The 111,415-nt window shown below is 37.5% G+C and overlaps 6 protein-coding genes and 1 pseudogene across 8 annotated transcripts in view; 3 read left to right on the top strand and 4 right to left on the bottom strand.

Moving 5' to 3' along the window:
* LOC139142438 (BMP-binding endothelial regulator protein-like) overlaps nucleotides 1–1,561 on the bottom strand; it is a 57,798-nt gene extending 56,237 nt beyond the window's left edge. The window contains exon 1 of one of the 2 annotated variants that reach the window (XM_070712373.1): nucleotides 1,420–1,523. In XM_070712373.1, coding sequence (XP_070568474.1) covers nucleotides 1,420–1,470 — 51 coding nt within the window. In that variant the 5' untranslated portion in view covers nucleotides 1,471–1,523. Of the gene's footprint in view, nucleotides 1–1,419 lie in introns of both variants that reach the window. The other variant, XM_070712374.1, reaches the window with a different exon arrangement.
* Nucleotides 1,562–10,161: 8,600 nt separating this feature from the next.
* On the bottom strand, nucleotides 10,162–17,319 carry LOC139142450 (biogenesis of lysosome-related organelles complex 1 subunit 3-like; annotated as a pseudogene).
* A 241-nt stretch (nucleotides 17,320–17,560) lies between these two features.
* Nucleotides 17,561–23,618, top strand: LOC139142449 (smad nuclear interacting protein 1-like). The gene is made up of 2 exons (XM_070712388.1): nucleotides 17,561–17,781; nucleotides 22,108–23,618. The coding sequence occupies exons 1-2, from the start codon at nucleotides 17,728–17,730 to the stop codon at nucleotides 23,008–23,010; spliced, it is 957 nt and encodes a 318-aa protein (XP_070568489.1). The 5' UTR covers nucleotides 17,561–17,727; the 3' UTR covers nucleotides 23,011–23,618.
* A 443-nt stretch (nucleotides 23,619–24,061) lies between these two features.
* On the bottom strand, nucleotides 24,062–30,094 carry LOC139142447 (citramalyl-CoA lyase, mitochondrial-like). 2 transcript variants are annotated; one of them, XM_070712386.1, is made up of 8 exons: nucleotides 29,959–30,075; nucleotides 29,395–29,649; nucleotides 28,665–28,856; nucleotides 27,604–27,799; nucleotides 26,944–27,057; nucleotides 26,642–26,695; nucleotides 26,048–26,172; nucleotides 24,062–25,404 (listed from the first exon to the last, which is right to left on the bottom strand). In XM_070712386.1, the coding sequence occupies exons 2-8, from the start codon at nucleotides 29,623–29,625 to the stop codon at nucleotides 25,297–25,299; spliced, it is 1,020 nt and encodes a 339-aa protein (XP_070568487.1). In that variant the 5' UTR covers nucleotides 29,626–29,649; nucleotides 29,959–30,075; the 3' UTR covers nucleotides 24,062–25,296. The 2 variants fall into 2 exon arrangements, with proteins under 2 accessions (XP_070568487.1, XP_070568488.1); XM_070712387.1 differs by having other exon boundaries at nucleotides 29,395–30,094.
* A 240-nt stretch (nucleotides 30,095–30,334) lies between these two features.
* LOC139142451 (activating signal cointegrator 1 complex subunit 3-like) lies at nucleotides 30,335–69,198 on the top strand. The gene is made up of 41 exons (XM_070712389.1): nucleotides 30,335–30,664; nucleotides 31,477–32,027; nucleotides 32,602–32,716; nucleotides 33,289–33,353; nucleotides 34,784–34,908; nucleotides 36,066–36,204; nucleotides 36,652–36,777; nucleotides 37,662–37,862; nucleotides 38,133–38,273; nucleotides 38,862–39,026; nucleotides 42,147–42,395; nucleotides 43,391–43,525; nucleotides 44,044–44,235; nucleotides 45,030–45,254; nucleotides 45,673–45,792; nucleotides 46,508–46,759; nucleotides 47,308–47,484; nucleotides 47,951–48,176; nucleotides 49,372–49,625; nucleotides 50,383–50,551; nucleotides 50,915–51,006; nucleotides 51,680–51,808; nucleotides 52,299–52,384; nucleotides 53,305–53,471; nucleotides 54,292–54,437; nucleotides 54,829–54,949; nucleotides 55,538–55,680; nucleotides 56,280–56,417; nucleotides 57,457–57,577; nucleotides 59,047–59,179; nucleotides 60,865–60,990; nucleotides 61,288–61,399; nucleotides 61,838–61,972; nucleotides 62,468–62,523; nucleotides 62,962–63,130; nucleotides 64,014–64,165; nucleotides 64,855–64,972; nucleotides 65,735–65,846; nucleotides 66,295–66,392; nucleotides 67,426–67,591; nucleotides 68,473–69,198. The coding sequence occupies exons 1-41, from the start codon at nucleotides 30,430–30,432 to the stop codon at nucleotides 68,625–68,627; spliced, it is 6,537 nt and encodes a 2,178-aa protein (XP_070568490.1). The 5' UTR covers nucleotides 30,335–30,429; the 3' UTR covers nucleotides 68,628–69,198.
* Nucleotides 69,199–78,555: 9,357 nt separating this feature from the next.
* On the bottom strand, nucleotides 78,556–95,578 carry LOC139142453 (uncharacterized protein KIAA0930 homolog). Its single transcript, XM_070712392.1, has 9 exons — nucleotides 95,442–95,578; nucleotides 86,947–87,089; nucleotides 83,833–83,937; nucleotides 83,155–83,331; nucleotides 82,363–82,503; nucleotides 81,484–81,669; nucleotides 80,114–80,309; nucleotides 79,355–79,510; nucleotides 78,556–79,106 (listed from the first exon to the last, which is right to left on the bottom strand). Exons 1-9 carry the CDS (start codon nucleotides 95,530–95,532, stop codon nucleotides 79,051–79,053), a joined length of 1,251 nt encoding a protein of 416 aa, XP_070568493.1. The 5' UTR covers nucleotides 95,533–95,578; the 3' UTR covers nucleotides 78,556–79,050.
* A 141-nt stretch (nucleotides 95,579–95,719) lies between these two features.
* Nucleotides 95,720–104,978, top strand: LOC139142454 (dnaJ homolog subfamily C member 8-like). Its single transcript, XM_070712393.1, has 9 exons — nucleotides 95,720–95,865; nucleotides 96,378–96,479; nucleotides 97,326–97,382; nucleotides 98,229–98,295; nucleotides 98,960–99,054; nucleotides 99,473–99,544; nucleotides 100,772–100,863; nucleotides 102,391–102,466; nucleotides 104,528–104,978. Exons 1-9 carry the CDS (start codon nucleotides 95,764–95,766, stop codon nucleotides 104,645–104,647), a joined length of 783 nt encoding a protein of 260 aa, XP_070568494.1. The 5' UTR covers nucleotides 95,720–95,763; the 3' UTR covers nucleotides 104,648–104,978.
* The last annotated feature ends 6,437 nt before the right edge of the window (nucleotides 104,979–111,415 follow it).

A 111,415-nucleotide genomic window follows, 5' to 3' on the forward strand; every position in this document is an offset into this window, starting at 1 on the left:
TCAATTAAAATATGCATAGGGCTACCAGCCATTGTCACTGGACTACCAACTTCAGAAAATGTTAGCCCAAGCGGACTACCAGGGCAAAAAGATAATTTCGAGCCCTAGATCGTATCCGCAAGAGCGGTGACGTGAAACCTATGTCTTCCAATGGCCGACTTGCCTTGCCATCGGTACAGCGCGAGACAATGATTGACACATTCACGTGATCGAATCCGTATATCTGATTGGTGGAGATATCATTCGATGTATCACAATTTCAACTTGATCGGATTTATGAATAAAAGTATATATAAACATTGGCACATCACAAATCGCGACACAAATCATGAAATTTGTTACGATAATATTGATCCATCCGCATCAAAAGAAAATAAGATGTGATAAATACATAATCCCATGGAATTTTTCTCTGTTTACGTCATCGTTTACTCGTGTTTTTCGCGGAGCCGAACAACTTCTCACCTTAGGCTCAAAGTTGTACGGCTCTGCGTAAAACACTCCTATACGATGATGTCAAACAGAGAAAAATACCATGGGATTATAATATTTGAAACAAAGTTTTTGGCCATTCCCATGAATCGAATAGGGGTGCCGTCAATCGTTTTGGCTAATTTTCACTGACGTCTCGGCTGCAGTCGAGTCGTAAGGCTCAATGTGGACGTCGTACCTGGCGATAACCCTGAAAGCTACATCTCAACGCACATGTAAGTTCAACTGAATAAATAAGTACCGTATGATTTTCGGGAAAGCGACATGGAAGCACAGGCGCTCATTAACTGGGTAGTCTGCTTAGTAGATAGATTTTCGGCTCGATCTATCGATCCTGTAGTCAATATACCCGCCACTGCAACCTAAATACTCATTCTGATTGGTGGAGATGCCATTCGATGTATTAAAATTTCAACTTGATTGGATGTATGAATGAAAGTACCTGTAATCATTTGCATATCTCCTAGGTGACCGACGGCTTTACTCATTAAATTAAAGTAAAACACAAAGCGCGACAGAAATCATACAATTTGTGACAATTATTTTGATCCATTCACATCAAAAGAAATATAAGAAGACTGTGCACAACTTCTCGCCTTCGTCTCAAAGTTGTGCGGATCGTATGCGATGACGAAAAAGGACTCGTATACGGTGACGGATAACAGAAAAATATCATAGGATTATTATATAAATATACATTTTCTCACAAGAAACATTGAGAGAGAGCGAGAGAGAGAGTGAGTGGGTGTGTGTGTGTTGCAGACCAGGTACACTTAATTCGTCTTGCGGTAGTGTTGTGTGGGTATTGTAACCCCGCAGTGAAGAAACACCGATAGGCTTCTTTGCGTTATACAGCTACACGACTGGAGAACGAATACGGGAGGGCAACATTATGAAGAAATAGATGAAATCAAGTGAGATACTTACCATAGCAAACGCTACGACGAATAGGGACAGGACGAAAACTCTCATCTTCATGTTTGTACGGCGATGACAGAATCAGATTCGAAGGTATTCACCAATGAGTGATTCCTTGGTTTGCTTCAGACTTATATTCACTATCCCAAGGAGTCACATGACTGTAACAGCTGGAGTCACGGTGGATTAAGCTTCGATGTTTCCGGTATACCTTTCAATCAAATTTAAGTTTGCATATGTAAATATAGCAAAGCAACAATTTTAAATTTACTTACATATTTGAATATCTTTTCACATAAGCTTATAGAACGACAGGGAATTTGACAGACAAGCAGATAAATGTGCATTTTAAGGTAGTATGTACCTCGAAACCTTTCCTTAATAAAAATTTTAACCATTCTTCTACCAAATCAGAAATAGGGTTCATCGCGCAAAATTTGGTACTAGAGAGGCAAGTTACCTAGGATTTCAAGATATTTGAAATTCAAAATGGCCGCCATCCCAGTGTTAATTCTTTGGGGAAAAATGAAATTTTCAATTTTGGAAAAAATAAAATGGTAAAAATTTTACTCACATCAAGAGTTTTAACCCTTTCACCACCATGGTTTGGCCCAATCCCATTGTTATCAATGGTGAGTGTGGACCTTACTGGAAATTGGGGGTGAACAGGTTCAAAAGAACCCCCATGAGTGGTAGACAAGAAAAATATTGGTAAAATTTGAAAGTCTAAAGATCTGACCCCGAGAGGCGCGTTCTACCTAAATGAAACAAAAAATGCCACAAATGTGCGAAAATCATACAATTCTGAAGTAGATAACTTTTCGGTGTTTAAAAATTCAAGCGACGCATAAAGAACGAATCACTCGATCAACTCTAAAATTTAAGTGTTCTTCGTGGAATAGAAAACAAAACCAGTTTCTTCATTTCTTTTCATCGAGTGAATTAATAGAACAGAAAGATTAAACAAACTCGGTTGCATTCTTGTACAGTGTACAAAAATCAATCTTTTGAACATATGATAAAGTGATTCCAATGTCGCTAAAGGAGAAATGATTTTGTTGTTCCTTTTTTTATCTTTTGCTATTGATGATTGAATGACTGTTTTCCAAAGGTAGTGTAACTTAAAGTGTTTGGAGTTTGATAGTAACGGTTAATGAAAAAAGCATGTACATGCTTTTAGCTTCGAAATTAGGAACTAATTTCTCCTGAATGTCTCCCAATACGATATATTATATTGAATCTAGTGCAGTTTAATCTAATTCAGTAAATAAAAATTTAAATAAATAATAATCTGATGACAAACCTACTTCAGCCCCTCTCTCTGATCCAGACACGCCCAGAACTGCCAACAGAAAGAAAATGCATCGTGACAGTTTTGTGATAAAAATTCACACGTCCTCACATATTATCCATACAGCCTGTTTTTCATGCCCTGGTTAGAGTTTATAACTTAAAATCCGAAATTTTTCGCCCTAGAATCAACCGTTATAAAATATTCTAAATAAATAAAACTCTGGAAAAATCATCAGTTGCGGTTATCAAATCACGTCATGACATGATTCCAGTTGTTATGCTCTCTATGCATCATTCGGATTCTGTCAACCTGCCGCGAATAGGTGACATAAACACGTCTTTTCGTAGTCAAATGAATATACACGCAGTTTAAGCCGGTCGATGAGAAGAGCCGAAAACGGTGTCTTTTCTGTTTGTGTTAAGCTTTGCCCGTTCGCGAGTCTGCCTGAGTCTACCAGTGTTAAAGAGGTCGTACACAAATTCAGTAGAAAATAATAATATAAAATACAGCCGAGATCTCATGAAGTTCTTGTCAACATTTAATACATGTTTCTAAAAATGAGGGTGCCGAGGAGCACAATTGACCTCTTGAGAGGCAGAGAGCGTGTGCTTCAAATTTGTTCCCCCTTTTCAGATTAATGGGTAAAATTTCATTTACACTTCTTACACTGAATGACAAACTATGTCTGTATAAGTTGTTAAGTGGTTCGTCGTACGAATATCATTCGCAGACTCAAGGCCAATTCTGACTCGGCAACTTGCAATGACGAATATATCAAAAGAAATTTTATATTTCAAACACCGCTAAGATCGTGATCATACTTTTGGTATTCACTTTGAAATAGACACAGGTGAAATATAACTAGGCAGTAAGCAACGTCAAGTTTAGAAAAATATGAGGTCTACTACAATGAAAGAAAATTGATGGTTGATCTCTCAAAATATCAGCTTATTTGCAGAGCAAAGGAAATTCATAATTATGTGATATGTCGGACTGCATTTCATGCTTACATACATTAATTTCTTGTCATAATAAAGTTTTCTTCATTCGGGATACTGCTTGTCCTTCCTATCTGGCCCCTAAATTGTTTGCCAAATGAGCAAATACGTATATCGCCGTCTTTGCTCGATATGTGTAATAACGTGACTGTACTAGTCACATTTCACAATGGCGGTAATTTGGACATTGTATCAGAGGCTTTGAGGATGCCCGCTCTGAGCTCGGGGGATGTCCGCTCTTAGCTCGGAGGATGCCCGCTCTGAGCTGAGAGGAAATCTGTCTCAGAGACCTTCAGAGATATCAGCTTGGAGATCTCTGATACCGGAACTCTGAGACAGAGGGCTCCCATAATAGTCAACTCCACCGAATTTGATGTATCTGTATCCAATACCGTCGTTGTAGTGCGTCGAGTTGCCATATAACTCTAATTATGTCACAGAAACAGTGCAGTTATCCAGATTTTCAGTTGTGTGATTTTTATTTGTTAAAAACTAGTGATAAACATCTTCAATACCTCCTGTCAAATTCTATAAGATGTCATCGCTATGCTATATATGATGTTAATATGGTTTTTGAGATATAGGCAGTGACTAAGGTGCAAAGGGTAGGGGTGGGTGTAGGGTATACTCGCATAGAAAAGCGCACGGTATGTGTCACTAGTTCAGGAGATCCCTAAAATGGGTCAATCTTGTATCCGAAAAAATCTAAAACATGCGTTGACAACGAAGCAACTGTCCTCTCCTTTAGGAAAACCTTCACATGCAATAGACTAAAGGTGAAAATTTCTAAAATTTGTCGAACATAGCGCTTTAACAATGTCGCGTACTGTTGGAATATACATGGGTAGATGCTTTCGGCTTGGGTGGCACACCACATATGAAGTATCCTTTCGAAAACTCTAACTTGATTGACTAAATGAATTTTAACAGCTATTTAACAAAATTAATTAGTATGTTCTCGTGATAATGGCAACTGTTTTTGTCATTATCTACGTTCTTAAATGAAAAATAAAATTGCTATCAGGGATTTGCACAATATAGATCATTAACTCTAAAATGACTTTATCTTTTTGTGGGCCCCCCCCCTCCCCACCCCAACCCCCATCCCTAATTACAACAGGAACAAAACGTATCATTTCAAGAATTAACCCTTTAAGCACTGTAATTTTTTCCCAAAAAATATCAGGGCAACATTTTACCAATTGTAATGAATTTTTCTTTAATTTTTTCCAAAACTTTGGACCAAATGGACATAAATTTTCATGTACTACACTTTTTGACCAAAATTTTGGTAAAAATCAGAAAAAAATTGTCTAGATCTGAAAGACATTGCTTGGTGTTTTACTGCATAAAGGCAACAAAAATCGACTGTGGCACTCAAAGGGTTAAACATGTCTTTGTTTTCTTAATATTCCATATAGGGCAGTTCAACACAAACTGTGTGACAGTAATCCCAAATGCACACAACGTAAATATATGACATCTGATGCCATGTGAAGTGAACATCATCAACGTGTTGAGCTGACACACTTCGATTTAATTAAAAGTTGTCTGTGATTGTATTGGTTTCATTATTCGAAGAATTTTGATATTTCCGGTGACTGTGAAAGAAGAAGAAACGGCATTTTATTGTCGTTAAAATGTGCACATGCAGTTGAAAACTTTGTACACTTTGTGATCTTCATTGGTAAATGGACTTCACACAAATATTTACAAAGAAAGAAAATTGGTGGTCGATCTCTCAAAATATGAGCTTATTTATTTGCAGAGTAGTAAAATTTAATTTTAAACTGTTCAAATCACAAAGGAAATTCATAATTATATGCTATGACGGACTTTACATGAATTTCTTGTCATTATAAAGTTTTCTTCATTCGGGATACCCCTTGTCCTTATTATCTGGCCCCTATATTGTTTGCCAGTGAGCAAATTTTGAAGGCTACCATGATACCAGTATACGTACATCTCCTGTTTTTTGCTCAATATGTATATGTGACTTTAATGGGTCACATTTCAAAATAGCGTCAACTTGGACGTTGTGTCAGAGGCTCTGAGGATGCCCGCTCTGAGCTAGGAGGATGCCCGCTCTGCGTGATCTCGGAGGAATCTGTCTCAGAGACCTTCAGAGATATCAGCCCAGAGATCTCTGATATCTGCACTCTGAGACAGAGGGCTCCCATAAAAGTAAACTCCATCGAATTCGATGTACCTGTATCCAATACCGTCGTTGTAGTGCGTGGAGCAGCAACTATTTAAAAAGTGTCACAGAAATAGTGCAGTTATCCAGATTTTCTGTTGCGTGATTTTTGTTGATTTAAGAAAAAAGTGATGAACTTCTTCAATACCTCCAAGCAAAATCTTATAAGATGTAATCGCTAGGCTATAATGTTAATATTGGTTTTTGAGATATTGGCAGTGACTAAGGTGCAAAGGGCGGGGATGGGGGTAGAGGGTACTCACATAGAAAGGTGTACGGGTATGTGGAACTTTTTCTTCAAACAAATCCCTAAACATGGGTCGATTTCGTATCCGGAAAAAATCAAAGCATGAGTCGATAACAGAGCAACTGTTCCATGCAGTAAAGGTGAAAATTTCCAAAATTTGTCTGACATAGCCCAAACAATAGCGCATACTTTTGGAATATACAATGGATAGATGTTTTCAACTAGGGCGGCACACCTTTATGAAGTATCCTTTCGAAAACTCTAAATTAACTTAATCGACTAAATAAATTTTAACAACTATTTAACAAAATTAATTGGTATGAACTCGTAATAATGGCAACTGTTTTTGTCGTTATTTACGTTCTAAAACTAATAGACAAATTTCTAGCAGGGCTTTGCACAATATAGATTATTTTACCGAAATTGACTATATGTTTTGTGTGAGGCCCCCTCCCCACCCCAACCCCCACCCTAATTACAACAGGAACAAAACGTATCATTTAAAGAATTAAACACCATGTCGTCGCTTTCTTAATATCCCATATACGGCAGTTCAGCACAACCTGTGTGGCAGTAATCCCAAATGCACAGCATGACACACAACTTAAATATATGACATCTGATGCCATGTGAAGTGAACATCATCAACGTGTTGAGCTGACACACTTCGATTTTATTGGAATATACATGGGTCGAATTGCTAATTAAAAGTTGTCTGTGATTGTATTGGTTTTATTATTCGAAGAATTTTGATATTTCCGATGACTGTGAATGAAGAAGAAATGGCATTTTATTATCGTTAAAATGTGCACATACAGTTGAAAACTTTGTACACTTTCTGATCTTCATTGGTAAATGGACTTAACACAAATATTTACAAACAAAGAAAATTGGTGGTCGATCTCTCAAAATATGAGCTTATTTATTTGCAGAGTAGTAAAATTTAATTTTAAACTGTTCAAATCACAAAGGACATTCATAATTATATGCTATGACGGACTTACATGAATTTCTTGTCATTATAAAGTTTTCTTCATTCGGGATACCCCTTGTCCTTATTATCTGGCCCCTAAATTTTTTGCCAGTGAGCAAATTTTGAAGGCTACCATAATACCAGTATACTTACATCTCCGGGGGTTTTTTTGCTCAATAAGTATATGTGACTTTAATGGGTCACATTTCAAAATAGCGTCAACTTGGACGTTGTGTCAGAGGCTCTGAGGATGACGGCTCTGAGCTCGGAGGATGCCCGCTCTGAGCTAGGAGGATGTCCGCTCTGCGTGATCTCGGAGGAATCTGTCTCAGAGACCTTCAGAGATATCAGCTCGGAGGTCTCTGATATCTGCACTCTGAGACAGAGGGCTCCCATAAAAGTCAACTCCATGGAATTCAATGTACCTGTATCCAATACCGTCGTTGTAGTGCGTGGAGCAGCAACTATTTAAAAAGTGTCACAGAAATAGTGCAGTTATCCAGATTTTCTGTTGCGTGATTTTTGTTGATTTAAGAAAAAAGTGATGAACTTCTTCAATACCTCCAAGCAAAATCTTATAAGATGTAATCGCTTGGCTATAATGTTAATATTAGTTTTTGAGATATTGGCAGTGACTAAGGTGCAAAGGGCGGGGATGGGGGTAGAGGGTACTCACATAGAAAGGTGTACGGGTATGTGGAACTTTTTCTTCAAACAAATCCCTAAACATGGGTTGATTTCGTATCCGGAAAAATCAAAGCATGAGTCCATAACAGAGCAACCGTTCCATGCTTAAGGAAAAGCTTCACATGCAGTAAAGGTGAAAATTTCCAAAATTTGTCTGACATAGCCCAAACAATAGCGCATACTTTTGGAATATACAATGGATAGATGTTTTCAACTGGGGCGGCACACCTTTATGAAGTATCCTTTTGAAAACTCTAAATTAACTTAATCGACTAAATAAATTTTAACAACTATTTAACAAAATTAATTGGTATGAACTCGTAATAATGGCAACTGTTTTTGTCGTTATTTACGTTCTAAAACTAATAGAAAAATTTCTAGCAGGGCTTTGCACAATATAGATCATTTTACCGAAATTGACTATATGTTTTGTGTGAGGGCCCCTCCCCACCCTAACCCCCACCCTAATTACAACAGGAACAAAACGTTATCATTTCAAGAATTAAACACCATGTCTTTGTTTTCTTAATATTCCATATAGGGCAGTTCAACACAACCTGTGTGACAGTAATCCCAAATACACAGCATGACACACAACGTAAATATATGACATCTGATGCCATATGAAGTGAACGTCATCGCCGTGTTGAGCTGACACATGTCCGTTTTCAATTGCAGTCAATGAAAAAAATTAACTGTTTCAGCAACGCTGCCATACATAAATGGTTGGAAAATCAGAAGGCTCGGGGAAAAATGCAATTTGACTGACTGTAGAGGGTTAAAACATTGTTTTCTTGGCCAAATATCACCACATCTATCATAAAATGCAGGTTTCATGTGTTATAGATTATTTTTTCACAGACTTGATCTACTATTAAGCATACTAGTATGCAATAGAATACCCTTCATATACATTGTATATTAATGGGGGTTCCACTTTTTTGCAATATGAACATCCTATTTTATTCCACTGTGCTACGGTTGGTACTTTCTATCTTATCCCTTTAAAGGGGCAAAGTCGGCCATTTTTCATGCATTCTGTTTGATACGAGATACTACTTACATTGTTTGATATGTTGAAAGATACTGAATACATGGGTGACCATGCATATATTTGACCCAGGTTTTGGACAAATTAAATGAAACCATCGCAAAAATGAATTAATGGTCATGACCATTAATTCATTTTTCGCTATCAGGTCTAAAAACGAGGTCGAACATATGCATGGTCACCTATTCATTCAGTATCTTTCAACATGTCAAATAATATAAGTAGTAATTCGTATCAAACAAAATTCGTGAAAAATGGCCGACTTTGTCCCTGTAACCATCATGGTTTGGCCCTGAAGCCAATGTAATCAATGGTGAGTGTGGACCTGTTTACGCAGAATTGGGGGTGAACAGGTTGTAATTTCCAAAGCTAACGACAAAGCCGAGTTTGAAAATGAAACAAATCCTGTGTTCAACATTCCTCTTGTAAAACAGAGTGATATATGAAAACATGCCTTTTTATAGGGATTTTATAAAAGTGATGAAAATTAGACAAATTATCCTGATATTTTCAAGGTTCAAGTGCACCGGTTGAATGGTCTTCATAAAAAATAATGAGATTCAACAAAATGCTGAAAGATGCTGAAAAGAAGACGAGAGATGGCTTCAAAAGAAATTTTGTTCCTCATGACCTGCTCTTCAAGTTTTGACAATTTTCTGCACAGCTCTGCGGTTGCTTGTGCTCTCATGCTGTTTATTCAAATAGTGCTGTTTGCAAATGACGTCATTTTTCTCTAATGAATATGTGTAAATAAATATATGTCCTAATTTTCCGCATAACCAGCAAAATAAAACCTGCTAGCGTTACAAAGGCTACTAAAATTCACAAATTTGTATGAATTTATAGCTCTGATTACAAGCTGCCACAACAAGATTTGTCCGAATTTTAGGCTGCACTGTCCAATGTCATGCGCATATATATATATATATATATATATATATATATATATATATATATATATATATATATATATATATATATATATATATATATATATATATATATATATATATATATATATATATATATATATATATATTAGTAACAAACCTGTAATCACGATCAACACTATTCCTTGAAGGGCTACTGAAAACTGGTAGCACTGTAGTATATTTGTCTGCTGAGCTCCATACCAGTTCTTGCTGAGTAACATGTGAGTTTTAAAGTATCCCAGCACTTTGTCTGCATGATAACAAAACTTCCTTTCAAACATGAATTTGCCATAGCCCATATTGTGGTTCACCATACACAAGGGTCTCTGTATACACAGCACATAAATATTTGTTCTTGCAGTCTTGCAAAGATTTGGTTTAAATTCTCTCTTTATTTTGCTCAAATTTTCATTAAAGGTAGAATGCACCTGAAGATTTAACATAAACCTTTTGCTCAAACTTTCCTAAGGAAACTTTAGACATCGTAACCTGTGGTTACTCAAAGCTAACAGCTTCCCCGCCTGCAGCGCAAGATAAAGCACAGATGCTGGTTCGAGGTCTTGCATGCGAGACTATCATTTCACTTGAATTGATGAATACATCTCTTAGGTTAAAGAAAGGCAGGATTTCACAATACTGATTTGAGCTTTCACAATACAGAGACTATACACAGACTATACACAGACTATACACTATTACACAAAAATGTCTCATAATTTTGCTAGGTTTGACCAATGTGAAAGCTATTCATTGACAGTATTGTGAAATCTCTGTGTCTCTTCATTCATGTTGCTATGCAGGGGCAGATCTCACCAAATTCAACTTTTTATGGTATATTTTTATTAAGTGACACAGCGGTAGAAACACTGTTTATAGTGTGTCACCTGATTCTACATGACACACTTTCTGCTGTATTATTCTTTCATGAGGAAGCGGTGAAAACACTGTTTATAGAATGCCTGTGTTCACCTGATGCTACAAGGTATATTATTATTAGGTTAGGATGCAACGGAATCACACTTTATAGTACGCCTGTGTTCACCTAATTCAACATGACCAACACAACAGCTTTCAGTATTGGGAACTAATCCTTCTGATTAAGAAAAATTTTTATGTTTTGTACAAAAATGCTGAAGTGAAAGGTAGCTACATGTATTCATCAGGTTCAAGAACTTCTGCCCTCACAACCTGAGCGTAGCTAAAAGAAGAGTTTATCAGTAGAGACAGCACGGGTTTGCCGGGAAGCCTGTCTTGAAAGACGATTAATCAATCATTAAAATGGATTTTGAATTATTCATCATTGTTCCCGGGTAGATCCGCTGTACCTACATGCTGGCACAAAAGTTAAAAAATAGCTCCGATGCAAAAGCTTTTTTTTTCCTTGGCGAGTCAGACGGCCAGTGTGTAGGCCTTGATGGTGGCCTCATCATCTTTTCCCCTGGCCCTGGCGTCTCGCAACTCAGCCAGCAACGAGTCTGGTACATGTAGTGTCGGTAGAATGTTACAGCTGGCAATGATGTCAACTTTGCCTTGCAAGGAGGTCAAGTCTCCAGAAAGCACACGCAGGTTATGTGAAACATCCTGTTGAGAGAGACACAGGGAGAACTTCATGAATTCATTAAAATGCTTAAACTTTCCTTCCTTAAAGTTCCTAAAATCTTGTTAGGTTCTGCCACATGACTGCTGCTCGATCAATCAATCCCTTAACCCTTTCATCCCCAGTTCCCTGTATCCAGGTCCAACTTTACCATAGAAAACAATGGATTTGGGACAAACCATGGTGGTGAAAGGGTTAAAAAGCATCTAAGGTGCTTCACAAGCTTCCTAGCGAGCAAGAAAGCAAGAAACCTCTTTCATGGAGACGACACTTTAGAGAAGATTTTTGATTGTCTACAGAATCTAAATATATCTTATTCTTTCAGCAATATACACTTCAAAGTTACAAATATGGAGCCGTTGGACAGCATTCACAGTGAATGTCAATACAAGTCTACTGGAAGTCTATTTTGTTCCAGTCTCTGAGAAATTGCATCATCTGAATGACCTTTAACCCTATCAAACGTGAGTGCTGTCCCTTACCTGTACATACATCTGTGACTTAACAAGCTGCTGGCTCGTAGATGTAATGTCTTTAGTGCTTGTTGTGTAGGCACTACTGACTGCTGACTCTAGGTGGCTTCTTAGGCTGCTGTTTCTGTCCCCTGAATAAAAGAGATCGAGCTTAGTCACAATGTAGTCATGCTTTCATTATTGGTGTTGTGTCAAAGATAAAATACTGTCTGAAATTTTCTTCCAAGACTGCTGGAAATTACAAGTACGTATATGCAAGACAAAATTGATACATTATTATCATAAATGCTCAGATTTAAGTGATGACATTAATATCAAAATATGAAAAGGATCCAATCACAGGATGCAGCGATATGTTCTGGTAAAAAAAGGAAACGTTTTCAAAATTTTCCGTCTGTAGCAGCCAATGATGCATGTGCTACATGTGTGTCACACTCGGTTAAGATAGAATACGCTTTCGCAACAGCTATTGAGACTCTCAGGTTTTACAATACTACTTTGATCTGCCACTCGTTGGGCCCAGGGCCCAGGTCTCAAAGCTCTTTGAGTGAATAAAATTTTCACTATCTCATTTTTGTGAAAACGGAAAATCTAAATTTCACCCAAAGAACTAACACAGGGAACATTTAACCCATTGCCTGTGTTAACTCTATGGGGAAAAACAAACTTTTCGATTTTAAAAAACTAAGGCGGTGAAAGTTTTTCTTTTTCCAAGGGCTTCAAAATAAGCCCCCACAAGTGGTAGATCAGAAAAGAATTGGAAAAGTTTGAGAGTCTGAATATCTGTCCCTGAGGCGCATTCTACCTTAACCAGCCTGACTTTATGAGATAAAAAAACTGATGCATTAAGGGGACTGATCTACACCTCTTGACTTTGACAGGGATTTTAACATCCATGCCTCATGACTACAATATAGTAATTAAACAGCGAGGTAAACTTACTTAGTTTCCGATGGAGTAAGCTACAAAATGAAGAGAAAAAAAAAGAACAGGAAGGACCTATTACTAGGCCGCTGCAGGAATAGTACATTGCATGGCGAGGTGATGATATATATTGACCTGATGTCTCACAATGGTTCTACTTAGAAATAGAAAGGATACACAATGTTTTTCAGACTCAGTTTGCCAAAAGATCCAATGATGGCAGTGCAAACAGACTAATGTGTTCAAACCCACAGGGACATGTCACAAAGTTTTGTTTATACCATCATGGTCCATTCATATTCCACATTTAACCCATTGCTCTGTTGTACATATCTGTCCTTCATTAGTTTTTTTGCTTGTTGCATATTTTTATATATTTGTTTGTCCTGTATCTTATTTGTTCGTTTTTTTCGTTAAGCAGTCTGCAGCACCAGTGGTTGCAGGATGCGACTTACGTATCATATTTTGGAACATCCTTTTTTCTGCTCCTTGCTTCCTCTCCAAGGGAGTCACTTTCACTGCTACTTGCAAACGATAATGAATCCCCAGCAGAGCCAGGTTCAACTGAAAAATAAGTGAAGTCAGTTTTAGGCACTCTCGCAAGCCAAAGCTTTATTTCTGTGCAACGAGCCTTCATAAAAATCATAAGGGAAATGTGTCAAGCTGATCCACCGAAAAGGCTAATGGTTTATGATGATAGCCATGGTCAACCTTGCAATAGCACAGTACAGAACCACAGACACTTGTGGTTCGATAGACACTAATAATATGCTGTACACATTAGAAAGATTGCCAGTCTTTCTAATGCGCCAGTCAATGTAAACCCCCCCCCCACCCCCCACCTCGGGCGATACGGGAAAAATGTGGGGGATTAGACCATGTGTGCCATGAAACTGTGCCCGAGGGGGTGGGGCAATTGCCTCGTTTTGATCCCCCTATTCCTTTGACGGACAGACCCAGATGTTCGTAAATAACTACGCATGCAGGGCCTGAAAATTACCCGAAGTCCCGGACCAGTGATTTTTTATCCCGAACCAGTACTAATTACCCCTAAAAAGTCCGCAGACCAATACAAAAAAGGAGCCAATTTATTTTGCAAGGGAATGTCCAGTGCTTTTCCCAGATTGTGTTCTAGTGTCTTTTGACGAAAAATTAGAAACTACGTCCCCCAAAATACCAAAGTTACTGAAAGTGAAACCAAGGAGGTAGCAGAGACGCACTAAAGCCAGTTACACTAAAACCAAGAGGCCCATTCCATTGAGAGACTACGTCTTTTAGGTACAAAATTACAATAATTATTGCGTCTTTAAGTCAATCAAACATTTAAAATTTAGTCTATTTCTTTCATCACAACATAAACTGTAAAGGAAAATCAGTTACTCTATTACAGTTTGCGATTCATGATATGAGCCAGGCGATGAGCGTCCACTAGCCACTGCACTGCAAAAATCAAATGACGGGCCACGTACTCATTTTACATGTAAAATTTAATGTGGTAAAAACCAGACCATAGCCTCAGCTAAAAATATCAGCAACCCCAAAATTGTGTGAAAATATTATATCTCTGTCTATCAAAGTAGTATTTTGCAGTAAAATTCTCTGGAAGGAGTCTCATTACAACTTTCCGATCGTCCGTGGCAAGCAAGCTTCTGAATTTAGAGGGTCACCATGCTGAATTCCTTATATAGTCAAGACCCCCTAACTCGATTGTAGTTGACCTTAACAAGACCGCCTAGCTTGTCAAAGCAGCGTTACGGCAATTTAATATCGTTATCAAAGGAAAAGAAGTCCCTCCCAGATATTTGGTGTTTTAAACCTATTTTTTACAATTTAAATGGGAAAGAATCAACCGCTGGGCAATTATAAAAATGAAGTGACCTTTATAGCAATAGTAAAAAACATGTTAAGTATGTGGTGCAAGAACTTGAGAAAATTACCAAGTAAATGTTTATGCAGTGTGTCTATATTAAAAAGATTGGCAGTTTATGCTGTATGTAAATCCCAAGCAAATCTGATAGAAATGCATATATAACATGAGTATGAGAAATGAATCATTCTTGTATTGTTATGCAAATTTTTGAGGACAGTGGATTTTACCTTTGGACCAGTGAAAAAAAACAGGTCACTGGTCCTGGGACCAGTGGGAAAAAACAGAAATTTTCAGGCCCTGGTAATGGTATGTTGTTGTTCAGAGTGGTAGCATGGCGAAAGGTGGATGTCAAGGCCATGTGGGCCGGTAAGCAGCTTTTCAACTGGCTATTGATGAACGCGATGCAGCAATATTCAGAGGTGTGCATGAAAGTATATTTGTGATTGATGGCTTAAATATCGATAACTAAATAAATGATTTTCATCCGCCGTGTATTCTTATTTTTTGGAAAACTGAACATACCATACGCAAAATTTCCACATTTTCCCACGTGAGCGTGACATTTCGGATGTTCACGATGCCTCATCGACATGGTCCAGCACTAAAAAGACCTCCGGGTCAACTCTATTTTTGATAAAGCTTAAAGGGACAAAGTCAGCCATTTTTCATGAATTTTGTTTGATGCGATATACTACTTATTTTGTTTGACATGTTGAAAGATACTGAATGAATGAGTGACCATACATATATTCTACCCCAGTTTTATACAAATTAAGTAAAACCATCGCGAAAACGAATTAATGGTCATGACCATTAATTCATCATTTTGTGATGGTTTGCATGTATCGTGTCTAAAACCGGGGTCAAATATAGCAGGGTCACCCATTCATTCAGTATCTTCCGACATGTCAAACAATATAAGTAGTATCTCACATCAAACAAAATTCATGAAAAATGGCCCTTAAATTGCTTGTGTATTTGGAAAACATGTTCGGTCACGACGGGATTCCTTTTTATGTCCGCTAAATGTATTATCAAATTTATTCATGATGACCCATATAGCTAGGGAAACAGTTCTGTTTCATCAGTGTGATCATTCTGATCATCTGTTCTGTTGAGTTTTACACAGTATCTTTGTGGTGTGTTTTGTGATGAATAAACACGGACCATTGTGAATTTTCATTCCTCTGCTTGTTTTAAATCAGCGCATGACTGATGTAGAATGTGTCATTGTGCTTGTAGCATGAGAGCGAGAAGAGACAAAAAAGCTGCACTTGTGAGATTGGACATCATGTATCTTGTTTAATTATCAGCTTTAATTAGTTTATTGAGGCGACAGGTCTTGTATGATACATCTGGTGTTTTGATCTAATTGTTCTAGCCTGAAATATATTTATGCCTGACAACATACAAGCAAACTAGACTGAAAAATATTGTAAATTGTTGCTCCAAAATAGGTGACGTGACAGTGACACCTCAACACTTAAAGTCACAGTATAAGTGGCTGAAAAACAAATGCGAAAAGTATGTCATTATCCTGGATCTATTTGTGTTGATTGTGATAGACATTTGTGAACAGCATAAATGTCACAAACCCTGTTTTAAATGATTAAAATTGTTCTGAAGTTGAACATGAACTTTTTATATTGATGCAGGTTGTTTACGACATGAAAATTCCAAAGAGTGGTTGTGTGTAGGAATTTACAAATTCCCCACCCCCGTATGTGGGGGATTTACTTGGTTTAGGTGGGGATTTTCCAGGTTGTCTTGCCCCAGGGGGTGGGGCATTGGCAGATTTCACAGGACTAATTTCCAAATCCCCCACTAAACCCGAGGTGGGGGGGGGGGGGTTTACATTGACTGGCGCATAATACATACAGGGGCCTTCAACGTGTATTGAACCACAAGCAGCTGTGTGCGGAGAACGGTGCAGACTGCAGTGTGGTAAATCACATTCACGCTGGGTTAACACAGAATGACAGATGCTTGTGGGTGGGGCAGTCTGCTTGAACAATCAATTGTCTTCAGACTTCAATAGCTCTTGTACTCGGAGTTCTGCTTTCTAACTTACTATCATTAGACCACAGTCACTTAACAGTGAATATACTGCAGCGTACAGAGTACAAGATCGGTTGTTCGAGCAAACTACATTGTACTTAGCCAAAACTCCAAAAGCACCTATGGTGGTAAACTACAGCGGTGACAAATTCATACTGGCCTGTGAGGGCGCTTCACACAACCAACTTACAATCTCAACCTGGAAGCTTAGTCTTCTCCATCGTCAAAAACCAAGAGAAGGGAATTTTTGTAAGCAACGCTTGAAATTTTTGGTCATATAGTACACAGAGAACTATGTCTCACAATGTATGATAAGCATATTCCCCGGGCATATTCCCTCTTCCTCTTTTCATTCTCGGCATCGACAACAGTTTGTCATGTTTGTGAAGGGACCGTGCATTGACATACCTTTTAATGGAGGTAAACCGGTTCCTGGCCTTATTTCTGGGGCCTCATCTTCACTGTCTGTTTCGAGGCTTCTCAGGAACAACCAAACCTTTAGTTGCTTGATGGGTGTTAACCTCTTCTTCGGAATCCGATTCCGACGCTTCGCCGTCGACAACACTTACAATTTCTCGAGCGGCCATATTTGTGACCTCCCACAGGTCAAACTTTAAACTCCTCAACACAGAAGAAAACGTATCAGTATGTTGGTTTGGAGCTTATGTGTCATGCGCAGCGAAGTGTAAATTCAGGTGACGTTTAAAAAATTGGATGTTTTGAAAATTAGGAAAGCAAATGAAGTTCTAGGTGCTTGTTCTTTTCCCGCTAGATACTCAATATAGTAGAGGACTTTCTTGTGAAAGGCGGCCACTTTGCGAATTTAGAGTGTTCTGTGGAAACTACAAGCGATTGGCTGTGCAGCACTGCACTGCTTTGGCGAAAACGACTGGGAAACGCACACATCCAAGCTTTCCTGGAACCAATTAATCGCCAATCTTAACAACGCTTATTTTCACTACCTTACGATATACTCTTTCACTTAAAGGGGCCATCAACGAATCGTCGATACGAAGATGAAAGATAAGCACAGGGATAGATCCCGAAGTCGCAGTCCGCGCCACAGAAAGGCATGTACATTACATTTTATCAAATTCTTTTTCACATTGATGAATTGCTTACAAGTTTTGTGAAGTTAAATATAGGGAGTAGGACATCCGGCTCCACAGGCATTTATTTGACAGGGTTAACTTGTCTGTCATTGTTTGAATAGTGTTGTACAGGAGTAAGGAAAAAACCAGTGTCCAAGTTATATGATTTTCGTTAATAGAGCTTTTTGATCGTAAAACTGACCACAGCATTTTGGTTGGTATCAAATTTGGATAGCGCTAGCTGCAAAATTGTAGCGCTACGGTGAGGCGGTCGGTGATTTTTGGTTTTTGCGACTTTGCTCACCAGTAGCACTACAATGCCGATGGCCCTGTAGAGGTTAAAATAAGCGCATCCCACTGGACTGGGCGTGTTGATGTGAAATGCTACATATTTACTGCATTTGGTTGTACCGATTTATCACTACTGAAGACTAAACACTATACTACACTAACCTTGTCGTTTATGGGGTTTGGAATTTGTTCAAACACGTCGATCGCGTTCCATAAACATTGAGCGTGGGGCATCCGTGTTTCTGGGAGCCGCCATTACCGGAAGTTGGTAATGGCAGCTCCCAGAAATGTTTTCGGAACGCGATCGACGTGTTTGTACAAATTCCAAACCCCATAAACGACAAGGTTAGTGTAGTATAGTGTTTAGTCTTCAGCAGTGATAAATCGGTACGACCAAATGCAGTAAATATGTAGCATTTCACATCAACACGCCTAGTCCGGTGGGATGCGCTTATTTTACCCTCTACAGGGCCATTGGCATAGTAGCGCTACTGGTGAGCGTAGTCGCAAAAGCAAAAAATCACCGACCGCCTCACTGTAGCGCTACAAGTTTGCAGCTAGGATAGCGCATGAGGTCCGAAAAGAACGATTTTAAGAAATGGGATGAAAAAGCCACGATTGAAATGTCTAAAACAGTGGTTCCGAAACATTTTTTGGCCCCGGGGACGAAACGACTTGGTCCCAGACACTTTGCACCATAACCACTTTGAACCAAAACAACCTCGTACCAAAAGTAACCTCTTCACTCAAGGAGTCACTTCACCCCAAATTGTGGCCGACTGGTAAAACTAGAAATAACCAAGCACTGCCATCAAAGTGCGGCTGACTCGCAGCGTGTTTGCAAGGTTATATCTGATTGGTCAGTTGTCACTATTCACAGCAACTTAGGGAGTTTATTTGTATTATTTCATTATAACGGTACGATTCTGCCAACCAATTGGATAACGCTTCGAAATCGCTGCGAGTCTGCCATCAAAGTGTTCATCACCTCCTACATCTACCTATCGTCCAGCAACTTAAGTCCTGAAAGTGTACGCATTTTGAGAAAATGACGAGGTGGTAATTTAGGCAAAGTGGCATGGGATGAAGGTGTCCAGACACTTTGCACCAAAGTCAAGCCGCCCCACAAAACTTAATCCCAAAATAATTTCGTACGGAAACAACCTCGTCTCAAGTACTACCTTGTTTAATAGCACTTCCCCCACAGTACCACCTCGTACTCAAATTACTTTGCCCCAAGTATAGAATCCATCTGATCATGATACTACCAACTTGTCCTAAAACAATGATGCAACGATGTATCAAAGCATTATTTTCATCTTCAACTTAGAAGTATTAATGTACTCTGTTAGGACATTTTGGCTACCATGAATCATTTATTCTTGCATAAAACCATAAACCATGAAGAAAAATGCAATTACTAACTGCTTCAACTCAGAAGCCTTGTGTGGAATTGGGCAATGTCATTTCCTTGAAATGTGTACACTTTCAAGACTTCAGGCCTTGGATGATAGACGGATGATGAGAACTTTGATGGAGTGGTTGGTTATTTTCAGGTTAAAACTTTACTGGTTGGCCATAGTTTTGGGCAAAGTGACGTTGTTTTGGGGGCGAAATGAATTTGAAGCGACATGACTCCTGGGGTCAAGAGGTTTTGGTGCAAAAGGGTATGGGACGAGATGGTATGGTGTGAACTGGTTTTGATGCAAAGTGTCTGGGAACCAGGATAAAGGGGTACTTGGGATGAGATTGCTTGGTACAAAATGGTTTTTGCTACAAAGTTGTGTGGGGTGACCTGGTTTTGTTGTGAAGTGTCAGGACCCCAAAAGTACACAGCAGAAATTTCTATGGCCCAAATTCTTTTGGACCAAAGCACCCTGTTCTTATTAGTGTATTGACTACTTTTCCACGCCGTATAACGCCGGGAACACACAGACCTGTATGCAGGGCTAATCGTGTACCAGGCGAGGTGGGTGTGCTTGAAAACGAAACTCAATGCAAGTTTGGGATTAAAAATGGGTTGTTTTTGGTGGAGAAACTGCACGCCGCAACCGAGGTGCTGCCAGCAATTTGGCACAGCCCTGCCACGCAGAGTTAGCTTTCACCCAACAATGTACATAATGTACGTGTCAGTCGCCAAAGTACACTGCTCAATTTCGCGATCACCTCGACAATAACGTGACTGTTTACTGAAGTTAAATATCCCTTCATTTTACTCTGTTTTCACATTTCTATGCCCAAAGGCTTTGGGCAAGTCTACATATGCATATGGAGGAACAAACGAGATGAAAAAGATCCGCAATTATAGGCCTTGTCGTCGTCAGCTGGTACTGGTAGGCATTTGAAATGCCCATTCTAAAATGTGCTCTGTAGCAGCAAAGAATGGTGTATCTAAGAGCAGGATTGGCCGTCAAGATCTCCATGAAAAACTGACCGTCAAAATGTAACTTAGCAAAGCAAAGGGGATCGGTAATAGGGAATCCCGAAACTGCAATACTGCGCTTTCGACTGTCACTTCGTGTGGTTTATTTTTTTACACGCGGATGCTTACAGCGGCCTAGATAGCAGTTAGCAGTGTGGTCTGATCGCAGGTCAACCTGCCAACTCTGAGGTTAACAGTACCCTCCATTAACCTCAGACCCAAGGTTTTTCTATACGGTGTACGCAAACGGGATGGAAGTTGTCTATGGTCGACCGTTTTTTAGACATCTTTCAGTAAGTCGAATAACATTATCAACTGCTTGTTTGCAACAATATGAGGTCAAAAGATACAAATAATGTCCCTTTAAGTCCTGAAAGTGTACGCATTTTGAGAAAATGACGAGGTGGTAATTTAGGCAAAGTGGCATGGGATGAAGGTGTCCAGACACTTTGCACCAAAGTCAAGCCGCCCCACAAAACTTAATCCCAAAATAATTTCGTACGGAAACAACCTCGTCTCAAGTACTACCTTGTTTAATAGCACTTCCCCCACAGTACCACCTCGTACTCAAATTACTTTGCCCCAAGTATAGAATCCATCTGATCATGATACTACCAAATTGTCCTAAAACAATGATGCATTATTTTCATCTGCAACTTAGAAGTATTAATGTACTCTGTTAGGACATTTTGGCTACCATAAATTATTTATTCTTGCATAAAACCATAAACCGTGAAGAAAAATGCAATTACTAACTGCTTCAACTCAGAAGCCTTGTGTGGAATTGGGCAATGTCATTTCCTTGAAATGTGTACACTTTCAAGACTTCAGGCCTTGGATGATAGACGGATGATGAGAACTTTGATGGAGTGGTTGGTTATTTTCAGGTTAAAACTTTACTGGTTGGCCATAGTTTTGGGCAAAGTGACGTTGTTTTGGGGGCGAAATGAATTTGAAGCGACATGACTCCTGGGGTCAAGAGGTTTTGGTGCAAAAGGGTATGGGACGAGATGGTATGGTGTGAACTGGTTTTGATGCAAAGTGTCTGGGAACCAGGATAAAGGGGTACTTGGGATGAGATTGCTTGGTACAAAATGGTTTTTGCTACAAAGTTGTGTGGGGTGACCTGGTTTTGTTGTGAAGTGTCAGGACCCCAAAAGTACACAGCAGAAATTTCTATGGCCCAAATTCTTTTGGACCAAAGCACCCTGTTCTTATTAGTGTATTGACTACTTTTGTGCTATGATTAGCTTGTTAGATTCCAAATGTGAAGAGTAGACTGAAAGATCCGACGCTAGAAGACGCTCCCTACACTCCCCTCCTCTTTAGAGAGCGCCCTCAAGCGACGGATCTTCCAGTCTTTATGAAGAGAAGATATTAAAAAAGTGTGACTCGTGAACACAGTATAATTTACCACAAATACTTTCTCACTTCATGAAGAAAGCTGTTAGAATATTATCAAAAATATTATCATTTGCAAAACCTTTCCCCACTGATTTCCTCACCAAGTACAACCCTACTTTTGACAATGATTATGTTGGCGTGGGCAGTACTGTGACAACAAAAAGGTAATAATACATGTCTTCTTACAGAGCCATCATAGGAGTCATGAGGGCCACAGGCATGAAAGCAGAGGTGGAGACAGACACCGACATAAAGACGATGAGAGATCAAGAGATAGAGGCCACAAAGGGGAGAGGAGGAGCCGGGAAGACAGACATCACACGGAACACTCTTCAGGTCACCGTGACAGAAGAGATCACAAAGACAGGGGGCATCACAGCAGCCGAGACCGGCACAAGCAAAGGAACGATGAAAGAGATTTGAGCCATGTACGAATTAAACAGGAGAGAGATGAAAATGACAGGCGGAGGAGAGATGACCGGAGACGCAGACCTGCCAATCCGTTTGAGGGCAGTGAAGAGTTTGAGTACGGGCAGCCAGGCACCTCTCAGGACGGAGCAGGAGGGAGTCAACCAGCAGAAAAGGACAAACCAAACTTTGAATTGTCAGGGAAACTAACAGAGGAGGCAAACACGTTCAGGGGCGTTGTGATCAAATATAACGAACCTCAAGAAGCGCGTAAACCCAAAAAGAAATGGCGGCTCTATCCGTTCAAAGGAGAGCAAGCGCTGCCGCTTCTTCACATTCATAGACAGAGTGCGTACTTGTTTGGCCGCGATCGCAAAATTGCCGACATTCCGATCGACCATCCTTCCTGCTCCAAGCAGCATGCCGTCCTGCAGTTCCGACTGGTCGAGTACGAGAGGGAGGACGGCTCCCGGCGGCGACAGGTGCGTCCGTACATCATCGACTTGGAGTCCTCCAATGGCACCTTTGTCAACAACAAACAGATAGAACACTCCAGATACGTCGAGCTGATGGAAAAGGACATGCTGAAGTTCGGCTTCAGTTCCAGAGAGTACGTGATCTTGCACGACAAATCAAAAGATGATGAACTTGATGACGACGATGAAGCAGCTTCCAACGATTAATTTTTACAGTGACAGAATCACCTGTGCTATCCTTCACTCAGGTTGTTGCCATGAAAGTTATCTGACAATTAAAAATGAATCCTCAGTCTTTACCTGCAGGATTTTTTTGTAATTGAAAACATTTGCACAGAGAGTTCAACCACATTACCAGAAAAGAAAAAATGCTGCTTCTTTCTCAGTTTCCTCTCTGAACGCTGCCGGATAATTATCTTTATATTCAGGTGTTAAGGGTGTAAATAGCAGATAGCATTTCGAGTTAGTGTCCATTTTTCTTGGTCATGACAAATGACTTCAGTTTTACGACACTTAGCTCCATAACTTGTTCTTCTGTTGTATTTTTGGGAATTGACAGTTTTTACATACTTCAACAGATTAGATGAGTCTTGTGATGGGAGACAAAGACACTGATTTCTTCCTCCTCCCCCCCCCCCCCCCCCCATCAGGCCATGCAGCAAACTTTTGTAGATTACCTTTTTTTCTGGATTACTTAATATTTGTATGAATTCTGAACAGTGAGTGTTCATATGTACACAGGACTGCACGATTTCAGTGTGTTTCGATATGTCATGGTTCTTTCATTGATTCAAATAAATGACAAAGATACCATGCAGTGGTTCTCCCTTTTTCTGGGCTCAATCTGGTCACCCCCCATTGCTGTGGAAGTTGGCTCACCACTACTGGGTTGAACAATAGGGTTTCACCAAAACTTTGCAATAAAAGGGGGTTAAGTCTGTGATGCAGTTGCTGCATAAAATTCCATTATCCTGGATAGTACAGTTACGGTTTGCATGTTTGCAATGTTAAGATTTCATTACATTTACTCAGCAATTGTCACTATCGCAAATTCTTCATCTTACTATACTCTTTGAGAAGAGGACCGATATTTTCAGCAGCAAAAATGAAAAAGAGACTTGACCTGCAATCACTCACACTGTCAAGTATCCTTACTATCATTGGCAACATGAATCCAAAGTGCAAAACATGAATATCAACAGAAAATATAATCTTCAAATGTTTTCATGAGCTTCACAAGGGAACATTGTATTCAAGATGAGCTTGCAAACTAAGTTGTTTTTATTTTCAATGAAAAGTATCAATGTACAAGTATTGATTTAACAGTTTTCAGCATTCTACTTTGATTGAGTTCAATTGTTTCCTTTGGAGTACAAGGAGATTTAAATCTGTAAATTGTCTTGTTTTTTTACATGTGCACAATTTCAAAGCATTTCCACAACATTGACTATTGCATCAGTTACACCACTGCAACACGTGCTATTGATTCTGTGGAAAATGGACTTGTAGCCAACAAGGAAGAATATTAAAGATACACTGTGCAAACTTTTTTCACCGGAAAGGCTAATATAAAAAAGTTCTAGAACTTGAATGTTTTCTTGATGTTTTATATGACAAATGCAAGACAATTACAAGAAGACCAAGAAACAAGCAACTTCCAGCAGTTGATTACACACAAGTAGCTTTTTCACAGCTACATTTTAGATAAAACATAACAATTGAGTTTGAAAAATTTCCAGAGACCTCCACTTGGAAGTAAAATGCTCATTGTCACTCAGCACCACAAAGTAACTACAGCTGATATTCAAGACAAAATAATGTCCAGGCATAAGACTTGCAGCTGCAGGATTTGATAGTTGGAAAAGTCGCCATTAAGGTAGTATGCGCCTCAAAAGTAAAAGAATTAAATTTTCGCTCAAATTTTCCTCAAGAAATCTTTGGACCATTCACTTTCAAAATCAAGAATAAAAATTGGGGTCACTATGCAAATTTGCTACTAGAGAAACAAATTACCCAAGATTTTGAAATTCAAAATGGCTGCCATCCCTGTGTTAACTCTATGGAGAAAAATACAATTTTCCATTTTCAAAAAAAACTAAGACTCTTAGTTTTTCTTGCTCAAAGAGCTTCAAAATGAAGCCTCACAAGTGGTAGATCAGAAAGGAATTGAAAAAGTTTGAGATTCCAAATACCTGTCCCTGAGGCACATTCTACCTTAACTTTAGAGCTACTGTACTTTGCTTTGATGACAGTGACAGTTTCTGTCCCTCGATGGAACAAAGTCAGCAAAATCACCAGGAAATGAATCTTATATCTTAAAGAATTATAGTAGAGCCGATCTTTACGTTCATTTCGAAACCCATCAATACACTGTACTACTTCTGACAAGCTGAGTGGAAATGTTGAAATCGAACTCTCACACAATATGATATTTCAGTGTATTTGCAAAATCCTTGATAGTCTAGTGATGTAGTCTTCATTAAAGAATGACCGTTAAGATGGCGCCGAGTGCCGGGACACAGTCTGTGACAGTTTGAGTACGTTCTTAGCCTGCAGCAGTAACGGCATATCAATCATACTGCCTCGGAATGTGAAAGCTCCCTGCAAAGCCAAACACGAGAGTTACAGTCAGTGGGCAAAAAAACCCCAGAATTTCAAAAGCATACTTATAGCAGACTCAAGGTCGTATTGTAAAAAATACAAGAGAACACACTTGATGCTGTAATATATATCCTACAAAAACTTGCTGTACATATTCTTTGTCTTCTGTTATTCATTATTATGCTGCAAATTTTGGTTGCATCCTGGGATTTTCAGGTCAATGTTTCAAGTATCCTGAAACATCTTTCACGTTAGGGCGCTTCACACTCTCTCATTTATACAAGTGTGCTAAAATCATAAATATTCCAGTCTGCGTTTTGACATTCAATATGTAAAAGTGATGAATAATGTGGATTTTTTAAAATATATTTTCTTCAAACGGTGGCATCCCTATAATAGTACTATTTTCGTGATACATGAATATATAATGTATCTTGCACAAAATGATCACACGAAAGGCACAGAAAATTCCATCCTAGCTAGTATCATTCTACTGCAGTGAATAAAGATTGGTTTTCATGAATGCATTAAATCATTGACATGTTCTATGCCAGACTATGCAAACTCATTCGCTCACATCGCCTGATACCGTTCATTCAATGAGTCAAAGTTGTCATGGCAACGTGAGACCACAGTTTTTTACCTTGCCACTTTCTTGGTGGGCTTCGAACGCTTTGACCAATTCAGTTGCCCAGTCAATTTTCTCCGGGCTGGGACTGAAGCACTCCTGAACGATGGCAACTTGGTTGGGGTGAATGACCTGCTTGCCTGGAAATCCAAACACTGCACGTCAAGACAACGCATAGCTAAGCATGTAATGCTTGTGTAGTCTGATGCAACATACTATGTGATGTTACCTGGCCCAGATTGTAAATGATGATACAGTGTTACTCAGAGTCTCAGGTTGGACTACAGCTTGATACTGGTATATAAACTTCCATCGGGCAACTGCCCCCTCACTTCTTAGCTTGTTTCTTGAAGTGCCTCTTGAAGTGCCCCTGGAAGGGACTGGTATTCATCGGACCCTAAATTTTTTACTTTTTTGGTCTATGGTTTCTTGGGAATCATTTTTAAGCTCTGGATGTAAGAAAAATTGCACCGTCTTAGATTTTACAATATCAAAATTTTTATTTTTCTCCATAGGGTGAACTCAGCAATGGCTGCCATTTTGAATTTCAAATATCGGCAAATGTTGGGTAATTGGTTGTAATGTTCTATTCTGAACAGAGATGCTCACCTGTGAAGCCCATCCTGGCGCCCTCTAGAGACTGTTTCCGAAGTCCTTCAGAATCTAAAGTAACAGGTCAAAGACAACAATTAAACTCAGAACAACAACAAAGTACCGAGAATTTAAAAAATGTGCATATCTTTCTCCTACATTTTGGTAGTGCCCCTTAAATACGGACTTGGCACAAATATGACCAACCATAAATCTAACTCTGAAGATATCCTCTGTGTAAATTTTGCAGCATATTGTATCGTGCAATACCTTGAAAATATTACCCAAAGATTTTTTGAATATCAATCAATGCTCCTTGCCTTTGAAATCAATATGTACAAGGTCGATGGCTTGCAACTGGAAGGCTTTTGCTGTTGTCACAACTTTCTGCCTGGCGTAGAGTAGCTCTGATGCATCTGCTGTTCTCGTTGCACCTAATTCAATGAGAAAAGTGAAAAAAAAAAATACAGGAGGGCTGAAAGAATTTTTTATATCATATACCATATGTACACCTCACTTGGAGTACACACCAGTAGGCATTTAATGTTATAAATTTACTGTAGGAAAATGTACTAGTTCATGGAAAATTTTCAAATTACATTTCTTGCAAGACTGAAAGATTTAGCTCTGTGCTGGCACTCTGGTACTTTATGAACTCTGACCCTACACATGTTGCATATGACATAGGGTCAGGGGTGGCAAAGTGCCAGAGTTCCAGCACGCAGAGGAATCTTTCAGTGTAATTTCTTGCCTAAAATGAACAAGGTTTTTTCCTCCTTTCTGGCCAGTGTACATTTTTATCTCAGGTACTCCACAAAACAGCGATGAAAAATCAAAAAAATTCTGTATCTTTTATTCTATTGGAGTTGTGCGATGACTCACCAATCCCTGTATTGCTGAATGAAAGTCAAAATACACCTACAAAAAGTTGATAGAAAGAGACCAAACCATTGTGTTAAAAGGTGGCAGAGCATACACACCTATATCAGCACAGAAATCGTCTGATCCAAACACAACACCATCTAACACAAATGGGCTGTCTCTGGATAGCTGTACACCCCTGGCAAGGATTTCTCGTAAACTCAACAGAGCTATTGCACTTTCGATGAAAATGACCAATTTCATTTGTTCAGCAACGTCTCTTCCTGACAAGGCTTCTCTCAGCTTTTCCGAGACCTGCCAATGGACAAAGTTATGATGGTTAGTGGAAATTTCGTGATTTGGCACGCTTTTGGGATTTAATCCCTGAATGATATCAGAGGTCATCAAATGGTCAAGGTTCAAAAGGTCATTTCCATGCCTACATGTACCACATCCTTTCACCTCTGCGCATTGGTGAAATATCACAAACTTAGACGATAACACAAATAATATTGAATTCTTTAAGCATTTCAACCCTACTATTCCATTTATTGGTCACTTTACACTACATGCCAAACTCTGGGGTTTAATACCAGAGGTTGGGAGTAAAAGGGCATAGGAAGTATATTTATCATATGCCTTCAAGCATCGAAGATGCCCGGTTTCTTTTATACTACTTTGTTTACAGGACTTTTCTTCTTTGAAATATCAAAACATACAGAAATATTGTTTAATTTAACAAAATCTTGCTTCTTGAATGCATGCTACCTTTGGGACACAATGAGTGATGCCAATCACTTATACGTACAGTATACCGGGTAGACTCAAAACATATGGAGGAACAGCTTTCTCGTCTGTGGCTCAACGACTTTGGAATTCCTTACCAAGTGACATTCGACAAACATCCACTGTGAACAGCTTCAAGCATAAATTAAAAACTAATTTGTTTGCCAAGGTATATAATCTTTTCTCACTCAATTGGGCTTCTGAGAATAACATGGCTAATTGATTTAGGTGCATTATAGAGTTTTTGGATTGATTGATTGAATATAGCTGGCATACATTTGAGATGTACAGTAGGCTGATCCATTGTACACTCCAGCTTTCATATCTTCAATGGCAAAAGTAACCATCCATGAATAGCATACACTAATGACAAAAAAGAGAAAATACACTCTACCCATGTCAACTGCTCTGCTTCATTTACTTTTGGCACCATCAGTGTCGCTGGGAGTTTCTTGGCCTGCATGATAACTTTAAGATCTTCTTCTGCAAGGGTTGGATTGTCGACCGAGTTGATGCGGACAGCCCTGTCTAGATGCGGTAGCTCTAAGTCATCTAGCATCTTCAAAATTGTATGTCTGGCTTCTTCCTGGGGTAAATGAATGAAAGTTAAACACAAGATACCATGACTTTCATTCACCACTGACCATTGCATCAGGGTGTTCGGAGGAATATTAGAATGGCGAAGTATAGGATACTGACAACTACATCAAGAGTGTAACGTACCACAACTGTTGTCATCATTACCGCATCCTGTTACACCATGATCATCGTTATCACAATCACCACCTTCATCATCATTGTTGTTGAGTCAACGACAACAACAACAAAAACAATATTATTAACAACATCTTCATTATCATCATTATCACAACAAAACATCACCATCATCATCATCATCATCATCATCATCATCATCATCATCATCATCATCATCATCATCATCATCGTCATCATCATCATCATCATCATCATCACTGACAGTAGTGCAACACTCATGTTCATCATTAACTCTACCATGAGGTCATCGTCACCAACGGAATAATCAACATCACTTCAGTGTTATAATTCATATCCGGGTCGTGTAACTTCAGACACTTATTATCCTCGTCAGTTCGTCGCCATACCTTTCTGTTCAAAGCAACTCCATCTTCACAATCCATGCAAGCGCAGTCTGCTTGCAATGTCGTTATTTTCTTGAGCTTTCTCTCGTCGTTGCCCGGGACATACAGCATCGCTCTTCTTGGCGTGTATGTTGGCGACGAAGCGGCAGCTTGCAAACAGTACGTTCTTGACTGATGTGTACGTGTGATTGAGGTCAAGTTCACATTAATTTCAGTCCACTTTGACAGCAACATCCGCCAGGAAGCTGGCCGCTGCAGCTGAAAACGAAAGTTCCTTAGGGTAATCATTGCTTTGCGGCTTGCTGTCCGAACCTGAGAAAGTAACACCACAAATTGTTGAGTTTGTTTCTTGTTTTTGTCCCTCTCTTGCTACTAGTAGCTGCCGTATACGTTTGTCACGGACCTGGCACTGACGGTATAGACAGTACTACAAATGCAGTGGTAGTTCTTTGGTATGGTTTATGGCCGAATCTTTCCTCGCTGAATTTTAGTACTCCGTCAATGCCTTATTCTAGTACCTGGAAATGCGTAAAACTTTAGTTGCTGTTATTGTTGAAGGTGACTGACCTCGTTAGAAGGAATCAAGTTAGTCAGACTATGCAAAGTTGAGCCTGAGGTTGCATGTCACAGCCACCTCGGGCCGCAAACACAAGGACTGGGCTTCGTTTCAAACAGCTGGTGACCGCAAACGACCTCAAAAAGACAAACGAAAGACTGTCTGCTGTGAAATGCGGGCGCACTCATTTCTAAAAATTTTGCAATCGTCAAATACAGCTGTTTGCTGAAAAGAAAGTGCATATCAAAGAGCTGCACACTTGGATATTTAAATGCACCAGTTTTACCCATAAATTCGGTCAATATTGTGTTACTTTGATTTTACTGTCGTTCTAATATTTTCATTACTCGAGAAAATAAACCAACAAATAAAACGTACCAACTTCCGGTATTTCTGCTGTGCATGCAATATGTGACCGGTGGTGCTTGGCAGTCACTTCTCAGTATGTGGATGTTAACTCTTCGCTGAAGTATTGCACAACAATGAACCTACCGAGGTTAACAGGTGCTCTGAGGGCCTTTTCGACCGTTACTTTGAGTACAGAAAGCAACGACGAACCTGGAAATAGGCAACTTCGATCAAAAAGGGCTCGCTCAAGGCGGTCGGACGGGAGAAAGTGGGACGACTTGTCCGTGACTTTGGAGATCCATAGTAAACAGCGGAAGAGCGAGGTGACGAGTGCTCTGCGGCAGCTGGTTCATGTCTCACGCGAAATTGGTATGTATATCGTTAGCTGTAGGGCGTATGTGGTGTAGAGTTTATTAACAGCGATTTTCTGTTCAGGTAGTGTAATATTGCATGCTGGGCACTACGTGAGATGAGAGTCAACGATGCATTATCATGGTTGTTGAAAATAAAACCGAAACTAAAATGCTTTTCGTTGGCTAAGTCACTAAGTGTCTAGTGATCGGCAAATCGACCACAGGTATCGTAAAGAGGTCGACAGAACACTCAGTCCATCTGGTCAGCTTAGCAGACTTCAGACTTAGTGATGTTTGTGTGTTTGGTTTGTACCGGGGTCTAGGGGATGTCCCAAAAAGGAACTGGCTGTCTCACAGTCATTATACCAAAGGCATGCAGAGTCAATGTCACTGACTTTGCTGCAGGGCCAGGGAATCCAAACCCGGATCCACAGTACAGTAGCAGTGAGTAGAGAAGAAACTAAATTTCTCTGCCGTCTATAACTCGACCAATATATAGTCCTATAGACCTTATAGATCCACCCCTAACAGTACCAAGATTGCAAACATGAAGACAACTATAATATACACAGAACAGCGAGAAATTGAAGCTACACGGACAAAACAATAAGCAACAAGCCAGTCGTACCATACATATTGATTGTCTAAAGAACACCTCAAAATAGGTCTGTGCATTATATGGAGGTATGACCCTGGTGGAATTTTTCAATAAATGTGATAATTTTTAGTGTTATTATATTGAGCAATAGAAGTCTGTTTTATTACAAACAACGGACACACGAGTATGGATTTTGTCTTATATTGTTTTATACATTTTTTCTTCTCAAGTTGGTAGCGACGCATCCCCCGAAGCAGTTGAAAGCACGGCAGTGTTTCTGTTTCTCACACTCAAGGACTGTGAAAGAGTTGGACATGATGAAACTTTGAAACTGAGAGACAAACTCGGACCTTTCCAGGCGAAGGCCGCGTCAGAGGCGCTCAAAATAATCCAGGGAATTGTGAGGTATGTCCCACAGGAAGTGCTAGAAAAACTTGAGAAAAATGATGAACTCCTGTCGAAAGAATTTGGAAAGAACCTGCACTTTTCACACAACTCGTATTGCCTCCAAAATGGTCCCGCGGAGCAGCTTTCAAGTGAGGAATCAGAAGATGAGGAGTATGAATTCTCAATGTCATATTCGGCGAACACTACAGTGCAGCCTGCGGTCAACAACAGCCACAGACACAAAGATGATGCATCAACCTTGACCGGCAACTGGCTTCTTGAAGAAGTCAGAAAGTATTACAGCTCAGATTTGGACATGTCTGTTGAAAACTGGTGTGAAAGCATATTTGATATCCTGAGTTCAGCCAAATCAAATGACGAACTACAGAATGATGTGAGTGTAAAACTGCACTGACAGTTTTGTTTTGCGGTAGAATGTGCCTTTGGGACAGACATTCGGACTCTCAGATTTTTGGAAAATTGTCACCGTCTCAGTTAATCCAAAATTGAAAATGTTTTATTTTCCACATAGAGTTAACACAGGGATGGCGGCCATAATGAATTTCAAATATCAGTAAAAGTTAGGTAATTTGTTTCTCCAGTACCAAACTTTACACAATTTTTCACAAAAGTATGCCGATCAAAAATTTATTTACTACATATGCTTCAAAATGAGCCCCCTCAAGTAGTAGACCAAAAATGTTGTAAAACTTGGAGAGTCTGAATATCTGCCACTAAAGCACATTCTACCTTTACCGTACGGTAATAATTTAGAAGAACGATTCCTTTCAAACACAGCAAGCACTGAATAATGTATATATTTGTCATTGATGTTAATCTATATCTTCTCATAGTTTTTTTCCATAGCTCTTTGAACTACTCAGTTTTGACAGATTTGAGTTGGTGGTGAATCTCTTGGACAATAGACAAAAGTTAAATTTATATCTTCTCTTTGTTTTTGTCTACAGCTCTTTGAATTACTCGGTTTTGACAGATTTGAGTTGATGCAGAAACTCTTGGACAACAGGCAAAAGATCATCTCTGCAGCAATAAATGGTGTGCCGAGATCTGCAGTGAGACAAGGTAGTAACCGCAGAAAGTACATGTAGTCATAAAAAATGACAGCATCAGTTTGACATTAATGATTGATAATGTAAAACAATGTAACCTTGTTTTCCAAAAAAAGGTCATTTATTCCCGCCCTAGAATCCATATTACAGAATGAGAGTAAACATTGTGTACCTACGAAGTTTTATAATATTTCATTGCTATCCGTCCGCGTTATTCATAAATATTCTTGTTTAAAATTAATTTAACATGGGAGTTTAGGATTGTAAACAAAATATGGAATTAATTTACAGCCCAATTATCTGTTTCTTTTTGCATTTTATTAGATAAGATATGGTTTAACCCTTTCACCACCATGGTTTGTCCCAAATCCATTGTTTTCTATGGTAAAGTTGGACCTGTATACAGGGAACTGGGGTGAAAGGGTTAAAATCAAATGTGTAAAAATGCTCACCGAAATGTGACTCCATAATGTTGTTCAAGCATTGTGATTCAAATATTAAATGCAAAAAGATACATCTTATAGAGCGTTGATGTTTATTTGATTTATATAATTATATCCTTGGTTTGTGATTCTTTGTTTACAGTGAAAAAGAGCACAGGTCACAGCGGACCGTCGAGACCAAATTACGGTGCACAGGTCACAATACAGGTATTGTAGAAATACACCTGACCATAATCATGTATCATTACATATGTAGCACAGTTCACTTGCCCTGGAGTGCGTGCACGTACTACTTGTACGTGCACTGCAGTGCAAATACTGAAAACATCATGCCATAACCTTTTGTTGATGAGCACAGGTAACCAGGACTATTTCTGTTTGTAAGCAACTAATATTTGTGAGCATCCCAAAAAAGGTCATCTGCAAAGTGTGAGAAATAATTTTTCAGCATGGAAGATTTCACAGACGATAGCTGCAACAAAGCTTACTATCTTATAACACTAGTACTTAAACGAAAACAGGTTGTTTTGCATTGTTCTCTTACAATGTGATTGCAGTGAATTATAAGTTGGAAATTTCCACTTGTACAATAGCCTTTTGACCTGTAAACAAGTAAACAACACACTAACCAATCAGAACCAGGGATGTGGCACCATTAGCCCATGAGAATTCATTGACATCATCATACATCAAACATGATTGCAAAACTGGAAGCTTGTCCGCCAAACTTCATACGACAAAATGCTACGTTCACGGCATCAGTTGTGACTTTTTTCAGGTGTAACTTATGTCATAATTACACAACCTCATGACAAGACTGCAAGCACACCTTACTCGGAATATTTGCACTTGGGCTTGCAGTGTATTCTGCAGCCATCCCCACATGAGCATCTCTCCCTCGTGCAAATACCCCAAGTATGTCACGCTTGTCTCACCATTGAGTTCTGTCATATCGCTAAATGAGCATAAAGAAGAAAATACAAATGTTTATGAGATAAATGTGAAGTCAAATTTATCCCAAATTTACTAACCAGCAGTAGCTCTTGAAGATGACCAGCCTGTAATTAGATTCACAAACAAACTGTTCTGTTTACTCTCGAAAACAGACTGTGCAGTGTTATCGACAAATGTTATTAGTAAATGACTAGGATTAGGTTGTGGATCTTGACGTACTTCTTTCAAGCATTTTCTTTATTTATTGTTTGTAAACAGTACATTCATATCACTTGTTTGAAGTATTTCCATACAAAACTTTTGTGAAGTGAAATTAACAAACATGTAACAATATGAAAGATTATTTCTGTCGTTGATGCAGAGTGCCTTGTGGGTATCTGTAATGAGTTTTTCATATTTTCATACAAAATTTCTGGTTTGTCATATATCCACATGTATGTAAACTTGATATGTTATTATCTGTTTTTTATATGACCATGTTTTTAAAGCAACCTTCAGAAAGATAGTGTAAATAAAACAAAGTTTGGATTTACCAAACATGCTAGTTAGGAAGTAGACCAAAAGATCTGTAGTTTGAGGGCGCTCTCTACGTAAGAGGGAGCATGCAGAGAGCGCCCTCGAACAATATCTTTAAGAAGGAAAGAGAATATGATTTTTATTTCATCCCATTTGCTGTCCTACAGTCCGAGGCTGAAAAACAGCTGCAGAAACAGATCCGCAAAGATGAGAGAAGACAACACAAAAGAGAAAGCAAGGCTGATGACTCGGAGGAGATGGACTTTGAGCCACAGTTACTCAGAATGGAAAGGTTAGCCTCTAGATGGCGCTTCTTCAAAGTCTAGGCATTTGTTTCCATTTTCACATGCGGGTGCATGAACACATGCTGCATTTCACGTTACGTTGGTTCATGCCTCGAAATTGAAAACGTTCAACTTTCACTCAAACTTTTAGTAAGGAAACTTTGAATCAATCTGCTTCCGAATTTGGAATAAAAATCAGGGGGTCACTGTGCAAAATTTTGTACAAGGGAAACAAATTACCCAATATATACTGGCACTTGAAATTAAAAATGGCTGCCATCCCTGTGTTTCAGCAGGCATACCAGTAATCAGCACACCAAATTAGGTAATTACCCAGCAACTTGGCTTAGCACTTTGCTATATGACCCGGCATTTACCTTAAACAAGCCTCTGTTTAACGGTCCGAAGACTGATAAGGAATCCACTAAACTCAGCAGACAGCTCCTCCACTGAGGAAAGTGATATGCCTACAGTAGAACAAATCATTTTCTACCAGCACCCAGTTCTTTGGAGAGTTTTGAAAGTGGGATAAAACATTGAAGTGTAAAACACAATTTGTTGTAGTTATAATTCAAGTACAAGAGGAAAAACAGGACACAAAATGGCCACAAGAGATCATATTCTATACAATACAATATTTTATCCCACTTTAAAACTTTCCATTACAGGCATATCAGTTTACTCAGTGAAGGATCTGTCTGCTGAGTTCAGTGGATTTCCTATCAGTCTTAAGACAGTAAAACCGACTTGTTTAGGTAAACTCCAGGTCATATACCAAAGTGCTCAGCTAAGTTGCTGGGTAATTACCTAATTTGTTGTGCCGATTACTTGTGTGCAAATTTTCAGTTTACACGAAAATAAGCTGTCGAAAACTTGATTTTCTCCACAAGCTTCAAAATTAGTCTCGCCCCTCAAGAGTGGTAGACCAAGTATTGTAAAAGATAGAAAGTCCAATAGCTGTCTTAGAGATGCATTCTACCTTAAACACTATCCCAGTAGGAAGTTGTAAGAGATATTTTGAAGCACATACATATAGAGAGATACCTCTAGATAAAACCGTGTTAGTGGCATCAAAGAATGTGTGCCCTGCCAGTGACAATCATCATTTTGAATTTTGAAAAATTAGTTTTTCTGAGTTTTTAAAATTTTATTTTGTTTTTGTCAGGGAGCGAGCCCTGCAAGAGGCATCAAGGACTCCGTTATTTTCCCATCATGCATACATACCACAGCAGGAGATGTATCCCCACGTCTATGATTCCATGCTGGAGGCACAGTTGTCATCATCGTTTATTGGTGGCACAAAGGTAAAGAAAGAGTTGCATTTTTACAGGATATTTTATCAATTTTTGACATAGCAAGATTTGTGTGGGCTTTTGTGCCATATTCAATGTCTGTATGTTTTTGACTCTGAACTTTAGAAATATCATGGAAGTTTTATGATTGTACTTGAAACTTGAGTAAACATACAACTTAAGATGAATTTATTTTCATGAACATATATGATAATTACTTTAGGTATAAGATTTATTTTGAAAACTTTTTTTGATTATACATTTTGATATTGTTACTCAAGTTTCTTATCCTATAGTTAAACTTTAACAGAAATTTGCAGAGGTGGCATAAAGAAATTTTTAAGATTGCGTTGGTATTCTTTAAACATTACATGGACCAAAGGGACATAGGCAGAGCACACTGACAGTGCAGTGCCAGTTTTGTTTGTGTTGGTGACATTGAGTCGTATATTTCTGCAGATGAGTCTTCCGATCGGTTTTGAAAAGAAAAGCAACAAAATGTATGAAGAAGTGACCATTCCACCGTCGGCGCCAGCACCAGTGCATATTGGGAAACAGCGGATACGCATCAGTGACCTTGATGAGGTGTGCTGACTGATAATTTATTCTTTCCTGTGTCAACATGACATTGCCAGTTCCTGGCTTTGCTGTGTGTAGGACATTGATATTTGACACACAGTGTATCATATACAGCATAGCAAACTGCTCGAAAGTCTATAACCCCAGCTGAACCAATAAAGATCCCACAGTTATATTACAATTGGCTTCTTTCACATGGTTAGCAACAAACTATCCTCTTGTGTGTAGTGTTCCTACATGTGCCTGCAAATTGAAAGACTTATACTTTTGCTCAAACTTTCCGTACAAAAAAACTTTGAATTAGTCCTCTTTAAAATAAAAAATAAAATCTGGAGTCACTTTACAAAATTTGGTACCAGAGAAACAAATTATCCAATGTGTACACCAACTCTTATAATACCGGTAGCGCTGATCGCAAATGACGTCACAATGTCTCTCATTAATATGCATAAAATTACATATTTGTCTGCATTTTCAGCATAAATGATGTAAAGATAACCTACTGGTGTTACAATGGCTACAAAAAGTCAAACTGATTCGTATGAATTAATGGTTTTGACTACAAGCTACAACAACAGCCGCACATACAACAACAAAATTTGTCCGAATTTCAGGCAGCGTTGTCCAAAGTCGTGCGCGTGCAGCTATATTTAGTAACAAACCTGAAATCGTGATCAACGCTATTCAAAATTGCTACGATGTGGGAAAAGTTAAAATTTAGATTTTCACAAAACCGAGCTGATGAAAACTTTTTTAGCCATATGCTTCAAAATGAGCCCCCACAATTGGTAGAGCAAATAAATATTGTAACAGTAAGAAAATATGAATATCTGTGTCTGAGGCGCATTGTACCATAAGGCTAATAAATTTTAATTTCTTTGTCCTCACAGTTGGGTCAGCTGGCTTTCAAGGGGATGAAAGCATTAAATCGCATCCAGTCTGTGGTCTTTGAAACCGCCTACCACACCAACGAGAATCTGCTGATCTGTGCTCCGACTGGCGCCGGAAAAACCAACATCGCCATGCTTGCCATTCTGCGTGAACTTCAGCGACACATTCAACAGGGTGTCATCAAGAAAGATGAGTTCAAGGTCAGTGAACTAAATGATTTTTGATTTTAATAAAAACTGTAAGTCAATGAAAAGTTATAACCCTTTGGTCCAAAACTATGACACCAATTACAGAAAAATTATTAAATATCGGTAAAATGTTGCACTAAGGGTGGAATAAATTATAGTACTTGAAGGTTTAAAATAATATACAAGTCCAGTGATTTGTGTATGTGTTTCCAATTATCTCACTATAATATATAAGAAATCCAGATTGCTAACCAAATTCACTCATATTTTGTCATGTCGTAGATTATCTATGTTGCACCCATGAAGGCCCTCGCTGGTGAGATGGTGCGGAATTTCGGAGGTCGCCTGGCTCCGCTCGGTGTCTCTGTCAGGGAGTTGACTGGAGACATGCAGCTGACCAAATCAGAAATACAAAAAACACAGGTATAGTATGCAAAGGCCGAGCCTGTATTGAACGTCATATCATCCTTCTAGTCGACTGTCTGTGCAATTAGCAAGTATAATTTCTGCTGTATTTCACTTGTGAGGAGAGTAAGTTTTTGTTAAATTTCAGGAATTCTGGGCATGCAGACAGAGATTTCAGTCAAAATCTATGATGAAATATTACACTTTGAATTTTGATACATATCGAGGATTGCAAGAAACTTAGTGAGACATCAAATGCCAATAGTTGAAGAAGTGGAGCATATGAAGAACATTGAACCAGCCTTCCATGTCAATCAGTGTTGTCTGAGGGTGCTTGTTCAATACCCCCTAGGATACTGTCGAAATTATACTGTAGCATATCTCAGGCCATTGGTCCTCCAGAAGATAATTTTCATGATATTATATGTTTATCTTTTTATACTCAATTCACCATGTCACTGTGTAGAGGTACATATTTGCTGAAGAAAAGAATTGGATTATGCTAAGATTTTGAGGTTGAAAGGGGAAAGTCACCATTTTCATAGGTGTGCCCTCCCCCCCAACACCCCCCCCCCCCAATACTGACCTAGTGTTATGTGATTTCAGATGCTGGTAACGACTCCAGAAAAATGGGATGTAGTAACTCGGAAGAGCACCGGTGATGTAGCACTGACCCAGATTGTGAAATTACTCATCATTGATGAAGTGCATCTGCTGCATGAGGACAGAGGTGCCGTCATTGAAAGCTTGGTTGCTAGGACACTGCGACAGGTACTGATGCAGAATGATCTGATTGCTGGGCTGGGATTCTAATTCATTTTCAGATTTTTTATGCTACATTTTTCCCTTAGGCAAAATTTGCCAGGAGCACAGACTTGCCAATCTGTTAAATCTTACAGTTCTTTTAAGATACACAACGTAAATAAAGTTATTTTGAAAACGTGATAAAAACTCTATTTTTAGTGGAGCAATAGAAAATTTAAATGGAAAATGTTATTGGTCACTCTGCTGAGGGTTAAAACAGAGAGTGGCAGCAATTTTCGATTTCGTTTGTCAGAAATTTTTAGGTGACATGCTTGCCCAATTTAAAACATCTCTCTCTATGACCTAAGATGTTTTTGGTTATCGTGGAAGCGAAGAGTTTGTGTTTTTATTTGCATAAATTATGAGAAAAATTTTGAAGTTACAAACTTGCCTTTGTTGAGATGCGTTTTCAATAAATGAAATTGTTTGCCATTCATTGCTGGCTCATACAAATGTATTATCATGGTAACTTTGAATTTTGTGTGATTAGAATTGTTGCCATGGCTTTAATGATTATTAGTCCCACGGACACCGTCCGGGGGGACTATAGGTTTGGTCATGTCCGTCCGTCTGTCCGTCCGTCCGTCCGTCCGTTCACGCAGATATCTCAGAGACGCTGGAGCGATTTCGTTCAAACTTGGTACAAGGATAGTACCATACCTCATACAGATGCACGTTGATTTGTTTCACAATGCGATCAAATTTGGCCGTTGTAGAGGACTTTTTAGTTTTCACCTCCATAGACTCCCATGTATAAGGCAGACCATAGACTCCATGTATAAGGCAGACCATAGACTCCCATGTATAAGGCAGACCATAGACTCCCATGTACCGGTATAAGGCAGTCCATAGACTCCCATGTACTGCCTTAGACTCCATGTATAAGGAAGTCCATAGACTCCCATGTATAAGGCAGTACATAGACTCCCATGTATAAGGCAGTACATAGACTCCCATGTATAAGGCCAAGAAAAATAAAAATTTAGTTTCTCATCGTATTCATATTGCAAAAAGGATGCAGTGACACAGTTTTTAGTCCCCACAGATAAAGTCCAGGGGGCTCATAGATTGGGTCATGTCAGTCCGTGAGTCCATCCACGTGAGTCCATCCGTTCACGCAGATATCTCAGACACTTTGAAAAAATGTCATGTGACCTCGGTGACCTTTGACCTCGAATATACATATTTGTCCATAACTCAGTAACCACAAGTGGTAAACCTTTCATATATGGTATGATGGGACACCCTATGACGCCACATATTGTACCTCATTAATTATGTGCATATCTAATTTTGAGCGAGCCAATAGAGCTGGAGGTCTGATTTTTGGTATGTAGGGATAACTTAGCAATACAATTTTTTTGACAAAATGTCAAGTGATCTCAATGACCTTTGACCTCAAATATACATATTTGTGCATAACTCAGTAACCACAAGTGCTACACTCTTCATATTTGGTATGATGGGACACCTTATGACGCCACATATTGTACCTCATTAATTATGCGCATATCTAAGTTTGAGCGAGCCAATAGAGCTGGAGGTCTGATTTTTGGTATATAGGGATAACTTAGCAATACAATTATTTTGAAAAAATTTAATGTGACCTCAATGACCTTTGACCTCAAATATACATATTTGTCCAAACTCAGTAACCACAAGTGCTACACCCTTCATATTTGATATGATGGGACACCTTATGACGCCACATATTGTACCTCATTAATTATGCACATATCTAATTTGAGTGAGCGAATAGAGCTAGAGGTCTGATTTTTGGTATATAGGGATAACTTAGCAATACAATTTTTTTGACAAAATGTCACGTGACCTTGGTGACCTTTGACCTCAAATATACATATTTGTCCATAACTAAGTAACCACAAGTGCTACACCCTTCATATATAGCATGATGGGACACCTTATGACGCCACATATTGTACCTCATTAATTATGTGCATATCTAATTTTGAGCAAGCCAATAGAGGTAAATGTATGGTTTTTAGTATATAGGGATAGACTATAGGATAGAAATTTTTTGACAAAATGTCATGTGACCTCGATAACCTTTTACCTAAAATACACGATTATGTCAATAAATAAGTAACCACAAGTGCTATGTCCTTTATATTTAGTAGGATTGGAGACCTTATGACAACACATGCTTTACCTCGTTAATTATGCCCATATATAATTGTGGGCAAGCCAATAGAGCTAGAGGTCTGAATTTTGGCATATATGGATTAATTAGCAATACAATGTTTTTTTTCAAAATGTCACGTGACCTTGATGACCTATGACCTTGAATATGCATATATATGCATAACTCAGTAACCACAAGTTCTTTACGCTTCAATTTTGATAGGATAATAGACCTTAAGATGTCACATCTTGTACCTCATTTATTATGCACATATGTATTTCTTGGCTGGCCAATACAGCTAGAGGTTTGATCTTTTTTCCCGATTTAGAACCATAACTTAGACATGCCTCTTGTTTCAAATTGGGAACAATGACATAGACCTATGTGTCCATAGATCTGAACATATACACTTTAGTGATACTTCTTAATGACCTCATTTCCCTGCCCCCTCAAGACTAATACTCCTATTACAAGTGGGGACTATGTCATTGTCAATGACTTGTTTTAACATATTTTTATCTCTGTTTTGCTATGATTGCCGGACAAGACCAGTTGAGCTAATCTTGTGGTCAAATCTCACTGTAAAAACCTGAACTGTCATGCTTTCGTTGTAGTGCTACGTTCATGCCCAGGCGTGATATTACAGTACATGTGTACAGTGAACCTCTGTGCTCTTTGCTGGTGCTAATGTGTTTTCTTTTTGAAAGACCACATGTGCCCCGTCACTGTCAGACTTTAGTTCAATCCTATTGTTTTCAGTGACAAAGTTGGATCACTATACTTGATAGTGGGTTGACAAGGGTTAGAGTCCAGAACAACTGGCTGGCCTTACCCTTCCACCCCTATTGTTCTCAGTAGAAGTTCAGTTTTACCAAAGAAAACAATAGGGAGGAACCACAGTGTGGTGTTGAAAGGGGTAGTTTCTCATTTCGTTTCTTTTATAGGTTGAATCATCACAGAGTATGATTCGCATCATCGGACTATCAGCAACCTTACCGAACTATCTGGACGTTGCCCAGTTCCTCCGTGTCAACCCGTACCAGGGATTGTTTTTCTTTGACGGGCGTTTCCGACCCGTGCCCCTGGGACAGACGTTCATCGGTATCAAGACGATTAACAGGATGCAACAGCTGAAGGACATGGATCAAGTCTGCTACGATAAAGTGGTTGATATGGTAGAGAGAGGACATCAGGTACGTTGTTAAATTTATTGATAGAATTCTGTTTTTTCATCTCATTCTTATGCTTTAAATGTAATACATAGTATTCATGTTTTAATAAATAATAAGTAAACATTCATATAAACCACCAGTTGAGAATATTCCATGATGTCATGAGTATTCTCTCTCATACAGTAATAGAACTTATTAGTTACAGCGCCCTCATGAGGTCTCTGAGCAAAGTTCATAATCAATACTGTGTTTCCTCACAGATTATTAACTGACTACTTGTTGTTCAATTTCAATAACCTACATGTACCAAATGTCATGCCATCGTGGGCTCCGTACATTCAAAGATAGTTGAGTCCAAAGACTCGATGACATGCACATATGTTCATACCTGCATTCTGTAGAGGCTCTTGGAACGCATAACAAAGAAGGCACGAATCATGGTCATGTCGTTTTGTGAAACACTTTTAGTTGATATCAGCTTGATTTCTGCTTGAATCTGGATACTTTCAAATGTTTTACATGACACGTGCTACGGTATGAATATTCATATCAACTGACGAGACACTGTGCAAAAAACAGTACAGTCCTCTCATTTCTGATGATGGAGTGCAATTACCCGTTAGATCCCAAATTGTTGGAGCTTTGTTCATATCACTGGGCCCAGTCACTGAGAATCCAGTGTCCCGGGGTTTTGCCAGAAAGCTAATATCACCAGATCCAGTGATTGTACCAAGTCTTATTCCAAGATAGCTCTGATGTCAGGGTGAAGTTACGCAAACAATTACGAAGGTCAAAGTATTAAAATCTTTTGAAATAATGGTGTGACGTGCCTCTATAACAATATTCTGGACGAGTGTGTTCTTAAAACTTTCAATATTGTTTTTTCATCCAGTATCGACAAACACTCACCTACACATACATGTACACACACACAAACACACATCATTCTAAAACAAACTTTCAAGAGCAGATATAGGGATATTGTTCAATTCATGTGTACCGGTTTTTATCCGTAGGTGATGGTGTTTGTACATGCAAGGAATGCTACTGTACGAACCGCCATGTCATTGAGAGAGTTAGCCAAAAACAACGGTGATTCTGGTTTGTTCACTGTGAAGCAGAGCGCCACCTATGGAGCAGCTGAGAAACAGGTATAATATCTGTTGATCTTGTATTTCAAAAAATTCAAGATTCGCATATACATGTAAGCTTTGTAGTAGATTTAGTGTGGCTCCTTATGTTAAATAAGTGAATGGAAGTGTACGTAGTGAAATACAGGTAGGATTATACCTTTCAGCACTAATGGAATGATCCAGCTCCATAGCTTTATGCGGTGAAGCTGGACCTGTACACAGGGAAATGGGGTAAAATGCATGTATTTGATATTTTCAGCATTAGGTGTCTATATAGCTTATAAGTATAGTGTACACAATGAAATTCCTTTGATTTAGAGTCTGCAAGTAATGACGTAAGCTGCTAAATTTTTAAAATTTGTATACATTTTTGTCATACAGTGATCTTGTGAAAATTGTGAAATTATGATACGAAATGGCTGAATGAGTCGTGCATTTCTGAACTTCATGAATTTCTACAGCTTGTAGCCTTGTCAGATTTCAGCATGAACCTGGCAGTTGACATTGTTCCCTGTTTCTTGTCTTTTTCCCACCAGGTAATGAGGTCGCCCAACAAGCAGCTCCGCGATTTATTCCCCGATGGTTTTGCAACTCATCACGCCGGAATGTTAAGGCAAGACAGAAACCTGGTGGAGAGGCTGTTTGCGGAAGGCCTCATCAAAGTTCTGGTGTCCACGGCCACGCTGGCCTGGGGTGTGAACTTGCCAGCTCATGCAGTCATTATCAAGGTAAAGATTCACTGTTAGATTGCTTAGTCTGGTTTAGTTTTGGTCAGGTCAGGTTAGGTTAGGTTAGCTGGGCTCATTAGGTTTGGTTAGTGCTGATTAGTTTAGTTATTATTTTAAGTGTAGGGTAGTCATGTTTAGGTATACTTATCTTAGTTTAACATTGAATAAACTTACAAGTTATAATAGTTTCATTAGTGTTGTTTAGTTCAGTATAATAGGTTTAGTTTAGGATTGGTTAGGTTAGGTCAGTTTATGGTAGTTAAGGATTGTTGGTTGGTGGGTGGGCGATTGGCAAGTTAAACAGTTTCTTTATTTGTATGTTGCAGGTATAAATGTGGAAATGTGTCTTTTAGTAGATTGTTGCACTCATAACATGAAGGAGTTTTTGCATCATGTAAATCATGTGAAAGTTGATTTTTGTTAGAAATAAAACTTCATTATGATTTAAAGTTAGCAGTAGCATTCCATTCAAAAAAAAATAATTCCAAGAGCATCGGGAAAAGAATTTATCATCAAGAATACTTACTATAAGGAAAAGGAGAATATGAAGTTCTGTGTCATTCAAAAACTATGAACAATAACATTGCAGAAAAATGTTATTTGTCGGTGACTGTTAATATTTCAAATAATTTGTCCGGCTTAATATTTATGATGCATAGTATGCATGATATGAACAACCTTTAAAATTTGCTCCAAAAACTTCGAATTTCTATACCATTTTCCTTGCCTTGAAATTCAACCTTTACAAAAATTCATGTCTTTTTATGCATAATTTGTGACTGTTTTTCTCTCAGGGCACCCAACTCTATGACGCCCACAAGGGAACCTTCGTCGACCTTGGAATGTTGGATGTTATGCAGATTTTTGGCCGTGCTGGCCGACCTCAGTATGATACTTACGGTCAGGGCACCATCATCACGACTCAAGAAAAACTCAGCCACTACCTGTCGCTGTTGACCAGACAGAATCCAATAGAAAGCCAGTTTACTCAGGGCTTGGCGGACAACCTGAATGCTGAGGTAAGGAGAATTTAGTATCTCATCGGTGATGTGGTCATCATCGGGTTGTGTGATTATGTTGGTGTACGTACAGATATATGTATCATTTCCTGCATATTCATTAAGTAGGTAAATGTGTAATTTTTTGTTAAGTGATGGTAATGATGTATGTCAGAAGCATTATTGGTGAAAATTTCAGTGCTGACAATAAATCTTTTTCAGCCTGTTGTAGAAAGCCACCATATTTTGTGACATTTTTCTGGTGGCAAGAATATTAAAGAGCCAGGAACTGTAATGTCCAACATTTTTTTCCATTTGTTGTTTGTACTATATATATGAAGCTCAAATTGAAGGTCAGTTCTCTGAAACATGCATAGTGTAAGCTGTATTGGGCTTAGAAGTGCATTAATTGTACAATCAACTCATCTTTGTTATACAGATATCGCTAGGAACCGTCACCAACGTTGAGGAAGCAGTGAAATGGCTGCAGTATACCTATCTGTTTGTGAGAATGCGGAAAAACCCAATGGTCTATGGCCTTAGTTACAAAGCTGCACAGGTATGCAAATTAGCTCTGGGTTCATTGACATTCTACTGTCTTACTGATTCAGGCAAGATTTACCTTATAGTGTGGTGTAGTTTTATACTAAGTCTCTCTCTCCGGTGCAGTCAACCTGTCTTACAAATTTTTTGTATTTTTCCCTGCCTGTAGCATTCAAATATGAATATTTTCATGAACTGATTTCCCTTATAAAATGTCAACAAATTACAACACTGTCAGTGTTTAGTTCGCAAAGGTTGTGTTAATTGTTTGTTACCATTTACAAAGGCTTTTGTATTGACCTTAAGAACATGCCAACGTACAATTTGCTATGGTTTCACTGTTCACGTGACAAATCTTGTTCATTTTACACACTGTCAGGTGCACTACGATTTATGAAGTCTACACTAAGCCAGGAACAACGTTCTACAAATCAGTTTAAATCTTTGAACGCCAAAGTCAATTTTTGTTGCCGTTACAAAATATATCCCAATCAAATTTTGTCAGATTTTCACCAAAATTTTGATCAAAAACTGTAGCTAATTAAATGTGAAGTCCATTTGCTCCAAAATTATCAAAACAAATACAGAAAAATTCATAAAGATTGGTAAAATGTTGCACTGAAATTTTGGGTGGGAAAAATTACAAAGCACTCAATTAAGGGTTAAAATGAATGTGAATGATATCAATCTTCATATTTTTGATAATGCCACTTTTTCAACTACCATTACAGGAAGATCCAGCTCTTGAGAAACACCGGACAGACTTGATCACTGTAGCCGCCAGGACCTTAGACAAGGCGTACATGATACGCTTTGATGAGCTGACGGGCTACCTGCACGCTACGGACCTAGGCAGGACTGCCAGTCACTTCTACATCAAGACCGACACTATCATGCTCTTCAATGAATTCTTTAAACCACTGATGACGGAAGCAGATGTCTTCTCCATGATATCAAAGTCACAGGAATTTGAACAGATCAAGGTTTGGTCATTGTCATGGTCATGTGTGATTCCTCCTAAAGATACACTGCTTTGTGTGATTTGATGTGGTCGAGTGAAAAGTGTTTTCTCCAGAAAGGGCTATGTGCAAATCCCTCATCTAATCAAAATGCCCCTCAAAATAATCATAAACACAGACCTTTTCTTTTACCAATACTGTTACAACTTACTCCCTCATTTCCTTGAAAATATTGTGTATCAACTGTCAAAAATATCTTTAGACAAATTACAAGATTGGTATCTCCTCCGTTGAAAAGGGGTTGATCCTCTCATTATTCAAAGTGGGGAAAAAAGATATGACCATCAAAGTATTGCTGTCAGTTTTGTTAAATACGGACCGAGCTGTTCTGTGTACAGAAGAAATTTTCTCAAGTTCAATGAGTGATCTCAGTGTCTCTCTCTGTCTCTTGTCTCCATCTATCTCTCTCTCTCTCTCTCTCTCTCTCTCTCTCTCTCTCATATACTCATATCGATCCATCAAACTGCTATGCTGTTCCTTCTATCCTCTCCACCTCTCATTTTACTCCCCAGGTGCGTGACGATGAACTCACCGAGTTGGAATATCACATGAATGAGAGCTGTGTAATGGCAGCAGCTGGAGGAGTAGAGAATGGCTATGGAAAAGTCAACATCCTACTTCAAGCGTTTATATCCAAAACTAGGGTAGAAAGTTTTTCCCTGGTCTCGGACAGCGCATATGTAGCCCAGGTATGTTGTGATTTTTCTTATGCCAGGATATGTACCTAGCGTTATTGATTTCTTTTTCTCTAAACAGGGTCACCATTACCATGCTACTTTTGTGTGCTTAATTTCAATGAAATTCCCACTTGAATTGTCTTCTGCCAGTGTAATTAGATTGATAAGTTTTCTCTACGTTGTCTATCACCAGTCATAATTTAAAACTTAAGTTAGAATTTTAATTTCTCATACTCTTTGGAGATTTTGTGGGTGAAAAAATAGATATTTAAACTTCAGCTCAGTGAAAATTAATATAGAATATAATTCCAACAAGTGATATTCATTTTGTTTGTTTCTTTGTTTGTGTTTATTTGTGGTTATTTGTATTTATGTTTATTTGTATTTATTTGTATTTGTGTTCATTTTTCTGTTTAATTATCTTTATATATTTGTTTGTTATGTTTTTGTTAATTACGGAATCTGTATCATGACACAGAACTCTGGTCGTATTGTGAGAGCGTTATTTGATGTCGCCATTCGTAAAGGATGGCCAACAATGGCGGCTAAGACTCTGGAACTCAGCAAGGTGGTGGACAAAAGGCTTTGGGCTTTCGAACACCCGCTCAAACAGTTTTCGGTGCTCTCGTATGAAATATGCAAGAAGTTGGAAAACAAGAATCTGAGCATCGACAGGATGAGAGAAATGACAAAAGATGAAATAGGTAGACAATGACGTTACTGTCGCATTTGGCTATTTTCTAGCTTGTCCCCCTCAATGTTTGAATTCTTTGGACCAAAGGTCCAACACAGCAATGTAACAGCTTAGCTTTGTATATACCGTATGCCATATACCATCATCTTGAGTGCTATGCATTGTAAGCCATAGACAGAGATAACTCAAAAACTGTTCAGTAGCTTTTCATAAAACTTAACGGGATCATCACCTTGCCTGATATCTCCTCATTATTTGTGTCCATTTTTTTGACTTATTCATTTTAAAGTCACTCTTTTATTTTACTGAATTGATATAGCATCCAATATAGAATGAGATATAAATTATATATGTATCAGCTAAAAATTGATGTTAAAGATAGCTCTTCGATGAAACAGTTTTATGTAAAAAGTTCGTCTGGTAGCAATGTTAACCCTTTGAGCACCAGAGTCACTTTTGGTCTCCTTTAATGAATATACCCAAGTCAAATTTTATTCAGATTTTTGCCAAAATTTTGATAAAAAAGTGCAGCACATGAAATGTGATGCCCACTTGGTCAGAAATTATCAAAAAAATTACAAATAAATTCCTAAAAATCGGTAAAATGTTTCACTAAAATTTTGGTGGGAAAATTGCAGCTCTTGAAGGGTTAAGCATTTATATTTCACTCAGAAATTTTGCCGGCTTGACGGACACAGTTCATTTAATATCAACATTCGGAAAAAAATTAGCGTAAGCAGTTTTGTTTTGGAGAAGTATTTCTTGGCAAGAGATGTCAAGAACCCCAAGGAATCAAAGAAAACACATGGAGGGTGTATTGGTATAACCTGTTCATCTCTATTTTTTGTGTGGTTAGGTCCAATGTCAGCAGTAAAAAAAAATTGGATCAGATATTGTTTGTTGTTTGAGGGTCCAAAAAGGAAAGATTTTGTAGCTTTGAGGATAATTTTTTGACAAAAATAGCATCAGAATAAAGACAATAAATTTATTCATCATGGCCGAGTTGTGATACAATAAATTTATTCATCATGGCCAGGACAACTAGAATATATACTAGAATGTACCAATTCAGACTGCTAATGTTTTGCTCAGAATCCCGTAAACAGTTTTGAAGATATGCACGATTTAATGACGGTTTTACTGCTTTTAGCTCAAAAAATTCAACTTTCCTGACTTTTGGCTCATTTAATTTCACCTCCCCGCAGGTCACATGATACATCACGTGAGAATGGGAGAAAAAGTCAAACAGTTGGTCCACCAGTTTCCCTTGATCTCATTGGACGCCAACATCCAGCCAATCACACGCACCGTCCTGAGAGTGCGACTCACCGTGAGTGCGGAGTTCAATTGGAATGACCGTATCCATGGCAACACCACGGAGCCCTGGTGGATATGGGTGGAAGATCCGGAAAATAATCATATTTATCATTCAGAGTATTTCCTAATGCACAAGAAACAGGTGAGAATTATTCATTTGGAGTTTTTCTATAACACCGCTTTTATTTTTTGACATCTATAATAACTTTTATACTTGTAGCTCGCGCTGCAGCAAGCAGCTCACTGATACGTTTGGGTTACTGCAGTACGATAAGAACAAAATTCTTGATCATGTAGTTGCCGCCATTGCAATCCCACAATGCTTTGAGTGTATCGTCGCAGTAATGGCCCCAGTTTTAATATTTTTTCACTTTGATCAATATTTGCTATCGATAAAGTTATAAAGTTATGAGGATAACTTCAGAATTTGAAAAATATATGAAAACACATGAATGCATTTTTGTGTGGGATGAAATATGTTGATCACTATGCCTATAATCATAATGATAGAGTTCTAACAACTTCAAAAAGCTATCGGAGGACCCTTAAGAAAAATCTGATTGTTTGCTTAAAGAAGATTTAGGCCAGTGTTCTGGAGATGTGCTGTGTTTGCCATTAGGGGACAACTGCATTAACTTGTATGTAACCTGAAACCCGAGTACTTGCCTGAGCAACTCGGGTGACAAACAGAAGACTTTTAATCCGCAAGGTGTGAAGGTTCCATTGTTATGTTTATCTAATCCAGCTGGTGCCATTGTATTGCCATTGTAGGAAAGGCAGGTCTGTGAAATTGATCTTCTAGGGAAGTAGGGTATTCCTAAGTTAATGGAGCCTTCCCGTAATGCGATGATGAGAAATTTGCTAGGAAAACATCCAAATTTCCTTTTCTTTTAAAACAGGTCATAAACAGGGAACCGCAAGAATTGGTGTTCACCATACCAATCTTTGAACCACTTCCCAGCCAGTATATCGTTAACGCCGTGTCTGATCGATGGCTTGGTGCTTCAACCATGTGTGCCATATCATTTCAACACCTTATCCTACCTGAGAAACACCCTCCCAACACAGGTAGGAGAAGGGGTGACATCATCTTCCAGTGCATCACAACTATACTATGTCAGGTCTTTGATTGGTCATGAACAGTCACATGATTCATTTGCATAAACATCAGGAACTTCAATTGGTCACAATTGTACTATGTCAGGTCTTTGATTGGTCATAAACAGTCACATGATTCATTTGCATAACCATTATCAGGTACTTCAATTGGTGCCAACATACAGTATTTATTTGGTAAAAATTAATCAATTTGCGCACAATGAAAACTGCAGCGAGGGACTGCATCCAGAGGTTTCTGTTTACGACTTTACTCATGTAATCCAGTGAGCTTTGTATTTTAATCACAACTGAAACCATTCTTTTTTTTTTCAGAGTTACTGAATTTGCAGCCATTACCAGTCAGTGCGCTGGGAATTCCTGAATATGAATCTCTCTACAAGTTCACACACTTTAACCCTGTACAGGTGAGTGCCTCATACTTTGGCAATTCAGAAACAAAAGATGTTACATACGTATGCGATGAATGTTCTCAATGGGCATTTTTGTTCTGATTTTGATTTGACGAGTATTAGTCTATTGCATTTTACCGTTGATTTCTTTCAGTCAGGGGAATTCCAAACGGAATCAGTGCTATTTTACATTTCTATCATTGTCACACCAGCATTGAAAGAGTTAGGCTGATGTGCAGCGTCTCGGAAGCTGATATCCAATTGGGTGGCTAAATGTTACTGTTATAATAAAATAACACAAAAAGACTCCCTAAGTTGCTGTGAATATGTGACAATCAACCAATCAGATATAACCTTCCGAGCATGCTGCATATCAGCAGAAAGAGATGGTAGCTGTGGCACTAACAGTATTTTCAAGATTTTGTTCTAGAGAACATTGATTTTACAAGTTTGTTTTCTGAAAGAGGCAGAGACTAAATATTTCATTCCAGAGAGTGAATTGAATCTGATGTCTTTGTCATTCAGTTTCAATAATATTACCATATTTGAAAAACAAAAATCAATAAAATCATAAACTGTGAATTCTATTATGTCCAGAGATTTTACCCTCCATCCATTAGACAAAAAATTCATCAATACCACTTTCAAATTTTTTTACTTAATTTTCAACTTTATTTGTATTTTACAGACACAGATTTTCCACACACTATACCACACTGACTACAATGTTCTGCTGGGAGCCCCAACAGGGTCTGGTAAGACAGTAGCAGCTGAGTTAGCAATGTTCAGAGTCTTCAATGTCTATCCCAAGACGAAGGTGAGTTCTTTCACTTGCACAGCGCCCTCAATGGTGACTCTCACTTGCACAGCGCCCTCAATGGTGACAAATATCACGCCCAACACTATTTAGTCTGTTGCATTGCAGAACCGAAAGGAATTCACCCAAGAGTTCTATATTACATAGAAACTGGTCAAATAAAAACACTAAAGTTTTATGGTCAGTGTCCCATCCACAAAGATTTCCATTACATTTGCAGGGACGAATTTCTTCATCCTATCATTTTGAAATTACAATATGAATCCACTCGTACACTCTTGACCTTCTGATCAGTTTTCTAAGATTTGTCATACATACTCAATATTTCTTCATCATGTTCAAAATCAACACTTGTCACCGTGTTTAAAAAAAATTGTTCAACATCGTTTAAGTTATTTTCTGTTCACAAAATAAGCTCAACTAATGACCTCAACCTCTTCTTCTCAAATTCTTATCCCTTTTCAATATATATTCTTTTGATTGTTTTCAGTGTGTATACATAGCACCACTGAAGGCGTTGGTCCGAGAACGTATTGACGATTGGAAGATGAGAATTCAAAGCAAACTTGGAAAAAAGTAGGTTTTTTGATGAAATTCACAAACTTAATCAGGAATGTAGATATCATATTAATTTTGTACGGTATTTTAGTGATTGATGACTGTTTCACTTCCATATTTGAATTGATGTAGTACTGTTCAGAGTAAAACTTGTGCCTAAATCATCCATCAAGAAAAATGGCCGATTTTGTCCCTTTAAAAACGAGTAGATAAAAGTAAGAATGTGCCATGGGCACAGATATTCGGACCTGCATACTTTTGCAATTCTTTCCTGATCTACCACTTGTTTGGGCTAATTTAAAAGCTTGTGGTCTTAGAAAAATGCTCGCTCTCTTAGTTGAAACGAAGAAGAGTTCACTTAACTGTGTTCAAAACCCAGGCTATGGTGGAGCTCAACTCTTTTGGCTCCCTGTGACCTCTGACCTCTAACCACCATTCATTTCCAGGGTGATATAAATGACAGGTGAAATAACCCCTGACATCAGGGCCATCTCCACTGTCAATGTGATATCATCGTAACTTCTTTGAATCCCTGTGACCCCTGACCTCTAACCTCCATTCGTTTCCAGGGTGATAGAGATGACAGGTGAAATAACCCCTGATATCAGGGCTATCTCCACTGTCAATGTGATATCATCGTAACTTCTTTTGAATCCCTGTGACCCCTGACCTCTAACCTCCATTCGTTTCCAGGGTGATAGAGATGACAGGTGACATAACCCCTGACATCAGGGCTATCTCCACTGTCGATGTGATATCATCGTAACTTCTTTGAATTCCTGTGACCCCTGACCTCTATCCTCCATTCTTTCCAGGGTGATAGACATGACAGGTGAAATAACCCCTGACATCAGAGCCATCTCCACTGTCAATGTGATATCATCGTAACTTCTTTTGAATCCCTGTGACCCCTGACCTCTAACCTCCATTCTTTCCAGGGTGATAGAGATGACAGGTGACATAACCCCTGACATCAGGGCCATCTCCACCGCTGATATCATTGTAACTACTCCTGAGAAGTGGGATGGTGTCAGTCGAAGTTGGCAAAACAGAAATTACGTCCAAGAAGTCTCCCTTCTTATCATTGATGAAATTCATTTACTTGGTAAGACATTAAATATATACGAACGTCACCCTCATATTTTGCTATAAGGGTTGGTTACAATCCCATGCTTATTTTCACCAGGGTCACTGTTTTGTATTTTAAGTATTGACAAATCTTGCAAAATATAAGATGTTTTATCTTTTAAATCATATTATGTAGCCGTTACGTTGTAGACGTATTATAGTAGATTCAAGATAACCAAAACAAGAAGTCAAGCTGTGCCGAATTTTAGACACTGTACTTCTATGTAAAGTCAGGCCATGACTCATGTCTTTCATGACTTAAGGTAGATATAGCTATATAAAAAAATTTGAAAACTGGATTCTTGTACCGACCACAAGTTGTGCGGTCCTCTGTTTGCATGCAGGGTTGGAACAGCCACAACAAGGCTATGTCCTTTTGAATAACAGAAGGTTTCACCATTGACTTATAACTCCTTATATACAACGAAAATAGCCACAACAATGCCAGAAGATTATGCATTCGAAACTTTCACTGACACAAGATGTAACCTGCAGTGTAATATGTAAAGTTGACTCCGTTTCATAACTAGGGGCTTCTTGTCAAAACTGATTTATCTTCAAGTCAGTAACTCATGATAGAGTGAAAATCCAGTGACAGCACAACTCTTCAGCACGGAAGCTGTCATGTAAAAGTTAAAGGTGCACGTTTCTAAATACATCTGTATTGAATGCTGTATAAAAAGCGCAACTCTTCCACCCCTTCTCCCCACATCTTCAGAGGTGAAGCTATACTAAAGTGTATTGGTAAAAGAATTGATAAGAGAATTAATAGTAGTTTGACGTGTTATACCTCACAGGTGGTGATCGAGGTCCTGTGCTGGAGGTCATCGTATCAAGAACCAACTTCATATCATCGCACACCGAGCGAAACCTGAGAGTCATCGGTCTCTCCACTGCATTGGCCAACGCCAGAGATCTGGCTGATTGGCTGGCTATTGAACAGGTGAGTTTGTTATCACGTAAAGTTTGATGTCTTTTGTTGGTTGGAGAGAGTTTTTTACGTAAATTTATGCAAGGGACAGAAACATGCCAATACTTTACTATCTGTCATTATTTCACATATATGCATAAAGCCAATGTGTATCAAAAGATTTGCGGCAAAAGTTGTGTGTATAAGACAGACAAAAATAGACTTTGCTAAATGAAAGAATAGAGGACGTCAGAAGCTCTCAGCTTCACTGCATAAATGTAGGAATACATTTACAGTTCATGAATATTCTTGTCTCTCAATATTTTTTAACTAATCCCGTTGATCTAAATGTTAAACCTGTACCCAAATACTTCTTCCTTGAGCAAACAAGGTTAATTATTTTGTTTTTTCCTCCAAACAATAGGTTGGTCTCTTTAATTTCCGACCATCAGTCCGACCAGTGCCTCTTGAAGTACACATCAATGGCTTCCCTGGCAAGCACTACTGCCCTCGCATGGCCACTATGAACAAGCCAACCTTCCAAGGTAAGATTTCATCGGGTCAATATTGCACATATTGTATACTGTCTATCGCAAATAGCAAATTCAGTGTTATTACCATTATCAGAAGGAAAAGCGTTTGGTTCTTCGTCTTAACATTCCTGCAGTTTTCAAACCCACTCTTTCATACGCCCTTATTTGGCCATCCAACCAACCAACCAACCAGCCAATGCTTTCAGTTTGGTTTATAATTTCATAAATTATTTGTCCCCACAGAATGTCAGCGGGGACTGATAGATTTGATTGTGTGCGTCTGTCCGTTAACCCTTTGCACCCTGACCCCCTGGTACTCTATGACGTCATCGGACATTTATGTCCGAGCCGGGTTCAAAGGGTTAATGCAAGTTTCCCAGAGATGCCTGGGGCGATTTCTTTCAAACTGAGTACAAGGATTACCACCAATGTCATACATATGCATGAAGATTTGTTTTGTGATACAATCCAATATGACCATCATTTCCGTCAATAGTTTCCAAATTCATTAACCAAGTGGGGACTATGTCATTGACAATGACCTGTCGATCAGTGAAAGAAACAACTTTTCATGTGTGCGTTTTCTTTTCCACTTCAAAGCTATCAGAACACATTCACCGAGCAAACCAGTGCTGATCTTCGTATCATCCCGTCGTCAGACGAGACTGACGGCGCTTGATCTGATCGCGTTCTTGGCCGCTGAGGATGACCCCAAACAATGGCTGCATATGGAAGAGAGAGAGGTCTGGTATTTAACTCAACTCTTTTACCAGCCGACAACATGACACCATCCGATAGTATTTTAAATAAATGGTGTTCATTTGATGTTTCGAAGATGTTATCGCTTTGTAAAAATTACTTGACAACTCAAAAGTTCTGTAGTCCTGTACTCATTTTCAAAGCCAAGCTATTGTGGACATTCAGATTTTGTCACAATTACATGTAATATGTCACCATGTTACAGTGTTACTCTCAGATTTATTTGTAATGTGAGTGACATCACTTATGTTAAGGATATAGATATACATGAAATCTTTATGTTGATCTAATTTTCTAGAAAATGTTTTCATTCTCATGACAACCATGTACTAATAATCAGTAATATATAAATGTTTTAAATATGCAACAGAGGTATTTTCTAAATCCATACACGAGATTCATCGTGCAAAACTTGGTTGAACAAAGAGTAATGTAATGAAAGTAACAAGAATGAGACATGAGAATAACTTCCCAAGATTTGAATTCAGCTCTGTAGTCTTTTATTTGAAACTGACTTCATCAGTCTCATTCTGTATTCATTTCTGTGAAATCACAAAGTCCACCTTTTCTTTCTGTTTTGCAGATGGAAAATGTGATTGGTGGAATTCGAGACAATAACCTCAAATTGACGTTAGCTTTTGGAATCGGCATACACCACGCTGGTCTTCATGAGAGAGACCGGAAAACAGTTGAAGAACTCTTTGTGAATCAGAAAATACAGGTTAGCATAGCAGGAGACATATCACTGTAGAATATTTTGCTTATTTTGACATCCAACCTACCAACCCATTCACTTCCATCTTTCTCTTCGTCGATCTACCGACACCATGAAATGAATAACACTGATCGCGATCGCAGATTTGTGACTGAATATAGCAACACTTATGGGACATTTGCTGCTGCTGACAGAAATTCTGACAAATTTTATCATTGCTCACCTTATCTTAATAGTGCTGATTGCAAATGACGTCATTAGTGTTTCATTGATATGCAAAAATAAATATTTGTGTGCATTTTTGAGCAAGAACGGCAAAAATAGAAGGTGCTAGTGTTACAATGGATACTAAAGGTCACACAATTTATAACTCAACTACAAGCTGCACAAAGAGCTACACATGCAACAATAAAATTTGTCTGAATTTCTAGCCATAGTGTATGATGCCGCTCGTACAATGTGCAGCTATATTTAGTAACAAACCTGAAATCTATGATGGAACTATGATGTCGTCCCGAATAATCCCTATAGGATCAGCCCAAAAGTTAGGCGACAAAGGGTGAATACAAGGATCGGATTCCCATAATAGTCTGAATGTACTGCAGAAAATAATGCTATACCACTGTTCTCCCATTTCACTGTGAATGGTGAACCATTTTGAACATAGGATTAACCCTTTGAGTGCTGTAATTTTTCCCATCTAAACTTTAGTTTAACATTTTACCAATTTTTGTTAATTTTTCTGTAATCATTTTGATAATTTTGGACCAAAGGGACTTCAATTTTTATTTGCTACAGTTTTTCATCAAAAGTTTTGAAAAAATCTGAAAAAAATCGTCAGAATCTGAAAAATGTTGTCTACATTATATTTTATAAAGGCAACAAAAATTGACTTTGGCACTTAAATGGTTCAACTAAATTTAGGCAGCGACAAAGTTACTGTGTGGTCCGATCATCACAGCTCATTCAGTATTCTATCAACCTGAAGCTCAGCCTGTGACAGAATTGGTGAAATCACCTTAGTAATTTTTCTGTCTTTTTTCAGGTTCTTATAGCCACCAGCACTCTAGCATGGGGTGTGAATTTCCCGGCGCACTTAGTAGTTGTAAAAGGGACCGAATACTTTGATGGCAAAACATGCCGATATGTTGACTTTCCCATCACAGGTAAGTGTTGTTGTGTGTTGAATATACTGGCAAAACATGTCTGCAAAGATCTTAGGGTATTTGTGCATGTCCCAGGTCATTTTTAGCATGTGTAAAGGTATTGCTAATGAAACTTTCACCTTGGAGAAGTACACATAGCACAGACACTAGATTTGCAAATATATTTAAAATATTTATATTCATAAATATCTCTAAGTCAGACTGAATGATACATTCTAGTGTCCTTAAAGAAATTATATTGGATGAAGACAGCTTTTCATGACTAATCAAAGGTAAATACCGCACATATTACGAAATCAGCCCCACCAAACTTTTATCCTTTATTGTATTACCGCGCCCTGCCCGTCGCATTTTGATTGGTCGAGCTGAACCATGTGACTGACCACAAATACACAGTAATGGTCTGTTTACATGCCCGTGAATATGAATAATAAGATTAACAACTCAAAGTATCGTAACTTTACAGCTCAAACATAAATCATAATCAATCACAAAATAAAATGGAGCACTTGTAGGTCAAGTTGAGATCTTTTTTCTGAAAACATCTCCGGATTTGCCAATTTTTTACAGCGCGCGTGACTGTTCGTCGCGTATTGCTCAATTTCTGGGGCCCAGTTGTCGTAGTTGTCGTTGGCTCCTGAAATTTTTGGAAATTTTGACGGTTTTCTTGGGTTCGCTGATAATATAATGGAAATAACAGACTCCGCTCTGACCATTAACGTTTATTTGTGGGCGCGGGCTTGAGGAAAGCCAAATTAACGGGTGAGGCTTAATTTTTGGCTTTCCTCTCGCCCTTGCCCACAAATAAACATTAATGGTCAGCGCGTCGTCCGTTATTTCTTTAGTGGTGCAGTCTCAAAGGTGAAGTTCATTGTAGATCAGTGAGAAGGCAGACAGACATGTGACAAGACATCTGACATACATTGCTACTTACTAGAGTAGCAAGTGTAGTGCACAGTTGCTACGAAATAATTTTTCACAGCTGTCCCATAAATGCAAATTGAATGCCACAGCCATCCCATAAATGCAAATGAATGCCACAGCCATCCCATAAATGCAAATGAATGCCACAGCCATCCCATATATGCAAATGAATGCCACAGCCATCCCATATATGCAAATGAATGCCACAGCCATCCCATATATGCAAATGAATGCCACAGCCATCCCATATATGCAAATGAATGCCACAGCCATCCCATATATGCAAATGAATGCCACAGCCATCCCATATATGCAAATGAATGCCACAGCCATCCCATATATGCAAATGAATGCCACAGCCATCCAATATATGCAAATGAATCCCACAGCCATCCCATAAATGCAAATGAATGCCACAACCATCCCATATATGCAAATGATGCCACAGCCATTCCATATATGCAAATGAAGGCCACAGCCATCCTGTGTATGCAAATGAATGCCACAGCCATCTCATGTATGCAAATGAATTCTGCGTCTTTCAGATGTGCTTCAAATGATGGGACGTGCAGGTCGGCCACAGTTTGATGATCAAGGCAAAGCTGTGATTCTGGTGCATGACATCAAGAAACACTTCTACAAGAAATTCCTCTACGAACCATTCCCAGTAGAGTCAAAGTGAGTAGAGAGAATTACATGTAGTTCTTTCTTGACTTTTTGCATTTGCTTACCAAAGAAACACCATCTAATCTTGAGAAAGATGGCTGCAATTTCTCATACTAAGCCAATACTGTCTCTGAGCTGGATTTGGTCAGATTATGGATTCATGCGTTTACCTGTAGATACAACAGCCATATTTGACTTGCAACTCGAATTATTTAGACGTTATGATAATCTAAGTTATATGTCGCCAATGTTCAGACTACATTCTACACTCACATGTCGGCGAGTTGAAAGAAGAAAACAATTGGTTGAAAAAAAGCTGACAATTCTTCGTGTAATTACTTGGTAAAACATCATAAATAATAAATTAACAAATTAGTAATATTATAGGGTGAGAATTTGCATTAAGAACTTTTAATTCCTTTCTTTTCACTATGACTTCAAGTTTTTAACCATTTGACCACTGTTATGTCATAGGTCACCATCTCATAGGTCACCAGTTGATCAAAGTTCAAAGGGTTAATGATTTGTTTATCTCTCTGCTGGTTTTGACTTGTCAGATTATAAATAATAAAATATCATAAACTTCAAGAATATTTATTCCAGAAGATATTAACAAATGAGCAGTACTGTATTGTACTTTTCTTAGCAGCAGTGTCCACTTTGTTAGTCTCCACGGACACCGTCCGGGGGACTTATAGGTTTGGTCATGTCCGTGCGTGCGTGCGTCCGTGCGTGCGTCCGTCCGTCCGTCCGTCCGTCCGTTCACGCAGATATCTCAGAGATGCCTGGAGCGATTCATTCAAACTTGGTACAAGGATTACTTCATATGTCATACAGATGCACGTCGATTTGTTTTGTGATACGATCCAATATGGCTGCCAGGCGGCCATTTTATTATGATTTTTTCATGTACAGAGCCATAACTCAGGCATGTTTCAACTGATTTTATTCAAAGTTGGTACAAGGACATTGACCAATGTCATAGATATGCATGTCAATTTTTTTTGTGATACGATCCAATATGGCCGCCATGCAGCCATTTTGTTACGATTTTTTCATGTACAGAGCCATTACTCAGGCATGTTTCAACAGATTTTATTCAAAGTTGGTACAAGGACATTGACCAATGTCATAGCTATACACATCAATTTGTTTTGTGATACGATCCAATATGGCCGCTCTGCGGCCATTTTGTTACGATTTTTTCATGTACAGAGCCATAACTCAGGCATGTTTCAACAGATTTTATTCAAACTTGGTACAAGGATATTGACCTATGTCATGCACATGCACATTGATTTGTTTTGTGATACGATCCAATATGGCCGCCGTGTGGCCATTTTATTACATTTTTCATGTCCAGAGCCATAACTCAGACATGTATCAAGTGAATTTATTCAAAGTTGGTACAAGGAGATTGACCAATGTCATACATATGCACATTAATTTGTTTTGTGATACGATCCGATATGGCCACCGTGTGGCCATTTTATTACAATTTTTCCATGTCCTGAACTACAACTCACACATGTATCGAGCGAATTTATTCAAAAGTATTTTTATCACAGACCTAATGAAGAGGACTCTATCCTCTCTGAGGACCTGTAATCAAAGTACCCATTAACAAGTGGGGACTGTGTCATCAACGATGACTTGTTTTCAAAATAGTAAGATCTCTTTTGGTCAATCTTTTTCAGCCTGCTAGAAGTGTTACCTGATCACTTGAACGCTGAAATCGTGGCCGGTACCATAACAACCAAGCAGGATGCCATGGACTACATCACATGGACATATTTCTTCAGAAGATTGGTCCAAAATCCAAGGTTGGTGAATTCAGAGTTCACTTTTGAATCTATTCGTAGATAAGTAGTAGAAGCCATTACTTAATTTATTCAACTTTTTTGTGCAGTTATCTGTCAGTGCCAAGAAATCTGACAAAAGCAATGAGGTCATCTCTGATACAATTCTTCCAGATATTGCTTTACAAAATTGTGGGAACCTCCAGTAAATGCAAATTGGTTTCTCACAACACTACAACACTACCTACCTTTGCAATTTTTTTGTTGTAAGTTTCCTTTTGGTGATTGTAGCTCATAAAGGCAGTTATCATGTTTTGACAGTTACTATGACTTGGAAGATGTTGAACATGGCAGCATCAATAAATTTCTGTCCAGTCTGGTGGAGAAAGCATTGTTGGATTTGGAAAGTTCATACTGCCTGGAAATAGCTGAGGTAAACACTTGTTTGTTCGTCTGTGTGTTTTTTTGTTTGTTTGTGTATTTATTATTTGCATATTATTGATATATATATTATCTATTTATTAGTACTTGTATATTTATTTATTTATTTACTTTGTTATTTATTTACTTCTTTTGTTTTTGTTTTTTTTTTGAAGAAGAAATCTATTTTTATTTAGTTTACAATATTAGTAACCATCATATCGTCCACACTTCAAAACACATGCTAGTCTCTGGATGATTATTCTAAGTCTAAACTTCCTATACGATCCATGCAAGTTAACTTTGTAAAGGTTGGTGTATCAAATCAATACTACAGTTTTTTAATTGATTTGCTTGCAGTGATAGTCGAGCCTTGTCTGTAAAACTATAACAGAAAAAATAGATGTCAACAAAATGCTATAAAATAACAAACATTTTTTTACTTTTGAAGGACAATAGAAGTATAGAACCTTTGACCTTGGGTCGAATAGCGTCCTACTATTACTTGTATCACCTCAGTGTCCGCATGTTCAAAGACAAACTGACGGCAGACTCCTCACAGGCTGATCTTCTCAATATTCTATCTGTAAGTTGACAACTCTATGCAAGATGGCAAGATGATCATATCATATTTCAAGGAGTTATACAGGGACGATCATGCAAGCTGGACAGTTGCTTATATGTTACGTTTACATTGTTGTGCAGTACACAAGATGTGTAAAGCTTTCAAGTTCTGATTAGAAATCCTCAACACTCATCACTTGGCAACTTTAGAGCAGATTGACAGCACAATGATTAGACTCTGTCAGAACACTTGATTAAAGTTTGTGAATAGTCGTTAGATTATTATGACGGTGTTTTTTATGTAACTTACTTCTGTTTAAAATAAGAAACTGCCAAACTTTGCATTAAGAAGAAATTCACTTCACAGCTGCAAGAAATCTTGCTTTGTTCATTCTTTGACTGAATAAGAAGCATTTAGGTCAGCATGCCTGTGAATTGTTAACATATCCATTATTGTACCATCATTCAACATGGAAGATGTCATCTGTAACGTCGTGTTTGTTGTCTGTGTTTATAGGATGCCAAAGAGTACGCAGAACTACCAGTCAGACACAATGAGGACGCCCTCAACGGGTAGGGAGCACTCAATTCTCTACTTGAACTGGTAGAATCATTTCCTTGGTTTGATGTATGCTCTCGGAGAATAATGGAATTTCAAACCAATGCTGGAAAAGAGTCCAGGCAAAATTATGTGACACTTTGAAAACTGTTGAAAATCAAACAATCAGTTGAAGACGGTCGTTTTTGACACCAAAACACTCCTATAAAATACTGATGACAACGACAAAAAGTCTTTTACTTTGTTCAGACCCATCGTTTTCCATATCAACTTATAAGCTGAACTCTATTATAATGTTATATGGTACTACATGCATTTATCAAGGACTACAACCCACTTTTGTACTTTGATACAATCAACAATTGATCACATAATAATAATACAGCTTGTGTTCAAATTTTAGACTCTTTCTTTCTAGATGACAACCTAACCATTTGAAATTTCATTTTCAGAAACTTGGCAGAGAAGTGCCCCCTTGAAGTCAACCCGTATACCTACGATAGCTCACATACAAAGACACATCTGCTGTTACAAGCGTATTTTTCCCGACTTCAGTTGCCATGTACAGATTACCACACAGACACCAAATCAGTTCTAGATCAGGCCATCAGAATTTTACAGGTATGTATTCACAGGGAAAAAGTGTGTGCAAGTATTCAGTTGGCACCTATTCGTCTTGGTTTGAGAACCACTCTCCTATCACATGAACTGCTTTCCAGTTTAACCCTTTGAGCGCTGCAATTTTTCCCACCAAAATTATAGTGTGCAAGATTTTACCAATTTTGTGAAATTTTTCTGTAATTTTTTGGACAATTTTGGACCAAATGAACATCACATTTTATTTGCTTCAGATTTTTATCAAAATTTTAGCAAAAATTATAAAAAAATTGACTGGTGTATATTTTGATGTAGGCAGCAAAAATTGACTTTGGCGCTCAAAGGGTTAACCAATAATATTATATAGAACTTTGGGTGCTTCGCTGTGACAGCCATCACAAGACACATTCAGTTTGATAGACATACCTATAGCCAGACAGTCTGGGCAGTTAATTTGGAAGAATGTAGATGAAAAGAAGAGAGAGACAATTTTGATACAGTTAATGAACATGTACAATACATGGCGAAAAATTTAAAACTTTGCTCACACCAGAGTGTTACCCTACAACCCCCAAAACTTGCTACATTCCCTTTACTTTCAAAAGGTTGGGTGGATCAATATACATTGAAATGAGAATGAAAGACTGTATAGCTTCGGTCAATGGTGAGTTTTCCCCCTGGGACATGAAAGATAAATTAATGAGAAGAAGTGGACATACTTTATATAATGTGCAACTGGGTTTTGAGACAATTGTACATGTATATTACATAAGCTGCATCTGTTAGGAGTGTCTCGTACATGCACATAATTTGCATCAGACAGTACACTCATAATAATTATGCACTGCCGTTGAAAACTGATTGAGTAACAAGTCCACATTTGACTCATATTGGCGTTTTCTCACAGGCCATGTTAGATGTCGTAGCGGACCAAGGCTGGTTGGTGACTGGATTGCGTATCATGCATCTCGTACAGATGGTGGTACAGTCAAGATGGAGTCATGAATCCACTCTGCTTACACTGCCTCACGTTGAGAAGGAACATTTACACTGTTTCAGGTGAGGACTTGTCTTTGTGTTCGTACTCACAAGTTTTTGCACACGCCAGAAGATCTCCTAGGCCACATCTGCGTTATTGTAGAAATCAGTGCTTGTCCCCTGGTACCTTTATTAGGAATTATATTACAGCTTTGTCAATACCAGTGAAGTTTGTAACATCCCCCCTGCCCAGATTATCACTGAAATGTATCTGATTACCCAACACTGTGGCTCCATATGTTTTCTATATCTACAAATTCACTTGCATTGCCAAAACTATAGAATAATAGCAATAATGTACTCCTCCCGGTCAATAATAGACTCAAGCAAACTTTGCACTCCATAATGTACTTGACTTCCCCATGTACATTATGTCTCACAAAGTTCGTTTTCATTCATTATGGGCTGGGAGGGGGTACATTATTTCTTTAATAAATGCAAACAGTGACTTTAGGGATAACAAAGCGAATACGGTGTTTTCAATCTGTTTCGAACTCAAAACATGCGATATCCAGTTACCTAGCAGAGAAGCAAGAGACAGAACCACTCTGCCAAATCCTCACTCTCAAAAAAGAATGGTTCAATAACCGGGCTAAGTTGTTACATTTTTCTGACCTTGTAGAGTTCAGAAGCACTCACGCTCGCACACTCACTATAATGCAATGTCACTTTGGATCCATAATTCACAGTATGTATAATTGCAATTTCAGATCCTTCAAAGGACGGCCTGTTGAGTGTCTGCCAGAGCTAATCGCAGCCTGCAACGGACAAAGACGTGTGTTGGAGAGATTTCTGGAACGGCCAATGTCAGACGATGAAATTGAAGATGTAAGTGTTGATTTCCAAATGTGATGTGGTAATGATACTTCCAAAGTAACAAAGACATCATCAATAAAGCATTCAAGGGTGGCCATTATGATTAACTTCAAGATACATGACTTTTACATGTAGTACTTCTCTGCTAAGAATCGTCAGTTTTCTTTCTCTTCCTTTCTACCTCAATCCAACATTGTTGAATGTTATTTTTGTGAAAAAGACAACTCCAGTAATGTCAGAAATTCAAGTTCAAAAACGACTGGTGATGGCAGGTGTAATTTTGATATTTCAAAACAGAACAATCTCACTCAGACTGTTGATAGGTGTTGAACAGATTACTCATCAAACCAAATGGAACTTGTGAAAGTTGGTCTGATTTGAAAGTTCATGAAAAGTTAAGCAAACATGTACATTTGACTATGTTCACTGTAGCAATTGTGAATTATAATCCCTTTGCGAAAAAATGGATTAACTATTTCTCTATGTACTCAATATTCATGATGTCTTTTAATATTCATTTATATTCTATTTTGCGATCAAATAGTCAAATAAACTATTGCAGTGCAGGGACTAACCATTAAAATTTTCCAAACCAAAATAGTCTTGATCTCTACATATATACCAACACATATGGATACACATATACTCAGTCAAATACAGCCAGACGTGTGAGGACCACACACAGGCCAACCTTTCAGGATGCGGTGTGGATGGTTTTCTTCTGGAAAACACTTCACTAATGCCTAGTGGTTGTTTCTTATTTCCCATTCATAGATATGGCAGGTGCTCTGTAAACTCCCCAGGATGGATGTGAAACTTCACATATCAGGATGGTGGGCTGAACACAAGGGACAACAGGACAAGCCGCTCTCAACAGCTTTCCAAAGTGAGTGACACAGTCTGGATGAGGTCATCATTTTATGTGCACGAGTATCCATGTATACCTACACGGAAGTTTAGATCGCCATGCGATTTTGAACTATTTCATGGAGCATTCTATTTCTGTAATATATGACAGCTTATTTATCAATATGTTGTGCCACCTTTTTTAATGGTCGTCCACCTCAAACTATAGCTATGGTTGCATGCAGAAAAACATCTATGTTAGAAATGGTAGAGTTAATGTTTTGACATTTGGATCAGAAAGCATAAACTATCGTTTAGAATACGATGGTTTTCAATCACTGTGTAAGATGCCTGCATACAGACAATTCAAACCAAACAGTTGACCAATCATGTCTATTGTACCATCAGAAGAAGGTGTCACAATCCTTGTACATCATAATCTCACACATTCTGATTGGATAGTTTGACTTGCATTGATTTCACCACAGAGGGCGTAAGACAAGATGAAGATTACACTCCGGTGCACGCAGATCAGGAGTATGTATTGCATGTAGATCTGGAGAGACTAAATAAACCAGAGACCAAGGTTAGTACATAGATTTGTCCTGAGTCTGTGGGCTTGATGAAGTCTTTAATGGATAAAGTGAGGGAGTAAAATTTAGCAAATTCTGTTGTGTTTTTCATAAAGGTGTAGCATGGGCCTCGGTGACACATATGTGGATGGAAACTTTTACCATTCTTTTCTGAGCCAACAGTTTTAGGGGCTTAAAGGTCTTTGTGGTAAAAAAAAATTTTACCATCTTAGTACTTTGAAATTCTAAACTTTATATTTCCCAACAGAGTTAATACAGGGATGGTGGCCATTTTGAATTTCAAAAATCGGTTAAATGTTAAGTATTTGTTTCTCTTGCACCAAATTTTGCACTGTGACCCCTGATTTTTATTCTTGATTTTGTAAGAGAATGTGGTTGAACGTTTCATTTAGGAAAGTTTGAGCAAAAGTGTAAGTCTTTCATTTTCGAGGCACATACTACCTTAACAGAGTGAGTTATTCTAGTGGTGTGACCATGGGGTCATTGGATAGTCATCAATTCTGTACACACACAAGCTGACAATTACGGGCGATAATTTCACAGTGAAGGAAAACAGTTCATTACAAATGAACAACTGATTCTGTGCTCAATCTTTACTGAGGAGAGAAGACAAGTGCCAAGCGATTAGAATTTAAAACAGTGAGCCATGCTAGCAAGACCCCCTTCACTAATGTGATACAGTGCCAATGCTTACAAAGCCATAATTGGACACATCCATTTGAAAACAGGGGTGAGAGGGTCAAAGAAAGCTCCAATATCTGCAAACGGTCTGTTTCTAAAACTCATTCAACTTAAGTAACCAATTAGTAGGCTGTGTATTTTTGTTCTACCTGTCCAAGTATTATATATTAGAATTTCCAAAAAGTCATATGTATTTAGGTGTGTGTTTAGAAGTAGTATGTTTAAGTGCAATTCTTATCCTGAATGCTACATTATAGTACGGAGTAAGATTTTGTACTTCCATCTTAGTGATGATATGACCTGTTTTGCATATCATGTACGTTTCTCTTTCCATCTGCTTCACAGAAAGACAGAAGGGTTCATGCTCCAAGGTTTCCAAAGGTCAAAGAAGAAGGCTGGTGGTTGGTACTGGGTGATATCGAAAAGCAGGAACTTCTAGCCTTGAAGAGGGTCGGCCGTGTCTACGGACGCACATCAGCCCCCCTTGCCTTCTACACACCTGAAAACACAGGTAAGTCATATGGAGAAAACCTGGATGGGATTACATCACTGCGTATAAGTAGGGAGTTCAGACAGGACAGGGAATATTTGCGTGATAGAAATGATGCTATTTTGTCGGCAAATACTGTAGGCCGTGCTGTAACTTTTCTGAACAGCTACTGTATATGTGTGGCTGAAATGGATTAACATTGAAGTGTAGGCATCAAATCTAGTATCATGTTCAGTTTTCTTGTTGGCAGTAGACGCACACAGTCCCAAACATATGTAACAGAATTCCTACATCAACCCTCTTTCATCAGTGACACCCAAACTACCATGATTGTAGCAATTTGAATTACTCTAACTGAAACCATAGCAGAGGAATCTTCCTATGTCTCTGTATTATTTGTAATGATTATTTGTACATAATCCATTCACCCATACAGCTTTGTCAGTTACTGCACCAGTAGTTTCCAAATTCAAATTGTTAGTTCTAGATCTATCCACATGCGAATCCAGTGTGTTTTTTTGTATTATATCAGTGATTTACATGATGAGCTTTCAGTACTTACTTGCTTCATTATGAAAACAGAGGAAATGAAAAGAGAATATCAACTGTTTTGCTGATATGTTTTTTCATCAGCCATAGATGCATATCAGGATTGCATCAACAAAAAAATGACATAACAGTACACTTATTCTGATATTGACAAGGTCCCCCCACAAGGGGGTTTGAGGAGTGGGCCACCCTTCTTTTTTTTCCAAGCAGTGGAGAACACTGATCCTGTGACCGCCCCCCCATCCCTCTTCCTCACCTCTACACCAACTGCAATGCTGGACTTGTCCACTCTGCAGTGGGTAGGAAAGGACTAACACAGACCACTGATGTTGATATCGCCTTTTACTTTCAAGGGAGAGTGATCTACACCGTGTATCTGATGAGTGATAGCTACATGGGTGTGGACCAGCAGTATGATGTATGCCTGGATGTCATCGAAGCCAATATAGAGGCACAGTTCAACACAGAAGTATCAAGTGAACTTCAAGATGAACTTGACCAGCAATAATGGCAAGGAGAAACAAACAAACGTCAACAGAGGGGTGGAAAGCAGCAATGAACTCTTTAACCCTTTGCACCCTGACCCCCTGGTGACCTTTGACATCAGGCGGACATTTTTGTCCAAGCCAGGTTCAAAGGGTTAAAAAACTTACTCATTACTACTTGGGTCAAGCTGATTTGATCAGATAGTTTTTTTTTCTAAGAATTCTGACCTTAACCATGACTTTGTGCAATTACTTTCAATGTAAAAACATTTGATCAACAATAGGAGCAGAAATTTCACAGTAGCATACTGCACATGATGGCATCAATGGTTCACCAGTCTATTTACATGTGTCGAGAAAAAAAGTATTTTATTTATATGCAGAGTTGATGTTTCTTTTACCTCAAGATTTGAATTTTCAGCGTTTCATTTTCTGTAGTTTTAAACTTTCAGTTTGAAGATTGGAAATACAGAATTACTTCATATAAGAGTAATCAACCTGATGTATTTCATAATCTGATTTCACAGTGTCAGTGAACATTTACTGGTCAACGACATCAGCATTAATTTCCTCTCTAGCCGTTGTTTAATGGGAAATTATCGTCGGAACTGCACCTGTGCAAGTCTCTTGTTTACAAACAATGTGTTTCATGCACGATTATCTAGATGCACCTCATTATCGTTGCTGCAACATTTAAATTATATGATGTAGATTATGACAGACATGTTTTAACTTTCATCAATCACCATCGTACCTTGGATACAGTGTTTACATTGGTCGCATGGGTCCCATATGACCTTTGAGCACAGTTCCAACAACTATATCCCTTTAATACTGCATTATGGATCATGACGGCCAAACTGCTGTTCTCTGGAATTTCCAATTCAAAATGTTCGATGGAGCTTACCATTGTAATGCATGCTCCCATTGCTCTCCTGGACATTCAGACGAGGATGGACTTGTCCTCAGACAAGGTAGCCATGAATTGGTTCACCTCACTTAGAGGGAATTGTAGATACTCAAATCAGTACAGTGATATTCACTTGAGCCTAGGGAGTTGCATGTAGCTATGTTTACTTTCTAGGTTTGGCGCAGCATTCTGAGTAGATAAACCATGCAAGCTGTTCTAATCTAGATTATTCAAAATTACAAGAACAGATTCATTCTGGTGTTCGGACAACACACTCAACGTCAAACATAGTGAACATGAAACTATCAGGCTCAAGTTCGTTCACTGCAAATAACCAAAGTTATTTCATATATTCTCCATTTACTGAGATCCCATCCTGTCATGGCCAGGCTTGCTCTACTTTGTAGAACATGGCTTACTTCAGTTGTCCATAATGTCCGATTTTAACCAAAAGAAGCAATTTGCAGTCAACATAAGAAAAATATTTGCGTTTTGGGTAGAGTGACTAGCTTTGTGCAGTGTCAGTGCAACTGACAGTTGTATTAGCTTTAGTCTTCAGTGTCAGATTGACAAGTGTTAAGATCTCAAATCCAAATGTGCATAACAACCATGGAATTTTTTTATGTATCCATTCCTTCTTTAGACTGAAAGATTCCGTCGCGTGCGGGCGCTCCGGCGCACTGCGACCTACGACCCTTTATAGGTCGCAGTGCGCCGGAGCGCCCGCACGCGACGGAATCTTTCAATCCATTCCTTCTTCTGACAGATCTATCTTTACAGTATGACGTGATCGCATACTCAACTGAATCTGAAAGTTAAGTTCGTATTTCAAGTTTTTTTTCTCATTGGGAGTATTGACACTATGTGTCGAATCGGTGTGAGAAAATTATCCAATATGATCCTGCAATGAGGATTCATTTCTGACTCTCTGGATTCAGGAACACAATCTGAATCTGAAGTGAACCTTTCAATAACAGGCTGATGGAGGTCATTCACTTCGGCATGAATCTTAAGAGAATCACCTCCTCAGTAATACGTTCAAATTTGAATGTAGTTTCCTTGATGACAGAGGAATCTCATTCTTAGAGAATATCACGAAAATCTGATATCAACCACTGTACATAAGTTGTTATTAATTGCAGAAAAAAAGGTTGAAAATGCTGAAAATTGTAACACATTTGTTGGTGTTTCATTTATTGAAATAAATACTCTTGAATGAAACCACAATGACTTTTAAATGTTCATATTTTATTCATCTTCTTGTTAAATACCACTGGTGTCTTTTGGGGAAACAAAATGAGAGCTGCATTCATTCGCTGTCGCAGCAATTGCAACGGGATTGTCTATAAAAATAGAATCTCACACATCAAGATACCACAGTCTAATAAAAACACCAACGACTGGCCAAACTTGACAACATGACATGGCCATATAAAATACATGCTGAATTTTACCTTAAACCTTGCTGTCTCCCTCTAAAGGCTATGATTCCCATGCTGCTTTGGGGTAAAATATTGCATGCTGGTCAAGGATGCATGCAGGGTGTTACCGGGGTGGATTTTTCTATTCTTACCCAGTACGGGTTCAAGCATGACATTGAATGTATTGAGGTAATCGTAGTCCCTCTAGTTGTTGTAATCTTCACTAAAATTGTGAAGGACATTACCACAAGGTTTTTTTTGAGAATGTTGAAAAAGTTCAATCAGAAGAAGGTGTGACAATTTCACTTCCCAACCTAACATAACGACGGTATCTAGTATACATTGGCAGTTGATTACTGACATTCACAACAAAGAGAGTCCCCCTGCTTTCCCACAAATTACCATGCACCAATTTACCAACACACACACTAAACAGGACTTACAACATTAAATACATGAAAGTTTAACTTCTAAACAGTGGTGCATAGTGGGTGCAGTGGATATCTACACTCGGACCTGAAAACTTACAAACTACATAATTCTACACAGTTGTGAACATCCGACACTATCACTGTGACTTTGCGATCTGTATTTTCAAATATTTGTATTTTGATCCACTGTGACACATTCACAGAGCTCCAAGTTTAAAAGCCATGAAGTTTTGAAATCAGCATATAACAGACTGGTGATCTATATCATTGAATTACAACAATAAAGAGAGTGGGGCTGTGATCCAAGGATCACAGTTCAAAATTTTTGAACTTCTTTTGAAAGAATATTTCTCTGTCTTAAAATAATGATCCTTATGGATGCTTATAAATTCATTATGCTTCACAAAATTACAAAAAAATATACTGAATGATAAAATGAGCTTTCTTTGCACCCTAAAGTGCATTACATGTATATACCCACGCAAATACGATATATTAATATACATCAGCATTATGCATTAATTAACATATACAGCAGCATTACTTTGACTACTGCAGAAAATGTACATTTACAGTGTGTTGAAAAAAGCATACAGGATACATACGAATACAGAAATGTTACAGAAAATTTGAAATTTTGAATGAAAGATAATTAAATTATATATACAGAAGCATACATTATACAACTACACAGAACTTTGTGTGAAATTTTTCAAATTTGAACGGCATGCCCAAGAGGACAAACAGTAAGTGCACACTATCTTAGAAGAACATAGAGAACTACAGACCAGTGTTCCAAATTATTTTTTGTTCATTATTTCAAGGGGTCATTGCCATCTCTATTTTCTGCTACATAAGCCATCCTGCACTACGTACTTCATTACGCTATTGATGGTAGATTTGTAGGAATTATAAATGTTATCAGGTGATTTTTGAACTACTTTTGGACAACCGACATCCTTCATCAACCAACATAATTTTCAAACTTACTTTTTGAGTTTAATAATACAGTAGTAAAATTTGAGCCACAACCATATGGTGACTTTTTTTGAAAATCTGTCAAGTCCGCATGTTGTAATGGAAGACATTTATTTTCCCATTTAGATATTTAAAATGTAAAAAGGTTTCTCCAGTGTACAAGTATCTGTATGAAATGTTCTTCTTCCCTTCATTTTCAATGAAATTGCCTAAATGACTGTCAACAGAATAGGAATATTACACCCGAAATGAATTCTAGGGGGTGATGGCCTAGTATTGTTGAGGGCCTTGGTTTAAGGTAGTATGCGCCTCAAAAATGACAGACTTGTTTTAACTTTTGCTCTTTTTCCTCAATGAAACTTTCAACCATTCTCTTATCAAATCAAGAAAAATCAGGGGGTCATGGTGAAAAGTTTGATATTACAGAAACAAATTCATACAAGTTACGGACATTTGAAATTTAAAATGGCTGCCATAACTGTGTTAACTCTATGGGAAAAATAAAAGTTTCGATTTTCAAAAAACTAAGACAGTAAAAAGTTTCAATACTTTAAGAGTTTTAAAATGAGCCCCCACAAGTAGTAGATCAGAAAAGAACAGAAAAATTTGAGAGTCTGAATATCTGTCCCCGAGGGGCACATACTACCTTAAAAATGTGGTAAAAGGAAAACTGGGTATATATCAAGAAAATCTGAAAGTGAACTGTTTGAGATGATTTCATTTGTGTGCTTGGAAATCAAGCAAGGTAATTTTCCCATAAGGGAAAGATTGCAATGACTGAACACATTGTCATGCTTATCCACAGAGACGTTTCTAAACGTCTCCGTGGTCTAATCAGAAACTTTCAGCCCATCAGCAAGATCAGGCAAAACAATCAAGTAATCAAGCAAGTATCACAGAATGACAAGTAACACTGAATACAATGCATTTCTTGTCCAGCTGAAATTTTTTTTTCAAATGTAAAAAAAAATGTACAGAGTAGATTCGATTATATTTTTGATTGTGGTAATTTCATAACTTTAGAACACATTTTCCCAATACCAAATATTTTCATGTTCAATTTTGTTTCCTTTTAATCACAAACACAACCAAACTAATACATAACATACACATTACCCTCTCTCCCCATCAGTAAAATCTATAAAAAAAACACAAATCGCTATTTTCAAAGAACTGAAAGCTTGCTTGGGGGAACAAACACTTTTACAAAAATGTCTGAAATATCACATTTGTAGATATTCAACATTACCAGTAAACAAGATTTAATGAAATGGCCGGAACTAGTGTTTCCAATGTGACATTTTCTTGCCATCCATTTGGAGGAAAAAATTCACTAAAAGTGTGAAAAATAACCGTAATTCTGCAAGCCATTTTCAAGTCACATTTGTAATAAAAACATAACGCATCTATACAACATTGCAAAATAAAACTCATGTATCTGAAATACCGTGTTTTCTTTCATCCACTGAGATTTTGGTCTCTTGCATGTTAACATTTCCTGTGACTTATTCTGAAGAAAGTTGAAATACACAGTATTTGGCCTGTCATCAACAGTCTGTATAGTATGAGATTGAGATGTACATCATCATAATCCTGTTGACAATAACGTAATATTCCTATCAATATCCAAAGGTCAAAGGTCAAACATGACAATACACTTCACAAAAATAATATCGATAGGCTGATTGCCATAGGTATTTTTGTTGCATGCAAGAAATCATGGCTGTTACAATGAATAGGAAAACTACAAAAAACATAGACAATTTCAAACTTAGGGATTTTAAGAATCTTTTCAGAACCATGCATTCCTCATGCCTGTTAGTAAACTAAGCGTTTTCTTGATAAACATTGATTATTTTTAGATTTTTTCTGAACAAGATTTACATTGCAAGAGCTCTGTGTAAATTATGCTGGTTGTGAAAAAGACAGGTCACTGAATTTTCATTTTTTTACCAGTCGTGACATCTTTACATTCAACTTTTCCTACTAAACATAACTTACAAAATATGGGTAAGTACAACACGTTCAGGTATTAAACAACACTAAAAACTAATTTACGTAAAAATTGTCTCAATATGCATCTTGATCCCTGGAACACCTGTCTTTGTCAATAGACCTTTCCTAACCTATAAAATTCACTAGACTAAAAAAACAACTAAAACTAACAATAGGGGTGAACAGCATTCACAGAGCATGGACAGACAGAAATCCAAATTTCAAGATAGACATGATCAATTGTCCCTCTCTAATTTTTTTTTGAGTAAACAATCCACTTTCTAAAAATCCTCTCCTTTGTTACAGTTACGTGGCTGATTAATGGTGACATTACAGTTCTATCTCTGACAAGCAAAACTTAATACTCGTCCAGAGTTTTTGACAAGATTCACTGCGACTACCAGATACAGGAATGACGAAAATGCAGCCACGATATGTTCAGTCTCCAACAACAAATTGCTGTGGTAAACACAGATGGAAAACGAAATTTGTCTAAATTCCTGTGAGCAGAAGCAACGTTGCATGCACAATGCTATATTTATCAGAAACCAATAGTCATGATCATTGCTCTATGGAGCTAAAAACCATAATTTACTATATAGCAGCTTCTGAAGAAATATAAACTATTTCCAAATTAACCCTTTGAGTGCTGTAATTTTTCCCACCAAAAGTTTAGTGGAACATTTTACCAATTTTTAAGAATTTTTCATATTTTGTTTGATAATTTTGGATCAAATGGATATCACGTGTCATTGGCTACAAATTTTATCAAAATTTTGGCAAAAATCTGACCAAAAATTTCTTGGTTATATTTTAGAAAGACAATAAAAATTGACTTTGGCGCTCAAGGGGTTAACAGCACCCATGCACATTGTGGCCAGTAGCTTTTCATCATCCTGATACAAAAAATTTTCATAGAGAGGGTTCATTAGCATGTCATTATACAGACCTACAGTGTTGACAACTTCAGCAGTCTTGCCTCCAGTGATAATCCCTACACTACGAATATCTGGCACTGACATGTTAATTTCTGTTATCTCCAGAATGGACCAATCACAGACTGTTTCTCTGGGGTCTATGGACTAATCAAAATCTACCAGAAGCATTTCTCACTATTATGCATGCAGCTCACTACACTGACCCGATAAACACTTCATCTAAACATCGGTCTGCAGATACTTTGCAAATTTTTCTAAACTAAGAATTTATCAAGATGAGCTGTGCATTCAAATATCACTGAATTTGACAGAAAAGCTAAACTGCAACGTAGTACACCTTTCAATCCGCAACCAGCCGGGTTTTTTTCAAGAAATATTTTCATTCGTTGCAAGGTCTAAGTTGGTGCAACCCTATTTCTATCTAAAGGGAAAAGTTACTTTTTTGCAGGTGAAAAGGTGAAAATATTTTAAATAAAAGCCTGCCAGTGCCAGCCTTCATCTTGTTGGTCACAATGAAGGTCTCTTGTGTGTTACAACTATTGGGTCTCTGGCAGACAGCATTAGGAGTTGTGAATATATATGTAAATGCTTCATCAGAACTAAGGCTGGTGCTAAATTTGTGACTGGATTGACCACAAATCTGTGCATCTCAGCCAAATTTTTCGACAAAATACTCCCTTATTGCGCTACTATGTTATCCTACACATTATCTCAGTTCTTTTCTATTCTGTATACTTCACCGTCGATAACACAGACATTTTGTTTATAATTGATAAAACAACTTTTTTGAATAAATAAGTTAGCTTAAAGTTTGTAAATGCATGTAAAATACTTATAAGGTGGATAACTACAGACTCAAAGACTGACGCTCTCAAGTCTTGGTCATATTTCTCAAAATTTTTCTCACTGGATATAAACTTTGTTAATTTGTCAGACAGATTTGAGACCACTGTGTAAATTATATCGTCCATAAAGTTTGATGTTCTAATGTATGCAGTTCATCTTCACAGTTTTACTTCTTGATCAAAAAAGAATTTCATAATAAGCTGCTTTAAGATTAGTGTTACAAATTACTAAATGGATGATTTTTTTTTCCAAAAAATACTGTCTAAAGAACCAATAGTACATCAATATAATGGAATTAACACAAAATGTCAGTACTTTTTCAAGAACGGTTCTGAGCCTCATTTTTAAGTATTTGATTAGATGCAGAATAAACTACACCTCAACAGATTTGGAATACTACTTTACTTTTTTGACAAATTTCCGGTGAAGATATGTAAAATTTCAGGACAGTCCCTGGGGGAATGCTGCCCACCTGGTCACAATATAGATTTGCTTTTGTTTTTACGCTTTTGTTTTTGTGCTTCACGTGTATTATCAGACTAATTATCATGGTTTTCCTGAAGAAACAATATGATGAATCGACAACTTGAATCTAAATATGTATGCATGAAGGCATCATGTATCCCATCATTAACACTTGATGTTTAGCGTATTGACAAGTTTGAGAAAAGGCCTGTAAAGAAATGAAAGATCCGCTATACAAAAGTCATGCTCCATTTTTCATGATCCAACATGACCATACATCTGAGTATTTTCATTGGTATGAACTCTCCTAGTTGGACTGAAAACACATCAAAAGCAAACCACATTCACTGAATGCGCTGTAACAACAGCTTTCAGACAAAAGCTGCAACTTACTTGAAGCACAAAATGTTGCATTTTGAACAGTACATTTCAATATAATATACCAGGATGCAATGTCACATAGTCTTACAAAAACGGCCACTGACAACTTCACCCTTCCCACCCCTTCACCAGCAACATTTTGGTATAACCCTACTGTTTCTACTGCACAAATACACCTGGGGGTGCTTGAAAGAGTTGAGAAAAATGTCAGCTTATATGGAAGACAGAGGAGGTAATATTTTCACTGACTTGACTGCAAAACATCACAAACACAATATTGCACAATCAACATTGCAAATAAATTAATAAGATCCATGCACCTGGACAATTCCTGAAAAATGCCTACATTTTTAGTGTCACAATATTTACGCAAGTACAATGCCTTTATATCAATGGGCACTCTCTCCCCAAATGCCAATAATAGTGGTAACATTTATCAGGAAAAAAATATATATATATCGATTTCAGCAACTTAGAAATATTACTCCTTGTATTTTGCTAATACTTGCTAATATTTGCTAATCATGTTATTCTACAAGGTGAATATGGGGCAGAAGCTGTAAGTAGGGAAACCAAAGTGCTGTGTTATATCAATACTTGCAACACTCTTTCTACCCTGCTTAACCCTTTGAGTGCTGTATTTTTTCCCACCAAAATTTTAGTGCAACATTTTACCAATTTTTATGAACTTTTCTGTAATTTTTCTGATAAGTTTGGACCAAATGAACACAACATTTCATCGGCCATAGTTTTTTATCAAAATTTTGGCAAAAATCTGACAAAAATTGACCAAGATATATTTTATAAGGGTGACAAAAATTGACTTTGGTGCTCAAAGGGTTAAATTTTATGGCATAACGCTCCATACCTCACATCGACAGCCCCTTATAATTGTCCACTTGTGGAACAGCCCTATTGTTTTAAGTATGGTTCAGCCCATTTCACGGGAGGCAGCAGCTACTACACTTGCTGAAATTTTAACATTCATGAAGTCTGAAATCACCGTTGCACACACCATGCAAATTTTCAGAGAGCGTTGCTGCAAATAGCAGAGAGAAAAACATTCAACCAGCCACTTACAACATTACGTATGCTACCAAATCTATGCAAATGGCAAAGTTGATGTCATCTACTTGACTGACATACTCAAAGACCCATCCCTTGTATCGACTGTTGATAATTTCCCCCAAACATATGGCACAATACAGTGTAAATTTTAATTGTCACAATATAAATTCAAGGTCAGAAATTTGTGACCGTCAGACAAGCAGATCAGTTTAGCTGGCAGCAAGACTTGTAATTTCCTATGCCTGAGTAGTCAGCATTCTATATAATTAAATGCCTGGTTATTCATTACTTATTCACAGAATGCTCGCGATATATTTATCTGATTATTTTTCACAAAAACCTGACAAAATCTGGTATAAATATCCAGTCATATATGACTGGCTGAGAATATACTGGCAGAAAACATATCAGCGGGTATTTTCCTTTCCTGAAAAATGTTTAAAAAATGTTGAACAGACATGAATAAACTTAGGAAGAAACAAATCACCATCATGGCTTATTTTGGTCAATTTGATTTTGTGTGAGAATGCTTGTTCACTTTATATGAATAAACTTTGAGAAATTTCTTGCATTTTTTCCCTTTTTTTCCTAATGACTTACAGTACGTGTCTCACGAAAAATATTGTCACAGGCTTTGTAAACATTTGAAAAATGAGAACGGGGGCAATTTAAAACAAACAAAGTATAAAAAGCAAGCATTATTGACAAAAAGCAATGCCCTTATGCATCAACAGTCACTTTAAAAGACATAACATATAATCATTATAAAAAAGACAACTTCTGCACCATGGTAAAAACTATTTTTTTCCAGAAAAAAAAAAGGTATCACATAGAGTATTCCTTCGTACAAACATCCTTCATAGGTTACCTCAATAGGATGGGAGTACAACGACAAGCATGAACAAAACGCCATCAATTACAGCCTCTGGGGTGGGGTACTTTCTTATTCACATGTACTTGGAAGAAACTGAAGCCATAGTACTGTTGAATGGATCGACGTACACAGGGCATGGCTAGAGAATTCCCAGGTCATGGGTCAGAATTGGTGTCTGTCGTACTTCGAGGACATCTGAAATTTACAAAGCACATGAAAATTTTGAAAAAAAAATCAGCTTACTTGATGAGTATGACTCCATACATGTGATTTTCATAAAGCATTGTGAATAGAAGACTTCATGGGAAATAAAACAAAGATAATTGCTGAAAATTTGCATTTCAAATCAAAAATGGCTGAGATCACCAACCGGGTAGCCATTTTGGATATTGCATTATGGGTTAGTTAATATTTAAATTTCAAATCAACTGAGACCCAATTACCTGCCATGATTCTGTGCCATGGTAACGTCACATAGGTGAGATATGTATTCAGGAGTAAGATTTGTTGTTTCCTTGTTGACCTTTTCAACCAACTAAAAGACTGATTTAGTCGACTTCTCCAGCCAGTCAATTGAGGGTTTTCTGCAGCCCATTGTTCTGAAAGGCAAACATTTCAAATATCATCTTAAAGTTAAATAAATGTTACACAAAAATTTGCTGGAAACCTAAGTTTCATCTCCTAAGTTTTTTCCCTCTAAATATACACTGGCTAGTTCTCATTTTTTATTTGAACACTTCTTGGAAATTGATCTTAAATAAACAATAAAACTTCTAACCTTCAATCAATAAAACAAATATTTCATTAACATTTCATTCAGAGGTCAACAGGCTGGTATATTGACCCTTTGGGGGAACGGATTTCAGGTTCAGTGATTTAAGTTAAATGATCTTAAACAATAATAAAACTTCTAACCTTCAATTAATAAAACAAATATTTCATTACCCTTTCATTCTTGGGTCAACGGGTTAGTATATTGACCCATAGTGGAAATGGATATCAGATACAGTGCTATTAATTTAATGATCTTAAACAACAATAAAACTTCTAACCTTCATTCAATAATACAAATATTTCATTACCCTTTCACTTTACTGGTCAATATTCATTCATGTTGACCAGTAAGTTTTAGGAAGACACGCCAGGGTTTGTAATTTACTTTGTGACAGGGCTGTAAATCACACGTCGTCTTCAAAACTCACCTTTAGATTCAAATTCCTCCCAGCCTTCGTCTTCAGGTGTGTCCGGACTACTGGCCTCACTCTGGTTACCACCAAACTGACAATTTGAAGCTAGGTTATCATTGAAGGAATATGACTTTCTGATTTCCGGAGGACTGGAAGACGCCGAGGCTGGCTGACTGCACACCACACGAGGTTTGTGCATTGGAGATGCGCTCTAAGAAGTTGTACAAAATATTTACATCAAAATTATTTTCAGAATTAGGAATATAATGTTCTTGGTAAAGCTGATCGATGAATTGGTACAATACATGATTTGAATGAAGTTTACCTGTACATATAATTTATATATTATGCAATTTTCAATAAATTGCAGGAGGAGGACTATGTCTAACACTGTCAGACGAACAGGTTATACTAACCCTTTGAGTGCTGTAATTTTTCCCACCAAAATTTTAATGCAACATTTTACCAATTTTTATGAATTTTTCTGTAATTTTTTTGATAATTTTGGACCAAAGTGACATCACATTTTATTGGCTACAGTTTTTCATCAAAATTTTTGCAAAAATCTGAAAAAAATTTGACTGGGGTACGTTTTATAAAGGTGACAAAAACTGACTTTGGCGCTCAAAGGGTTAACCTGGATAAACCCTGTGACAAGTTTGTCAGTGAGGGATATCTCTAAGGGCTAGTTATACATTACACAAATTACAGTGGGAAAAGGACCATCCTCCTCGGGCTTATGTGCAGCATCTCGGAAGCTGTCATCCAATTGGTTTGCTGAATCTTACCATTACAATTTAATAATACAAATAGACTCCCTAATACTGAGAATAGTGACAATCAACCAATCAGATCTACCCTTCCAAGCACGCTGCAAGACAGCAGAGCTCCTCCAGTGAGACTAATTAAACAAGTCATTGTAAATGACATAGTCTCCACGAAGTTAATAAACTTGGAAACCATTTGACGGAAATCATGGTGAATGTGAAATCAGTCAGAGCATATCCAGAAAATGGCTGAGAAAGTATTGACCTTGTATTGATGTGCATGACATGTGAAATATTGGCCTCAAACAATCACATCACAAAATTGCAAAAAAGGAGATGGCAAATGGGGCTCTAACCCTTTGAGTGCCAAAGTGAATTTTTGTCACCTTTATAGAATATAACCCAGACAACTTTTTTTAGGTCCAAACATTTTTTTCAGATTTTTCGTAAAATTTTGATTAAAAACTGCAGCTTATGAAAATTGCTGTCCATTTGGTCCAAAATTTTCAAAAGAATTACAGGAAAAATTCATAAAAAGTGCGTAAATATTGCACTAAGATTTTGCTGGGGAAAAATTATGGCACTAGTGGGTTTTAACCCATACCAATAATATCTCACCTCTGTGTTTTCATCACTGCTGTAATAGCTGTACTGGCCATCGTCAGAGTTGGGTTTATACCGACTGACTGCCATTTCAGCGTGACCTTTACCCTCTGGCCCTCTCATCCGGATGAATTCCATCCTGCCATGACCCGTGTACTTCCCAAGGGACATTCTCTGCGCTATTCTGGAAGCCATACTTGCCTGTAATACCAAACATTTTACTTTCTTGTTAAACTGGATAAAGTCTAAACAGAATAGTACAGAGAAAAAATACCACGGTAGCCTGCAAACAGATCTGCAACAAGCTAAACAAATGCTTCGAATCTTTAATCTCTGTCCCAGAAATGGAGTGTAGAGAGCACCCCTAAGCAACGGATTTTTCAGTCTAACAAAAACACAGACAAACCTTACCATCTTTGTGAAAATTATAATCTACTTCACTTTTCATGATTGTTGCTTTAAAATTGCAGTGTGTCTCAGTGCTTTATCATTATTCACGCAGACGGGTCTCATTTCCAACTGAAACTCTACAAGGTTATCAACGACTCGGGTCTCCCATCTGAGAAACTTACTTACTCCGTCAAACATTTGTGGCACAGGAGAATATGTGCAAATGTTTACAAGAGTTTTCAAGATAATTTGCCGAACAGTTTACTGATTTACTTCATTGAATCATTGATAAAATTAAAAGCATCAATAATGGTATACAAAAAAGCGCAAGTGATGCCAACTTACTTATAGCCTGAGAACATCACTTGCAGCCACTGATCATTGACATACAGCAAAATAAAAACCCTAGCATACAAATTGACAAACCCTACACACACTGACAAGATACACATAGACATACAGAGACACACACACAGGGACAGACAGAGACCCAAAGCCACTTACCCTGCCTTCATAGACTCTCCTTAAAGCTTCATACTTGACAGATCCGAGGAAAATCACACCCTGAAAGGTTCCGTGTTTCTCTTGAGCCACTAACTCTACACAGACCATCTGACCTTCTTCAATTATCATATCACCGAAAGCCTGCCACGCAAACACACAAACAGAAAGACAAAGTCAAATGTTTCTTTCTGCACAAAGACATTTGCATTTTTCAGTATCTATACTTTTTTATTATTTTTGTTGCTCTTCATCTTGCTGCTGCTACTCTTTCATTTCAAAGGAAACACAAGAACTAGTCCCATCCGTTACCTCAAAATTGCAAATAAAATCATTTAAATGAATTGGTCCAACCAAAGGACAGGAGGCAATCTTTGGCCATATACAGACACATTTGTCATATTTGTCCTTATTGGGTCATACTTTTCATATTTACCACATTTTGGTCATGTTATTCATATCTGACAATATTTGGTCACATTATTACCATTCACCATATTTGGTCATATTGATCGTATCTAACCATACTTGGTCATATGATCAAATCACACCATATTTGGTTATATTGATTGTATCTAACCATATTTGGTCATATTGATCACATCTAACCATATTTGGTCATACTGCTCATATCAAACCATATTTGGTCATATTGCTCATATCAAACCATATTTGGTTATATTGCTCATATCAAACCATATTTGGTCATCTTGATCATAATTGTATACATACACCAGAAGACTGTAAACTTAAAGGTCTACTTGAATCACAATTATTCTCAATATGAAAGCTCACCTCATCAAAGTTATCAATGATAAAATAGATATTAGGGTACGCTACTTCAGCTACTTCTCCTTTGCTATCCATTCTACGTTTACTGGGAGAAGCATAGACCGGCTGTGAATGCTTCTTGAGTACGTGGATATCTTTGCCTGGCTTCCGACATATGGCACATGTAAGCGTGTAATCAAACTGCAATTAGAAAAGCAAGACTTTGTATGCGTACGTAGCAACAAGAGGTCAGAGAAATACAAAACTGATATATGTGGAAAGATCATTGATTAGTTGCTTTAACCTTTTTGCCAGCATGGTTTGGCCAAATTCCATTTATATCAAATGTAAGTGTGGGTCTGTTTACAGGGTAATGACAGTGGGGTACAGCACCGCTGACATTTTCATTTAGTATATTAAGTCAGCTGGGAATTTCTCCCCATGGGGAAGAACTCACATTTTGGTCTAGTTTGCCTTGCTGGTTACTCCTTATTCTGTGGACCACCTATCAAACACAATCTCTGAATCTCAGTCTTGCATATCAATTTGACACTTTTGCATAAATATTTTCGTATCATGACATGTGAATTTTTTTTTTACTTTCAACTAATCACAGAGCCTGTTGCTGCACTAAACTACATGCAATATTGGCCTAGAGATTTCAGTAGCAATGGACAACAAGAGTTTGTGAGTGTTCCTGACCTGTTGTAAGATAAGATTGAGGTAGACAGATTCCTCCCAGTCTATTTCTGGATCATTCAGACTCGGTAAAATCTTGGCATCTCTTCTGTAAACTTTCAGTTCAGGCTGGAAAGGAAAAAAAACAATATAAAAATCCTGTATTTTACAAACCAGGCATGATTTTATTGTAGTCTGTGTCCTACCTCTGAAGGAGAAAAATCACTTGTTTGAAAGACCTACGATGAAATTTTTTCATCGGAAACATGACCCCTTGGTTGGTTGGTGTGCTATTTAAATATCTTATCAGTCAAAAGGCATATTGTAAAACTAGTCAATCTTCATTTTGATACTGCCACTGATATCATTGTTAGATAAAAATGTCTTGCAAATGGTTTCACTATGGTGTGAATCAATCCAGTTTTGTTTTGAACCCCTGTATTTAATATGGGCGACGAAATTTGCAGGATATACCAATAGAACCTATTGGTACAAGTGACCTTACATAATTCAGTTATTACAAATGAAATGTGTTTGTGAAGAGTATAAAGTCTCAACATATTTCAATTATTGTCATAACTTCCTTCTGATAGAATGTACATGATTCAGGGGCAGTGTGTAAATTTTGAAAAATCTTTTAAGAATTTTTTGTGGCATAAGAATGGACAGAACTCAAATTATTTTATGCAGCTACAGTATTTTTCAAGAGTGCACTGAACCACTTAACCAAGTACTACAAATTTAACCCTTAGAGCGCCAAAGTCAATTTTTGTCCTCTTCAAAAATATACCCCAGTCAGGTTTTTTCAGAATTTTGCCAAAATTTTGATAAAATCTGTAGCAAATAATATGTGATGTCCATTTGGTCCAAAATTATCAAATAAATTACAAAAAATTCATAAAAATTGGTAAAATGTTCACTAAAATTTTGGTGGGAAAAATTACAGCACTCAAAGGGTTAACACCTTCACAGAAGAATCATGCAGGACGCAAAAATGTTTTGAAAGACAGTACAGAAATATGTGATGTTGATGTTGGTATTTTCCTTCTGGTGTAAATTTGTAACTGAGAAAGCTCTTTTGTTTCACTGGTATCCAAAGTCTTGTTGTCTTTGCTTGTTCCAAGGGCGAAGTTAGGGTTACACAGGGCTGTTACAATATCAATAATGGTGTTGAATGTAATAATCATAAGATATTGTCATTTTGCTGTTATACTTTCAAAAATATTTACAGTAGTTGTTTGATGATTAATTGATAATTGATAATAAAGGAATAATTATGGGACAAGTACGATCGTTTTGTATGAAGCAAAAACAATGTGCACTTTTGAGAAAACCAATCAATAGTTACTGTACTATTCTTGTAAGTTTGCAAATGGGAAAAAGATGTGACACCATGGAAATGTAAGAGTCAAGGGTTAATGAGTTGATCACCAGGGGTCAAAGGTCAACCACTATGGGGTATTTGGGGTCAAAGTATAGAGTACAAAAGTGAAGGAATCGCACATTTCATCAGTGTTTTTCCATCAACAATGAGACAGCTATCAGTGTAACTGATTAAAACTTAAAAGGATTGGAATTATCTTGGCGTGAAACTTATCCTGGGCACAGTATGAATACCAAACGAACAGTGCACAGTAAGGCTATATAAGAGCAGGTATAAGCAGCAAATATTCTGTCTGATTCTTATTGTACATTTGTTGGCAATAAAGCTGACATGGAGCTTATAAATGGTCAGTTCTTAAACAAGTTTTTGCAGGAAATTTACTACAAAAGTCCAATTTCTAAGAAGGTATAAAGACTGAAATAATTTTTGAGCTATTTCAAAACTATAATCACACTACCACAGCATTATATGAAACTGGAAAGAAACTTAAAAACGTTGCAATGACAGTTTAGCTATCTGATAACAGATCTTTGTATTCATGCTTGTAGATTTCGGGAGTTTTGGAGGTTTTTGTTTTTTTCTTGAAATTTCAAATTTGTTTATGAAATGTTATAGTTTGTACAGTAGTCTGTCTACACTGAAGATTTGCAGTGCCCTAAAGTGATGGCTCTGTCAATAAATCTGTCTCCTTTGCCAAGGAAAAAACACTGAGTCAATGTACGCGAGCTGAAAAAGTCACATCAGGTACAGTAGGAAAAGTTCAAAGTAAAAAGTTCCACATCAATTTTGTTTTTTGAACATGCTAACAGAATGTATTTTGATACGTGTGTTACCTTTCTTGTCTAGCCACAGGAGGCAAAATAAAAGTTTTCAAAAAAATCAAAATGGAAATTAAAGTATCAAAAACAATATGTAATATATTATGGCTGTAAAATATATGAAACATAAACTTATCATTAAAGAAACATATAATTTACGTCAGATTGAACAAAGAAATTCAAAATGCTATCATCTTGGTAGCTTCATTCACAAAACCTTGTCTAAAACAAATGCAGAACACTTGCACTGGAAACAAAAGAGAATCAACTTATTGACTCTAGGTGGTTTTTTTCACAGCCACCTTTCCTCTGCACCCCAACTCATCCTTCAGTGGTCATGACTCATATATGTGAAGACACTGAGGAAAATGTAGCCTTGCTCTCTTCAGGTTTGAATCACTCTTGAAGTCACTGTACCATACTTTTTTACTTGCTTTTTTTTTTTTACAACTCAAACTGACAACTACCGCAACAGTTGGCTATAATGCAAACAAATTCAAAATTCCTACTGGTATTTTTAGTATTTAGAAAAAAATATAAAGCTGGACACATAAGTTTCATGATAAACCTAGGTATTACAAGCTGTGTTTGGTACTAAAGCAGCGTATCTCTAAGACGTGAATGCGCTAGAGGGAACTATATATACAAGTAAGAGCAAACTAAGATCTACGAAAGAAACAGAAAACAATATCCTACACATCATTTCTCTGCACATTTATAGCTATGCCCACGCTATTGGCAGTCAGTGGTTCTATATTGATCATGGGGTTACATGTCTATGGGATCGTAAGGATTAAGTTTTCTAAGGTGAAATTGGCAGCATGTATACTGCAGCAAAACTCATTCATGCAGTTATCAACTATCAAACCTATTGAGGAAATCATTGTTAATGGTCCATTCAGATCAGAGTTGATCTGTCCCACCGAGGATAAATACCTGGGCCTGTTCTCTATCCGCCGCGTCTTTTCTGCCCACGTAGAACAGCATATCGTCTCTGTGTTCGTCCACCGACTCGACAAAATGGTGCTTGTACAGTTGGGCCCAGAATGAGGTACTCTCTATGACTACAAATTCGGAAGCTGTCAAATAGGTAAAAAAAACATAAATACGATCAAGTACACATAGATGGGTAAATAATATGAGAATTAGCTGTTTAATGGACTGAAAAAAGACTTAAAGGTCTGGTGAAATGGTCCCGGTCGTGTGACAGAATATCTTCCAGGAGGTCAATACTATTACACTCGCAACAAAATTGCAACCTAAAAGTACGCGCAAGTGTTAATTTTTTTGATATTTCTATGCGCGGCTTTCATGGGGTCATTTTGCGACACTCAGGTCACGCCCTCAGCGGGAGTCAAGGTTGGCCGTCTGTGACGTCACAGGTGTGTTCATTTACATCGAATAGCGGTCCAACGCCGCCTTATCTCTGCCCGGTATCCGCTAACAAAACAGGCTTCGCGCTGCCCATTCGCCACGTTCGCCAATGCGAATCGAAATCCGAAGTGGCGAAAAAAAATCGATCCTAATTCGCCACAGTGGCGAAACTGATTTTTGTTTAAAAAATATGGTAAATAAAGAAAAAACGTGGGTTTTTTAGTCTTTTGTTTAATCTGCGCTTCTCTCTCGGCGATTCGCAAAAACTGTGTCTACTTCCGTATTATTGCGTTCTTTCCGTCGCGTCGTACGTATTTGCAATCGAGCCAAGTCTCGCGAGAGATTTGACGTCATCTAGTCTAGTGTACAGCATGCATAAATGGCTCTCGCGAGAATTGAAACTTATACACACGCAATCGAGCCCTTGTGATAAATTGACGTCATTTTGTCCAGTGTACAGCGGGCATAGGAACGCTCGCTCGCGAGAATTGAAACTTTTGCTATACATAGCAGACATACGCATTTTAATCGAGGCAACAAGGTTCGGCGTTATAGTTGATTTACACTGATTGCGGTCTAGATGTTCTGTGTTGTGCATTTTAATCACGGTCTTAAACATTCCATGTTGTGGTCGAGTTGCATCGCGTTCCTCGTGGTCCGGTATTCCCCGTTGTTCTTCAATTATTTAGCCTCAGTAATTGCCGTCCCAACGACGCGTTCCGTGTTGCTGTCGATTTGTATCATGGAGGACTCTACCTCCATGATTTGTATCGCGATCTCTACGTTCCGTGTTGTTGTTCGTTTTTAATGGTAGTCTCAACGTTCAGTGTTGCTGTTCATGCAGCTGATTTGCATCGTGGTTCCAACCTTCCGTGTCGTAGTTGTACTAGTGCATTTTAATCACGGTCCCATTTACGTTTTTTACTGTCGATTTGCATTGCGGTCACGACGTTCCGTGTTGTAGACTAGTGCATTTTAATGGCAGTCACAACGTTCAGTGTTGGTGTTCATGCAGTTGACTTGCATTGCGGTCCCAACCTTCTGTGTAGCGAGTAGCGAGGCAGGCTCAGCCGAGGGACCGTGGCCGATCGTACGAACCAGCCGAGACAAGCACATTATGGTTCAAACACTCCACACTTGACGGGAACTTGAAAAAGTTTACAGTTGAGCCGTTCATGTTCTTGCCGCTGTCACAGCCACCAAAAGAACAACGTCTTCCCAAAGTGAAGGAGGACACTGTCCTGATCATGTAAGCGGAAACCCTAGAAGTTACCCCCGTGGGGAGCTTATGGAGGTGTGAAATACTTCACTTCCCGTTATGAGATACGACGTCGGGCAAACTTCGGAAAGCCGAAAAAAGTCGACTGGAGAGGCTCGGGAGACACGCCCACATTGCATTTTTCTTTTGCCATATTTCATAATCACGCGCGCTAAACGAAAAAAGAAATAAATGCAACTGTTTTATAGACCATCAACTGTATTTTTGTGATTTTGCAACATGGGCATTTCACCAGACCTTTAATGAGTTGCCCAGAAGAGTAATAACTGCAATGTAAGGTACCTCTAAATTGAAAGTTCAAAAATGTTCTACAGAAACCTTGAAATTGAGAGTTCTAAATATTGTTCATATTTTGCTTGCTGAAACTTTCAACCAAGTCAGGAAACAAACAAATTTGGCATCTTTTAATTTTTTAGATTCAAAGCAATTTTTAATGCTTTAAAACTTTAATTAATTGCTGGAAAGAAATTAGTGTTTGATTCTCAAAATATCAGTCATTCTTCATGACAACATAATTGTAAAATGCTGAATTTCGATATTCACAAAAATACGCAAATTCTCCAGAAAGTAATTATATGTAAATGGTATGCTAATTTTATGCAAATCAGCTGCCCCTATAAAATCACAAACCGTAGAGAACCCTGCGGCATTGACACAAAATGAAGTGGGGACGGTGTTTATTTTTTCACTTTTCATAAATTGTATATCAAAGGAAAATTCTTCCCTTGAAGACTTACATATTCATTAGAAGCTGAGTACATGAAATCATATGAAGAAAAATTTATACGAACAAAATGAGCTCTTCTGAAGGAGAAAGCAGCCAGACATGGTCATAGTGTACATTACAAAGGCACCTGTGACATAACAAGGGAGGAGGGTCTTGTCTTGGGGGAAAACTGCCTGTTGCTAGCTGGGTTTTATATTAAAAGGAATAGTTTCAGGCACGAAAACAGTAAATTTGTTGCCAGGAAAAACGATTGAGTGGTATATGATTAACAACAGAGTTTCAAAACAAATTTGAAATATCCTTGAAATATTTTTTTAATTGAAGGTTCCTCAGAAAGTTTGAATGTAAAGGCATTCTGTTTGAATGTCAAATTTGGATGAACATTCTGACACAACAATGATCCTCGTTAGAGCTACATGTATTCAGGACAACGGTATGCGTACAAATTGGTTTTTATCACATGCTTGTCAATTATACTTTGATAAAAAGATGCATAAAGCCAAGCAGACATTACGTGTACACAGACAAAAGCCTCCTCGAAACCAGAGATTTTGTCTGTATCATTTCCAACACATTGAAAGGATATAATTGTGTGGTTTCAGTCTGACTATGGAGGTAAAAAACCCTCCATGAGCTATCATACTGTATAAACAGATTGAACAAAATCCTGGATAGTCTTTCAAAGTCGAACACTTCATAACATACAAGTGTGATATCCTTGAAAATGAAATCTATCTTATCCATCAATATGTGAGTTATTGAATGATAATGAGATATAAATGGATTAATTAAAATTTATGCAATTAAGAGGAACTGTGTCACGAATTTGAAAGGCTTAAACTTTTGCTCAAATTGCCGTAAGGGATATTTAAACTATTTATTCCCTTCAAAGTCAAGAATGAAATTCTAAGGTCACTGTGCAAAATGTGGTTCTCGAGAAAAAAATCACCCAATATTTATTGACACTTGAAATTCAAAATGGCTGCCATCACTATGTTGACTCTATGGAGAAAATTAATTTTTTTATTTTCCAAAAAAATAAGCCGGTGAAAACTTTATTTACTGCATACAAACTTTCAACATGAGCACCCACAAGTGGCAAACCAAAAACACATTGTAAAAGTTTGACATTCCAAATATGTGTCCCCAAGGCGTATAGTTAATTTAAATCCCAAATACCCGCATTGAACAGAGTCAATGAAGGACATAATGCTAAACACTTTTACAGCAGTTGGACACTTGCGCATTGCAAAATTCTTCTGTTCTTTGAATATTATTTTAGCCATGGGAAACTAGCAATGTCACTCAGATGGTGAGTGTTCGCAAGTTACTCAGTTCACTGTTGATAAAAATGTCAAACTATCAAGCTTGTATAGCGTCTCAAAACACAAAACAGATGCATGTCTGTGAGTTGTGGCCTCTCATGGAATGATTGTGACAGTCAGTTATTTTCACCGAGGGAGTCAGCTATTGTCACCAAGGGTGAAGATATATTTATAGTGGCTGGCCACATATAACACTATGAATGAATGTACACATTTGTACTGCGAATGCATAAACAATCCACTTGTTTGAACATTTGGATATCAACTATTGTAAAATCTAATGTTACTATCAACATCGCAGTGTGTAAACGGCTGCATGGAAGTATAATTTCACAAATGCCCAAATGATGACCTATGACCCTTCAACAAAAAGTGAGTAGAAGAGGGATTCAATATGAAAAACTATACATTGTACCATACTTAAATCTTGAATTTGTACCACAGCTACCACAGTGGGAAAAATTCTTCTTATGTGGTACAAGGAAAAAACCCTTCATACAATGTAGAGTGTGTTTACCTAATGTACTCATGCACTACCTATTAATATTGCTGAAAGTCATATTAATTTGAAAATTGCTCTCGTTTGGTATTTATACAAGAAGGGTATTCAAACAAATTGAAAGCGTTCAAAGAGTGAATGTCAGTAAATTAATAGCAGGAGTTGTTCCCATGATTTCTTCGCATGGACAATTTTCTGTCTTTTGTCAAAACATTTTCATAGGATGATTACTTTTTATCTGCATGTATGTTACATGATACATATATGATGCATGTAACAATACTGTTTGGAAAAATAAAAATATTTTTTCCAAATAAAAGGTAATAGGCCCGCCCTCTCCAGAATAACTTGTCGCATTCCGTCTACCGCAAGGTTCTATGTTTTATGTCACTTTTTCTTTTTACTCATTGTATAAATTTTATGTGCCAGTGAGGACTTGCTCGGTGTAGGTGATGAGCACCTGTTTCAGTCACCCATTCCTCTGTAGACTCTTCCTATTGTTTATTTTGTATAATCTTAATTAAAAAAAAATAAATAAACAACAAAACATGATGCTAAAGTAATGAAGTGATGGTACAAACACGTAGGTGTATGTTATATGGTAAGAGGATATATGCAAGCACAGCAACAATAAACATTTTTCTCGCTGTTTTTGCACGTCATGGTTTTGTTTGTAATGTAGTCTATTCGAATTATAATTTTCACCTAGAACATGAGAGGTTTATAAATTGAAAATATTGGATTACAATATCCTCAAGATAATTTTCACAAATTTTCTCTGTTTCTTTGAATTCATTAACATAATAAATTACCAGCAGCTGGAATACTTCAGTTTATCGAAATTCCAATCAGAGTCTACTACAACTAGTTTTGGTTTATAAACAATACTAAATTTCAAGTACTTGTTAAAAATTGATAAATTTGGGTGGGTTTTTTGTACCAAAATTTGCACAGTGACATCCCCCCCCCCCCCCCGGCCCCACCACCCATTTTTTTTTATTTATTTACTTTGAAAGAGAATGATTGAAAGCTTCATTGAGGAAAGTTTGAGCAAAAGTTTAAGTCTTTCAATTTCAAGGCATGTACTACCTTGATGAAAGGTGTATTTTTGACTGAAAAATCCTCCAAAAGTTTAACCTATTCACCTCCATGGTTTGTCCCAAATCCATTGTTTTCTATGGTAAAGTTGGACCTGTATACAGGGAACTTGGGGGTGAAAGGGTTAACATCACTAGATTAAGTGAAGCAATGAAATTGTTTTAATTTCATTGAATTTATTCTTCTTAAACCCTTTGAGTGCTGTAATTTTTTCCCACCAAAATTTTAGTGCAACATTTTACAAATTTTTATGAATTTTTCTATAATGTTTCTTATACTTTGGACCAAATAGACACCACATTTTATTGGCTACCTTTTTTATCAAAATTTTGGAAAAAATCTGGAAAAAAAATTGACTTAGGAGTATTTTATAAAGGTGACAAAAAATGACTTTGGCACTCAAACGGTTGAACAAGCTACAGATTTACTGAGGTTATCGGTTATATGACTGAGTTTTTAGGCAATTCTTGTTTCAGCCATGGCTCAAACAGAGTGTACATACTGCATGTATGTTATACATCTTCACTTTATGCTGCGTTTTAATTGTCTACCTTTGTTGTTCCTTGTTTGTTCACATGCACAGACAGATTCCTGGATGAAGTTAACTTAATTACATTATTGCTGAAACAAAAGGCTAACAAATTTGTAGCAAGCTGCTTGATAGATAGGGAATTGTGATCACATGGTTGCTATTGTCTTAGTTGAACACTTGGTTTCTTGTTATGTCATGGATCAGGACGTGTTGAAACAGTACTTTCTGTGTGACTAGAGATTAGCAAAGCCACTGGTCTGTGGTCAAGAGAACCACAATGTAGTTTCTCATATCAGTGATATATCTCATCCCACTGACCAGAAGGACTATGTAAATTGTACAACTAAAACCTATGGGACCTGCAAACTAATTTGATAGACCACTGAATTTGATAATCTTTTTAGGACTGCAAACCGGCTTGTCCTATAACTTTTTAACACCCTAAGTTCACCACTATGGTTTAGCCCACACACATTGTTATTAATGGTGATATGGACCTGTTAACAGGAAAATGGGGTGGACAGGTCAAGATTTCAGAAGTCTTTTGAGTAAATTTAGAATTTCTTCACACTTAATTGAGTCATCGCTACTTGAATACATAAAATACGTAAATTTTTCTGAGTCAAAGGAAACGCTCTGAATCATTAGCATATAAAACAGGCTGGGAGGCTACACTGTTGCACAAGCCGCTGTGTTCAAGTACAATGTTCACTGTATACAGTAATTACTTGGTCCTGAATATCAACATTTACGAATACTTGTTTTCATGATATGGCAGGCAGAAGTATACCTTCAGTGCGGACTGTGTAGTGTACTGGTATTAACTCTGCATTCTCCACACCAAGCAGACAGTGTCAGACACACATGAAAAACTGTAAACAATATTTCACCGAACCACAGTCTCTCCACACACGTGTACGTGTGTTGAGGGACTGTGACCAAACAATGCAAAGAAGATAACTATGTGTCCATGTTAACGATGAGCCTTACTTTATCTTAGGTTTTCAACAGCTAAAATCAAAACTTAGCAACATTTGACTGAAAACTATGATCTTAATATGTTTCTAATTTTTGAAGTATTCCTTTCATCCTCTGATAAAAATCAGAAATTTAGACATCAAAGTTCTACGCTTATTAACATGATTGACAATATCTTTGGAAGTAATAATGTGTATGACATACTTATTTATAGAAGTGTGTGGGAAGCTGACGGGTTTCAAATTCAAGTTACAATGTTTGTCATGGCAGTAGTAAATGAAAGGAAAATCAATTTTACGAAGCAAAACACTAATAATGCTTATGGCATAATGCGAGCTATTACACATTTGAAATGACACAAGATTGATTTGCACATATTTGACTCCATGAAAAATCACAGCAATACAGTAACTGTTTGAACTGAAATGGTCAAAACTATGGCTATTGCCGAATAGCAAACTATGCATTGCTGGTAAGTATTACTGCATATAAGGAGGCAAGTTTAAGTATTTGGCAGGATTGCATCGCTGCAATTTGTTGCATTATATCAGTCCAATTACAAATAGACTTGCCACATCTTGACATTCTGTTCTACATGGGCATCCAACAATTCAAAATTTGCAATTTTTTATTTCAATTGTATTTGAATTCACTGAAAGATTTTGCTTCATATTCAATCTTACCACAAACTTGCCTTCAGAAATGTAACCAATTTACTATGTAAAAACAATTTGAAATAACTATTTCAGACAACCAACAAAAAATAAAGGAAATAAATGAGCAAAAAAATTAAAAATTTACAGTAAACACATTAACAGAGTGCAACCTATCTAATTTGAAATCTATTTGAAAAATTTTTAACTTGTTCAAAATTACTTCCCTGATTTTTTTTCCAGTTGTTTGTCTTTTTGAGTGTCTACGATTTAACAAGATGGATCCCACTGTGATGAAATGATTCATTGTCATGCATAAATGAGTATCAGTAGTGGTATGAACCTACTGGTATAAAATTAACTGCATCTGCAGGCAGTATATCCTACATATAAGAGTACATTTCAATAACAAATAGATGAATGGATAAAAAAATAAAATTAAAATGAATAAATAAATAAATAAATGAATAAATAAATAAACTTGACAATACCACCTGTAAACAAAAGCCCCAGAGTGCCTATGAAGCTCTGGAAATTTTCTTTAGTACCGGCTGAATGAAGCTGGCCAATAAAATCTTATTGGGCCCTGAATACTTGAGCCGTTCATGTTCGCATGTAGTAATCGGTTTTCTCAACTGTAAATGCCGTGTTTAAAAAACATGTTTATCTATTTACAGTAAGTCTGGTACTGAACAGTATTGAACGCTGTCCGCGTTATCAAGTGGATTGTCTTTATTGTTGACGATGAAAGATTCGTCCTTCCGGTCAGGACGGGAACAAGGGGCGTCTCATGCTTCGTGAGTCATGTACATGTACATGCACACACTACATTATAATTCGTTGAATTGTAATTGTTTTGATTGATGTCAATGACACTGTTCAAATGACAATTGCTCTACGAACGAGAAAAGGCTGGATGAAATCAGCTTGAGGAAGCAATCTTGCTGCAATTCTTAACCGACCTACCTTCTTTCTCGTTTCTATTCCGACGGTCTATAATTACGGAAAGCATTTTGCCAATGGAGCTCTGCCTCCGGACCCTCGGCCCTGCCGCCATCTTCGTATGCTTGACCTTTGACTTCTTACGTCACACAATCAGGATTCGAATGATTTTTTTAAATCGTTTAATTTCAGTAATAAGCATTAAATTTATTCTTAGGTCGAATTTAACATTGTTTCTAAAATTTAAAACCCGGTATTGGATAAAACCAGTGAAAATTATCAAAATTTCGAAAACCAGTGCTCCGATTCGACCACTAGCTGGCGCAATATCCCACCTCGCGCAAATATGGCGACCCACAGTACCACTGGCAATGCCAGCGAAGTTTCTTCTTCAACTGAAAATGTTAAACCCGTTAAAGAAGGAATTTTCAAAAGGTTTATGTCGGAGGTAAGGCATTTAGTAAAGTACCTCTTGGCTGTGGGTCTAAAACTTGGCTTTTTTCGTCATGTTCTGTACGTGTTGCAGGAAGTAGCTGTTTGAATGACAACAATAATACAACCTTTGTTTATTTTCCTCTTTGGCCAATGGCAAAAAATAGTCACTCTGTCATAAAAATAGCCAAAGATAAACTGTCGTTATGCCTCGGTAGCCTGTTAATCTGTCGGTAAGTTCTCCATACGAACATATCGCTTCGTCCTTCGTAGCCGGTTGTCGTCTGACGTATCTTTTAAACACAAAATTTACATTAAAAGTGAAAATATTGGTAGTTCTCTTTCACTGTTTTATTTTATCATATTTCAGTAGGTTTTATATTTATATATCCATGTTTAGTCATTTATGTTTTTGTACAACACAAAATCTTGAAACATTTAATGTTTTATCTATGCTATTTAACAATGTTGAGAGTGACCATGACATCCAAGTAAAGCATTTAATATGCACATTCTCTTTCTATCAAGGTTAAAGAAATCGAAGAGAGAGATTCCGTTCTAACCTCAAAACAACAAATCGACAGACTCCTTCGACCCGGTTCAACGTATTTTAATCTTAATCCATTTGAAGTAAGTACAGTATTTCTTGATTTTCTAGTACATTGATTTACTATTGGGTAACAACAGACATATAATTTCAGAACACAAAGGCCACTTTCTATCTTATTTCAATTCTTGACCGCGGAGTGACGTCACTTTCACCTCACGCACGCGAGTAAGGTGAATTGGGATTTGACCATACAGGACAGTGAAAATGCAAAAATTATGTGACAAAGGACAGAACTTAGTGTTTATCATTGACATAATGTTGAAACTTTGTATACTGGTGTAAAGGTTGAAAAATCCACACTTCAATATTTTGTTCTCACAGCAGTGTGATGCAAAAATGACGTGAAAAACCGCAAGTTCCCGGATGTCCGCGGTGAAGAATAGATATTTTATCATTGGTTTTGTTTGCTTCATTATCAGTGCAATTAGCTCTGCGAGGCAGGGCTGTGCGTTAGGCCTATAGCTGGTAACTCATAGCCCTACCATGCAGAGCTACAGTACAAGGAACACATTTGTCAAAATTTCAACCCCCAAAAAGTGTTAAGCTTTGTCGTGTACAAGGATAAAGATGTTGCATAGCAGATGTGAAACTAAAGCTGTCAGAGGCTCTGATTATCGTGTGCATACCGGTAATACTGAGTGAAGACCTTATCAATGAGAACATTTATCAGTACCAGAGGTATCATATGTTTGATTGCAGTCATGAATAATATTCCCATTACACAAACAGACTTGCTTCTGTCAACACAGCACACGTTTGAATCATCTTTTCTTGTTACAGTGAATAATTTAGCTGTTTGCAAAAGATCAAGACTGCAGTCTATCAACTGACCCCAAGTACAAATGTTGTCACTCTTTGTCTTACAGGTTCTCCAGATTGACCCGGCGACAAGTAGGGAAGACATCAAAAAGCATTACAGAAAGGTACAGAACATAACTTTCGGTTCTTCTTGCACCAATGGGAATGTACACAGTCCAAACACTTCGCACCAAAACCAGGTTGCCCAACATAAAATTGTCCCAAAACCATTTCATACCAATATCCCCTCATCCTAAGTACTACCTTGTCCCATACAGCTTTGCCTCAAGTAACACCTAGTACCAGAACCCCTTCACCAAAAGTAACTGATCTTCTCAAAACCACTACTGGTCACAGTGTAATGTTTTTACATATAACACAGACCACTTTCTTTCTACAAATACATTGCTGTGTCTCGGCATTTTGGTTTCACAAACCTCGTACTTTCATTCTCCCCAAATTTATAAACTCAGAAGACAAATTGTATGCAGCAGTTTCGACAAAGCAATGCCAAAGCACTTGATAGCCAATCGTTAGTTTGCCACCATCGGTTGTACTTGTAATATTGCTATCGTTGGCCTGAAAATATGCAATTGAGTTCACTGTTTCTTTGATTGTTGGTCAAATTATTGTTGGAAAATACCACCAGTGATTTGTTCTCCAGGTCACTTGAAGGTTTTTGCCATTATGAAGACTGCAGAAGGGACGAGTTACATGATTGGCTGCGTACAGGCCATTTCTAGACAATTTATAGCCTATTCCACCAAGGCTTGTCCCCAGGGAGGGACCATGCCAAAGGAAACACCTTTAGCTAGCATAGTTGTTGCTTTGTTCAATGAAAGACAAAGAGTTAATCAGATAATAACTGACAATTTTAGCCACAAACACAAGGCAGTGTCGTCTTCTCTATACACCATAGAAATTCTGTGATATCAATTTTGTTCATGTGGTGTGGATGTATTTCTCATCAGCTGTCCATCCTTGTCCATCCGGATAAAAATATCGAAGACAAAGACAGAGCACAACAGGCTTTTGAAGGTCAGTATTTCTTCATATTAACATTAACAATGTTATTCCTGTATTCACTGTAGCAAGGACATCTGTAATTGCTAGTTTCACGTTAATTGCCCCAGGCCCTAGAAGTACTGAAATTTCTTATTCTTAGCTTCAGTTTAAATTAAGAAGTTTCTTTGCACATGAATTCTTTGAATTCCATGGGGAATTCTTAAGTGGTAATTTTACAGACACTCATGGAGTGAAATTGCTAACCATTTTCATGACCCCACATGGCCTTACATCAGTATCAGGGCATTATCCATGGTATGAAAATCCAATGCCCAGTTTGATTTCACACTTTGCATCAGCAAATCATGTTAATTTTTCCCTGGGCTGAATTGCTACTTCAAGATACTTTGAAATCTGGAATTTGCCGTTTTCTCGCAGTACAACTTTGAATGTGGGATACCACCAAAAATACCATGATGTAAAGTCAAGAATGGGAGTTTGCTAGCACGGTCTGTTAGTCCGTATACTTCAACACAACTTGCACCATAAAAGGTTGACAGGTCTTAGCTCCCTCCCAAGGAAAATAGGCAGGTCATTCACCTTCGTTTTTGCAGTCAGAAATGAACATTTGATTAATTAACTTCCTTCATTGCTCATTTCTTTGTTTATTTTACAATTTTTGTATCGTCAATTTCAGCCATTTCAAAGGCGTGGCAGATTATACAAGACGATAAACTCTACAAACGATGTCTGGAGATCATATCAGAAGCCAAAGAGAAGACTGATTTTATGGTATAAAAGTGATCAGATCACTATTTTCGCTAATAGCCTGTCATACTGAAACTTTTCTTCTAATTGTGTGTAGATTTGAACATCACTAAGTGGGACGTTTAACACAAATTCCTTAAGATCTCAGTAAATAAACAGTTATTATTGCAGTCACTCAGAGATGTAAACTTTGAACTTTAAAGGTGAGAAATTCCTGCACAAAAATATATCTTTTTCACAATCTGAAGGCAAACTGTCAAAGATCACAGAATATTCTGACCAGTCACTGTGTATATGGACTTGCAATTGTTTCTATTCACGACCTGCAAATTCACAATCATGGGAGTCTGCCAAATTCTTGATTGCTGAAATCAATAGTTTTGTTCCCAAATTATTATTCTCATGCTGACATGACGGCTGATACTGTATATCGACCAAACAGATTGCAGAAAAAAGGAAGAAGTTGAAGAAAGAGGGCCTTCCAACCACAGTCGATGAAGACGACCCAGCCAAGGTTAGTATGGACACAAGAGCACCTCTGCTTTGACCCTTTCGCCCCTCACCCTTTCAGGTTCACCCCTCACCCTTTCACCCAACACCCTTACAGTTTCACCCCTCACTCTTTCAGGTTCACCCCTCACCCTTTCAGTTCACCCCTCACCCTTTCACCCAACACCCTTTCAGGTTCACTCCTCACCCTTTCAGGTTCACACCCTCACCCTTTCAGGTTCATCCCCCTCACCCTTCAGGTTCACCCCTCACCCTTTCACCCAACACCCTTACAGTTTCACCCCTCACTCTTTCACCACTTGCCCTTTCATTTCACTCTTCACCTGCTGGCCTCTCAGTTTCACCTCTCACCCTTTCACCCCTAGCCCTTTTATTTCAACCCTTGTACCTTCACCCCTTGACTTTTCAGTTTCACCCCTCACCCTTTCACCCATCACCCATCACCCTTTCACCCCTCGACCTTTCAGTTTCACCCCTCATCCTTTCACCCATCACCCTTTCACCCATCACCCTTCCCTGTGTTTATTGGTATATTCATCCATGGAAAAGCAAAGATAAATACCAAGCTCTGGTTCTGAAAGGGGTTTTCCCTGCATATCATTAGTTCCATTACTTTGTATGAATAAATTAAAAGGCAATGGAAAGTGCACTGACATGTGTTTTGAATATCCAGGACTTGATGCTTTTCTGTCAATATTATTATGATAAAATGGATGGCAGCCAATTCACATTACGAATGTGACAAATTGCTGTGTGATTTTATCACAACACTTGCTGTATATAATGACACCTTAATTTTTGAATTTGCAATGTATGCTTTACATGAGAATAATCATGCTTATGTTACAAATTAGGATAGTTTTCAGTGATTTCACATCTTTCAAAAACAGAACAAATACTTGTAGGATTATAAAATTCTTGGAAGGAAAAACAAAAATAGAGTGTGACATTTTTAGTACCTCGATTATAACGGTAGAAATATGTTGTACTGTACAGGATACAATAAAATTGGTGAAAATTATCTGGAAATTAACAATTCCATGGAAAAAGAGTGTTCCTTGAAAGGAGGAAGGACAAGACATCTTTCAAACTTCAACATCTGCTTGATGTCGTACTAGACAGTCTGTCCCCTTAGCAGCAGTGACTGTGGGATTATCACAGTTGTATAAATCTCTGTTTGCCAAGATTATAGAATGCTGAGAACACCGTTTATTTTTCTGTCAATCTTCAGTTAAAGCATGCAGTATGGGTGCAGACGTGCAAGCTGTTTGCAGATCTGGAAAGGCAACGAAGACAGCTTGAAGAGAGAGAGATGCAAGAAAGGTAAGATACACGTGCCCTCTCTGTGACTGTGAGTAACCTGCCACTAAACCCAGTCATTCTGTCACCTTTGTGTACAGCTCTGCTCATAGTTCAGTTAAAGTCAACAGCCAGGTGGAACCTAATACTTTGTACTGGTAATGTTCTGGTCATGACTGGATGCTACGTGAGATAATCTTCCCTATACTTCTTACCTCAAAGTTGGCAGTGCTCTAACAATTTTCAAGTTGTGAAGAAAAACTACAAGCAAGAAGTTGTTCATGGACCTAAACAGATCAACGAAACCAACACCAACTGTATTGTGCAAAGTGTTCTTTCCAGAAAGTTTTGCCAGTGTTGCAGCTAATTAGCATATTTTGTCTTTATTTGCATAAATTAACATATAACCTGCAGTAGGTTAAAGGAAGGGAACTCGATCCCAGGGATTGAGTTTGGTCTAGTCTGTAAGAGTTTTATGAAGGTGTCATAGCCTTTTGTTTTCCATTGAAATTGTAATCTAATAAGTAAATTTCCTGGCAAGACAATCTGGCACCTGACCCATGCCTTTAAAAGATTGCTATCAATACATGTACCTTCAAATACAGCATATCATATTAATGAGGACTTTAACATACAAAAGCCTTTGGGCATATCAATAATAATATAGCAGTTCTATGGGAGCTTTTGAATGAAAAAATTGCCTTTCTTTGTCAGAAAAAGCATTTGCAGTCAAAAATTTTCAATAAATGATTGTTGCGCAGCAGTCACTGAGTCAACAGTAAATATGGATCTGTTTACTTGGAAATGGGGATGAACAGGTTAACATTTCCATTTTTGCAAGGTAATATTCATTATCAAGAACTATGAAGCTCAGAGTCACCTTACATTCACACATAATATGTGTGATTGCCTTTAAAGGCGGAGCCTCCCTTTAAAAGGGCGCCAAGCTATGGCGGCGTTCATTGTGTAAGTGGACATCAAACAGGCAGCATGATGGCACAGGCTCCAGAAAATGCCACTTTTTATTTTTTTCCGACCGCTAAAACACTGACAGACTGCCAAGCGGTCAGCACGAAGCTGCTGCCGATCGAACCCTGTGGTTATATTCAAATTCTAACGTGACTCTAAGACGTTTTTTAAGGAAATTCGAGTGTGGTGCTGGGGAATAAAATGACCATTGGCAATTTGAACCGACCATCAATCAAACGGTTATATAAGCTCTGTTTGCAGGATTAACAAAATGTGACAAAAGATTGAGATCAGTTTGTGTAATTAATGTTCTAGAAATCAAACATAGTACTGGCCAAGTGTTTGACTGGGAGGAGAACTGCACTAATTCGAGAACCTGGGATTGAAAAGTGCGGCTTTAACCTGTTCATCCCCAGTTACCAATAAACGGGTCCGAAATCACTCTTCATATCAATGGGCTTGGGCCAAACCATTGTGGTGAACGGGTTAAAGTCAGGTAGATAGAGTGTTTGGCTGGTTTGATGTTACTGCAGTAAAGCTGTAAGGATCGACCATAAAAATGTGTTTCTTTGGTACTTTCAGGAAACGGCAGCGAGAAGAGGAAATCGTTGAAGAAGAAAAGGCAAAACGTCAAACTGAATGGGAGCAAAAGTGGGAGGTAAAACAGACTCAAATGTTTAATTTCGTGACCCTATCTGGAGAAAAAATTCAAACTAAAATAGATGGACTCTGATACATTCAGTTCTAGTAATTTTGTTTGACCGTATTACCAGATTGGTTTGCTGACAGGCCCATGGTTGTCTTCATGTGTGAAGTTTTATCAGTTGCATGATACAACATTCCCTTGATGAACACCGAGGCCTTTTGTGTAAGGCCAAACAAAAAAAAAAATTGCTGTTCTGATAACCAGGCCTACACTTTTTTTACCTGCCAACCTTGAACTTTTTAGAGCTACATAAACACAGAAATTAAAAAAAGAAAGAAAAAACCCATAAAATCACGTGTTTGTTACTTGGCATTCGATTTTTGCTTGAACTAGGATGTCTTTTATGGGTTTTTTTCCTTTTATATGTATGATACATTTTTCTGGAAATATTGTGGCCAGTGTTTGACTGCTCTGATCCCCTGAAAAATGCATATTTGAAAATAAAAATATTTTGGAAAAAAAATCCTGCCAACCTATCCACCCTTTTTTTGAAAACCATGTTATCGGAACAGCACAATTTATTTTTTTTGGCGTAATAGACATGATTTATGCATATTACCTATTCTCAAAACTCGATCACATAACAGTGTTTTGGCTATTTTGCCCATTGCCCATAGATTTGTTTTGTACTGTGATCCAGTATGGCTGATAAAGCCGTTACTATTGATTTACCACCCATCATGGGCATCTGAGAAATATTCTAATAGCGTTAGCAAATGCAACTGCTTTGTCAAGAAAGGTTGTACAAGACTAACATGGAGAGTTACATCAACAGGTGATGCAGTGTATAAATTATCAATGATTGTTTTAACACACGGCCATTTCAGTTGCAATTTCTCTGTGTGAGACATACATTTGGTCAATCTCCACACAGAGATTGAAGCGCAGTGGGGCAGCAGCGCGGCGTGGATAATTCGAACCAAGCTAGAGGGTCTCCGAGTCGTTGACCGCGCGCCCCCATCAATCTCTGCTGCAGGCAAATTTAAATATTCCAAACTCAGACTTCTTTCAGTTCTGCGCGCGCCCGACGGGCTAAATAAACGTGGCGGAAATAGTAAACGGATAGGAGCAATCCAGCTAGAGATTGCACTTTCCGCACACTGGTAAAAATAATACATTAATACACTAATAAAAATAATAATAATCTGCTAAAACTTTGGCAATCGCGTCTGGAAAGCTGACAGCCGTTAGGGCATACATTTTGAATCATCAATTTACATCCCTGTAACCTAGAGCAAGGTCTATGTTTTGCAAGTGTTCACGGAATCGAGGATCGATATTGAAACTAGTGTACTATTCATTCATCTAATTTTTTTGGTTCGAAGTATTATAGATAAAAAACACAGAAAATGTATATCATGGAAAACACGCAATACCCAAAAAGTTGGTGAAAACCGTCGCCTTTGGCAGAGATTAGTGTGGCTACTGCTGAGACTCCCCAGCTAGGTTATAATTTTCCACGGCGCTACAATCTCTGTACGGAGATTGACATTTGGTGTGTACCCCAGTCCCACAATACAAGTCAGTATTACGCCGTACAGCATCAAAATCGTCAAACATGGCCATTATCAGTATTATTACATAGATTGCGCTTTGCGGACAGTTTCTAGACACCTGTATCTTTACAATGCTTACCCTGTCTACAACTAGTATGGACTCGTTTCAAAGCTTATATGATAAATTAAGTTTTCTTTGGATTGTTTTTGTCCATATTGAAAATTCAATTCAGCTGCCATCCTAAATTTCAAATATTGGTAAATCTATGGTAATTTCTTTCTCTTTTGAAATTTTGCATTGTGAGCCCTGATTCATATTCTGGATCATGAAAGAGAATTGCTTCAAGTTTCCTTTCAGAAAGTTTGAGCTACAGTTTAAAACTTTCAGTTTTGAAGCCAGTATTTCATTTGTGCTGGCCTGCTTGCTGGTAGTTGAGGGATTGCTGGAGTTTTAGTGGAAATTAGCGGTCAATTGTCATTCTTTTTTTCTTCATTTTTTTCCCTCATTTATCTTCAGGATAGCAGGGATGAGCGTGTGGACAGCTGGAGAAGCTGGTCATCAAGTAGTTCATCGAAGAAGAAGAAGAAAACGAAGGCAGGGTTTAAACCACCAAAACACAAAGCAGAAACAAGATGAAAGAACAAACAAACAAATGTGAGAGACCTTTGAACCGGAGATGAATTTGAAATACCTGTGTCTGGAATGGTACAGGAGAACAACATTCCGTATTTTGAGATCAAACTTAGCGGCACAAAATTTTGAATTCACATCTCATGTTCACATCTTTATTTTTTTTTTGATATTTTTTACCAGAAAGGTTTCATCAGTAATCAACATTTGAAATCAATGTTTCAATCAATGAAATATAAAATTTGATAATTTGAAAAAAGAAACAGTCACAGGTATTACATTTTTTCTGATATTTTGGCATTTAAAATTCAAAATAAAGTGTATAGTTTTTGTGAAATCTGTTATAAGAGATGCACAATTATGCTTTGTTGTTGGATTAGTATTAGAGTTCGTGTTTCTTTCCTTTTTTGACAAACCTTTTTCTTCCTACAAATTCATTTATAACTATTTAATTGAGGCAGCAATCTCTCTGTTCACCTCCTCCTCTGTAATTCATCAAATTAAGCATAGTAGGCGAGCGGCGAATCCACAAAAAGGGCCTTATTTTAGGAGTTTAATGTACCACCTTACATACGGCCACATCATACGTCATTTGAAAGCTTATTATCTCTACTTTAAGAAAATTGACGATGTGGAGCTGCCAAGTAGGGCCATAACCTCCTAATTTGCATAATTAACAAAGGTACCCAATTTGCATAAATGCGATATAATATTTGAAATTTATTGTTAACTTCTCTAACGATACGTTTAAACTATCGAGTGATATATCAAATGAAAGGTCTTTCCATGTAGAATACAAAATGGATATTCAAAGAGATATTGAAATTGATTATACTGAAATATTTTCATGTTTATATGGAAAACAATATTTTCCCGTATTGAATAACAATATTTTAAAAATTTGAACACATACAGCAACAACACACAGCCACACCATACGTCATTTGAAAGCTTATTATCTCTACTTCACGAAAATTAAATTTGGAGCTACCAAATCGGGCCATAACCCCCTAATTTGCATAATAAACACGCATACCCAATTTGCATAAATGCGATATAGTATTATAAATTTATAGTTAACTTTTCTAAACAAACGTTTAAACTATCGAGTGATATATCAAATGAAAGGTAGTTACATGTAGAATACAAAATGAATATTCAAAGAGATATTGAAATGGATTCACTGAAATATTTTCATATTTATATGGAAAAAATATTTTCCCCTTAAGAATAACAATATTTTAAAAATGTTAACACATAGAGTCCTATCATACAGCCACATCATACGTCATTTGAAAGCTTATTATCTCTACTTGAAGAAAATTGACAATGTGGAGCTATCAAGGAAGGCCGTACCCCTTTATGTCCATAAATTACACTGGTAAGCAATTTGCAGAAATGAGATATGAAATTAGAAAATTCATTGTTAACTATTCTAAACACACTTTTACACTATCGAGTGATATATGGTCTGTGGTGATGGTATTTGCATGTAAAACACAAAATTGATATCAAAAGTGATATTTAAATTAATTTACGGAAATATTTTCATATTTCTGTCGAAATAAATATTTCCTCTTTTTAATAATGGTATTTAAAAAAATAATTTAAGTATCAATGCAACAAAAAGATCCACACGAAAGACACTATTGTAGTTGTTGAAATGTAGCTTTGTAGCGGAAACAATGTGTCAGAGTAAGCTACAGTCAAAGTAATGGCATGATTTATGATCCAAATCATTCATGTCATTTCCAGTAAATCTAGTAATTGTAGGAATTCATCATCCTCTTCTTCACCAGCATTGTCATGAGTAAAAGGGTTGCCACAGTTATCGCTGCCTTGGCAGGAACAAAGGTCTGTGCAGGGAAGATTAATTCAACAGCAGACACAATTGGTGACATGTAATAAGAGAAAGCAGCTCCGCAAATCGTTCATATCTTAGTTGTTTGAATTTTGTGTACGGTACAGTGTATATTGTAAGTGTATATTATCTTATGTTTGGCCGTTTTATGTATAGTGTTGATTTGCCATGGCGAGACGTAACCCTAATCTACGTGTTCTGCCCTATGGGGTAGCAAGACTAATGTGACACTGCGATATACTTTGATGCTACCTTTCGAGAGTACTGAGTTGTCTTATCAGTCCTTCATTTTCTTTTGGTGAAACATGTGCACTGATTGAATGATTGTAGGTGTTACTAATCGAGTTGTTCCACTGAAAGTTCAGTTTGTTCAAGTACGGAAGCTAGGATGTCTACTGTTCGTTCAGGCTGTATTTGTGTAAGCTCATTTGAATCGGAGATCGGACTGTTGTAGGTTTTGTGAAGTTTGGCATCATCGTAACGCTTATATTACCGTTTCTTAAATATGTGATTAGGCTACGCTCACAAATAACGGTGAGAGGCAGAGGATTTGGGTTGGAATCGAAAATTTTGGGAGATTGTAGAGGGGTACTTGGAGATTTCGATCAGCATTTAGGGGACCTGAAAATGTTTTGGTTCCCTTTTACTATTTACGATTCCAAGGAAATTTGAAATTTATTTAATGAAAATTTAATAACATTTAAATGTCATCCGATTGTCCAAAGTTAGTAATAATTTAACAAGATTTAGAATCGTTTGGTCGCATTTCATTACTTTTATCTCGAAAATATCTTGTATTCTCTATTGCCTTGTTGTTGCATGATTGTTCTAATGTATCGTAATGTTTCGCGTTTAACAAGGCCCTTCAATGTTGCCGTTTGGTTTCGTGAACCGCAATACCGGTATATCTGTTGGTTTTGTCTGTGTTTTGCAGTCGAGAATGTCCTCTTTGTTCCACCGATGACCTTTATAGATAATGAGGTCTAACGATATGATTTCTTGAGAAGAGCTTTCGAAAATTTGAAAGTATGATGCATTTTTTCATGTTTGATATGAATTCATTAAGCTCGTGTTGAGTTCCAATGAGAATCATACATCGTTTCTGAATCTCAGTCAGAGCGATATTTGTTCAGTGTGTTGCTGAATTATTCTCATTTTGTCTTGTGAAATGTAATGTCGGGAATTTCTGGTAAAACTTGAGATCTCGTACCGCACCAAATACATGACGGTAAAATTCACTGTTGACTTGAAAGCGTTGTTTTTCAAGATTATTTTCAGCATAGCTATCATGTATTTGTTGTTGGTTGTTTGATTATGCAATCATTTGATGATCTTTCCTGATTTAATGCTCTGTCGACTGATTCCATTGGTTCATTGTGCGTTGTATTAGTGTACATTGAAACAATGTCTAGTGTTACCAATGTCGCATTGGCTGGAACTTTTATTGTCTCAATTTTCCGTGTAAAATCAGTCGTATCTTTGATGTATGTTGTTTATTTCTTCACGATTTATTTGAGAAAATAGTCAATGAATTTTGATCTGTGAAAGATTGGACTGCATCATCCACTTATAATTGGGCGGCCGACGAACTTTCCTCGTGGGCGTCATTTTGTTCACTTGTATTTTTAGCATAAGGTACCAACTTGTAAGTGGTGCTAGTGTTTTACTCTTAACTAGAATAATCGCCATGGCTAATTAACACTTTATATAAAACAGCCAAACATAATATACACTGACAATATACACAATATCATACACAAAAATGCAAAGAACGAAGATATGAACGGTGTGTTGAGTTGCTTTTCCTTTTTATATGACAATAAATACAATAAATGAAATATGGTGCCTTCCGTCTACATATTCCACATAACTGAACTGAAAATACAGATGTAACACAGATGTAGTAACCAATGATATCTCCATCAAACAAGATTTCTAGAGAAATTGAAACAAAAATGACATCAATAATACAAAAGGGTCATTCAACACACAGCTATTTATAACAAGATTGGAACTAATTTGGGATAATTGGATGGTCAAGTAATGTCGGTTTAATTTGCAAATTTAAGCTCATCTGCTTTTCTTTTTACTTGTAATGTTTTTAAGAGTAACTTGTTATATTTCAACACTCAACTATAGAGCACAAAACACGCTTTAGAAAATTTGCAAATATGAAGACCCAATTATCCCAAAACAGTTCCAATTGGTTTTATGTATTCTTGTTGTTCAGCTATATGGAAATTAGACAGATAAATGTTCCAGTTTTCGTATCCTTAATAAACAAAAATCAATTGCAAAACAAATTCAGATATTTATCCCCAAAACTTTAGCATTATTCGTTATTAGTACACAATATTTTGAATATTATAAACTAGTCAAAACTTTTACGATTTAATTGAAAATATTCAATAAGAATATTTTGAATACACGTTTGGAGTTCATGATTCTATTCTACATGCAAATACCTATCATTTGATATATCATTTGATAGCTGAAAAGTAAGTTTAGAGTACTTTACAATTGATTTTTGTAATTTTATATTGTGTTCATGAAAATTAGGTACCCGTTTGTATTATGCAAATTAAATCATTACAGCCCTATTGTCAGCTGCATATCGTCTTTTTTCGTGAGGCAAAGATAATAGGCTTTCAAATAACGTTTGATGTGGTTGTGTGATGCGGTTCTATGTGTTAAAATTATTATAATATCGTTATTAAAACGGGGAAAGTATATTGTTCTACATTAGTACGAAAACATTTTAGTAAAATCATTTAAATATCTCTTTGGATATCCATTTTGTATTCTCCGTGCAAATACCTTTCATTTGATATATCACTCGATAGTTTAAAGTATGTTTATAGTAGTTAATAAATTTCTAATTTTATATCGCATTTATGCAAATAGGGTACCCATGAAAATTATGCAAATTAAGGGCCACGTCCGTACCTGACAGCTCCACATTGTCAATTTTCTTGAAGTACAGATAGTAAGCTTTTAAATAACGTATGATGATGCTGTAAGATTTGGCTTTTTGTATGAAATTCTTTTAAATATTGTTATTGAAAAGGGGAAAATATCTTTTCAATATAAATATGACAATATTTCAGTAAAATGAATTTAAATATATTTTTAGATGTCTTTTTAGTATTCTACATGCAAATACCTTTCATTTGATATATAACTCGATAGTTTAAAAGTATTTTTCGAGTAGTGAATAATAAATATCTAATATTAATCGCATTTATGCAAATTGGGTACCCGTGGGACTTATGCAAATTAGGGGTTACGGCCGTACTTGACAACTAAAGTTGTCTATTTTCTTCAAGTAGAGATAGTAAGCTTTCAAATGATGTATAATGTGGCTGTATGATGTGGCTGTATGTGTTCAAATTTTTAAGATATTGTTATTCAAAAGGGTTAAATATTTTTTTCAGTATTAATATGAAAATATTTCAGTAAAACCATTTTAAATATCTTTTTGGATATCAATTTTGTATTCTACATGCAAATACCTTTCATTTGATATATCACTCAATAGTTTAAAAGTATGTTTAGAGTAGTTAACAATGAATTTCCTAATTTTATATCACATTTATGCAAATTGGGTACCCATGTGAATTATGCAAATTAGGGGGTTATGGCCCTACTTGGCAGCTCCACATCGTCAATTTTCTTGAAGTAGAGATAATAAGCTTTCAAATGATGTATGATGTGGCCGTATGTAAGGTGGGTACATTAAGTGTGAAAAATGGGTGTGTCTGCCGCTCGCCTATAGACCCTAAAACCGTTTTTAGGGTCTATGAATTAAGCGAAGTCTTGAGGTAGAATGCACCTTGGGGAAAGATATTCAGACTCTAAAAACTTTTACAATTCTTCTCTGGTCTACCATTTGTGGGGGCTCATTCTTAAGCTCTTGGAGTAAGGAATGTTTTCTCCCGCTTAGTTTTGTGGAAATAGAAAAATTAAATTTCCTCCGCAAGGAGTTAACACAGGGATGGGGGCCATTTTGAATTTCAAATATCGTCATTTACAATGACTTGTTATTCTTGAAATGGTAAGAGTATGATTGAAAGTTTCCTTCAAGAAAATTTTAGTAAAAGTTTATGGTAGAACGTGCCTCGGGGATGGATATTCCGACTCTCAAACTTTTTCAATTCTTTTCTGATCTACCACTTATTGGGTGGGGTTCATTTTAAAGCTCTTGATGTAAGAAAACATTTCAGCGGCTTAGTTTTTCGAAAATCGAAAATTTTATTTTTTCTCCACCGAGGTAACACAGGGATGGCGGCCATTTTGAATTTCAAATATCGGTAAATCTTGAGTAATTTGTTTCTCAAGTTCCAAAATTTGCATGGTGACCCCTGATTTTTATTCTTGATTTTGAAAGAAAATGATTGAAATTTTCGTCCAGGAAAGTTTGAGCAAAAGTTTAAGTCTCTCACTTTCAAGGCGCGTACTATCTTAATTCCTTCAGTTTCAAGGTGCGTACTACTCTGACTGAAAGATCTGTCATTCGAGGGCGCTCTCTACTCTCTGTAAGAGGGGAAGCGTAGATAGCACCCTCAAACAACAGATCTTTCAGTCTACAATCTACCTTCAAAGACATTTTCCACAATTCAGTAAATCAAACTACCAGAATCTCGGCAATGTTGATGTGTTCCAACAATGGCTTTTAAGAACCTTGGTTGACAACACTTTTTTCCAGAGGGGGATTGACAAAGCACAATGCTTGACAGTACTAGTGAAATAATTTCATCATTTTCAGTTTTAGGAGAAATAAAATACAACTACTCAGGGTTTCTCATCGAATTGAAAATTTAAACTCCTTACAAACAAAGTCGAACACTACAAAATAAAAAAATTCCAGAAAATCTGTTATTTTCTTATAGGTGATTTAAGTACTCATAATGTTT

This window comes from Ptychodera flava, chromosome 10 (assembly GCF_041260155.1).
Source record: "Ptychodera flava strain L36383 chromosome 10, AS_Pfla_20210202, whole genome shotgun sequence".
Classification (NCBI taxonomy): Eukaryota; Metazoa; Hemichordata; class Enteropneusta; family Ptychoderidae; genus Ptychodera; species Ptychodera flava.

Excerpts from the sequence above, each read along its gene's own strand:
- LOC139142449 (XM_070712388.1), top strand. The coding sequence starts at position 17,728 with ATGAAAGATAAGCACAGGGATAGATCCCGAAGTCGCAGTCCGCGCCAC. Across the intron at positions 17,782-22,107 it reads GCAGTCCGCGCCACAGAAAG|AGCCATCATAGGAGTCATGA; the intron begins GCATGTACATTA and ends GTCTTCTTACAG.
- LOC139142447 (XM_070712387.1), bottom strand. The coding sequence starts at position 29,679 with ATGATTACCCTAAGGAACTTTCGTTTTCAGCTGCAGCGGCCAGCTTCC. Across the intron at positions 27,800-28,664 it reads AAGCAGAGCAGTTGACATGG|GTCTCGGAAAAGCTGAGAGA; the intron begins GTAGAGTGTATT and ends GTCCATTGGCAG. Across the intron at positions 27,058-27,603 it reads CGATTTCTGTGCTGATATAG|GTGCAACGAGAACAGCAGAT; the intron begins GTGTGTATGCTC and ends TCATTGAATTAG.
- LOC139142451 (XM_070712389.1), top strand. The coding sequence starts at position 30,430 with ATGAACCTACCGAGGTTAACAGGTGCTCTGAGGGCCTTTTCGACCGTT. Across the intron at positions 47,485-47,950 it reads ACAGCGCATATGTAGCCCAG|AACTCTGGTCGTATTGTGAG; the intron begins GTATGTTGTGAT and ends ATCATGACACAG. Across the intron at positions 56,418-57,456 it reads TTGTGAATCAGAAAATACAG|GTTCTTATAGCCACCAGCAC; the intron begins GTTAGCATAGCA and ends GTCTTTTTTCAG.
- LOC139142453 (XM_070712392.1), bottom strand. The coding sequence starts at position 95,532 with ATGGCGGCAGGGCCGAGGGTCCGGAGGCAGAGCTCCATTGGCAAAATG. Across the intron at positions 83,938-86,946 it reads CGGATAGAGAACAGGCCCAG|CCTGAACTGAAAGTTTACAG; the intron begins GTATTTATCCTC and ends TTTCCTTTCCAG. Across the intron at positions 83,332-83,832 it reads TCAATCTTATCTTACAACAG|TTTGATTACACGCTTACATG; the intron begins GTCAGGAACACT and ends TTCTAATTGCAG.
- LOC139142454 (XM_070712393.1), top strand. The coding sequence starts at position 95,764 with ATGGCGACCCACAGTACCACTGGCAATGCCAGCGAAGTTTCTTCTTCA. Across the intron at positions 99,545-100,771 it reads ATGAAGACGACCCAGCCAAG|TTAAAGCATGCAGTATGGGT; the intron begins GTTAGTATGGAC and ends GTCAATCTTCAG. Across the intron at positions 102,467-104,527 it reads AATGGGAGCAAAAGTGGGAG|GATAGCAGGGATGAGCGTGT; the intron begins GTAAAACAGACT and ends ATTTATCTTCAG.